This window comes from Galendromus occidentalis, unplaced genomic scaffold (assembly GCF_000255335.2).
Source record: "Galendromus occidentalis unplaced genomic scaffold, Mocc_1.1 scf7180000077083, whole genome shotgun sequence".
NCBI classification, from domain to species: Eukaryota; Metazoa; Arthropoda; class Arachnida; order Mesostigmata; family Phytoseiidae; genus Galendromus; species Galendromus occidentalis.
The window spans coordinates 6,589-119,060 of NW_003805071.1; the positions used below are offsets into that span (position 1 = coordinate 6,589).

Sequence of the window (112,472 nt, forward strand, 5' to 3'; positions counted from 1 at the left end):
TTTTCCCCAGGTTCCGAAGCCCGGAAAGACTCATTCCCATTGATATCCGAACAAAATATCCCGGATTTCGATGTAAATGGTGTTTTTTCCGGGTTTCGGAGCCTGCAGGGAAGGGGTATGAAGTGCAGGACAGCAGGGAAAATAGACTCGGGGTTGCTTCGGGGCTCGGAAACTTTCAGAAAAGCATGTCAAACCTGGTGATTGTCATTTTCAAAAAAGAATGTTTACTTGTGAGGTCTCGAAGCTGTCGGTATACCCCATAGCTCGAATTGCCGATTATAGGCTATTTTAAGGGGGTTTTCCATTACCTTAATCCTGGCGTCCAAAGAGGACCGATCAGGGCTCCCCAGGACGCCTAGCTCGGGAAATCAATTTTTTCTCTTCTTTTCTTTCCTTTTTCTTCCTTTTTCTTTCTTTTTTCTTCCTTTTTCTTTCTTTTTCTCTTCGGGGAATGTTTCTCCTTTCATTCGGACAACCATATTCTGGGATGAATTCCCGTCAGAAAACATCGCCATTGGAATGCTCCGCGCACCGAACAAGCAGCCTCCGAGACCCAAAATGGAGTCCGGGCATCAAGACCTATGCTGAGAAACCGTTTTGGAAGCATTCGGTGGCGAACTTTTTTTTTGGCCACTCTGGACCACTGTGCGGCGGCCGCTCCTCTCCGAAGCGGCGCTGACAGGAATGGGTGGTGAAGGAAGCCAGGGAGATTCCCTCAGTCCAATATAATGACAGTGCGGATTCTCGTAATCGACTGGGTTTTCGGTAAATCGAAATTCTTGTTGTCGTTCATTCCCGAGACGGGGACTTCGACTTTCAGTGGAAAGTAGTGGACACAATTGCTGGCGGGGGCGGTCGATGGCGGCTCCTTCATTTTGCAGAAATCCGAGGAGCTCTTCGTCAATCCCATCAACCTCCGCCGTGTCAGAAGCAATCTCAGAGTTCGAGAAACGAGACTCCGTGGGCTTGATTTCTTGGACGCGCGGGATGATCATTCATTCCTCAATAAATTATAGTTTACTCGAACACACATTCCCGGAACGGGAACTTCGACTTTTAGTGGAAAGTAGTGGACACAAATGCCGATGGCGGCTCCTGTTCATTTTGCAGAAATCCGAGGAGCTCTTCGTCAATCCCATCAGCCTCCGCCGTGTCAGAAGCAATCTCAGAGTTGGAGAAACGAGACTCCGTGGGTTTGATTTCGTGGACGCGCGGGGATGATCATTCATTCCTCAATAAATTATAGTATACTCGAACTTATCGTGGATACGGCTCTCCTATTTTTTAATTTGGATGTGATCTGTCGCACATACGATTCAGATTGCGAGACGGGATCACGACCCATGTCATCGGCTATGACTTCTCGATAAGGCGGAGTGCTCCGGCGAGACTAGCCGACAAACGCCGTTAAAATGGATGCGTCCGCAGCTCTCCCTCGGAGCATATCGTGTGTGAGTTCGACACCTGCACATCCATTTGGGTGTTCCACGCATTCTCAATGAACGCATTCTCCGTAGTTCTACGCGAACTTCGGTTTGGCCCTTGGCCGAACCGGAATCAATTTTTTTTCTCATGCGCGTCTCATTGGTCCGTTCAGGATGGCGCGTTACGAAGGCATATCGTTTGTCCGTTAGCCATTCAGCGGAGGCCGTACATAACTGCGGAGTGTGGTGCCGTTTCAAATGTGTAGACAAATCCGAGGTACGATCTACAGAAACTTTCACTTTTGATTAAGGCGTTCCGAAAGGTTCACATTTCTTACAAATAAGGGTAATCCTTTTCGTTTGCCTGATTTCGTTTTCGATGTCTTGAGGGTCGAGGGAAACGGCCGGAAAAAAGGACTCTGTACGGCGTGGCGGACACTAAGCTTCAAGCTATGCAAGGGATTCGTCTGACTTACAATCAGAGCCATGATGCTTCCCTAGTTTGGAGGTGGAGAGCGGAGAGCGATAACTTCGTAGTTTCGCTGCATACGCGATCTTTGAGGCCGGTGGAGCGCGTTTGATTTTCTAGGGACAACGCATAGTTGCTCGAGAAATTTCAGGACTTATGAGATATGAGAAGAAGAGAACTGAATGATCGGCATCTAGGGGAGGCTCCTTGAAGTCTGCGTCCAGGATCTCGATGTCAGTTTACCCCTATCTTTCCGTTGAAGAAGGGATTCTATGATTTGGCAGAATTCTCTTACGATCACAGACTCAGGAGGGCGACACGGGCGCCAAAATTGAAGACATTGGGGAACCTCATACAGGCACGTAGGAAGCGACCCCGAGAACCCCGCATGTCGAAGCTCTGCCAAATGATAGTATCTCAGCTGATTCATTCTTACAGATAGGATTATGGTTAGAATCACGGGATGATCATAAACTCAATCATGACTATGATTATTATCAAAGTCGTGCTTTTCATTATGGGTTTGGGATGATTTGTAGAATATAATCCGCTACCCGAACCACAGGATTAATACCATTTTATTATAACCAGGTAAATAATCCAGTGCTCCGAAGTTGCTCAAAACCGAATTATCAGTGGTTATGTCTGCGCCAGCAGCGCACCGATCCAGCGTTGGGTGCGCCCCAAGGGCGCGCCAGACGCTGGTTTTATTATAACTATATACATATAATAACTATAAACATACAATAAGGGGTCTACCAGCGAACTGACAATTATTACCACGAATAGGGGTCTTAGACAACTGAGAACTCCGCGAAAGATGAATCGACGGGGTTTGTGACTCGTCAATGTTGCAATAATTCATCATGATTCCGCCGCATTCCTCCGCGTTTTCCAAGAGGTCGGCGCTAAAAACCGTCTGTTCGACACACTGCGATCTTAATCCTACGGAACAAAGGGCGCGTAATGAAGAGATTCCATGATCCTCGGTGATTTAGTCTCGGTTCCCGAACATAATTTCGGATGGAGTCGGGTTGCGAGTCTCGCGGATCTGGATCCACAATCAGCTCGCTTGTCTTGCGTATCCGATACCGTGAACTGCCCGATAAGGCAACTATCCTAAACCTTCGGGACGAGCAACGGAGGATTTCCCCAACTGAGTATGTGTATAAATCGTGAAAATGGCGCAGAAATCTAGAGATTGGCTTCGACTGGACGGAACGTATATGGTTGAGCTAGAGATCGAGTTCTTACAGAGAAGAGTGCAGAAGTCCATAGCGCTCTCGGAGAAAGTTCGTCGGTCATCGCGAAAACCAATGCTCTTCCACTCTTGCTCCGAATCGGGTTCATTCCACGGAATCTGATTGCTGAGTCCGATACAGACACTCGACGGCATGTCTGAATCTCAAAGGAGCGACCAGTGCATGATCATTCCGGCCTCTGGAACCGACTCTCTTTCTCCATGTAACGGGGTCGAATGGTCTTTCGCAGACCCGCTGCCGGGTACTGCGGGAGTTTCCACCAGCCTGGGGGTGGGGGACCAACATTCCAGTGCGTGGTGTTGTGCGCATTAGTTGGAGTCGTCTCACGTACTTCGCTGCGTTCGAGTACCTGCGCGACGTGTTCCTCGATCTCGTATTCCTTTGCTAGAACTGATTCCGCGTCGACGTCACGGGGAACCTGAGCTGTGTCGTCATGAGTGGATCGCGTCGTTTCATTCACGAGATGGATGCCTAGGCTGAAAGCTCCCGCGCACAAATATTCAAAGGAATAATGAACATGGAATTCCATCGGATATATTGTTTCGTGGTAAACCGATTGGGAATCGCTTCAAGCCCTCCTTCCCGATAAGGTCCGTCAAGCCTCACGGAAGATGTCCCACGCGAGGAAAGTTCGGGAACTTCCGAACCCTCGGGTCAACCCCCTGCACAAGCTCCCTCGACTCGGGGACTCAATCTCGAAGCGATCATCTTGCCATTTCACTCGTCGGACATGAGACTGTCCTCGCAGAAAAAATCGTTCAACCCGGTTGTTGTTGAATTACCGAAGTACGCTTTTTCCGAGAGCCTTAGAAACTCACGTCTTCTGGTCTCATCTCCGATCGTGGCTTCTATCTCCTCTCGGAGCTTGACCCGGAAGGACAAATACTCTTGGTATATGAACCTAAGCTCTTGCAGAGCCACAACATCGGTCGATAGCTTCCGGGGCGGGATCATTGCGGACAGCTCGTCAGCTTTTGCGAGAATCGGTTCTGTTTCATTATCGCGGAGGGCGGCCGATTTCGCTGCCGTCCTTAGGTTGTCTTTGAGAAATTCGATAAACACGGTCTGATTGAGCTGTATCGGGTCCAGGAGCGCATTTCGATTCTTCGCGACGAAATCCGACATGAGAGTTTTGTATAGACAGCCGATTATTTTTTGTAGCTCCCGACCACAATGGATGTCGATGAGTGGCTGTCCATCAGCCAATCCCAGATATATAGTATCCTCATTTCCAGCAAGCCATTCCATTCGCGAAAACGCCTGTAATCAAACTCGAGCATTCTACGACAAGTCTTCCTGATATTCTCTCGCGACTCCACGAATGCGGACCACATAGGATGGTCTTCCTTGATTCCACAATCCTTGAAATGACCGAGCCGCCTGGGTTCTCTGACTTCTGTAGCCATTGCGAGAATACAGCGGTCGGACCGTTCGAAAACCGGTTCGTTTTTGGCCTTCTCCAGAAAGTCCTTCAACGAGCACTCAGGATGTTTTGTCCTTCCCTCCACTGCTTCAATGTGCTCAATCTCTCGCCGCCTGAACCTCGAGATATCATCAAAGTCCTCCGGAGACATTGCGACGTAGGAACACGAGAGTCCCATCAGTTCCGCGACTCCGCCGAGTTTGAAATAATTCAGGGTATTACACGGGGCTACGAGCGGAGCCCATCGCAGAGCGGCTCCGAAATCCAATCGGTTCCGTACGAATGCTGCCCTCAATACACCGACTTGTTTATCCCGAAAGAAATTCGTGATTCCGGTACCTATCCCTCTGTTTGATCTCGCGGCGAGCCGTCCCATCTCAAGCCAGTCCTTGAACCGAGAGGATCTGTGCTTCACGAAATCACTCGACTTCCACTTTTCCGTGCTGCCTTTCATATCACCTTCCATCTGATAGATTTCGACGGCGTCCAGAATGGGGCTTAAGTCTGACTCGTTGAACCCGTGTTCGGCAAGTTCTCTGCAAATCCCGCGGGTGAAAAACCGTCGAAGGCTTTCGACTTTGATTTTCGAGTCATACAAATGTTTCATCTGACATCTCTGAGCTCTCAACAGCAGCCTGACGATCTCGTCGTCGGTGGAGTTGCCGTGGATTTTCCGTCTCGTGAGGCGCTTCCACTTGGACTTCCACAACGAGAAGGGCATGACGGCCTCTGGGACTGTCGGAACCGCGGCTCTGATTCTGTCACAAACTTCTTTCACGAGATTTCCACGGGTCTTGGACGAAGACAATGGTACTGTTCCGATAGCGCTCTCACAAGGCTGTCCTGGCAATGATTGCTGCTCGATGGCTATGAATTCATCGAGGGTATCCTCAGAGTACGAGAGTTGTGCGGCTCGCGCGAGCAGGTTCTCGAGAGTTGAGTTCTTCAGCTCCCGGTATCGGATCACGAATCCATCCCACTGTTTCTCACTGAGATTCGCTGCCGTCTTCAGCTCCGGAAACGAGAGGAAGAGCTCCGAGGTGAGGTCCGCGAGCAGCTCTCGAACCCAAGGTGCAGTAGCGTTGACGCTAGCGTTCGAGCTCCGTGACGCCTGGCGACTGTACTCCCGTAACTGGTAGTCGTAACGATCGCAAATATCGTCGGCTCGGGGTTCAGGTGTAATTCTGCCGTCGAATCCGCGTCACCATAACATCGCGAGCATAGAACTGCGACGAGCAGTAGCACCACACGGTCCATTGTACAAGGAGAAGGATCCGAACGACGCTTATCGTCAATTCTCAGAAACGAAAGGCGTTCCTGTTCGGAAAGTGGGAGATTCTTAGTTTGCTCAGCTATCAGAACATGCAAAGATTTGTCCGTCGCAGCGTTTCGAGTTCGCGAGAAGGTCTCACGATCTCTCGCAGATACTGTGCGGAATCCGTGTTCTCTATCTCCACATGACATCGCTGTGAGAGTCACCGAACGCTCACCAGCTCATCAAGCTATCGATCTCAATCAAAATCATTCGACGGACCGCGCCTTTGTGCTGAGCGGGGAGTGAGCGAAAACCCCAGACCGGTGTCCGGTGACCCTAAGAGAAGCAGACTTTCCAGGATTCTTCCCTTTGATTGGATGAAGTTGAGCCATTTCGGGTCCATGTCCATTTGGCCGAGGCGTCTCCTCCAAAATGGAAACACATCGTCAGGGGTTTTAAATAGAAAATTGCCCCTTTCTCCCGGTATGCGGAGCCCGCTACTCCCTTCGCCGAACGAAACTCGCGGGAGCGCGGGATATCATCCATTTCCATACTTCCCGTCTTGAATCCCCTTTCGTTTATTTGTATCTCCGCAGGATTCAGTGATCGTAGGCTTGACTGGTGAATTTTCCTCGGTCCATAAGCAGCCTTCTCGGCTTTCGAGAATGTTTCCCCTGCTTTCTCCAAGCCCGGTGAATTAAAACGAGTCTACAAGATGATCCGAACGGTATTTATAGAGCTCGGAGCTCATTTGCAATTTTTTCTACTACACACCGATTCCCATGGAGGCTTGGATCAACTGGAAGCGACCAACGAAATCGGCATAGTTTGAAGCAATCCTAGAAGCCGGCCTGGAAGAGTCTCTTATCCGGAGTATCAGAAACTAAATTTCGAAAGCGAAACCCCAGCGACCGACCTTGGACGAAAGGAGAGATGTAAGACTGTACACAGCGATGGCTGTAAGTTCAAATGCTTGGTCATGGACAAATCCCCAGCCCCTCCGGAACGCTGCCCGTGCGTGGAAGAGAAACAAAGATCTTGGGTCGCATCGTCCGTCAATGCGTAAGATCATTACGACGGGACGTATGACGCGGCCGGCAGATCGAGCTCCGGTGCACATGATGATGGAGCGATGGAAGAGGGTGGAACTCATCCAGTTCTCGGGAATCCCGAGTCTTGCTCCACCAGCAAGGAATCTCGCCGTTCCCGCATTTCGATTGTTGGAATAAAGTCGCATTGAGCTTCTACTACTTGCTCGAGCGAGAGCGACCGAAGTCACTCAATTTTATTCATCTTGCATCAGACTGTCTTCACATAAGAAATTCGGTGTCTTGTTCGCGAACGGCTGACGCATGTACGTGTCCTCCAAGAGTCTGAGGAACTTCTCTCGTCGGGCCTTCTCCTCAATAGCGTCCAATTTCGTTACGAAAACATTGAGGAAGCTCAAACTATCGAAGTGGATGGTCGCGATCTCGGTCAGAGTGAGGGGTTTATCGGGCGAAACGTGCTGAGGAGCTACCGCCGAGAGGTCATCGGCAGCGGCGAGTATCGTCTCTGTCTCTTTCTCGGGGAGTTCCGCCGATTTCGCCGCGGTCCTGATACAGATTTTGAAGGTATCGAGGAATCCAGCTCGATCGGTCTGTATCGGCTCCAGAAGATCTTTCCGATTCCTTCGCACAAAGTCCGACTGCAGAGTTTCGAAGAAACATTCGGCCTGTTCTAAGAGCCGGTCCGGAACGAACGACGTTGCGCTCTGAGACTCGATCTCCCAATCCCGCAAATGCCATAATCTTACCCTCAGGAAGGACATTGGTCCCGGGATCATTTTCTTCTCCAGGGCAAGAAAAGCGCGACATCGTCCGCGCATGCGCTCGCGCGTGTGAACCAGATCGATCCAGAGGGCGTCCGAGTCCTTGAAGCCACACTTCTCGAAATGACCGACATGTCTCGGTGTTTTGCGAATTTGTTCCGCAATCCGCAAACAGCGATCGCTCCGGTCATAACTTAGGATCCGTCTCAGGTCTTGAACGAAAAATTTCAAGTGACAGCCCCCGTCCGCCGGCGTCTCCACAACGCCTTGCATGCGGAATAGGATCCGGGATCGTAGCTCTACGATTTGACGCACGTCGTCCATGGACATCGCGACGTAGGAACACAAAAGTTGCATGACACTTGCGCCTGCTCGTACCACTTCTTCCGTAAGATTTTTACATCCGTCCCCAAGGGTTACCGACAACAGAGCAGTTTCGAGTGCCGCCCTGTTTCGCGCGAAGGAATCTCTCCAGGTATCGTTGAGTTTCTCATCGAAGACCTCGGCGATTCTCAGAGCCTCCGACTCGTTCGATCTCATGGCCAGTAGTTTTGCCTCTTCCCAATCCGCTGAGCGATATTTCTCCCCGTACGTACGAAAGCCCTTCAAGCTCAAGCTCTTCTTGTTGAATCTCGCGTCGCCTTCCAATTGATAGATCTCGACGGCGTCCATAATGGCATTTACGTCCGAGCGCCCGAGTCCGAGGCTTCGAGAGCGTCTGCAGACGCCCGTCGTGAAAGCCGATTTGGCAGTGTCCATTCTGATTCTGAAAGGGAACATGGCCGTCATATAAAAGCGCTGAGCTCGCAACAGCAGTCGCACGGTGTCGGGATCGGTTGTGTTTCCAGAGAGTTTTTCCTTCATGAATCGGCGCCACTTGGCTCTCCACAGTGCAAACGGCATAATGAGCGTTGGGAGCTCCGGAATCGCGGCTCTGATCCCATCGCACAGTTCCTTCACGATTTCTTCTGGCGAATGCGACGAGGTCAGAGAGACCGTCTCGAGCGCGCCTTCGCATGAGGGTCCTCGCAATGAGCGCTGCTCGACTTTCAGAAACTCGTGGACGATATCCTTCGGGACCGCTGATTCTGTGGCTCGATGGTGCAGGTCGTTCAGCGTTGAGTTCCTCAATTCTTGGTATCGGAGCACAACACCATCCCACTGCTCCTCGGAAAAATTCTGGGCGGTCTTCATTTCCGGGGAAGCGAGGAAGAGCTCCGAGGTCAGGTTTCGGAAGATCGCTCGGACCGAAGGTCTGGTTGAATTTAAGTAAGCTTCCCGACTTAGGGATTGGTTGCGATTGAACCAGATCAAGAAGTGGTCGTAAGGATCGCAGAGATCGTCCGGTTCAGGCTCAGTACTGATCCTAACTTCAGGCGTATTTTCCACGCCATCGAGCCCCATGGTCAGGACCACGAGGAATATCAGCAGACGGTCCATCGTGTATGGATTTGATACAATGTCAGAAGACGATTCTTTGGATCGAGTCAGAGAGAAGGATATCGTTTACTCAGCTATCGCCGAGATGCGACCTGTCAACAGCCCTAGCGTTCTGGTTGCGTGTGAACGTTCCTTTTGCGGAAAAGTTCAAGGTCGGAAGAAAGGTCTCCCTGCCGTTGATTTTCACAGCATGCCGCATGATCTCACATCGAACACTTCCGTGACTTTGCCAGCGTCAGAAACTTCGCGGACCGAGAACAGGAACAGAAGTTGCTTGACGACAGCTTACGCGCAGATCTTGCTCGTCGTCAAGGCTACGGGTCTCCACTCGGTCTCGCCCTGGCGGGACGACTCGAGAGGGGTATTGAAGGAAGAATCCCACGAAGTTTCGCGCCCTCTGCGCATGGTGAGAAAATGAGCTCGAGCCACCTCATTGGATGATACAGAATCCATCGGATCGAGATCCGGAGGTGATACAAGGTACTCTACGGAGCCGACATTCCAGTGACGTTCAGTCATGCTGGAGCACCGGAAAACGCGGAAGTACCAATCTCAAGCAACGATATCCCGGCCATCTCCAACCAGGCTAGCCTCATCCGAGCCGCTTCATCGGTTCAGCCGTCGGCATCGATTAGGTCCCGAAAGCCGAGAAATGAGCTGGATGCGCCGGGTGGCTTGATCGCGCGGTGACCACGGAGATTCTCTCCTCACATCGTGAAGGTATGACGCGAAATGGTAGTGCCGCGTCTCTGTGCGCGGGCAACGTATTTATGAAGAAATCTCACTCGGAGCTTCCATCGACGTCTCCGAAACGTCGACGGTGCTCGGAGCGAAAGCTAAAAAGCTGCTGTTGAGGAGGAGCAGAGCCATTTGGACGAGCAAGATGGAGGAACGACTTATGTTAGCCAATGCTTCGAACCGAGTCGAATTTTCCAGCTCCGAGCCCGATCATGCAGTCGAGCCGTTGACTCCGTCTCAATCAGATAGATAGATCAGATAAACAGAAGATTCGCCCTCCTTCCGACAGCTAGGCCTCGATCGGGAGAGAGGATCTTCGGACCATAGCAGAAAAGAGAAGAAAGCGTCAACCTCTCCTCAGGTTTCTCGTTGGGAAGTTACCTAAAGTCAAACGAGCGGCTAATCCTCTCGGGCCCGAGCCAGCCCCGAAAACCGCTTTGAGCTCTCTCGCAGCCCGTTTCTACGGACTTCTCTCCTTCTCCGTCACGATCCCTTCGGAACTTCGCGAACCTGAGAAATCTGAAGCTGTCGTCGCGAGTCCGGCATCGGCCCACCGACAGACCGCCAGATGAGCCATCGAATGGCATCGCATGTGGGCCTGGCACATTCTCCCCGGGCGCGAAGTGCTCTTTGACGGCATATTCGAAATTCGCGTACTCGACTCCGGCATCCCGACTGATTAGGCGGAATAGTGGCATGCGAAGGGCAACGGGGGCATGTGATAAAATGAGCATGTCGATGCCCACAAGTGTTTTATCCGAACGACGATCTCCATCTTCATTCCTCTTACGATACCTAATAATTATAGACCTGCCGATCTGCTCAGCCGAGGCAGGTTTGAATCCATCCGCGGTCGGATGAATCGGTATCTTCTCTATGCGGCAAGGATTACCTATCGCTCAATATATTCGAAGTGGAGACGGCGCGGTGTACCTCTACGTCCCGAAGCCGATGCATGGAGCTCGAACGCATGCACAGCGATCCAATCGGCTCACCGGGAGAGATCTCGAGCCTCCGGTGATATCTTGATTCAACCATCTTTCAATTAACCCCTCCGGAAATAGAGAGGTGTACAATTCGACTTGTGGAGATTTCGGAGAGTGAGCATCATCAGACTCCGCCTCCAAATCGTAACGTCGCCATACCTTTGGATCTGGGGTCTTGCCAATTGAGCTCGTGCTCGCTGCTCTCGTACAGACTTGTGGAGATTTCGAAGAGTGAGCATCATCGGACTCCGTCACCTGACCGTAACGCCGCCGTACTTCCAGTTCTGGCTTTTAGCATTCCGAGCTCGCGCTCGCCCTTCTCGCACTGACTTGTAGAGATTGGGCAAGCAGAGTGAGTTTTTGGCAAGGAACTCAGGATTGGGGTTCAGAACTCTACAGGTTTTCTCGAACCGATCTTCATGTATTCTTGTCGATTCCGTCTGATGATGCTTCGCCGTACCTTCACCAAACTCTCTTCAAGAAGCCTCACGACTTACGACGCCGTAGAGCAGCCCATGGGCTACAGAGGCACCGTTATGCCAGGTACATGTTAAACACACACAAGTATAATAAAATAGCAATAAATCTCTGGATGCAATGATTGATAAAAAATTTACTCACAATTTTTTCCCCAATGCGACCTCCCTACCATACCCTAGACCGCAATCTTCCGCTGGAACTGGATCTCCCCCTTACTGATCTGTCGCTCCCATTCGTCATAGGACCCTGGACCCATAGGATTGGTATCTGGAAATAGTGTTCGGAACTCCAGATTGAGTTCAGTATGAGATTCGGAGGAGTTCCACGGCGCGAACGTCTGGATCTCCGATTCTAATCTCGGAGAGGTCATCGCAGACACTTATGGTGAAATAATTCCCCACCCTGCCGACCTTCCCCCGAGCATGATGTATGAGTGAGGCTGGGAATAATTCACGGCATTTTTCTCGAGAATTCGCTGATTTTCTCGCTTGCCATGGACGTCATATGAGGGATCATCAGAAAATTCGCGGAAATTCAGGGCGTCTGGTGCGACCGCGCTGAATTGCCGGCCCTAAATTATGAGCCATCTTGATGTGAGATGTTCCTGAGCTAAACGAAATTCGATAGGAGAGCTCTTAAGGCAAAGTCGAGCGCATAGAAGGTTCATTTCCTCTTGGCTCAGAAGGCTTCGGAAGCGCGAGGGGGCCAAACCCAAGCATTTAGGAGTCAGGCATCTGGGAATCGGGCACTTGGGAGTCGGGCATCTGGGAGTCGGGCATCTGGCACCTAACCCTTCGAGCTGCCATGAGCAGTCATATGGCCAGCGGATCGCTGAAGTTCTCGGAGAATTTCGTCTTCATGGAGGGAAGTCGTTATTCCCATACTGAGGTTCGGGGTGAAAGATGCGGATGCTGCATTCAGGTATTTCGGCCCCGAAACTCCTCAGCCGATTTAGATGATAAGCCCCCAGACGATGCCTGATTGAGAGAAGACATCGCCGAGTCGAGGCTCCGGTCTCCTTGGCGTCGAAGCTCCCGAATCACCTCGGTTCTGCGCTGACAGCCACGAGTAAGAGCACCCTCCGACTCATCGAGAACGGATCGTGAGCAAAGTTCAAGAGAGTGTTTGCTCAGCGATCCTCGGCATGCCAAGAGACGTCGTACGGGGCCTTCCGGATTTGCGTGACTGTGTCGAGTGCAAGGTCGGTGGTTTTTCCGTGTCTTTGTTTTCCGCGGGATGCCGAGAAAAATTGGATCGGATTCGACTCTGTGACTCCGGCTAGAGACTCCCGCACAGTGATTCCGCTGTAGCTGAGGGTCCTGCCGTTTTTTTTCCTCGCGACCTGATTTCTCGATGCAAGTATCCCTTACGATTTTCCTCTTCTCGAGCGGTCAGAGCGGGAGGCGTCACGCTCGGGTGAGACTCCTCCTGTTTCAAATGATTTCATGTTCGCCGAGTACCTCAGCTTTGGGTATGCTGAGAGGGGGGACTCCTAGCTCGCGGGAATTCGTTCTCTGTGTAACGGCCTGTCAGCCGCGAAAAACGAGAGCTCATTGAACTAGTAGGAGCGTTCGGGGAATCTCTCGTGAGCAGAGCGCACATCGACTCTCGCGTAAATGCGGCGTCCTCTGTACGATGACCCACGACAATCATTCTCTTTGTAAGTCACCAAAGCACAATGTATTCATCTGGTTGCTAAGCCGAAGCGACCCGAATCGCCTTGATAATGCTCTGAATCTCTCACACTACCCTTTCCCTCCACTGGATGTTGTAGCCCATGAAGCGAAACTAAGGCTCACGTCCTGACGTTCTGGGCACGCAGGCTGTAGTTCCGGGTTGATAACAATGACCTTGCATGCTCATGGAGTTGCTTCTGAGGGAGACTGTCGTGGTGATCCATAATTCAAGCCCGAGACGCTCGTTCCAGTCACCCCGCATGTCCTCACGATAACCTCGAAGAACTGCAGGAACATCTCATGAGACCATGTTCACCTAGCGCGCTCGCTGGCTCCAAACCCCACAATGGCTTTGTGGGTCGTGTTCCTGGCTGGTCTGGCTGCCGCCCAGCGTAGGTGCTCATTACCTACTTTCGGAATTTTTCGAGCAATTTCGGAAAATGTGTGGATTGCCATCTCCATTGTCGATTCCAACGCTTGTTTCAGAGCAGGCTGTTCCTTTCAGTTGATGGGGATCGTCGATCTGGTCAGGTCATCAGGTGTCACACGTGCGAAGCCGACTTTTCCAGCGAGAGGTGAGTCGGATCCGGGTATTTTTGAATTCTTGTGCGGCTCGATGATTCGAGTCGGAGCTGAGGAAAGGCGTCAAAGACTTTTCTGCTCCGTGCCAGGTATGACATAACCCACCCGTGTCTCGTCGGAGATCGCAGGGACAACAGTCGTGATCTTGCACAATGCAGCCGTAACTCTCGTTTCTGCAAGGTGAGGATGCACATCCCAAACTCTCAGAGTTGGGAAAGTGGAGAGTCGCTCGCGTTGTAGATCTCCTTTCGAGCGAATCATGAAGCCTGAGATTGAAAGATTTCTCGATTTTCCCGTTGCGAATTCCAGGCGGAGGTGACGCGACAGCATGGGCTCCTCGTTTCCTTCGGGCGCAGTTGCGCGGAGTACTGCGTGGAGAATTGCGTGACTAAAGGCTTTGGAATCGTGCGCGAAACTTGTATATACTGCTGCACGAACGATGCGTCCTGCAAGGAAACCGTCGGAGAGACAGCGGCGGCTCCGGTCAGATCTTCAAGGAGGAGAAACTCGACGTCTCAAGCACTGTCGTCGACAGCATACCCATCGCGTGAGCCCTTGACCTTGCAAAAACTTGCCCTTCTTGCAGCTACGATTCATATCTCCCATGGTGCGTTCTCATGGGTGTAGATAGCATCCGGTTATCTTGGAAAGCCCGCAGACCCTGACGAGAAGAAAGATCTCATTCGAGAGAGACCTCGATCGCTCCATATTATTGTGTAGGGTTCACTTCCTCAGGAATGATCAAAGCATATCGTATTCTATCAAAAAGTCATGCTCCCGTGCATACTGGTACATTCCGAGAGATTTCCCATCTGGAATGATTCGGTTGATATCCTCAAGTGGTTAATTTCCCAATAATTGGCTTCGTCACAAAAAAAGTCGACATGATGTAATGATAATATATACCGTAGTGCGTATTCGGCAAATATATCGCGTCCGATTTCGCGCATACGCCTCTAGTCATGATGGGTAGGCGATCGGGATCTTCGTCTGAAACACACTCCGAACGGCTCGCTCCGCTCACCGGAGTGTTCTTTGACCCCAATAAAGATCAATTAAGTGTTTTCCTCATGCTGAGATAAGGACGAATTTTTGGACTTCTCGCTTGCCGAACTCAAAGTGTCGGCTTTTTATAGGAAAATCATCATACGGCTCCGATTCAAATTATTCGATTGCTCTGGATATACGGACAGTCTTGTGTATGAAGCGGATATACACAAACCGCGTCAGCAGCGGCGGTAGCGTCAAGCCGTCTCGTATGGCACCCTCGGGAGCTTTTTGGCCTGTTGAATTATTGAAGCTAGGATCTCTCAGTGCCCTCCTCGGACCGCTCTGTGTCGACCCTCTTCTCCGTCCACGGAGCCAATCTCTGGGCCGTTTCTCGAGCAATTCCGGGTCTAACCCTCCACAACTCTTGCGGTCTCAGTGTCTCGGTCCCGTGACGACGAAGAAAGAAATGAGCCCAAAGCCAATTGTGGAGTCAGTTTTCGTGGAACCGTAGGACGACCGAGTGAGTTGAATGCAACTTGGGGATTCTACGCTTCCAGAAAGCGTCATTCGGGGTAATCTGAGAGCAGCTCGCTTTTGAGGCACGGAACACTCGACTCTCTCCCTGAAAATTGAACAACATATTCAATCTCCTTCGCTTCGTTTGATCTCGAAGGGGGGATCGATGGATACCGCGTGAAATAGAGGTTCGTGACCTTCCGAAGTTCGCTGCGTGCCGGCCGACTCTACCGTCACAAAAGGTCACAATCTGGGGACGAAAAATTCTACGAGTATAAGGCGGTAAGTTTGTCTTCCGTCAGAGGGGAAGCCAACGCTGACATACCCGACCGGATCAGACTTGAAATAAACCAACGCATCTCTAGCAAGCTCGTGAGTACTCCATGACAATCAGCGATGATTCGAGCTCAAGCTTCTTCGCTGTCATCACTGTCAAGGACGACGGGAATACGAAGCCGCACTCGCACTCGTTGCAGTTTCTCTCCGGGACCGTTTGTCGTGCTATCGAATGAATGATTATGAGTTGGACTTCTTATTTCCTTAGGCTCGTCGACTGATAGCTGTCACTGCGCAGAAGACAGAAGCGTTTCTGGCCTGTATCCTGTGGGCATGACGGAGCGGCCGCACTAAGTCAAGATGTCAGCGGTCACTCGGATGTCCATCACCGACCTCCGGTAGATAGTCGATGTCTCTTCGCTGCTTCCCTAGCCGGCTTAACGCTCAGTATACCGCTGACTACTTCAGATAAGAGCAATGACAACAGGAGATTTCTTGCTCCTCGCGGCTTGACCCACGGTGTCTGATACCGCCAGCAGGAAGATACTCCCCCAAGACGTCAGAGATAACACGTGAGCGGTGCCGCGACGAGCGCCCAGTTTCGCAAGCACGCTTGTCCTCTGGCATCTGAGCGTCAAGCTACTCGACGTGGCTCTCCTGTGGCCAACGATCCCTCCGAACAGGTCTCTCGCGCGCAGTTGTTGTCGCCGACTGCGTACAAAGCTGAAGCGGAGATAGCACACGAAGAGGTTCGCCCCGATTGGCTGATTGGCAGCTCTGTCCCTATCTCGGCCCCTTGCTGTTCATGAACAGTGTTCATTCACCCAGTGGAAGAAACTCGGGACCGGAACTCGAGCCAACGAGAATCGATGATCGACCTCGAGTCGCTCGACTCGAGACAATCTTTTGATTGCGTTGCTTATTATAGGAGAGTTCTCCGACTGCTCCGCTCGCTGTCACGCTCGCTCTTGGGAGAATCAAAGGAGGTGGTGAGGGCCTCCGAGAGAAAAATGGAAACGAAATGTCGACGACCGAGAGAGGCTTTCCTGACAGGGCAAAAGAGCAGCGAACCGATCGGGAACGAAGACGCGAACGACAAATCCACGGAATGAAATATCGGATCGGGAGCGGGGCACGTATTCGAGTGGAGTTGTTGCTTTTGCCGTTCGTGGAGGGATACCAATAATCAGCGACCAGCGAGGCAGTCAGCGAGCTGGAGAGGAGCACGTCTGGATTTCACGCAATCTTCCACAACGCGTACGTGACGGAGTGAGGTGTCTTCTGGGAAGTAGGTACTCGAGCTCGTATCTCAAAGCATGGACTTCATCACTTCCCGTACGGGGCGGAGATCATCCGAGAGACTTCCGAGGGCTCCTTAGGCCCAGGTTCCAACGGATGGAATTTCTCCCTCAAAAAATTCTTGCAGCCTCGTAAATCGATTTTCTGCCGTGGGAAATCCGAGGGGGCGGTTTGTTGGAAGGACATCGGACATCCGATTTCTCTCGTTCGATCTAAAAGGAGCTGTTCATGGCTCCAAGCGAAAATGAGAGCTTCGGGAGAATCTTCGGAAATTCTCTGAGGTGGTCCGAAACTTTTCCGCGGTATATATTCGGAGAGAACGACTGATGTGTTCCAAAGTTCCCAATTAGCAACCGATCGACTCCAGGACGCAATTTAATGACGTGAGAGGATGTTTTCTGCAATCCGAAGGGATCCATGCTAGGAGTGCGAGGCTGTGAGTCAACAGCCGACGAACTAGATTGCGGTCCGGTCAAACACCTTTGACGAGCCCCAAGGAATATTTCCGATTGCAGCCGGATTTATTTGCTTTTCCGTGGCAGGCTCGGTCTCTAGCTCGACTCGCTCATCCCTCCCAAAAAACCGAATACCCGGGCATGATCGCCCTCGGAGCGACGGTGGACTGAGAGAACGACGGCTCTTCCGTGAAACTTTTGGTCCCTACAATGCCTGAACAAATGTTGGCTCCCGTGAAGGCTCCTCCTTGCGTTTGATTCGATCCTTTCCTATAAGCAGCGTACTACCGATCGCTCTCAATAAGCGAAAGATGCGGAGCCTACTCATTGTAGTCGAGTTCTGGCTGGCGACCAGCGCAGCCCGGATCGTAGTCGATGACGACTCTGATGTTCAGAAATCTACAGTGCTGTACGACGGCAAGAGTCACGCTTCGGCTGACAAGAGTCCTCCGGCCAGCGCCAATCTCAACGATCTGATCGATGCTGAGAGTAGTGCCGAGGACAGTGACGACGATGGCGAAAGCGGCAGCCAGACCCCAACGACGGAACATGCAACACTTACACCGCCGACAACGTCGTCTGGAACCGCCGGAGCAACAACGTGGGCGACGTCCGATGAAACAACAGTCGAATCCGCGACAGCGATCGCGCTTGGATTTCGAAGCGTATCGACTGCGGAAGCAACCCGAGCGTGGTCTGAGGACGCTCCAACTTCTCCATCAAGTCCAAGTCATGTGAATTATACAGCATCTGGACTTTTGACGAGCCCCGGAACAGTTCCGTATTCGACCGGAGCCAACTCGGATTCTGAACACGGAGCGATCAGCACCGATAGCTTGATGGAAATGCACCCGGAAACACCCAATGAAGCTCCGACTCAAACGACGTTCGACGAGCATGAGCATTCTTCATCGACGACCTCATGGACTTCAGAGCCCACTACGGCGTCAAGCTCCGGAGAGCACACGCAGACCCCCGCTGGTCGCACCGTCTTCTCGACGCATTCGACTGCTAAGAATTTCGGGGGAAATCACGGAGTGGCCATTAGAAACTTCTTGCCGAGGCCGTCGACCACCAGAGCCCCCATGTCGCTAAGCCCCGAGGAAATCGTCGTGTATTTGCCCTTCAACAGGACCGATCAGACCCTGCACATTGACCATCGAAATGAAGGTCGACCTGTGGCGCCGTCTAGGGCTGTGATTGTGCTCCATTGTGTTCCCGCCTATGTTGTTTCGAGGAGACGATACGACGAATACCTTCAACGAGTCGCAGATTCGGCGGGCCTGAGCAGGAAAACTTTCAAGAATATCCGGAGGACATTCCGTAAATTCGCCAAGGATCGGGCTTCGATTCGCTCCGGCCCTTCGGGCGTTCAGGAAGCCGATCGACTGAAAACCTACCAAAACATCAAACAACACTCCTTATCGAGGTGTCAGCCGTGGGAGAGGGCGAACGTTGCTCAGTTTTTCCGAAAGTTGGAAGAAAATCACAATAACTCCCTGGAAATGACGCACGGAATCGCTGAAAAAACCCTCTCACCGCTCTCTCCCAGCACCCGTGAGCGTTTATTGGACTTTCTGAAGGCCAAGCGAATTCTCACCGTGGATGGGACGATCGCAAACCGGCAAGAGTGGCCACAGGTCAAAACGGAAGCTTTCTCGAAAATTATACCGACAAACGAAACTACGGGTGCGGAAGTCTTCTTCAAACGCTTAGAGTCCCGACGACAAAACTCCCGACAGCTCATCTGTAGGGCGGCTACTGGGAAATTCGCCATTCAAAGTTCGAGACAAAGAATTCATAGTGGTCTAGTCCAGTTATACAGGAAAACAAATTTGCCGAGCTCGAATTTCGAAACTTTCATCCGTCTTTGCGGAGCCAAGGCACCAGAATATCAAAACATAGTCGAGGAGGACACCGATGTGGTCAATAGAACGATTGAGCTCATAGATCTCTACCACAACATAAAATATCGAACCTGGAGAAGCGCTCCGAACAGGGAACGTAACGCCCTGCTGCAGTATTTCGCTGATGTCGAAAAATACGTAATCACCTCGTACGGGTCATGGCTGCTAGGCAACGCCCAGAACACCGCAAGCCTAAAATGGTGGCTTTATCGAAGCGCTTTCGATCTCATGGAGCTCGCGGAACCCACGTTCAACAGCACTGAGCGTCCGCTGATGAGTCGGCTGCTCGTAACGGAAAATTGCGGCCTGAAAATGACAAGAATGGGGATGGGCAGCGCGGAACTCAGGAAAGATATGATTTCCTTCAGTTCATATTGGAACAAAGTGGTGTCTGCGATTTCCGGAACCTTCGAGTACAGGGCAGACATTCCTGTATTAACGAGGAGACTCCAAAGAATGGTGTTCTTCCAGAACAATTTCAAAAACTTCCTAAGTTGATCAATAAGAATCTGACGAATACAGAAGAAGAATAATCGCTTCGTGCAGTGCTTTTATGCAGCCCTTTTTCCCGCACGTGATCAGGAAGGCTGCGCGGGGACGCATAGTCCAGAGGAACGAACGGTCAGAGTACTCACAGAGGTTCATCCGGATGAAGCCATCAATCAGTGAATGAGACGTTCCTTGCAGCGCGAGCTGGAAACGCCGCTTCCTCCCTCTGTAGCTCCGCACGGCTCTGCCATGCTCGAGGTCTGCCTCAAGTCGAATAGAGCAAGATATCGATGGCGATTTGGAGCAAGACCAGCCTCGCTCTCTCAAGCAATAGCAAAGCAATGTAGGCTTGAATCTAATCCGTTTTTTCCGAAAGTATAGCCGCTCGACGACGAGCATCTGGGAACATAACTCGGAGTTCCCACCCTTGAAGCGACCGATGCCAAGCTTCCGATCTGGAGCTCGCATCAGCGGGTATAGTCCTCGATTCGAAGGCGGAGGCGTGGTCCGAATCAATGGCAAAGCTTCACACCGCAAAGATGAGCTTGAGGGACCGATCATCCATTCGCGCAAGCTTGAAGTCGATCGATGGGGAGAGCAGCTAATTCAGCATGCTCGGGGCTCGTCCTCCGGATGCATTGGAGAATCCAGGGCTCACTCAAGTTTTTACTCTCCCTCGCATTTTTCAAAGCTGCTTCTCGAGGAAACTTGACGGCTGTACATATGGGACAAGCTTGTCTCTCGCTCCTCTCGGGGACACCCCTTTCGAAGCAAGCAATTCACGTCCTACTTACCCACATTCGAACTTGGAAGACGACTTCGCGACGTGAGCCGGAGCACTTTTCGACTTCAGCTCGAAAAATACCCCTCACCGACATCTCGCCTCACCACGCAATCTGAAGCTTGCCTTGTCTCACTCGACTCTCGCGGGGGAGACGAGAAAAACTTGAATTCACAGTCATCTCGAGCCGTCTTCTCCGAAGTCTCAGATTTCCATCACATCGCTTTCCGCTATAGAGTGACGATGAGGGAAACCTCTACCGTGAATGAGATTCGGAAATGTCGGAGTTCTCTACAATTTCGCCACAGAGAGCTCGAGGAATCTGTCGAGCTGCAGAACGCAGGATCAGACTTTGTTTCAAGTCAAGAACGATCTATAAAACTCCGACCTGAGCGCTCCGCTGCCCCACGGTTCAATGCGCGCGTCATTCCTCGTTTCCGCTAAAAATTTCTAGCTCGATCCGAAACTCGGAAGGGACACAATAGTCTGTCGGTCGAAACCCGCCACAGAATTGGCGTGCCGGGAAGGAAAAGACTCATGATGCGGTCGACTGAGACCCTACACGTCGGGCTCATATTATGTCCGCATTATCTCATGTAGGAACGATTTCCTTGCTACAAGATTGCAGCAGCGGAAGGCGCGGCCAGATTACGAACGTGAGCTGATTCGAACGCTATGCTCTGATGCACCGAGTTCATGGGGAGCAAAGAAGTGTTGGTCATTTGGGAGAAAGCTCAAACGGGGAGCCATCACTCCGCTCCCTGCAGGGAGATCAACATGGTGGCGCGGCGTCAGTTTCCTGATGGATACTTCATCTCGGCTAGCTCAATCTCGCACCTCCGTAATCGAAGAACTTCTCTGACGTTCTGTTAAAATAATCACCAAGCCAAACCTATCAATCAAATGAGCAGCCTGCCAGGTTCCCTGTCTACCCGAAACCCGCCGTATTCCCGTGGGGCGTCAAGCTAAATAACAAACACCGCAGCCCACCGAGCAGCTCTTGACGCAAGCCACAACGCCAGGTCGGAGCGTATTGACTCGCGAGCTCCCGTGTATTCCTTGTAATTTTATTCACTCGCGTTGAACCGTAATCGGGATCACTGCAGGAATCGGCGCCGATGACCTCCTGGTAATTCAATGAATCAAAGCGAACTCAAAAGGGAACTCAAAAGGGAACGCTATACCGAAGTTTGCTCGCTCTAAAAGGGCGCCCGTCGAGTATCGGAAATTCTCCGAATCTCGACAGTCTTCCGATGGTATTGAAAGGGAGAGGAAAAGAAACGGAACGAGAATCCGCTCGAGGACACTCAGGATCGCCAGAAGCGCCCCGCTCGCCTAGAACCGTGTACGCTGAAGATCTGAGCGGAGATATTTCCTCGCGCCCGCAGAGGCCTTCCCGCTTTCGGGGTCGGCAAGTCGGATCGGGTTCCCTAATGAGTGCGCATGCAAGCCTCGGAAGGATTCGATGTCGCACTGCATTTACAAGTTGGCCTCGATACAGGCTAGAGTTCGCGGGCGGGAGTCCTCGGAGGACGGATAGACTCGGTGGGATGGATAAGGGCAGAAGCGCCGGGCTGTTGGTGACAAAGTTAGGCTCTGCGGGGTCGCTCAGGTGGGCTAGCGACACGGCTCCACCTTGTGTTCTCCCTGGACCACCAGGCGCATACATATTCTGAATTGCATGAGGACGCCGCTGGGAAAACACCGCAAATTGATTAAAAACTCCCCCAGAGTCGTCATCGCGTCTACTACACTCCGTGAGTCATCGCTTCAGCTGTTGGCCATGGATATGAAGTTTCGAATACGCAGTCGGAATTTATCGCTCGCCGAGGCGTAAACATAAAGTATGGAAGCTCGGAGCGCCCAGAGAATTCTGCGGCGGGCCGCAGCATAACGGAGTTGAATAGTCTTGCGTAACCTTTCATGGAATGGATAGCGTTGCTCGGTCTCAAGATAAAGGTGTCGAGACCGGAATCCGAACCCAGGAACCAATTCAAGCTCCTCGCTCGGGAGAAACTCCGATCGATCACCGCTGTCTCTGTCCCCGGCCAGCACAAGCCCTCCTCGAGTGGACGCTCATCCTCCTCAAATCTGAAACTTGACGAGCTGAGATAGAGGAGGGGGAGAAGAAGAACACCACTCAGTTTTTGAGGGAAGCCATCGAGATGACGTGAGTGAGAGAACGTGTCGTGAACACTCCTTACTCAGAATGCGACCGAGCTCGTCTATCGAAGCCTACTTATCGAAGCGGTTCGAGGCCTGTTCTCAAACCGATACGACAAGTGATGTCTGGCCCTGGCTACGCCTTGCGTGTCCCGAGTGACGACCGCGTGCGGACAGACTGCCTGCTTGAAGACGGAAGAGGCAACGCGCCCCCCTTTCCCCCATCTGTGAGCTTGCGTCCGTGTATCCTCTGTCGATTTTGGACTACAAGACCCTTCTGGATCCGTTTTTGGTTTTCCTCCGACGCCGCTTGCCATGAACCTGATTTCCTCCGATACATCGCGAGCTGCGGCGGCGGGAACATCTCAAGCCAGGAACGACCCTCGAGAAAAACGAACAGACGATAAAACTACGGCAACGAGAGGAGCGAGGAAGGGGGAACTAGCTCAGCTCACCACCAAGTGAGGCAGGGGCAGAACTTGAAACGGCAGAAATGATGAGACGAACAAAAAGTTTCGAAAGTCTGCTCCAGGTGACGATAATGCAGCGACGGCGTTTGATGATTAGGCCTAACGATATTTTAATTATGGTGTTCCACTGGCGAGGTCAAAGTCGAGAGATAAGCGGCTGGGAGCAACGAATGAACGAGCCACGTGTACCTCCGGGATAGAGCCCTGCCGCCCGGGGGCAAGCAATTAGAGCGAGGGATTTCGTCCAGCGCTTAATAGCAAAAGTTTGGGACGAAAATTAATAGCGAAAATGTCCAACATCGATCGGAGCAGTTATCGATCAGGAGAGCGGCTAATTTTCAATACCTCCACAGCCTGCGAAAGTGGCGAGCTCCCCCAACGATCCCATCCCCTCCTTCCTCCCCTCGGATAAAATCGCCATGGCTCCTCGCTCCCTCGAGTTTCTGAAAATGTTGGCCAATTATTATCAATGTACATGGGGAGCCAGAATTATGAACTCAATCAATATCGAGTGGATTCAGATGTCCCGAATCCGCAGGTTCAGATCACCGATTCAGGACGAGCGATGCAATAATTCCAGAGGCGAAAATGGAGTACGAACACGTGTCAGCGCCAGATGAGAGAAATCGATGCCTGATCAGAACGGAGCAGCTCGATGTGGAAAGCGTGGCCTCTGATAAAGCTCATTGAGAAGGGATTCCGAGAGGATTTCAGATGAATGGATGATATACAGACGTAATGGGACGACTTGAGCGGGGAAGAATCAACAAAGCGTTCAGGAGATCCGAGAAGTGTTGAAGATTGATGGAGAAGTTTCGCGAGGCGCAGGCACCGGATAGGATTTCATTTTTAGTCGTGTCCTGTGACCATTAGAAGGGCGACTCGCTTTTCAATGAAGTTCTTATGGAAATTCGAGAAGGATCAGAACTTTTGGACAGTGGGAGAGGAGAGGGATGAAGGATTCCACGTTCGTTAATGAAGTAGCTCCAAGGAGAATCATCCGATGGTCCACTGAGCGTCCAGTCGCCCGACCGTTCGCCAATGTCGCGGAAGTTTCGGGGATGATGCTTTCTTTCTTTCAACGTTTCTTGCGACCTCTCCAGAGAGAAACTTCCGATCTCGGCTCGTATCTCGAACACGAGACCCTCCGAGAAAAACCGAAATTCCGGGACACGAACAACGCCAGATGCAGTTTTTATTTCCCCGGAGCCTGACTCGCAGATCGGGCGTATGATGCACCTGACGCTCCGCTAGAGATGAGCATAAGCGATACGTCATATCTGAGTTTCCGTAAGGAATCCCCCTCATCAGACCTGAGGACTGAATCTTCATAGCGCTGGAGGAAACTAAAAATGTACACTCAATTTATTCATCACGTCTTTTTACATTGTCGGACATCCCCCGACGTCAGCTTCCAAACCTTCGCAAAAGAGATAATCCTCCTCCCGTGTCAGAACTCCGGTTCGAGATCAGGTCAACACTGAGTCGTCTGACTGACTGACACCTCTCAGGTCGGGGAAGAATCAGATCAGAGACAAATTCGGGCTCCGATCGGTCGCTTCGGATCGTTCAAGGTTTCCTGAGCTCGAACGTGCGTCCGTCTCCCGTTAGTTCACGATCGTCCACCTCGTAGGTTGCCGACAGTCTGTTTCCCCATCGGCGCAGAGTCGGTTGAAAGTCGTATCAGGAGCTCGACCCAGGATCTCTCGTTCCTCTTGAATTCGGAACGAAAATGTCGACTCGAACGATCCCACGAACATCTCGGCTTTCGAGCAGATGATCTGATCGACTATCGCGATTTGGCCTTCAGTTAGCGAGGGCGGACGAGGCCGATGAGATTCGCCTGGAAAGGTCAGAATTCAGAATTTTACTATTCGCAAGGAAATATATGAGGACAGACGCGGATCTCCTTTTCTATTGAATCGAAACGGTCTCCTGGGAATAAGCATTGGGTCCGGCTTCCGGAACAAGCGATCGATGGTAGACTGACCTTCGATTGAATCCGCATGCTCTCCTGGTGTACACGTATCCCCTGCGCAAGCCATGCCCAATTCCGTGCTGTCCGAGCAGTCACAGGTCTTGGGGGATTCGGTGGTGCCTTTGTCGACAGCTTTCACGTTCGATTTCCCTGTTAGTTGAGGCTCACTCCGATGTTGGGCAACGGAGGGACAGCTATTGTCGGTGCACGGTTGATCCAGAGAACGACTGTCTGGGCATTTGGGTTCGAACTTGACTTTCGATTGGGCCTTCACACCTTTTTCCTGATCTTCATTTTCACACTTCTCATGACTAGTTTTGAGCAGATTCTGCTCTGCCGCGATCGACTCGAAATTAGCGCTGGATCCATCGGGACAGGAGCTTTGGAAGAGCGAGGGCTTGCCGACGGAGAGTTCGGGCTTCCCGCAACTTTCCGGGAACTCGCGCGACTCCGATAAGGTTCGCTCCTGTTCCTCGTTGGGACAACTCCCACCTCCAGGGAGAATTTTCTCTTCCATAGAGAGCTCTTTGAGAACGGGATCTTCTTCGACTGACCCACAGTGTCCGTTCAGCGGTCGGCAGGGTTTGTCCAGATCGCCTCGGTTCCCAGAGCATTGTTTGGAGACGACACCTGGCACAGCGACGCCCTTCATAGTATCGGGGCTATCGCAGAGATCCCGACTCGAATTTTCGATGAGATTCTGAGAGTTTTCGAATCTGACCGTAGATCGGTGGTAAACGAGAGTCTCCGGAACGAGTCGAAGGAACTGTTCGACCTCCTTATCGTCACCGTCGGTGGCTAAGAAAACGTTCTTCAAGCCACGATCTCGCATAATTTTCTTCACTTGTTCAGCGGCGCCGCGTATGCTCGGAACGTCGTTCGGCCTGACAATAGGGAAGTCAGAACGTCGCAGATGCACAGCGAGGAACTTTTCGTTCCCAAATCGAGTTTTGATGAAGTACTCCGCTTCGTTCCGCAATTTCTTCGCGAAGACCATGGATTTCCTCAATTTCCAGTATTCTTCGTCGCCAAAACCGTCGTGTAGGACAACCTCGGCATGGTCAATCATCACTGCCGAGTCGTGGGTGAAAAGAGGAGCTAGAGCAGAGCTCACCCCAGTGATTTCCAGACAAGTGACTTTGCGAGCCTTGATCTTCTCCTCATTGAAGAAGTAGCCCTCGTATAATCCATTCTCGAGTCTGTATCCTATGTTTCGGCCGCATTCCACAGAACGAAAGGCGTCGTCGATGTTGTTCGTCAGAGGAGCGTGCTTCAGAACGTAGACATTGTCGATGAGCACATCGCCGACAAAATGATCCATGAAATCTCTGAATTCTATCACTTTCGTGTAGTTGTTGAGGCTTTCGATGTCAAAGAAATTCTGCCACATTAGGCCCGATGGGCCTTTCCAATGGGGAAGAGGACCCCACGGAGGCAGAACCAGCGTGTAACCCACATCCTTGGCGAATCTCGCGACCCGGAGGTAGACATCTCGTCGAAGGTTGAAACCCTCGTTCGGACTCACGTCGTAGAGCAGATATTTTTCATCGGCGGACACCTGGCTCGATGACAGACTGATTACCACAAAACAGCAGATACTCAGCGCCCGAATTGAGACCACCATTACTGAGTTGGGATCTTCTTAGATTTCATACAGAACTCCCTTGTGTTCTCGAATTTTCGAGGGTTGTACTTTCGGCAGATCGACGGCACTAACCCAGATCGATGGCTCACGTCATTCCGCACCATCCACCCTCTCGATGGCTGATGATAGTGTCCCTCGAAATCTCAAAGAGTCTCCAAATATGCGCTTTCAAAGACTGTTCGATTCGGCGCCGCACGAAACAGCTGATGTTTTGATGACGTTGTCGAGACACAGCAGACCACCGCCGCAGCTTGGCGGCCTTATGAAAACAGGCACAGCTACAGGAAGGCATGAATCAGATTCGGCTTGTACGCTTCGGCGAGCTCATATATGGTCGTACGTATGCTCAGGCTGTGCCGATTGTTAGAATCGCAAATCCATGGTGAGCACGCAACAGTAGACCGCAGGGTGGAATCGCGCAAGGAAGGAAGGAATCGCGTCGAGGAGAGACTCTGAACGTGGACAATGATATTGTTCAATGTTCGACCGGAAACGGGCAGTGCCCCTCGATTCTAAGATGAAGCGGCGCCAGGTCACGCGGGATCACGGCCGTCCGTGTCGGATCACGCTTGAACCGGTATCACACCCGCAGTGTTGAATCAATCGAAAAATGGGACTAAGGAACCGCCCGGTTCCAGCCAGACATAGAGCGAAGATCATCGACATCATTGTATACACTCTCCCCGCGACAGATTGCAGTGCGGCCCGCGTTCTCTCCGGACGCACAGACATACGCACAATTGTTCGCTATCTCAAGCGTACGAAAATACGCAAGACGAAGCGATTCAGCTGAATTTCATGTCTTTCTCTCATGTCGTCAATACTCAGGTTGTGGAACTCATTCGCGGTCCGCAGTCGTAATCTTAATACCCAGCAACCTAGCCGTCACACCAGTCCGGTTTGGAGCATCAGAAGGATCCCCTCCGGGACAGAAATGCGGTAAGCTCGGAACAACGTGTTCATAGAGGAATTCAGGAGCCGAGAGATATTCTGCAATAGTCGTCATGGGGTCCGCTCCATAATCCGCGACGCGGTAAAAAAACGAGGCCTGAATTTCCGCGCTGCAATCCGGCGATCAAATCCACGATCCCCTGCTTCAGTGTCTTTCGTGCTTCCTCTTAATGTTGTCACTGATTTCCTCAATATGTTGCGTCTTTATATCTTCCTTTATTGATCCTCTCAGACCAGCGATGCATCTCTCGACATCCGAGTTGGCGAACGTCGTACTCTCACCATCGATAAGCCGGAGACGTTCCTTTCCGACCGATGAAGTTCACGCCCGGGATGAGGAGAAGCACAAATACAAATGTGAGAAGAGAAAGATATCTCAATGAAATTCTCCTGAATCTTACATCAGTGGTAGTTCACCTAGCCCTCCTTATAGAACTCCTCTTACGCATTCCAAGGCGCCGGAGATTCATGTGGCATCTTATATTCCAGGAAAAAGGACTCCCATGGCCGGTGGCGTCGGGTGGTCCAGGAGGAGCTATACGACGCCTAGCTAAAATTGAACGTGCGGGAACGGAAAATTCTGAGGCGAGGGCGTCATACGGAACGTCGGCATCTCGTTCTGGTGCAGGCTCCGGGTTTAGAACAAACATCTGATTCTACCGCGCGATCATTCCAATCTCTCCAGAGTGACAGAGCCAGTATACGAGGAGCTTGACTAACCAGTTGCGCCCCAGCACATGAATTCTTGAAGCAGAGAGTCGCGAGAGGATGATTTTTCCCATATTCCACTGCATGGAATTCTTATGATGAACGAGGTATGGGTCCGATCTCCGGCTGCTGTCGCAAGTCGCCCGGGAAGCTCTCGAGAGGCGGGAGCCGGATTGGATGGAAGGAAGTTCGGCGGGATTGCGGGTCATATGCATTGTCCATTGGATACAAGCGCACCGGCTGAATACGTTGAAGAGAGCAGATACTACAAAGTTAGGGAGCGTATCATATCGAGGCGCAAACTCGCGAGTCCGATGGACCAGAATTCGTTCACATCAGAAAGCGTTCTCATCATCAGTCTTTCCTCGTTCTCTTCCCGCAAAACGCGTGATCGTCCATTCGAGACCCGTGCAAGAGGGTCGTTGCTCATCGCACGAGGGTACCTGTGAGAAAAGAGCTGGGAATCGACTGCTCAAGGCACCGTCAGCCAGATTTCGAAGAAGCCGCTGCCCTGAATAGCAGCATTCCTACAAAATGATGGCATATCCCAGGATCTGGGTTTCCCTGAGGAGCGGATGGGTGGGGCAGAGCGCTAATCACGGCGGCGGTTCGTCACTGATAGAGACGCCCCGACTATCTCCTCAAGAGGATACGGTGCCGGCACTGTGATACTTGAAAGAGGGAGAGCTCGATGGTTCCCACGACTCAGTGCAGTTGAGAGCCGTTGGGGAGGCGATCCGACGCGCACCGTCAGCCTGTTTCCCAGCTAGATTCGACCTCGGAATGAGTCGCCCGCTCCGGCTAGATTCCCAGAAAAGATCATCGGCATCATTTTCCTCGCTCCCCCTACCGGATCGGTTCGATATCCCTTTGATTTTTCCCCTTGCTCGCCATTAAACGGATGCCTCCCCGACCCAACATAAGCGGCATTGCTCGTCATCTTTCGATACGGCTCCCGGAAATTAGCCGAGCGACCTCTCGATTCCATATCCATGCTGATCAGCGATAACTTTTCCAGAGGAGAGAGAGTGAGAGCTTCTTGTTGTGGATACGACGCCATAGAAACGAAACGAAAGCGGCGTCTGCTATGAGCTGCTGCTATCACTACCGCCTCCTCGGTCGCCTGGTTGCAGCGCTCGGTTGTCAGCCAGCGGCGGACGTCCACCGGCCTTGGAAACAGTTACCTTGGTGAGCAAAACTCAGAACAGTGGCGCGATGTGCAAGTCAGCTGTGGTGCCAATCGAAAACGCGACCGATCCTCAACCCAAAACTCTGGTGTCTTTCCCCGCGGGCCCGCCGTAGCCGACAATGTCTCCATAGACACTGACCGGGCCCTTCCGCTCGCTCACTCACTCACTCACTCACTACTAGCTCACTCATGAGTCCGACTACATGTAGCTATACTTTGCGCGGCATACGTTCTTGGAGTTGCGCGATTGGAAAAAACTCCGCGCCCGAATATCCTGCTCCTCCGATGAGCAAGTCAGAGCAACTCAGTGCCATGTCAGACCAACGTTCGAACGATGGGCTCATTCTCCTGTTTGACCGAATATGGTGATGGACACTTCGACGCGATCTTCCAGAGCTGTCAGAAAGTCTGCTCGGATTCCGGGCTTCAGCCCGTCGGCAAATATCTCATCGAACTCGATTCATGTATGTTGCCGAGCATCCGAATGAGTTCGATTTGGTAGCTTCAGCCATCCGTCTGAATTTCATGCGACACTCTCACTAGGGTCGTGGAATTATTCGCCGTGAGAAATCTCCTGCCCGATTTCGGAAGCCTCCACCGGCATCCGAAGAGACTCATCTGTCTTTCTACGGATTCAGGTGTGAGAATCGCGGTCCCTCTCGTCTGCCGCATAATCGGCGATCTTCCGCCCCGATCTGGCGACCTGGGCATGGATCGTACCCTACTCGGATCGGCGCAGAATTCGGCACAGAGGATCTTTAGGTCTCCCTGTCGCCTGATACCGTCTCGATCGGGCTTCCGTTCTTAAAGATTAATCTGGAGTTGGTTTTTCGATTTCGATTGAGTATGGCTCGCAGACTTCGCCTTTTAAGTGTCCGTCTGCTGCGTCATGACTGCCGAAAAAACGAGCGAATCGTGATGCTCTTCGTAAATTACGAACCGCAGTCCCCCGCGAAGGCCCAACGCTCTGAGCTGAATTTTGAAACCCAAGCTTTCTGATGACCGTATTTTTCTAGTAGAATTGAGACCGCGGGCTCGTACGGGTGTCCGATTCGAAACGAAAGCGGCACTATGGCGTTCTGCCAGAAGTTTTTCAACTGTCGCTTTCTCATGATGAGGTTAAGCGGAGGCCCCCTCAGATTCTATGCTGGAACATTTTGCTGTATCCCCCGTCCTGTACCACGCACGCGCGTACTCCGTGTCTCATATAACGGTTTTCTCTCGGCTCGTTGCTTTCATCTGCTCTTCGGTGCAGATGCTTTTCCTTTTCAATGCTCTCATTAAAAAGCTTTCTCTCGGTGCCGCGAGCGTGACGCTCGAGGGACTCTCGCGAGCCGGAACACTCACGGTCGGAGCCGTGGGCGACGTCACGAGAATTTTTTTCCGCTCAGGTTGAGTTTCCCGGCGCTCAGTGGATTCCTCTTCTGAATTCATGGACCTATGCGAACGTAGTTCCTGTGGGTACAGGCGGGACATCAGGCTCACGCGTGGGCGACTGACAACCACTGAAATCCGCCATATCGGGTCGGAATCGGAGCTGAACCATTGGTGTTCGTCTTCTGCTCGAATATCGAGCGCTGTTTCATTCGAGCGGGTTTCGCCGATCGATGATTTCGCTCGGGGAAATCGAGCCCTCGCCTCGAATGCGCTGAATGTCACGAACAGATCGAGGGGACCTCGCTCGTGACACGAGGCGCTAGTTTCGGTGAGGACAGGGAGGAATTATTCGACCAAGAAGTCGGATGGACTGTCTGTATGATGGTTCCATCTAGTTTTACGCTCGATGTTTCGCCCTGCTATTTTCGCTCGCGAGCCGCTGTCTTGTATTGTATGGAACTGTCGACACTTTGCCGCTGAAACCGCGAAGTCGTCGAGACGAACCAGAATTCGTATCGAATCGTGTGGTTATAGTCCATTTTGCTCCTCCCGGCTCACTCGAGCCCATGCTGTCGTAATCGCAACGGAAATGGTAAAAAACGATGCCAGATTATTCAACACGGTTCGTGGAACACTGATCGATCCCAGAGATGGCTGAAATGATTCAGGCACGACTCCCTTCTCGATTCGTGTTCGTCTGTATCGACCCGAGCAGTCCGACTCTCGGGACTAGTGCTTCACAGGAAGACTGGGGAACTGAAATACCTTGCTGTTGTGTTCGCCTTGTTCTCACTCGCGCACGCTACCCGAAAATGCGCTTGCTCGCCGCATGCCGATACTACTGGGAGAGTGGCCATGCGCGTGGATTTGTCAGGGGTGACACGTTTAGACGATTTGTCCAAGAACAAAATCCGTAGACCAGCAATTGTAGGTCTCATTCGCTTCAAGAGTCGATTTACCGAATTCCGAGCTGGAGCCAGAGCGAATTTCGATGCATAAATTCGAGCAGCCGAACGGATACATCTGATGGGCAGGACGGACCCCGTTTTGTCTGAATCCAGAGAGTCAAATGTGGTTATTACGACTTTCGGAGGTCGCATGGGCGTTCCCGATTGAGTGTCCGGCGTTCAGCCCTTCTACGAGAGACCACCGTAGTCCACCGAGATAATTTCGCGAGCGACACGACGAAAAACATGCGAGGCCACAGAAGTGCTCTCATGTGATTGGGTGAATCACCATGAGGGCGCCAATCATACGCACACATTTAATTACGTAGATTGATATCGACCAGTGAGCTCATGCGCGATACCGCCGAACGGTGGTGAATGTCAATGATCGAGAGAGTCCGCCCTATCTAGAACCAATCTCGTCGAGATTCGGCAACCCCTCCCCTTCACGAATCAACACGAAGAATATTGATCAAGAAATTCCCTTTCGACTTGCAGGCGCCGGTAAGATGAATGGGACCGCTGGGATCACTCCGGACTCCGAAACGTCACAAACTGTTCAGATAACAACGGATGAACAGGGGAACTCGACGTATTATCTCCAATCTGCACAAGCCGTCCCCACCCAAGCGTTCGTATATTGTACGACAAACCCTGTCCCGGCCTCAGGTGGAAATGCCGACACCGTGTATACTTCCGCTGGCGGGACGACATTTTACGCGACGACGACCGAGGGACAAACGGTCGCGTTCAGCGGAACGCCGACGGACATAAGCGATGTCGAGACGAGACCCATGTCCGTAGACGATGAAACGTCAAGGGGTCCCGACGAAACGCAGGCGACGTCGCTCCGCGACATGGATATCGTCCACGTTCGATGGTTGATAGACAACTACGAGACAGCGGAAGGAGTTTCGCTCCCGCGGTCCACGCTCTACAACCACTATCTGCGTCACTGCTCCGAGAACAATCTCGATCCAGTGAATGCGGCGAGTTTTGGTAAACTCATCCGGAGCGTATTCCTCGGTCTGCGTACCCGGCGTCTGGGGACCAGAGGGAATTCTAAGTATCATTATTATGGTATCAGAGTGAAGCCAAGTTCTCCGCTTGCGGGTCTTCCGGTCGAGGATTCGGACTCGAACCCACCGCCGGTCATCGTGAGGCCGAAGCCCGTCACCGTGAAGCGATGCTTGGGAATTTCATCGGACGTTTCTCCCGATGTCAAGCCCAAAGTCGATGACATGAACGAGGCGAACCTCGCCGAGGTGAGCCTCGCAGGCAGCAAGGGCTTCCTCGGAGACCCCTCGCAGGCGTTGCCTTCTCAGTTGATGATGGTTCTCATGTCGGGCGAGGGCGAGTTCATCGACGAGAAGGAAGCGTACAATTTCACTCTGAACTATCGCGAATATTGTGAATCTCTCCTGGACGTGATCGTGAATCTCCAGTTCCAGAAGGTGTCCCCCCTCTGGCAGCAGTTCTTCATCACATCCCCCAGTACGCCCGAGGAGGAGAAAAAACGCGACCACCTCCACCGGGTGCTCACGTCTCCCAGCGTGGTGACCTTCATCCGGACTACAGATACTCAATTCTATCACAATCTCGTCCACGTTCTCATCCCGGACGTTCTCCGGCCGGTGCCTGCGGCGCTCACGCAGGCAATCAGGAACTTCGCCAAAAACGTCGAGCAGTGGATGAGCAGCGCCATGCAGAAATGTCCGGAAGAAGCCAAGAAACTCAAACTTTCGTTAATTAACTCATTCGCCCAAACTCTGAGACGCTACACCTCACTGAATCACCTCGCACAAGCGGCCCGTGCGGTCCTGCAAAACTCTGCCCAAATTCAACAGATGCTGCTCGATTTGAACAAAGTCGACTTCCGGAACGTCCAAGATCAGGCCTCATGGGTCTGCGAATGCGATCCGGGTCTCGTTAGAGTTCTGGAACAAGACTTTAAGCGCCAACTCGAGAGTCAGGCTAGTCTAAGCGATTGGGCTCGCTGGTTGGAACAGGTTGTCGACAAAGTTCTCGAGAACACGCTGGATATTGTGAAATCGTCACGTCGCTTCCTATTGACCTGGTCGTTTTACTCGTCGATGATCATTAGGGACCTCACATTACGATCTGCGTCTTCATTCGGATCTTTCCACTTGATTAGATTACTGTCGGACGAATACATGTTCTACCTCGTTGAGCAGAAGGTGGCCCAAGCCCTGGAGAAAGTCCCAATTTCGCTGAACGAAGACCTGAGCCAAGGCGACATCAGTCTTTTCGAGACAGGATACGAAGTTGTTCTGCCGGACGGGTGTGATGTAAAGGACGTTCCCGGTTAACGATGCGATATTTTGTGGAATCGAAACGAAGAGAACATTTATAAGCGTATACATCAGATTAGTCTGCGAGCAGAGGGTGTATATTTCATAAATATTGCGTACTGAACTATTCCATCACAAAGCACCCAAACCCACCGTCATATTATCACCTCATCTCTTCCGGGATGTTACCTTCAATTTCGGAGTGACGAACAAAATAAGTGAGGAACTGCGAAGAGATCGCAGAGGATCTCAATAGATAAATTATCGTAAGGCGGTGCTGTTATTTTTGACTGGATCAGCTCCCGAGCTGTCGGAAGAGGTGGTTCGAATCCAGATATATACCGACAGATATACACCACATATGTATACATATAGGATGATTTCCTTTATTTCTAGATCTTAGCAGAGAGGAACAAGTACTAAAAACACTGAATTGACTGAAGTTCAAGACGTAACGTCAGGGTTGTTCGCACGTGCCTTCATATCTTTGGTAAATTCACATTAAAACGCAATAAAATTGATGCTATGCTGATGACAGCCCCATCAGTCTCGGTCTGGGTGTCTGGATTCTGGGTTCTATATTCCTCGCGGGGGACCGAACTCAGGAGCTCAGCACTCCGAAGGAGGGACCGGCGGTGACGGACACCCTGTGGAGAGCTTTTCGCCGCATCTCCTCGGGCATCCCAATGAGATCGAACCTCCTGTTGGAGATTTCGATGACGGGATCGTACCGCTGTTTTACGCGTGTGACGCCGGAAGGCTATGAGTTGGAGGCCGTTGTGAGGAAAACTCAGACAGCTTAGTCGGGCCAATGAGAAATCGGGCGCCGTCGCCGTGCATCCCTCCCTTCCTCCGCGGCCTGATGCTGTCAAGCCCGGAAGGAGCGACTCAAAGTGGATGCTCTGAGCTTCGGACTGCCGGTCCTGAGGTCAGAATCTCTCATAGAATGCGCCCCAAATCTGGTTGATGATCGATTCTCACAATCAGCCTTGTGATTTCCCCAAAAGAGCGGGAAGAGGAGTATCCTGGTGCAATCTGTGCGAATACAACACTCAGCTGCCTTGATCCCCAGACAGGAGATTCGCTTCAGTGGCAGAGGAATGAAGAATCCCGACGATTGTCTTAAAAATATTTCGTAATTTATGCTCCCATCCATTTTACATTCGTGAGCTGAAACCGGTTGATGAAGATATTTTGAAAGTAATCCAACTGCTGATGAGGGGAGGAGTGTCTCACCGTTCCTCGAGATCATCATCACAAAATACATGGGTCGTATGCGTCCCGCCACTTTTTCAGAGCTGGATATGAATGTTCTCGAGCGTCAAACTCCACAATTTTAATGTAACTAAGTGACTGGATCTGGAATTGAGCCCTTGACGGAGCTCTGGGTCGTATCCGTGGCGGAAACTCCGACTTCCGACACATTGACCGAGAGATCAAGTTTCACAATCAATTTCGCAAACCCTATAAAGGTACAAAGGCTGCCTGCATGCCCCATGAATGAGCGGCTTCTGCCCATAGCCTGTTTTTTTCGGCGTGTTTGTTCTTGTGGCGGTCGAGATTAGCTTTCTGAGAGAATCTGAATCCGCATTCGTCACAGGTGTATTCTCTCTCTCCGGTGTGGGTCCTCATATGAACCATGAGCTGAGATTTCTGGGTGAATCCTTTGGTGCATTCGTCGCATGTGTAGGGTTTGACTCTGGTGTGAGTCCTAGCATGATTTCTCAGAGCAGAGAGTGTAGCCAGACTCTTCCCGCATTCTTCACAGGGGAACCGGGCTTTTCCGGTGAATGTTTTCTCGGTGGAGTTTTTCCTCGCTTTTTGAACGTGAGCGTGGTTCACGTTTCGCTTCCATTCGCTTCCGTTCGAGCAAATTTCGCTGAAGATCGCTTGATTGCATCTATCCAGAGTCACCTTTTCCCCAACTACAACAAAGTCTCCTGCGAAAGCTGGCACCTCGTCCGCGGACTGGATAATATCATGACTGCCAAGGTTATTGTCCAGATAGAGGCCCAAGTCAAACTGGGGATCTTGAGCTGATACTTCGGCGATTGGAGTAGGCGCCCGATAATCGTCTAGCGCACCATTCCAATGATCTGTGAAGCCCTCGAAGCTCGGATCTTCCGGAAGGAAGAAATGGTCGAGGATGCTGAGGTCTATATATGGGGACGAGGGCTTTCCATTATTGTCCTGATAGGTCGATTCGGCAGCCTCAGGAATGTTCCCGTTCCACTGCTGATCGTTATTGTTCCAAAGGTTCTCTCCAGAAGATATCGCCCCACTCCGAACGTTTCCTTCTGATGCTTCTATATATGGGGACGAGGGCTTTCCATTATTGTCCTGATAGGTCGATTCAGCAGCCTCAGGAATGTTCCCGTACCACTGCTGATCGTTATTGTTCCAAAGATTCTCTCCAGAAGATATCGCCCCACTCCGAACGTTCCCTTCTGATGCTTCCCGTGAGTTGATGCCACCGCAAAGGTAAAGATGGCGCCCTTGAATCCCGTCTTCGTACGCCGTTGCATCAGGGCTCGTTAAGGGCATTCCGAAACCTGACATTCTCGAATGAGCGGCGGTATTCCCTCTCCGGATTCTACTCTTCTCACAGAACTTGCGAGTGGGGTATCCTCGGGTATGACGGGGCTGCTCCTCTGACAAGGAAGTCTTTCCGAATTCCCCGTCAAGTCAGCGATGATTCCCGAAGCTTCGAACAAAATTTAGTCGAAGAGCACTTGATCGTATTTCAGCGGAAATTCAAGCCAGAAGCGGGCTTCACTCTCTTTCGCTCACTCTTGAGTCGACTCTATTCCCTGTGAAACGATGCAAAGTCCAAGTTTAGTCACACGAGTGTGGGAGAAAATTTTTCATCAAAAACGCATAGGAGTTCATTCCCTTCTCGTCAGAGCGTTTCGATCTTGATCATCAATCATCATTATCAGAAGAAATGGACCATTAATCCGGAATATCTTTCCCCTCAGCCTCGTGTATCCCGAAGACAGTCTGATAATTTCTCCCGAATCTCGAGGAGAAGCTCCCGACGGCTCGCGCCTCGAAATTTCCCAGAGTCGATCCCCGATTAAACGTGCAACGGCGATTCGTCAGGACCGGACAAGGACATTCCTCTCTCGCGTCAGACGCTATCGCAGGGGATACCTTGTAATAAGCGATCCATGGTCAGGAATCGGATAGGGACTGCACGATTGAAGGGATTATGTTCCCGCCCATGACGACTGCCGATGACTCTCACTCAGTTCGTCTACTCTCAAATTATCGCCTATCTCTCTCCCGACAGCCGCCGGAAGCTGGGATGCTTCCGATCGCCCTTATTGATAAGACTTACATCAACCTGATCCTCGTCGCGATTCCGGCCACCCGGCTCCTCAGACTCCACAGGTCTCACCTGAGCAGCTTCGACGCTATTGTTTTGGAGAGCGCGTCCTTCCTCACCGCCGCGAATTTTCAATTGTCTTCGACGTTTAACTTCATCGGCGATCTAGCTCTCGATGGATGCCACCGTCTTCTCTGACACAATGGACTGATTGGGCCTCTCGCCTGATTGCTTCGTCAATATCAGGTTTTGTGAAACAATCACGTCGAAGTTTCAGGCCTGAAATTGATCCTCCGGTCTGCCATTAACATGGGTCGGCCTTGGATTCGACCGCTTTTCTCGCCTCTGGGTCTCCCGTGCTCTTATCGATAGCTCTGTCTTGGAATCTATATCAGTTTTGAGTCCTGTGTCCTGTGCCTCTCTCCTCCATACTCCAGATAGCACACTAGCCCATCCTGCTCGCCAACAAAAATGATTTCCGCGCTATTTTTGATCAAAACGCTCGGATCTGACTGCCGACCACTGGTCTGGCGGAAAGAAATCTCGATAGAGTGTCACAGATTGTGCTCGTTCTTCGCACCTCGGACCCTCGGTATACTATGAGCTGACCGCATCCCCTGATAGTGAAAATCGCTGAGTTCGATTCCGAGACACTCTACCTTGCTCAAATTCCAAAGGCTTCCAGCTCCGGAGAGGCTCATTCAGGGATAACCCACAGTTTTGCAACAGAAGCCTCTTACGCACGAATCCTCAGGAGGATTCGGGCGAGAGGCAGACAGCAATGTCGTTCATTCATGAACGGAAGGCGGGTCTCACCGTCGAAACCGCAGTCAATTCTGAAGCTCAAAAACTTCACTTCAGGCAGATTGCCGAGTCCGGTTATATTCTTCTGATGGTAGAATTTCACTGCCTCATTGGGAGAAAGAAGAGGTTGAGAGCGAAGTTGACAAAGCGAAGAACGAGCACAATCTGTGACACTCTATCGAGATTTCTTTCCGCCAGACGGGATGCGGTCAGCTCAAAGTATACCGAGGGTCCGAGGTACCGTTCCCCTGGATGTGGTCTGCGGCGAGTTTTCTTCAGGGAACATTACTGAATTTCAGGAAATCTTTCGGTCGTGATGCCGAAGCATGGGCCCAAGGGTGTCACGTCATCTTTTCTCTCGCTTGGCCCTCTCCAATACTCGACATCGCCACCCCGAGAAATCCTGTACATGCCCCTGCTGATGATAGGGCCGAGATTTAAAAGCGTTTGAGAATTCCTTACTCACTATGACCACCCTGCTTACAGGAGGCGACTATGTGTACAAGTGATTCATACGCGCATCAAAGGTTCCATGGATACCAAGAAAGTGAAATTTATTCGTTCGGAACTGCGGCTTATGACATCGCAACTCAACTTAAGCGACCAGAGAGCAGACTCGGTAGTTCAGAAAGAGATCCTGTGGCCTCGGAAGGAGAGGAGAGAAATGCATTACTGCTGCGTAGTGCGTAGCGACCGTGTAATTCTTGACTGGCTGGTTATCGGATCATGTACTAGTAGTCCATTTAGTCAACCGGTGTCTCGCCACCCAGATTCCGAGAGAAAGAGGGACACCTTGACAAGACAAGGCGATAGAATGTTCCGTTCAAAGTCACAATGGAGTTCGGAGCATATGCTTTCTTCGCAACTTGGCTGCTGGCTATTGCGGCGCAGACGACGATCGAGCCCGATTTCCCGATGTTAGGAGTTTTGCCCATAAGCTGTGAGGAAATCGAATGTACAGGGCTATCTTGATTGGATCTATAGCGAGGTTCTGCCAGAGTTTCATCAGGATATTTTTGCTGCTTCCACGGAATGCCCGGAGATCACTCCAGACATCTCACAACCGAGTTTCGAAGGGATGTCATCTCTTAACTTATCCTACACATCCTTGAAAACTTGGTATGTAGAACATCGTTGTATAAGTATATACATATGAATAACATCTTAGTATGTAGCGCCTCCACATACTCAGCATCTCCTTTTATAGGCGCTACTTCATCGGAAATTCCCTCGAACAGAGGCGAGGCCGCATCTAATGATGTTATTCTATTGATGAGGGTTTTTGTCTCGGTCTTGATAGGGATAGGCTGGGATACCGACGTGCCGAAAAACCACTGATTTGTGCGCCCAGAGGATGTCCTATGTATCGGAATCGTGGGGGATTATGATCCCTTCAGTCCCTGAGCGCGATTGAGAGATTCGCTAGGTTGCCTCCCACAAAGGACCTTTTTTTTTTCATTCTTTTTTTCTGATGTAGCAGCTCGCAAAGGGGTGACCCTATAGTTCTCAAAAGGAACTGCGAGTGCGAAAAGGGGGAGGGGTACTGAGGGGAAGGTAGGCGGAAAAGGTAAAAGAGCCATAAAAAAATGCATTGACGCACTACCCAGAAGAGTGGAAAATTCAACTGGAGTGTGGGGCTCATGTACATAATACCCACTAAGAAACCTATGGCTCTTTACCTGAAGGGAGAGAGCGGATAGTGTTTAATTCGAAGAGTTTCGGATCATACGTTGGAGGGAAGACATGAGGAGGAAGGGCATTCCATAGACGGGATGTGCGGGGGAAAAAAGTGGAGGCGAATTGAGCAGTACGATTGGAGGAAAGTTGGACAGAGTAGGGATGTTGCTTGGTACTGTTTCTGGTTACACGGGCGGGTACCAAAATGGGGGGAACGAGGGAAGAGATTTCATCTGAGCATTCTCCATGGAAGCATCGATAAAATAGGCCGAGGTCGGTAAGGTTACGACGTGAGGATAAAGATTCAAGAGAAGAGGACATGGCTGAATCACCGATGAGACGGGTAGCACGTTTTTGAATAGAGTCCAGGATAGAGAGGGATGAAGGAGCGGCTCCCCCCCAGATATGCGAGCAGTACTCAAGAGAGGGACGGATTTGGGTTTGATAGAGCGAAAGAAGGTGAGACGGAGAAAAATAACGTTTGGCTCTGAAGAGGAATCCTAGTTTTTGGGAAGCTGACTTGGCCATGTTTGCTATGTGATGGTGCCATTTGAGGCTTGATGAAAGGCACACGCCTGAAATAGAGATAATCGATGAAGGAAGTAGCGTTCCGTTGTCGAAAGAGATGGTAGGACTAAAGGGCTCGGTTTTCTTCGTGAAAGGGGTAAGCTGCGTCTTCCGGGAATTGAACCGGACCAAATTAGTTGAGCCCCATTGCAGAATCTTCCGGAGATCGCAATCGATGGAGGAGAGCAAGGTGCTCCGTGAGGAATTTGTTCGAGAAGAGGTCGGCTGCTTCGTGAAAGAGTAACCAAAAAAACTTTTTCGGGCTGATCCACACAGCCAAGGTTTGACGTCCCGGGTACTGTTATTCACATTGCTTCCGAGGACGGATCCATAGAGCAAATGTACCCAGGAGGATCAAGGCCGAGTACCTGCATATTTTTCCGGCAGCAGGTGTGAAAGAGTAACCAGCATGGAGTGTACTGTCGTCGGCAAAGCAGTGTATGGGATTTGTGGTGGAGGCGAGAAGATCATTGATGTGCAACAGGAAGAGAGTTGGAGAGAGTACAGAGCCTTGGGGTACACCTGCGTTCACTGGGAATGATCTTGAGAGGGTGCCATTGGCCATAGCCTTAAAATAACGTTGACTAAGGGAGCTTGAAATCCAGTTGCAGAGATTTGGTTGGAGACCAAAGGAAGGGAGCAATGTCCAGAGCAACAGCAAGGATCCCGCCATGTTTTTCAATAGCTGAGTCCGAAGCTGGGTGGTGTTGAGCAGAAGATAGCCAGTGGAGCGACCCTTTCGAAAGCCATACTGCCGATCACTAATGAGGGAGGACGATAATAAGAGGGCAAAGATTTGTCGCTTTTTTTGGGGATAGGTTGAACGAGGGCAAGCTTCCAGCAAACGGGGAATACGCCTGAATGGAATGAGAGAGAGAAAAGTCCACAGAGTACAAGGGTGAGTTCTGGGGCGCATTTTTTGAGAACTATTGCTGGGATACCATCAGGGCCTGGGGCCTTGGAAACATCAAGGGTACCGAGGATTTTACGGATCGAGGACTGGTGGAACGATATTGGGGGCATGGAGGGAGGAGCGCCAGAAGGAGGGGGCGGGATTTGATTGCCGGGATCAAGTTTAGAGTTTTCTGCAAAAACCTCAGCGAGGGTGTTGGCCGTATCTTCAGGAGTTGTTGCAAGGGAACCACCGGGCTTAGAGAGGGGCGGGAGAGTGCTTGTGGAGAAATTTTGGCGGATTGCTTTTGCTAGTGACCAGAATGGGCGACTGCCACTAGGGCATGAGGTGAGTTTATGAGCGATTGAGGAGACATGGGAGTTCTTAGATTTCTCGACTTGAGCTTTGCAGGCATTACGAGCCTGCTTGAAGATAGAAAAAGTTGACGGGTTAGGCTGGGATTTCCATGCATGATATGCCGAGTTTTTGTTGCTGACAGCTATCGAGCATTGTTTGGTGAACCAGGGTTTGAAGTTGGAAGAAGTTTTTCGGGTAGTGTGTGGAACGAATAGCTCCATGCCGAGGAGGATAATGCCAGTCATGGTAGATGCGCATTCGGAGACATCTGATGTCTTGAAACAGTGAGAGATCCAAGGAAAGGAAGAGAAGAGGGTGCGCAGCTCGTCCCAATCAGCTGAGTCGTAGTGCCAGACATTTTTACAGGTTGATTTTAATTTTCGAAGAGGAGAAATCGGTCGGATTGCTTTGATGAGACAATGATCTGATTTCCCCAGTGGAGCGGATGAGGCAATTGAGAAATTTTCAGGGCCACCCTCCGGTAATAGGTTTCGCTAGAAGGAACAAAGAGTCGGATAGTCACATGAATTCCACAATATTCTATCGCTTCCGAATGATCTAGAGCTTTGGGAGAAATGTGGAGTTACTAACCCAAGTTCCACTGCACCAAGACCGCCACGCTCTCGTAGAGGGATTGGACCAAATAGTATGTAGATTCCCCACCCATTCATCGTTCGCGGATCCTTTCAAGCCGTGGATGATTAAAGAGAATTCTGGTCCTTTGACACCGTAGAGCTTATGCACTTCCGATATGGCATCCGCTGTGAAGTTCCAGGGAACCACAACAGGCTGAAACGAAATTTGTTTTCATCCAGGACGCGCGGTACATCGGATCACGCAATCAGCTTGAGCCGTGGAGAGACACCGACATACCGTGGTCGAGGGTACATGCGGATATTGCCGGACCGTCCTATGGAAGATATTTTCTTGTGATCGTGGATTCGTTTTCCGAATGGCCCGAGGTCTTCGAAATGAGGCGGACAACTTCAACCGCTCTCATAAAGATTTTCGAGGAGATATTCGCCAGACTCGGCAATCCTTCAACGCTGGTGACGGTCTCGCAAGAAACTGCACTTTTCCAACTCAACGCGTAGCCCGAATTTTGCGACACAAAAGGCATAAAACGGATGTTTTCGTCGCCTGGTCATCCTCAGTCAACCGGACAGGCGGAGCGGTCCGTCGATACTCTCAAGCGGACGCTCAAGAAAATTGAGGGGGAAGAACGGGTGACGCAAAACCCGCAAAAGTTCTTTCCGACCTACCGTAACACGCCATCCGCCGCTTGCCCAGGAGGTAGAGCTCCGGCAGAAGTTCTCTTGGGACACAAACCGCGAACCGTTCTTCAGATGCTGATTCTGTCAGAAGGTACCGAGCAGCATGACAGAACCGGTTACCAACACGGCATGAAGCGCAACTTCGATGACCACCATCTCTTGGTCTTGGCGCGCATCCTCGGTCGTTCTCTCCCGAGTCCACTGTCTTCGCGACGGTACACGTAGGGAATCACACGAAGTGGAAGCCCGCAGTTACTAAGGGAAAGATTGGATCAACGATGCACCATGTGGAGATGGATGGTCGGACGCACGTTCGACACGCAAACCAGTCGAAACGCCGGTACTCGTCTGTTGCGCAGACGAAAGTTCCTTCCCCTTGGGATGAATTTGGTCTGGAACTCGCGCTAGAGCTGTCCGATGTCCGCGAAAACCCAGTGACACCGTGTCACCCGAGGCGAACGAACAGACGATTTCCGAGGATTTGACGTTGATGTCGTTCCGAGAAGCACCGGGAGCGCCGAGTTCACCGGAGAGCCTTTCTCCGGAACGAGCCGCGTCGCCCGTAGCGGAGTCGACCCCAGTGAACGCGGCTGCTCGCCGATCCGAGCGGGTACGCATGGCTCCGGCAAGGCTGCAAGTAGACATTATCAGTGCGCCACGCTATGGAGAAGAGCGCGTGGCTAGGGGAGGTGTAGGGGCAGCTGATAGCACCCGCGCTGAGTGACGAAGTTATGCTTGTACCTACTAGCGTACCCTGCCGCGCTTCGCTGCGGCTCGAAGCATACATGCTTTCAGCTTAACCATTAGTACCGCTTGCATTTTCATTGAGACCCCCCTGAATTTCCATCCAATATAGGCTTTCGGCTTGAATCAAACTGTGATCGGTTTACAGCTAGATTTTATTCATAGTGAGCGAATTGTTGCTTTACATCGCTAACCTCGCAATTTGTCAGGCTGATGATCAATGATAATTAATGATTTATTCGGAGGGATGAGTGATGAGTCAGTACAAGAGCGGCCTAGCCGACCCTCACAAGGTCAGGCCCAGATGGTAGAGAACCGCTGACGGCTGCCCTGTTCCCCCGTTGGACCTCGATCGAGATCCTCTGCAGCAAGAATTCTGTTGATCTTCATTCCCCCGAATTTTTTTCTATTTTCTTCCCTAATTCACGGAGGAATGATATTATTATTATTATCATTATTAACTCGTTTTGCTGCGTCGCTCTTCCCCGTCTTGGGATTGTTTCCGAGGAATACTGTATTTTTCTTTTCTTTCTTGTACACTGGCCTGCTTGACCCTGCTTGCCACATCAGTTCGTGCAACCTCGGGATTCTTGGCTTTACCTTTTTCCGCTTTGATTTCACGCTCGATCTGTCTCATTGCGTGCGCTCTCATTCATTGTTGATGATGACGATGCTTTCGATATTTCCAGTTCGCGAAACGCTTGATACTGGCCTTCACGATGCCACCAGGTTTGGAGCCTCTGTATGTCTCCGTCGTTTTCCTCAATTTTGATGATTATGCTGTCGCTTGTGGTGAGGACCTTTTTCCCAGCATACTCGCGGACCACAAGATTTGTCATCGCAATGCTCTTACCCTCGGTTTCAGCGAAACTGTGAGAGTTGTTCCAGACCCCGAGATTCACGACACGCAACGTGTCGGCCACGATTCGTACGTTTTGTTTCGTGCGCATAGCCCCATCTCTGCATGACAGGTTTTGTGGGGGTCCTACGTCGTAGACGATCCCAATGATATCTATGAGAATGTTGTTTCGTTCTTAAGATCTCCTCGATCGATACTGTTTACCTTCGCTATCGGCAAGTTCTTTCCCTGTATCTCTTTCACTTGACTTAGCTGTGAATCAATTGCCTCGCTCAAAATTGAGCCACATCGCTCTCCGTGTCCATATGATATTCCATAGCCAATCAATCAATCATTGTTCGATTTTCTATTCTATATTTTCCTCTTCCTTGCCGTTACCTTTGTCAGATGAATTTGCAACGGGTGCCTCGTTTTGTTACACAGGGGGTTACTTTCATGAAGCGTAAATGCGTTTAGACGGTAGCAATTGCCCACATTAATTGCTCCATGCCGTGCGTCACAACGGTCTCCTGATGCCACGACTTGTATGCTTCCGGAGGCGTCTTCGATAACGAAGGAGAACTAAAGTTTTTTTTTCAATTTTCCTGTTCGATTTGAACAGCACCCTTCCATGGACGATCCAGCCCAGCTTGCTGATTTCGAGGCTTTTCAAGAATTTCGCCTTTTTCGCCATCGGTGTAGGCTTACTATCCGTATCTGAGTGGATGATGTTCTCATCCTAATCTCACTTTTTCGAATTTTTTCTGATGCTGGTTGTTTGTACGCATCATTCATTTGTTGGAAGTTTCCCGGCAAGCTGGCAGGGTCCGCACTTCCTTACCAGGAGCTCAACATCCTTGTCAACTCCGGGCCAATAAACATAGCTTCTAGCCAAAGCTCTCATTCGATTGATTCCCGGATGTCCTTCGTACTCAATTCCAGTACTTTTGAACGGGTGGGGACTAAGCGTCTTTCTTTAGAAGATCGGCCGAAGGCGTTTTCAGGTCTTTCATCTCAGGGATGAACGCCGCGTAGAAGGTTAACATCCCCAGAAATGCTCGTTACTCGCCGACATCCTAGGGTGGTGGCATATCGATGATGGGTTGAACCTTCTTCGGGTCAGGTCGCCTTGATCTCCTCTCGCAAGAGACTGCACTTTCCCAACTTCACGCGTAGCCCGAATTCGCGAAGACGCTTCATTACCGCCACCAATCTAGTTCGATGTTCCTCTTCGGTCGGTCCTGTCACGACGATATCGTCAAGATATGCCATCATGCCCCCAAAACCGCGATGAGCTCGTCCATGACTCCCTGGAAAATACGCGGTACCGTCTTGATACCAAATGAAAGACGCTTCACCTTGTATAGACCTTTGGGCGTGTTGATCGTGAGTATTAGCTGCGAACTCTCCTCAACTGGAGCCTGCAGATCGGCCTCTGTGAGATGTATCTGGGAGAACCACTGCCCGCCGTTGAGTGTGCTGAAGATGTCTTCAGCCGTTGGAAGCGGATACCACCACAATCGGAACGGCCAAATCGGAATGTGAAACCTTCTTGATTACCCCGTTCTCTTCACACCGATCGATTTCTGCACAGACTGCAGGCAGTGTCGCGTGGGCGACAGGCCTCGCTCTCCTGAATACAGGTTCTGAATCAGATTTCAGCCTGATTGCTGCTTGGAACTTTGTGCAACGGCCGAGCCCTCCCGTGAAAATGGCGCCAGGCGTGCTTATATATACAAGTATAGCTTCGTCACTCAGCGCGGGTGCTATCAGCTGCCCCTACAGAGGCGGCATCGATGGAAGGGCGAATTGAATTCCTGAACCTGAAATGCTTCGAAGCTGAGGCGGCTGGTTTTACGCAATGATGAAAAGTATAATCGGCAATCACGTGTCGCGCATGTAAGAGAATATGATTCTCGTCAGGTTGTTCGTCTGAGGGAACAACCGTGGAGCGTGGAGGTCAAAGTCGATTCGAAGCCCGCGATGCACGTTTCCCTGAAGAAGGCGCACACCAAGAAATGCAGGAAGTTGCTTTTGTTGGCTGTCGACCTCGCAGAGCATTTCCAGGAGTCTCTGCTGCGACTGATGGGGGAATGTGAATATTGCACCATGTGCAATAATATGTCGCTAATCCAGAAGAGATTGAGGCTCGATAAGGCCGTCGAAGATGTCGAAAGAACCATCAACGAACTCGATATTGTGTTCCGAGAATAAACCCTAGTTTCCTGACGGAAACATGCACTTGGATATTTGGAATTCCTTAGTTACTTATTGGGGAAGAGCTCCCTGTATACGATATTGCGCACTTAGAGGTGGTTTGAGCAATACGTATATTCGGAGGATTCTTGACTCGTGAGAGCGCCGTGTATAGCTGACCATGTGCGAATACATCCTGTGGTAGGAAGAGGCCCACCTGGGTGAATTTCTCGCCTCGGCTCTTGCTTATCGTCATAGCGAAAGCCACCCGGAGTGGGAGCTGTCGACGTTTCAGCCTGAATGGTGACCCATCCCCATAGAGATCGACTCGGAAAATCAAAACTCTGACACCCTTCCGGTGCCCAAATGTGAACGAACACATGACGGTATGAGTTCCCAAGGAATCGACGCATAATCGTGTGCCGTTGCATAGGCCGTGGTCGATGTCCAAGTTTCCCAGGAGCATCACTATAGTCCCTTTCGTCAGATGAAGAACGTAAGGGGGAAGACCGGAGGGTGTGAGGCTGTTCAGATAGTCTAATGGGATGTTGCTCGTAGCTCCGTTGGAGTCACTGGCGATAGAGTCCCAACTTCGGTAGAAGTATTCCTGTGCAGGATCATCAACGTAGATTCTCTTAAGGGCCTCGTCGTTCATGAAATCGACATGGGAATTCTTCGTCACCAAGATGGTCGTGTCACATAGAACGTCAATGTTCGAAGTTAGCAGCACATAGGAGGCTCAAGGGGACGGTGACCCTGTCGTCCTCGTCGTTGGCACTTCTCCTCCACGCCTATTTCCCCGCTTCCGTACTCTCCCGTCCCCGATGCTGAGCAGAGAGTTTTGCCATTGAGCACCGCCGGATACGGCCCTCATGTTCGTTATGAAATGACGTGTTTGGTATAGGCACCATGAAGGCGATGTCTTGACGCAAGCTTAGAGGATTGAAGGGAGAGAGTGGGTTCAGCGAACCCATGGGGGCCCAAATCCCTTCCGTGGAGAGAACGGTGTGACGCTTAGCTCGCCGCGGAAGAAAGTACTTCCATCCTTCAGCGCTGTGGTCAGAAATTCGCACCGGAACGCTCGGAGGCTGGACGAGTTTTTTAAATGCTGTAACAATGATATCCCTACTGACACAAGCCGAATAAAATCGACGGGCGCCCTATCTGCTTTTCTCAACCCTCTCGAGAATAGATTGAGTGCCAGTTCAATTGTGACTGAAGATGGAGGCAACGACCTTAAGCTATTCAAGTGGCATAGCTCCCTTTTTCGCTTTTCCGAGAAAATGACGAGGAACCCTGTACCTCCAAAGGGAAAGTCTGGGAATTTCTGATTCAAGTTCTACTTCCGGGGTCGACTTTTGCATAAATATCCTTTCGGGCTCTGCTCTCCCCTGTGGCCACTGGAACGTCAGTGGAGAGCTCTCTTCACGCTTCCAGTTGTCCCCGCGAAGACGTCTTGCGTTCCCTCGGGCGCTTTTGCATTGAATTCTTGAGTCGCATCGACGTGAGATGTAATGCTAATCAATGGGGTTCAGAGACACCGAGGAAACTTGCGGGGCTATTCAGCTAGGGAGAAATTCATGAAAGTTCTGACGGTGAAGCTAAGAGCGGGAAAGTTATATCGATAATAATTCTTCGATTTGGAGTGTTGTCGATCGGCATTGTGGTAACTGAATACCGATATTACCTTGTCAATTATTCCACTGTGAACTAAGTAGTCCGTGTTGTGAAATCAAGGGGAATGCTAAGCGTATATATATCAGGATATGCAGGATCAATATGGGCACAGTACAGACGAAGCGCTTCGTAGCGGGGTGAAGCGGAGGAAGAACTTTTGTATGAGGGGACTTTCGACATAAGGTCCTCAATCTCCTGGGAGGGCGCTGATTGTGGTTAAGAATCCTTATGACTACAATGATCGATCCTTGGCTCAAATTGGCTGCTCGCGAATCAGCCAGAGCAAGCGTGTTGGTGAAAGGAGGATGACGGAGCAGCGGAGATCCCCGATGCAATCCGTAGCTGCTTGTGGGAGATTCATTCTGCTGCTCAGGGTCAAAACAAATCTGGTACAATGGACTCTTCTTCTGATTTCAATGACCATCCTCATGGTATAAGCGCCCAGGAATCTCTCATTCCTGCCCCGAGAAGCCCCGAGTGGTCACAGCGAGCGGTTTGCGCTGAGAAGAGTCGAGTGTGGTATCACTCTCACTCTCCTCCTCGAAAAAACATGGCGGCTCATCTGTGTTGTCATATACCTACTCCATCGACAGCAGCAGCAGCTCACATAAGTCCATCTACTCTTGTTGACCCGAATCGTGTGTGAGCTCACCGAGCCAAACTTCACCTTGTTTTTCCGTTTCTTGGCGTCCGATAGTAGGGAAATATGTCTCTGAGAATTCTTGTGGGATGTAAGCGTGTCATTGACTACGCGGTGAAGGTGAGTCTCCTTCGATATCGTACCGGCAGGACAACTGCTATCGAGGGCTCATTTCGTGAGGGGCCTGCGTGGAATATTGTATTACGGTTCAGGAACCGTTTGCCGACCTGTATCGAGCCAAGGTCCGGTTACGAATACGGGAAGACTAGTTCAAATCTGCCCTGATCACATCTGTTGACGCTGCTGAACGTTACGCGGATGTAATGAACAAGAAAGGTCCGGGGAATGGTTTCAGTTTAATGAAGGCCAATAACGAAATTCTTCCTTCAGGTCCGTGTGAAGCCAGATCACTCTGGGGTCGTCACCCAAGGTGTGAAACATTCTCTCAACCCTTTCGACGAGATAGCCGTAGAAGAAGCCGTCAGACTCAAAGAGAAGAAGCATGCTTCCGAGATTATCGCAGGTAGCTATAAGTTCTCTTCTTTCTGCATATTCGGTAAGGAATGACCGTGGGGTACGAATCCACGGAGGAATCCGATGGGGAACCGCGAAGGGGAGCTCTCTTGAATCTACTCGCCCATTTTGTGTGTGAGCATGGTGCTAGCAATCACTGATTGTCGTCAGTTCAGCGCTGCCACGGCGGCGAGGTTGCGCTCAGCCGTGTACTTCCTCTCCATTCAGGGGAGCCAACAATGACAAAGGATGACAGCGCAATGAGAAGCTGAAAGTCTTGATGTAGGCATTCTGTCGAAGGACGATGGATATTTATAGATAAATAGGTGCACCTTGGATCATTCCTGGATTATCCGAGGACTGATTAGTGAAGCATTCAAAGACTTGCCATGTCGCCTCGACATATCGGGAGCCGAGCTACGGAGAATCGTCTGCATCGAGATTCACTGTTGATTAGCCCGGAGATTCGGGGATACTTAGGAGGAATCCTGAATTCCTGTACTTAGTACTTTTGCCCTCATTCACCCTTGGTAGAGTCTGAGGACTTGTCGGAATATGGAATTCATCGCGACGATTGCTTCTCTTCTCAGTTTCCTGTGGACCGGCCGCTTGCCAGGAAACCCTACGAACAGCGTTGGCCATGGGCGCGGATAAAGCAATCCACGTTGAGGTTTCGGAAGCCGAATACGCCACCTTGCAGCCTGTTCACGTATCGAAAATCTTGGCTAAGTTGGCGGAGAGGACCCAAGCGAACTTAATTCTCGTTGGCAAACAGGTGAGTCGGAGTCTAGCGCTCGAGGAGCGCGATGATGCTAGTCTGCTAGGATTTCTAGTATCGCGTTCGCCGGCGACGCGAGAACTAATGCGACATGGCATGGCTTCGACGCGACGACGTGATGATTGACCATACGCAATTCATTCAGGCAATCGATGACGACTTGAATCAGACGGCTCAGATGACTGCCGGTGTTCTCGATTGGCCTCAAGGGACTTTCGTTTCTCAAGTTGAGCCTGAGGGAGACTCCTTGAAAATTGTCCGTGAGGTGGACGGTGGTTTGGAGCACATCAAAGTGAAGCTCCCCGCCGTCGTAAGTGCCGATCTTCGTTTGAACGAACCTCGGTACGCAACGCTGCCAAACATCATGAAGGCAAAGAAGAAGCCCATGGAAAAACTGTCTGCGAAAGATCTTGGTGTCGATATCGCAGCAAGAATCAAGGTGAGCATTGCCGGTAGGATGATCCAATTGAGTTGACCCGGACATTTTCTCCTCCCGATCGGGATTCGCTAATATCTTCGACTTCTGTACAGGTTGTGAATGTGGCGGAGCCTCCCGTGCGAGAGGCTGGTGCGAAGGTGGAGAATGTTGACGAACTTCTCGGCAAGCTCAAAGACCTCGGTCGCATTTAGCCTGGTGAGCTCCTCAGTCCTTTCCAGATGCTCCTCGATCTATTCATCCTTGATCAATCCCGATTGACTCTCTCTCTCCCTCCAGGTTCATCGATAGCTCCAATCGGAGGGACCAGTAGTCTTTCTCGCACAGTTTCAAACAGATGTACATATCGAATCTGTGCGTAGTAGAACATATAGTTAAAGATTTTGGAGATGAATAAATTTTCGACATTTTAACGAATTCCACGTCTTCATTGGCCAGTGAAGTCGATGTTGTGACTCTCTGCATCATCCGGGCGCTCCCGCGCAGACTCCCGAGTCGACTAGACCTGGTCTCCTCCATCCGCGCTATTCCGTCAACTTTCGTACGAATACGGGGAGCTTTGCTAGAGAACGTAGCCCTGACCAACGTCATGTTTTAATGGATTCATTCGCTGGTACCGCTCCGCTCCAGGGAACAGAAGTCCCAGATAGACCGATCGATCTTGTTATGAGTTACTCATAACAAGGAAAAGGCATTCCTTAGAGTACTCGCACGCTCCTGCTCGGCTGGTCATGCCAGACTGTTGGCATGTGTGTCATGTGGCGAGGGCAGGGCATAGGCGCGGTTTTATTCAAATGACTGATTGATTTAGCTTAATGAATTATACAAGATATCGTTCATGTGACAGATCTGAGAGGAATCGGACAGGATGTGCGGAATCGACTTTTCTCTCTTATGGGATTCATCTGGGCTCCCTCGCGAGCTCGCAACCATAAAATCACCGAGATAACTTGCACAGGGAGCTCCGTCGCTATCGGGAGCTATATGAAGACCTACCGAGGAGTTCTGAACGATTACTATGTGACGACTCTTATCTATCCTAGGCCAGCTGACTATTACTCCGCTGGATACTATGCATCGCCTGTTTGTCGGACGATCAGGCTGAAGAATCAAGACAGTTCGGATGAAGGTTTCGGCGGATCCTTCTCGAATAATGGCAGAAAATCTGACGACTTAGTCGAATTAGAGGTTACGAAAACTAGAAAGGTCCCGTTACGGTGGAAATTTTCGCCGAACGAGCAGCTCGGAATACGGCGGCTGTCTCGGGCTGAAGCTCAATTCAAGGGACGCTCCAGTTCTCAGCGGTGCCCCGGCGAATGCTTCGCGGAGGAGGACGTTCCTTATTGCTCGTCTTCTTAAATAATTGTTGTGTATCGATCGATTCAGTAGACAGAAGAATTCGGAAGTTTCTCTGGAAATTTTCTGGGAGCTTTGAATGAATCCCCCGTTCCCAGACAGCTAAACCTAACAGATTTCCTAGCCGACCAGGTGTTTCCAGCTGTTCTAGACGAATCGGGGACATACGGACGCCGGAGGACGGCTCTTTCTAGATGTATCACACTCATTTATTTTAGCAAAAGCTCACAAACGTCACTAGGAGAGTTAAATGTTTCCCTAAAATATACACATGCGGAAAACGAATAAATATAGTCTCCTGCCATCACTGCTGGTCTAGATCTCGTTGTACAAAGTGTACATTCGCCGCATGCCTCTATCCGGAGGCTTTACATCCTGATCAGCTCTCGGCCGGAGACGGGTCTAGATCGCCGAGATTGGCCAAAATCGCCTCAAGGCGATGCATGGTCCGAGGCGGAACGCATTCTCAGTAGTAAACCTCTCGCCTGGGGAGAACTTCCATTGGAGGGGCATCATGAATTCAACGATTTAAATTATGCCACAGAGGAGACTCATCTGCATAGTTCCTAAAGGCCGAGCTCTCATGGCATCCTCGTTTCCTCCTCCTCTCTACAAGCTCAACATTCTTTGACTATGTGCATCGGTTTCGACTAGAACAGTGCTCAACAACTTCGGCATCGCGCTTCTGCAGCGACACGGAATACATACATACAAGCGGAAGTGAATATCATAGACTTTACAAGGAGGAAATGTCTCAGAGCTTGTGCGCACAGCACCAATACAGCTCTAGAGTGAGCCATGGATGACCTTCCTCTCGAACCTCCTCGAATCCTTCTGAATATTTGTGCGACCAAGGGATCAGAAATCTTCTTCCGTGAAGGGAGAGAAGGAAATATGTTTCCTATTGAGCTTGGCCAGGTCCCTACACGAGTTTTCCGACAATGGGTTATCTTCCAGGTGGATCTCGCAGTCTGGATGGAGGTTCTTCAAGAAATCAGCTTCGATATCTGTGGAACGGGAAAAGGGAAGTTATTTCCAACCGCATGGTAGATTACGTTATGAGTGGAACTGATCGCTGCAATGGGCCCGAAGCCCGTTCGCAGCTTCAACAATTACATATGTTCAATCAAGGAATGTAAGAAGTACGGTGCGGTCCGTTCGTGACGAGTAGCTGGCGAGCGCCCTCGTAGAGGAAAATTTGGGAAAAGGACTGGAGTCTGAGCGTCGGTCCAAACGATGGAACCTTAAAGCAAAGATCACAGTCTGCCACAAAGGAGTGGAAAATGTGTGAAGTCCGTCAAGCATTCTTGTCCTCCCTCGACGACCCGCGTTCGATAGTGAATGACTCAGAATGCTATCCCACGCGGTAACTTCTCGAGTAATCTATTTGAATGCTTCTGGTAATGGTTGCGGTAAGACCCGAACATTGTTCGGCCATCCTTTCGGGGGCTTAGAGAAGCTCGGACAAGAGGCCTCCACGACGACCTGTCTATATTTAGATGCTCATAGTTCACAGGGTTCACAATGTCCGTTTCTGCCTCACGGTCGCCGGAGTCTACAGACGACGACGACCTACGGACATGTGCATCCGAGGCCCGGCTTCTTGAGCACCGTTCAAAGATCCAAGTCTCCACGTCGAGAAGAACCGAGTTTCAGAGATAATGTTTGGCAGCTAGCGCCTCAGTCTTCCTGAGGTCACTTCATGGAAAACTTGAAACCCGTTCTTTCTCGACAGATACGCTCGAAGAGGGTGTACACAGTCTGGAGGACGTGAAGGCGAGTCTCTCAGTCAGTTGGCCTGCAGTTCCGAGCTGCGCAGCTAGCGAGCGGCTTCTCGTGGGTGTGAGAACCAAACATGAGTTTGAAGCGCGGGTCACTCCGTGGAATGAGCTAAGGGGCTTCCAGGGCTCAGCTCAACCACAGCCCAAGGTATCCCGCGAACGGGAGGGCTCGAAGACTTTCGCTCCAGTCGACGACTGCGTGAAATAATTCAGTACGACATGACGCCTATGTAGGCATTCTCACGGAGCATAATTGATCCCTGCGCCGCTCACCGAAAATATTGTTAGCCCGTAGGTTGAGGTAGCGTAGTTGTTTCATTTTGAAAACGACCCACGGAAATGTGATGAAATCGTTGTTCGAGATATCGAGATGCGTGAGATGCGGCAATTCGGAGAGCTCTTCTGGGAGGTTGGTGAGCCTGGAACGACACACGAGCATCCATGAGACTTTTCCATAGGAACTCTCGGAGCAAAGGAGCGGGTAAACGCTCCATCCTCAGACGGATTCGAAATACGGTAAGAGCTCGGAGCGGAAAGAAGCATACTTGTTGTAGGCTAGGTTGAGCCGCGTTATGTTGGTGAATTTCCTGGCGAGTTTTGGTGGAATCTTGCGGAGTCCATTATCGGATAAATCACAGTGGAGCACGACGGTGTCGCGCAAGAGGAGGTACACCGCATCGGGGAATGACACCAATGAGCACGCCGACAGATCTTCAAGGAAAAATCGGAACCTCTGAAATCTTGAGCGTCGAGACGCACCATCACGGAGACGGCAGAACGTCGGACTCGGGCCCCGAACCGTGGGGTGTATAGACAGAACTCGGGGGAAAAATAACACGATAGCTGCGACTTAGCGATCGGTTCACAGCGAAGTTCACTCTGGGTCGAACTTTACCTAGGTTCTGGTTCTCTGCCGCGTCGGAGATCCTATGCACAACCTTTACGACGCCACGGCCCGCGGCGCCCACGATGTCATCAGGCCTGCGCTCCGTGATTAGCATTCCGCAGCTCATCGCTCGGCGAGACAATCGGCTAAATTCACAAAAGTCCTGAGCTGTCCGCGTTCCACGATCTTCAACTGAGTGGTGTGCGACACCTAGTTTGACAGGGACCGATGGGCTCTTGTAGAGTGCGTCAGGGTTCAGACTCTGGCGTCATTAAAGCTGTAGCCTCCTTTCCAGACATTCTCTCTATCCGCTCGCTTGTTCACCGACAACTCTCCACACAGCTTTTACGCAGATCTCGCGGTACGACGACTACGGAAGAGTGAGGCCGAGAGCTCCCAGAGAACAGAGACATTGACCGACCGAGGCGAAGAAAGAGAAAGAGAGAAAGTAGCTTACCACAAAGTGAATTCGAACTATTGCGCGTTAACTCTTCTGCGTAAAAATGAGCCGAGCCCTGGTTTACAAGGGAGAACCGAGTCCGGTTTTTTTCCTCTAAAATTAGCGCTTCGGTTTGATCAGTTTCGAGCTTCGCTCGAATTGAACAATCGAAGCAAGTCAGATTGCATGTATCTTAGATCTGGAACAGTATGGCTTTCGCAATCGACGTTGACGGAGTCATCGGCCTCCTGGGCTCTGCGCGGAGATGTTCGAGTAATAGTTTATTTCTCCCTCCCAACAGCTGGATATTCGCCGAGTGGGTTCGAGCAACTTGAGTGAACAGCGCGATCGACCTCCCGCATTGTGATAAAGTGATAAGGGTTATTCGGGGTGTGAATACATTTCGCGGGATCGTCGATTGAATACTCTGGTTGAGATTTTCTCGTCATCGCCCGAATTACTGTCTGAATTGTGTTCGCGAATCGATGTGCTCCCGCGTACCTGTACGACACGTTCCGGATGTCCGACACGTTCCGACACGTCATGGAGCCTGAAGAGGCTGAGTTCGCTGTTTTCAGATGCATATCTCGCAGATGGAAAACACAAAGCAAGCTCTCGGACCTACGCACACGAATAGTTGTGCTCGTATATCTACGAGAGGAATATAGCTGTTTTCCCATCCAACTCCTCTATTTTGGGACTTTTTTCTCCGAAGCGTGGGAACTATGACCCTGGACACGTCGAACTCGCAGAATGGCGGTAACCGAGAAGCTGCGGGGAAGTGGCAGCCTCTATCCGCAAAATTACTTCGTTCTTAGTTTTCGGGCAACATCACGAACGCGAAGAACTCGCGAGGGTTCCCGATTCCCAATGAATGATTCCCTTTCGAATCGAGAAGTGGATTGATACATTGACGGTTTGCTTGTCGACGTCTAGCTTGCGCGCCTCCGCTGGACTTCGCCGTCGGGCCTCGGAACTTAGAGAGCATCTCAGCTCACTTCGACCCCCGTAGCACCATAAGGTACTTTTCGGTTTATAAAGCAGAGTCTCCTTCAGAGCCTGCGCGGGGGTTTCCGAGAGAGATACTGCGACTGGATACTAGATTATCTCGGTCCAAGCTGCATAATTATCTTCGGGGACGAGGATAGCTCCTGCGCTCTCGCAGGCGAAGATCATGGGGAGCTTGGACTACCTAGCCTATCGACTGCTGTCATCTTTCAGAAATCATGGAGGGAACGGTATCGACCAATGGAGATGGCGTCGTCTCAAGTTATGTCCCGCGTCTCAAGCATAGGAGGGGCCTTGACTCGGGCCATGAATTCGTCGAACGGTCTAGAAACGCTGTTCTCCAGGACAGGAGTCTGCTTGTCTGCGATCGTGCTCGAGAACTTCGCCGACGCAACGTCCCTGTTGACCAAGCCTCAGAGATTCAGATCGCTCTGTCTGATAGATGGACCTGAGTCATCGTAGGTATCGGGCCAATGTACTCTTTCTTGAGATCTATCGGATCCGGGGATGCTGAACGAATTCGCCGGATGGGCGTCGAGAAGTGCAAAGAGCGCGGGAAGACGGCGGCTTCGATGAGGTATATGAACAAAGCAGAGACGCACGTGGCGACGATAGCGTTTTTTCTCGCGATATCATGAGACTGCGCGTGAAGGGCGTGTGCGCTGAGTCCGACGAAGCTGAGCGAGTCATAGGTAGTAGACAGTTTAAATAGAACGGTGATGACGTCTAAGCACTTCGCGTCCTCAAGAGTTCGCTCTCGCCATCGTAGCGTCAACGGTGCTCTTCCCCTATACCGATCAGCTCTCTTTCGCGATTGCAGACCCCCTTCGCAAGCTGCGATACTCTTCTGCTCACAATTATCATCGGAATCAGGGTTTGAATGACCGATCAGAGTGTATATTTTCCGAACGCGAGTAGTCCCGAGTTCGAGATAGGTTCCGAGAGTTTTCTGATAGGCCGTTTGTCAATAGCTATTTCTTCTCATTCTAATTCATATGCGAGGATTAATTTATATTTATTCATTCAATTTGCCTTAGAGCGATAGCAAGTGCTTCATGACTGGGGGATTCGAGAAATAAAGAGAACTGGAGGACAAACTTCGGTTCCATCGAAAGCCGTAACTTTTATTCGAAACTTGCTCAGATTTGCGCCTTCTGTTGAAGTTCCTTAGCCTTGGCCTTTTCGAGCTTGGCAATGCGAGCCTGGCTCTTGTTCGAGACGATACCACCACCCCAGTGCTTCCTGATCTCGTCGAAGCGCTCGTTGAAGTTCGTCTTGATCGACTCGACGATCTTGCCGAGGGATTGCTCGTCTTCTCGGTTGACGGTGGTCAGACACAGCGCGGAGCATGTCTTCCTACGGCAGACCGTACCGAGACGAGCTTTGCCTTTCACGATGCAGTAGGGAACTCCCATACGGCGGCAGAGCGCCGGAAGGAAGATGACGAGCTCGATGGGATCGACGTCATGGGCGATGACGACGAGGCTGGCTTTCTTATTCGTGACAGCGGTCGTCACGGTGTTCACACCCTGGCGGATTGCGTTTGGTCTGCTACCAGGCTCGTCGGCCTTACCGGCGGCCTTGGCTTCGGCGCGAGCTCTGAGACGCTGCTTGCGAGCTTTGCGGTCTTCGGGACGGTATTTGTCCAGCAGCTTGAAGAGATTCGTCGCCGTTTGTTTGTCCAACGTCTGCGAGAACTGATTGATTGCCGGCGGGACCTTGATACGCGAGTACAGAATGGCCTTCTGTCGCTGGAGACGGATATACTTCGGCCAACGAACGAAACGAGTGAGGTCTCGACGAGGCTGGATGTCCTCACCTAATAGGAGAAAGCGGAACAGACAGCTCTGTTAGCGGAATCGAAAATCGGCCAAACCTTGAAACACGATGAAGCGTATCCCTGTGCTCCGACTCCACGAACACGTCGAGAGACGGCCTCACCAGCTGGTGTCTCCTCTTGCTCAGTTATAACGAGTGAAGTTATCTCTCAGCCTAACGCTTTCTCGAAGACGCGTTTCATCGGCTGGATAACAGTCCCCGTTGCGGGGGACTTCGGGCCTAGCTCTGACGGGATGGATTCGGTAGCGAACCCATCGCGGGTTCAGCAGCCTCGTCCATCGAACGCAGTCCACGTGGACCGAGCATCATAGGCCTTCACTCACCGATCGAGAAGCGTTTCGGACGACTTTCATAGAGGGGGTTTTCCTGCTTCTTCGCAGCCCCCTTGCGCTGAGAAAGCGGCGCCGGCGCGATCTTCTTCTTGCTTTTGCCCTTCAAAGCCGGAGGCTGCAATAATCATTCGTACGAAAACGGCTTAGAGGAGCGAATCGCTTCAGATTGGTGAGCTGACAACCCCTCAACGAGAAAATTCTCTAAAATTGTCAGACGTCAAGTTCACATCCGTTTGGAAAGCTCAATCTCGAACTCCAATCAGGTGAAGAGATTCAATGTACATCATGGTAATTAAACGAATCGAGGCCGGCATGCGGCCGGGCTCTGGGGACATTCAATTTCAGCTGAGGACAGCGAAACGGGGACGATCGTCATTAAAATCGATGCTCGAGCTTCCTTGCTGACACGACTCACCATTTTTAATTTGATAGACGACCGAGTTCGGAACTAAATTCCCGATTTAACCGGATTTCTGCAGCACACCACGCTCGTGGCCAAAGCTGCAGGCGAAAAGGACCATCGTCTACAACCTGGCGGCCATCTTAGCGTCGCGATCCCAGCGCCCTCTAGTGGACACTTGAACTGTCGGAGGGGAATTATATTTTTTTCCTCGATACAACTTGAGGTGAGAAACCTCTTCTTCTACTGCCGGTCGTCCCGTATTTCGGAAAATTGTTCCCGTCCCGAATCCTGCATTAAACCGAAGCTTCGAAGGCGTCCGTTCGGAGATCACGGAACCGGCCGGGTTTGTGTTTGTTTGTTGACTCCTCCGTCCGTCCACCGATCAGATGTGAGACGACGAGTTTCCACTGTCCCGCTGTCGAAAACATGTCCGTGAGCGCAATCCGTAGCAACCTCCAGAAATAGTTTCTCATCAAGCGGAAAAGCCGATAGGGCCCTGGTCGTGATCAAGGAGAGGGCGCTCGCTGGGAACATCTTAAATCTCGTCTGATCTAGGAGGTACGTAATATGGTTACGCTTTCATTCGCGGAGTGTCGGGTTGCGATTACGGTTCGATTGAAGTCGGCGCATTGGGTCTGGGAGAGAGAGGTCTGATTCTGCGGGCTCAGAGGACGAACGTTCCGGGGAATCATCGGAAGAGAGATTCACCGATCGATGGTGGAACATTTCGGGGACGAGAGCTTCTATCTCTTCGCTCCATGATACGATCGAGCCGGCCGCGATGCATGGCCAGACGACGATTATCAAGTGATCCTGTATAGGTAATCGTCTCCGTCGGCGACAATGTATGTAGTTCGGAGAATGCCCATCCTCATAAAGGGCTCTCTATGTAAATAAGTTTCGATGCGAAAACGAGCTCGGCCAACGGTTGTCGTCTTACAGCCCCGGACGCTATCGTCTTCGACCAGAGACTCCTCGGAGCGGTGATCGAGGAGGTCCGCGGAAATGTCGGCGATTGAGGTTCTTCGACAACTGTACGAAGATGGACTTTACGACGATCTCGAAATCCTGGCCTCTTTGCTGCTCACGGTGGACAGGAATTGCGACGACGTGTTGATGCCTTCGCACCGATACCAAGCTCTTGTGTGGTATGGCGACGTGCTCCGAGAATCGCGTCAGTTCAAGAAAGCCGAGCTCATGTACGAGCAGGCGCTACAATTGAAGCGATCCGTCGTGCGGAAGCGTCAGCACGAAGATATAACACCACACGCAGAAGTACAGTATAGAATATACCAATGTCTTTTGGGCAGGAAAGAGATACGCTTGGCCACGAGTACGCTCGAGAACATACCGCTCAAGCAACGAACTCCCAAAATGAATATGGCGCTCGGAAGACTCTACCAGAGTCAAGGCAACGACCGGGGTGCCATCGCTTGCTACAAGGACGTTCTCAAAGTGAATCCCTACGCGATCGCAGCGATAACGTCGTTACTCGAGTTAAACATGAAAGCCGCGGACGTGTCGTCGATGGTCACGTCGAAAGGTCTTCACGTCACCATGGAGTGGCTGCCGGCATTCGTTGCCGCTTGCGGAGACCTGCACTCGAAGAATACCTCGAAGGCACTCGAAGCTTTCCAGTCTCTCGACACGTCTTTGCAGTTGAAAGAGAGCTTCGACGTGAGTCTCATGTTGGCCAAGTTGCACTACTTCCAGGGTGAGAGCAACAAGGCCCTCGGCGCTTTCGAGCGAGCCGTGAAAGCAGACAAGTATCAAGTCAGGGGAATGGATTTGTACGCGAGCCTCCTGATGCGCGAGAAGAGATCCAAGGAACTGGAACAATTGAGCAATCATCTCTTGTCGCTGAGCGACAGTATGCCGGAAACATGGGTCGCTCTGGGCTATCTGTGCTACAACCGGGGGAAATTCCCGCGGGCAAGACACATGTGCGATAAAGCTCTGGACATGAACCCGAAACACGTGAATGCCGTAATTCTCAAAGCTGAGATCCTCTTCGCCATCGGAGGCTTCCAGAGCGCAGCCTCGACGTACAGCGAAGCTCAAATCATCGCCCCTCATCGCTTCGAACCGTACCGAGGCCAGGTGACGTGCTATCTGTCCCAGAATCGTTTCTCCGACGCTCAGACAGCTGCCACGAACGCTATTCGGCAACTGGGACAGAGTCCGCGGACGCTCACGTTAAAAGCCGAAGCGCTCGCGAAAAACAACCAGATCGAAAAGGCTAGATCCTACCTCGAAAGAGTCCTAGCGCATGATCCGGGATATCTGCCGGCGATATACGATCTCGCTGAAATACTCGATCAGACTCGGAACTACCAAGGTGGAGTGCAGCTCCTCAGCGAGAAGCTGCAGCTGGTTGGCAGCACGCTCAGACTGCATCAGATGTACGCGGAATTTCTCCACAAGACCAATGAGCCCGAACAAGCACTCTTCCATTACGGCATCGCTTTGAACCTCGATCCGGGCAATGCTCAAGTCAAGAAAGGCATACAACTTGTCGAACAGTCCGTCGGGGGAGAGCAGAGCTATGATATGGAAATGGATGACGATCGAGAATCCGAGGCTAACAACGATGACAGCGATGGTGACGGGGTCTGGAGCGACGAATTTTGATCGTGAGCTAGGCCCTCGACCACTTGATTGTGTGAGAGAAAGATGAAGCTGCCTTTGGAGAATCGAAAGAATACATACGAATTGTACAGTAAAATATTTGGATCGCCCTATATATAAATGATGAAAGTGTTAGCGAGACGAAATATCAATAAAGCAGGGGCATCCACTCGTCGGGTGGAAAGTCTTGTGCCTTCAAACTCATCCTTGCCCACTCTTTCTCGTAGATGAACGTGGATGATAGCCGGATCCCCTTCCCCTTGGGAGTCCTCGTACGATGCCGAACAGTCTCCGAGTTTGATCGTTTCAGTGACACCGGAATCCCATGATATTTTCCAGGCCTATCGTTCCAACTACTGAAGACACGATGTCGCAACCGAAGCCCGGGGCCGGAACCACAACTGCTCGAGACAAGGATGCTCTGTTGAAGAGTTATCAAAAGCGTCTTAAAGACGACATACGCGCTATGATCGACAATTTCCAAGAGATTCTAAAGAGCAGCAAAGTTCCGACCGTTGAGGAAGAAGGACAAGTTTTGCGTCAGCTCCAATGCACCGAGGATCAATACGAGATGAGCGTGCGGGCTGCTAACATGATCCGCGCCGGGGAAAAACTCGTGCGACTCATTGCGGACATTAAGCAGTATCTGATACTGAACGATTTCCCGTTTATCAACGACTCGATACAAGCTTCGAGTCAAAAGTGAGTACATGTCCGGGAAGGCCGAGCTCCATGCATCTCCCTCATGACGACCATTCTACTCAATTCGAGCATTGTCGAAGCGTCTGATTTTTTTGATGCATTCCAGGTTTTGCTCGGTGCAACAGGACTGCGATCAGCGGCTGATGGCTCTGCGCGACGATATGGCTTCTGAGCTGTACGAGCTCGAGGAAGAATACTATTCCTCGGCGTACAAAACACCGCCCAATAAGTAGGATTCGGCGTGATTATTTGTTTTATTGTAAATAAGTCGACAGCTCCTGTAAAGATGTAGACCGGGAATAGAATAAATTGTTCACAGACGCAGAACGTTCTACGCACGGCACGATTGAAATAGTAATTGTCATGATGCGCACGTCGTATTTGAGGCGGCTCCGTTTTCTCGGATCGAGCTCCGAGGGCATCGGAAGAAAACAATGATCGAGTATTTGATCACAGCTTCGATTTTATACTGTCGGCCACGAGGTAGTCTCTCATCTGATCGAGACTGTCACGTAAGGAGCTTCTGAAGTCGTCGAGATTCGTCGTTGGGCAGTCTTTGTAGTCGGAAAGACCGAACAGTATGTAGTCATTGCCAGGGTTGTAGCAGCAGCCGTACCCGTCCGGTACCAGAGGTCCGTAGAACATCACAGATCGAGATTTCGCTGCTACCTATAATGGCAAACTCTTCGTCAGCTCCTATGTATCGGTACATGACGGTGGTTGAATCGATAGGAAAGATGCGAAAAACGAATCCCGACGAGTTTGTACCTGGCTCGTGGAAAGCCTGAAGTGCGTGGATACAACCATACTCTTATCGAAGAAGAAGTTCGGAATCTGAATTCCAGCTTCAGACGCTATCCTCTTCATCCCGAAAAACAATCTGTCGACGCCTAGACCCGCCACGGCCTGTGAGGAAAAAAAACAATAATTTGAGAGAAACCGGAGCTCGGCTGCTACCGGATCGTCGCTTCCAGATCGGAGACAAATTGTACCCGAGTGCGATGAGACTCGCGCGATTCAGTCATCCATGCAAATACGGACTTTACCGAGTTCGTGTATCGCTTGTGAGCTTCGACCGCGGTACGCAGAGATCCAACTTTGTCTTTGACGTTCGCCTGGTTATCCAAAAATGTTCTGCAGAAGCGGACACTTTCTTCGGAGCAGCTCCGGATCGTTTCCGTTCTTCCCCCGAGGAAGCGTCTCAAGGTCGCTGTCTCGTAACACGCACCAGGACAGTTATGGGTTCGGTAGAAAGCCAGCTGGATTGCCATTTGGATATAGCTGTCCGGACTGAGACCGCACGATTTCACGAAATCCTTGCCGTACTTCCCGTATGTTTCTAAGGACAGCTCAAGATTGTCGACGAGCTTCTTCAGATCATTCCTCGCCACTTGAATGTCCTGCCCGATCTGCAAGATTAAGGAAGGTTCACGATGAGAGCTTGCGTACGTTTTTTCTATGAACGCGATCGATCTCGGCCCGCCCAAGGCTCGATTTCGAGTCCAGGCCGAGTTCTATGAGAAACATGCGAAGATTCCTCACGCCAACGTTGATGGTGAAGTCCAGCTTCTCTGGCCGGAAAGGGCTCTGTTCCGGCGGGATCGGCCACACGGACGCTTGCTTCGCACAAAAATCGAGCAAGCCGGCGACAGGGGGCCCTTCTGCTGGCGAGTGCTCGTACAGTAGGCCGACGTTCCCCTCGAGTCCTAATTTTAAGACAAGCAAGAGATTCAGGAGGCTCCATCTCCGTGCTAGGGTACAGTGACCGGGGCATCGCCAATGGTGGCTAAACTACACTTACCAACAATGAATTGGATTGCCTTGTCACACCAACGGTTGCCGGCGTTCTCTCCGTTCTTACCACCCACCAGCAGCTGTTGAGCAGAAACTGTACTCCAGGGAGTAACTTCTGTGAGGGGATCGTCCAGACATAGGAGAATGATAGCGTCTCTGGGAATACAATCGTACGTCGTCAAGGATCGCTGGGAATGGGAACCTGAAGCTCTATAGAAGTCAATAGGTCTGATGAGGAATCACCTTATTCTTTGGAGAGACTGCCGATTCTTCGGATGTGCAGAGAGGTTTTCGAAGCTCTGCGCCCAGAGATCGCGATGCTGGGTCGTGAGAATCCCGACCTGCGCGTCAGGATCGATTGAACGAATCCGCGAGTCAGGAGAGGTAAGTCTTGCTCACACGCTGACGATGTTCTTTGAGCTCCGTCCATGGTACTGACCTGAGGGCCTTTGCCTTTCTCGAGACTGTCAACTCGGATCTCGTGCAGCTGTTGGAGGATTTGTGCGGTCGCCAGCTGCCTGCCTTCAGTGTCGTAAACCTTGACCTCATAAAAATTTCCCTGATAGGCCACGACGATGTGTTTGCTGTCTCGTGCGTGGAATAGCTTGTCCAGCGGGATGTGCGGCTCCCGATGGGTCCCGAGAATGTTCTTGTACTGCATCATATCCAGAGGCGCCTTACCTTGGACTTCAGTCGACATAGTTTCGTTGTCGATGTGAGCCTGGGGGCGAGATAGCGATTGAGAGTTCCCTTGTCTGCTCCAGATGAAACGAGCTTTGAAGAACACGGGGATGATCCGGTGAATTATCATCATCAGACTCTTTTCACCGGGCCCAACCTTGAAATCCAGAACGGCTTGCACGAGAGAGGCCGCGTAAGCAAATTGATGCTTGAAGTCCTTGAACTCTTGCCGCGGCATGGCCATGGCAGGAGAGCTGTACACCTACAAGAATTATTAGGCCGTCGTTATAGGTGATCGCAAGGCAGCTCAACTCGGGGGAATATATACAAATAAATCATATCATACATGTAATGGTCCGAATCGAGAGAAACCGAGAAGAACTCACGACAACTGGATTTCTGTATCCCAAGTATGCGCCTTCCAGCCACCAATCGGAGAGCCAATTGTCCGTTTTGGTGGCTCGGTCCTGGAGCAACTTGTGAAGAGTCTCCCCCACACCTCCTGGTGCAACCAACTCCTGGGCCAGCTGCGCAGAGAGGAGATCATCTGGTCATTCGATACTTGATTTCATTTCGCTCAGGATCGAGCTCAATCGGTAGCGCCGGATCGCGGTTTCCCCGCAGGGAGATCCTAATTGGAGCTTCGCTGGTGGTTCTGGTAGTTCGGAAAATCTTTTGCTTTTCCGGAGGAGGAAAATTTGTCACGGTCACTCTTCACTTCGAGTTGGAACGCACACATTCTCAATGAGCATCCTGATGCGAGACTTCCTCATACGTATCTATCGAAGAAGTCGGTATCCCAGGTAGCGTAATATCAGCCTAATCGAAGCGGTGCTTTGAATCTTTTTCATTGGGATCTTTTAGCGAAAATTAAATTCTCAGATGGGGAGCACTACTTCGAAGCTCCGGGAGTCTTTGGATACTAACCTTCCGGGTCGTGACCAATTCTGCCTGACTGAGGAAAGGTTTGACGCTCTCGAGGTACTTATCGACCGATTCCTTCAGAGGAGGCACCGGGAGCTTCGGAAGCTCTGACTGGCGGGATAACATGTCCCCCTTGTGGATCGCCATACTCGAGAACTTGGCAGGTGGCGCGAGGCGCTGTGAAAGTTTCGAAGGTCGTTTAGCGTCTTACCTCGCCATCAAGGGAGTTTCGGAGAGCTCTCGATAAGCTCGTGAACGCTCCCCGCGATCTCAAACTCGACAGGGTCCCCCGAAAGCGCGTCCCAGTCAGTACGAGGAAATTCATCTGATCTTCTCGGGTATCCACCCCATCTCAGGTGTGTCATCTGACATCACTGCTATCTGAGCGGCAGGACTCCGAAGCGCAACACAGATCTGTTTCGTCTTCGATTGAGAACCCCAAAGGAACGAGAACTCGTGCCGCTTTTCCACCGACCTTACTATGCGTCAGTGCACCAGAACTATCACGGGAGGAAAAACTCTAGCACCGATACATGGCGACTCCATAGAAGTACGAGGAAGCGACGGACGGCGGAGAAAATCGGCAGTCCTCACTATCACTGGTCATCAGAGGAGGATCCAGCGCCGCAGTAGATCCAGCTTTCTCCCAGAAACAAACCTGGTGCGCCCAAATGGCCTGCTTCGAGACATTTCTGAGAAATCGGGAAACCATTTCAATTTTGTATATCGGTGTCTTCCGAACAGCAACGTAGAGATAGACCCATCCACTATAGAGGTCCCACGGTCCAGAGACGATACTCAAGTACTCTGAGAAACCTCGGTCAGCTGTTTTTGGAGCTCATTGAATTTTGTTATCAAGAGATTTATCTTCTCTCAGTACATGCCCCTTGATTCGAGAAAAGCCGGGGGAAATCGACGATCTATCAAATTATTCGATTGTTGCAGCTGCTCATGGGCGAAGTTAATTCTTCCTCATCGGACCTGGGTCCCGTCCAAACCGGTGCCTCTTCCAATTCGGAATTGTGCCGAGACCTGTTCACCAGAGAGAGGAGGGGGAACAAACTCAGCTGTTGTTGCCAGAATGTTATCCCACGGACGGCAGTGGTGAATTCGGAGCAGCTGAGCAACCTGTCTCCCGATTCCAGTGAAATGTGAACGTCGTCATCACTCCTGAAGTTACCGAGCAGCTATTAATCTCACCCACTTCCTCCTATGCCAGAGAGCGAAAGTGAGTGCCTAACAACACTCCGGAGAGCTCCTATCTATAGGTACTATCCACTTCGCCCGAAGGATCTTGTATCGAAATCTCTTAGGGGAAACTTCGAATCCTCGGGAATTCTCGTGCCCGTGATATGCCGACATCTTTCTTCGGTGTTGTCGAGCTCGAATCCGTGGAGCTTCGAAAATGAGTGCCATCGGCTTGAGGTATCGCGACCGAAAGCTCTTGGAGTTGGTTGCTTAAATCACGGGATCTCCGAGGGCAGACCGTCTGCCCGCGGTCTACTGTAAACAAACAACTTCTGCACGTGGGACACCGACGAGAAAGTACTCTTCGCTTTTCGGAGTTACACTGAATTGTGTTCTTTTTCTCGGTGCGATACGCAGGTGAGTTTCGCAGATGGCGGCTAAATCCGTTCGTCTATGCAGCGATCCCCGAATGTGTCAGAGATTACGATGAGGTCGCGTTGAAGAAGATCCTCCAGAATCCTGAAAACTCACACAGTCGAGCCTTGCAGGATGTCACCCATGAAAGAAACTTCTCCCCCCGCAAAGAAAAGAAGAGCGGAGGAGGAAACGGTCGAGGAGGAAGAAGGGGAGCGGAGTAAGGACGATGAGGGTGAAGATGACTGGGAGAGCGAAGACGAGGTTGACGAAGATGTCGATGTAGTAGATGAAGATTCTGAGGACGAAGAAGATTCAGATGATGGTGAGAGCGACACTCCGACACCTGCTGAGGACGCTTTCGATGAAGATCACGATGTACCTCCTCCTCTGAATCTCGAGTCGAACCCCTGTTGCCTCTCCATGCACCCCTCCGAGGATCTTGTCGCCCTTGGCACCATAGAGGGAGAAATCATGGTCTACAATTACTCGACACAGGGCAATACACTAAAGAGCAAAGTTAAAGCTCACAAGAAAGCCTCGCGGGGCATCAAGTACAACGCAGATGGGAAACTCTTGTTCTCGATCTCCAAAGACAAGTCGATAAAAGTGATAGACGCCGAGGAGATGAAAACCGTCTCAGATATCAAGAACGCGCACCTGTCCTCTCTGTACGCTTTTTCATTCATTGACGACTGGTTATTTGCGACTGGCGACGAAGACGGAGCCGTGCGGATCTGGGACCATCGGACCTCCGATAAAAGTCCCGTCCACGAGTTCAAAGAGAGCGAAGATTACATCGCGGATTTACTTATTGAGCCTGAAAAGAAGAAAGTCCTCTTGGCCGCCTCTGCTGAGGGAACCCTGACCGCCTTCGATATCCGCAAGAAGAAAACTATAATGCAATCAGAAGTGTTCGACGAGGAATTCCTGTCCCTGGCGCTGGTCAAGGACAAAAAAATCGTTTGCGGAGGGAGCGACGGCTCGTTCGAGATATTCAATTGGGAGGAGTTCGGATACATCGTCAACGCAATGAAATCGATCAGTAAGGCCTCGATCGACAGTATGGTTGCTCTCTCGGACAGCGTGGTCGTCTATGGCTGCGGGGACGGAAACATTCGCGCAGCGAATTTCTTCCCTAACAAACCCCTTGGAATCATCGGGAAGCACTCGGAATTCCCTGTTTTGACCATTGCCGCCGACCGGGAGAAAAAATTGGTCGCCAGTACTAGTGGAGAGCCCTTCGTCAAATTCTGGAGTGTCGAAGGTCTCGAGGAGAAAGCCTCGATGAAGCGAGGCAAGGGCCAAGATCTCAAGATGGCAATGAACACTAAGAAGAACAACTTCTTCGCTGGGCTCCTCGATGATCCGGCCGACTGAGCAGCCTTCAGTGCAATGGGATCATCACCATCCATTATGCCATCATCAAAATATGCCTAGGTCCCTCGGTCTCGATAGAGTGGTCCATCGACAGATGGGATCGAGAATGTGGATTGCGATGGGGAGCTGCCGTCCCCGGACGCTCGGACCTTCTGAGCGACCTTGCGGAGGATTTCGCAGGATCCAGGCTCCTCTCGGAGATAAGAACTTTCGAGACCGATACTCTCGGTTCACGATCAGTTCGTTTCATCCGTGGCCGTTGAAGACTGTGTAAATATCACCCCCTTGCAGCTCTCTTTGTGTCAGTCGTTGGAAGGCCTGAGGATCCGTTGATCCCGGATCTAGATGTCTGCTTGTCAGTCAGACGGTTAGAGTCATGGATATGGATATATGTACATATATATATAAATTGGCCGATTGTGACTCGAAACAGGCAGATTGACTTCTTCCTCTCCCCTCGAATGTCGAGTGTATGTCCTACTAGGTACAAGCTCTCCTATAAATTGCCGTCCCAGGCGAAATCCTCCGGACCATTTCGTGGTCATTCGCTCCTTACTGGTCATTTTGTCGAGACGCGCATCCCGGCACCGAATGGGAATACCGCATTGAACTACACAGAAGCTAGCTTCCTGATCAGAACGCGGGGTCCATCTCCGGAATTTTCGATAGTGTTGTCTACCCCTCTCCCAAAGCCTCGGCATCTGAAGGTCCGAGATGTCCCCTGCTCCAGCAAATGAGCTCATCCCCCTACCCTTCGTCGCTGATACATGCATGGGTTCTGCGTCCGGCCCAGCCGCCCCAGTGCTTCTCCGATGATGACTAAAGACACTCCTCTGGTGATGACTAAATCCTCGATGGATTCATGAACCGGCAGCTGAGGCTATACCTACGGGTCCTGGGAGGGGGTTCCCGGTTCCTTCGCGGAAGACGCGTGTCATACGAGCCGCTCTGGCAGAGTCAAAATGCGTGGATTGGATTTCGGAACTTCTTGGAGTCTCTCTGGCGATATTGTATTTCGCTCACCTATCCAGCCCAAGAGGATTCAAGGCCGCATGAAGTTTTCGAATTCACGGACTGCTGTGAAATTTCAGATCCCTCCGTAGACGATGCCGACCAACCTCGCGAATCTCCCGGAAGAGATTCCTATGAGTGATGGAGATGATTGGACCCATGCCCTCCCTGTGTGTCCTCGGTCTCGGTTGGGAACGCTGACAAATCAGCTTTATCAAAGCAATGGTTACAAGAAAGAGAAGCACTCCTTCCACGAAATCGGATTCAATTACCTGTACGGAACATTCGTGGGGAAACGCTCCCGAACCTTCTCGGCTTATCGATGTCTCGCAGAATATGCATACCTCATGGAGCCACTAACGGATTTCGTGTTATGGTTTGCAGACGGGACGACATCGGTATTTACGCCGTGTTCTCGGGTTCAGGATCTGTCCGCTGCGCGAAATTTGCTGCGTTAACGTTCCCTGCTGAGCTCCTGTTCGGGCAGCTAGAGATGAATCAAACACCTGAGCAGATAATTTGCACGCTGAAGGACGCCTGGAGTTTCGTTGACAAGCAATACTTAGCAAGTATAGATGATCTCATGCTCGAGAGCGTTCGCATAAAAATCGCGTCAGAAAACCTGGTGAGTGACCAGTAATCATCTGCTTTCATTGAGTCAGTAGTCAGTAGACGACCCCGGCCAAGGTCCTCGATATCTTAGGTTCCCTGGGATTTCAGGATAGCCAACTGCAGTCGTTGGCCGACCCCTCTCGTTTGGCCCTCATACAGCGCGAGCTCAATTCGACCGCGTCAGGACTTCTGTGCGTTACCGTCGGGGACCGACTTGTTTTATCATATGCTGGAGAATGCGTCGCGGTTCTCGCTCACCAAAAAGAAGGAGCTGCGGGTAAGGAGATGAGTCATCGAAGGATGCCGTGGTGTTTAATAATGTCATCTATCCCGCTTCGCTATTTGCCAACCTGAAAGCTGTTTCTGTCCGTCTGTCGATCGTTGACTCAAGTCCTCCGATGGAGCCCAAATGACACATGATGTCGGCAACGATCTCAATTATCCCTTTCCCATCATCATCTCAACGTAGAATCAGATCCGTGGGACGCATCCGTCCTCACGTGCGGTCACAATCGCGAAAACGAAGACGAGAAACTGCGACTTGGGGCCCAAATTTTGATTGATCTCGATTTGGCGGAGGTGCGTCAGACAAGATTCTTAGGACACCCGGTTCTGAAGAGGTAAGTGCGCTCTGTAACAAAAAATGAACCGAGGCGCATACGCCGGATTCGAGAACGTCAGCCCCACTTTTTCATACAGCCTGCCGGAACTTCGGATTCAGCCCGAGGAGCTCGTGCTCAATATTCAGCCGACCTGGAAATTCCTAATTCTTGCCTCACCTGGAGTTTTCGAAGTGCTTAGTCATCTGAAACCGAATTGTCAAGACATTTCGGAGGTGAGTACGCACCCACCCGGGCTCGGAGGAATCACGGGAGCCGGCGCTTGGTCGGACTCTGATTCGCTATGATTTTATTTAGACTCAGCTTGAGTATCCCGAGATACCAAACATTAGGTGGATATTTGGGCAAAGTTTCAGCAAATTCGGCGGGGGACAAGTCGTTACGTTCCCTTGTCAGCATTTGTATCCCGAGATATTCGTAACGAGGAGCTTGACAGACACGTTTGTGCAGAACCCTCGGTTACTCACACCCATGTCGTCGTTAGTCATCGTCGTCTGGGCGCTAAACCCTCACCCCGAAGACCAAAGGATTCGTTCGCTCCTTACAGCTCGCCGACTGTCTGTGTCAGCAGATTCGGGAAGAATTCATCAAGTGCACGGCTCACGATCAATCTGGTAATGTTTTGAATCGAGTGTCTCAGAACGTCGTCGAAGAACTCGGAAGTCGGCACTTCCGTGCGTTCTCCGACAACCCGAGGTCGCAAAACGAACGACCGGATATGACGATCATGATCAGGGTCTTCGACGAGAGCATACTCGAGCATCGGCCCCCCTCTCAAGCCCCATCCAGAACTTCATCCTCGATGGCTAGTACGGTCTCAAACACCATGTCGTCCATTTATGACTCACGGTGAGTCACGATTCAAGGCCTCTCCAATTACTCGCGACGAACAGCGGATCCGGTTCTCTGAGGCGCTCGTTGGCTTGAGTAAGTCTTGTAGCTTCTTGGACGTTCTGACTGGTTCTCTTCGAATATTGCAGAGATTGCTTCGAACACTCCAACGCTCCTATACCCGCATACGTGAATTTCACTCGTTTCATCGAAAACGCGAGACGCGATCCTACGGTGCCTTCGTGGTGGTTGGAACCCGCGGTACCGGATTCCAACAGGGAGAAATCGTCAATCTGAAAGTTTCAACCCATTTCGATCGATATTGCGCACCTCCGTTGTTGACGTATGGTTCGATTCGGGGATGCATCGAGTCCCTTGTATATTTATTTTGTTTGAGGCCATCGTCGCTTGCAATAAAACTCCTGCTCGATCAGGAGCGGTCAATGCCTGATTGTAAGGGAAGAGCGTCGACAAGTTTTCTTCTGATCATAAATCACAGTTATTTATTTGGAAATTGGACCGGATCCCAAGCTCATCTTGTAAACCCACGGCATCTTGCGACCGTCTCTCGTCGTTATCGGTGAGTCGCGAGGAATCAACAATCATGACTTTCTCGTTTCTGGAATTCAAGTCTGATCGGACTCCATCGGGACTGCAACTAGCGCTTAATTTTACTTTCAGATGGGAGACTATAGATCAGCCCAATGCATCAACTCCTTGATTTGACCCAAGTAGCACCCGGAGGCTGCCTTCATCTTTTGGCGCTAAGGGTGAGAATGAACTCGTCAATCTCATTGGCGAGCGAGGCCGTTTTCGGTTTCTCGATAGCCTTCTCTCGGAGGAGATGTAGGCATTCCAAATCTCTCTGCTCTAACGCTAAGCGAGCAGCTTTCGAGATGTCGCCATCCGTGAACCTGGAAATGATTTATTCGAACTCGTATGTTCCAATGCCTGCTGGAGTCGACATCGATCAAAATTGTAATCCCTTCCGCTGGACGCACCTCAATACGTAATTAACCTTGGAGTCCTCCTTGAGCTTTAGGATGTATTTCAAAGCTTCTTGTTTATCGTTCACTCGCAAGCATAGTTCCGCGAAACCCTCGAAGCCAATCAATGGGATGCGTTTCAGTTTCGAGAGTTTCTCAAGCTCACCCCACTGTTTTTCCCTGCGAACAACGACTCCTCTCAAATTCATCGTCCTAATAGCTGAACGAATTCCTTGGTGGGGAATATATACGGTGACGTCGAGGTACATGAGAAACAGGAAATAGACGCACTTCGCGAAAACCTGGGCTCTCAACCACATCCAACGCTTATCGCTGACGGCAAAATCTCTCCTGAGATCTTCAGCCATTCGGAATTCTCCATCCTGGAATTAGCGGATACCAAGCCATGAGATTTCAATTGCTCGCGAGGGTCGGGTGATAGAGTTTTCCTTAAAGGAGCGCTCGTTCACCTTCAGCAGGAGCGTTATAGTATGGTTGAGACTTTTCCCGAAGAGCTGCCGTGAAGGCTCTTTCTGCTCCATCTTCTGTTGGATAGTCAATAGTTTCACATGCAATTCCATCTGTTTCGCCGAGAACTCATCCGGTGCCCGCCTGAACTGCTCCGACGCCGTCTTCAGGAGCGCCAATTTCTGCTCTCGCTGAGGTGTAGCTGCCGCGTCCTCCATCTGTTAGAAGGAGCTCAGTCAGTAATCTACGGCTTTACCGATACCTGGGCTCGAGGAAGATGAGCCTCACCTTTATTTTCGCCATGGCCGCGTGATCATCTTCTTGGTCGATGAGGTTTTCCAGGATCTCCCTATTGTTTTCCCGGCACATTTTAAGATACAGATTCAGTGCCACGGGGAATTTCCGGAGACTCAAGTTGAAGCCGGCGGGTGAATGGTCCTGGAACGGCAGGCATCCGCTCCGTGAAGTCATCCTCACGGCGGATCATAACGATTGGGAATTTCCGCCTAGATATTCACGAACCTTCATATGGAAGATGGCCTGGTATACGAGGTCGGCGTCACCGCTCTCGATGGCCTTCATGAGAGCATCCTCGGGTTTCGTTAATTTGAGCAATAGAGGAACTTGTTCAGCGGCGCGAGGCTCGAAGTTAAGGAGCAGAACCGCTAAGTCTTTCCTTCCTTCATCTGCGGCTCTGTTTGCGATCTCGGAATACTGAATGGCGGGAACATGCGCAAGACGTTCACCTATAGCCTATAATAAAGCGAGAATGGGGAACGATGCTCCTTGTCCTGCCGTGATATGTCCGGAAGAAGCCAGGCAGCAGACCCATTTGCCCTCGTGTCGGAATATATCGAGGCCTCGGTTTCGAAATTAACTGATGTTTCCTGATAAGACATGCTAGCCCTCACCTTGGCAACTTCGTCAGTCTTGAGATGCTTCTGCTCAACTTTGTAGCAAGCCCAGTGTACGAGTATCTTGTTTTCCATCCCCAGTTTAAGGAACGATGAGATGGTTTGAGCGATTGGCCAGTGTTGCCTCACGATGAGACGATCGATCACGACCCGCTCGCCCAGACCGTCGAATTGTCTGAAATTCCGAGAGCTCAGCATAGAGGTGAAGTCCTATACACTCCGTAGGTGGCTCGAATCCAGCTTGTGGCTACTGACCGGAAAGATAAAGGCATTCCAATCTCGGGGCTTCGGATGGCATTGAGAACCCGCATTTTTTTACACATGGTCACGTATTCGTCGGGATCTTTCTGCTCGCTCTGGAACACTTTGCCGAAGGAAGCGGCCTTCAGGAGCGCTTTTTGAGTGACCTAAAAAGTGCGGGAAGAAGATCCAGATCGAGATTACTCGGCATGTCGAGGAGTCGAGTGCCGCCCAACAACACCGCCCCGGAAGCACAGGGGAGGAAACTCACTGCCAACGGAAATTCGAGGAACGAACAGATCGAAAAAAACGTGCGTTGGCGCGAGCCGTAAGTATATAAAAACGAAACCCCACAGAGCAGGAAAGTCGATTCTCACTTCATCCCATTGATGTCCGGCCGCTCTTATGCACTGCTCAACCGCAACGTCCAACTGGTCGTCTTCTTTGATGGATGCCAAGTAATCATCGGCAGTGTGCAGATGTTTCCTGTAGGCTTCTGAGGCTTCGAGTAGAAGTCGTCCCGGCGCGAAAGAGCCAAGCTTACACACGTCGTTCACTTCGTTCGGCACCTGGGAGTTGCGGGCCGTTACCGAATTCGTCCACGATATCGAAACCCATGCTCGTCCTCAGCTCAATGCCGAATTCAGTCTGACCTTATGCAGTAGGTACTGTCGGGTGTTGGAGACGATGCGGCAGCCGTCTGGCTCGGCAACAACGTGGATGGCTTCATCGAAGGCATATCGCATATCCTGTTGCTCAAACCCCACCAGTATGAGGAGATTGTTCCAGGTCGCCACAACCGCCTCCTTTCCGCACCAGACCATCATTTTCGGTCGACCTCGATTCCTATGGCGATCAAAAAAAATTTACTCAGGCCACGAGGACACAAAGTGTTCGGGAAGCTTGTCCTGGAAAACTCGGAAAACAATAGAATCGCCCTCGGGAGCATCGGATCCCCTTCCTCGCCATGCCCTCAGATTGAAGGATAAGAAGGGAAGGGCAAAGAGCTTGATGGCAGCATGCTACGCAGAAACTCGGCATGATCTCACTTTGTATTGTGCTCGCTTTTCTTCATGCTCAAGTCCGACAAGCCCATCCAAACAGCTCCCGTGTCCGCGAACAGGGCCAACTGCTGCTGATTGAACGACAAGCACATCTCAGTGATCGCCGTTATTCCGGAGTCGAAATGAACCTGTGGGGGATCGGGAACAATCTCGTCGATGAGTTCTATCTGACAGAGCAGCTCGTGTCCGTCGGAGAATAGGTTGCTCACCGAAACTTGTTTCAGAGATCTGTCGTTCACATCGAGGATGTAGATGAGGGTATCTTTAGCGACGATTATTCGTAGGTTGTCCGCAGTGGATACCACCTGGAAACGGGATGTCGATGGGAGTTTCAATTCTCCGGGGCTTCGAATTCTACCGAATCGATTTTTCTCAGCAGAGCTTTAATTCAACGAAGATCCTAATGAGCTTCCTGACCTGCCAGCAAGAAGGGGGCGAGTCGAGTCCGATTTCTTTCAAGGCATTCGTTCTTGGATCCTGCAGGGATTTCACCACGAAGAATCTGTAGGCAGCAGTCAAAACAGCGACGCCAGTGCTCCCATTGTGTCGGCTGTTGAAAACCTGGAACGGCGACAGCATTGAGCTTTTCCCCGCATCGATGGCGGACCTATTTTACGATTTCGTGACTGAAGATTTCCTACCCGTGAGTCTATGACCCCGAGGTCCTTGGCTTCTTTCCCTAGTGTGAAGGAGGTCTTCACTCTAACGATGTGAGGATCCAAGGGGAAGACGTGGACAGAACCGTCGACGCTGACGACCACCAATTCCTCGGAAGCGGACCACCCGAGGTTCGATATCGCTCCCCCTTCCCAACTAGAAGATGTCGAAACGATTCGCTTGTGAGAATCCACTGAGCGGAAAAAATTATGAGTTCCTAGACCCGAGATATCTGCGGCAGTTTTCCTTCTTCCACACACCGAATGTTTTTGATAGGACTCCCAGCCGCCGAGAAAACATGAATCCATTCTCCTGGTTTCCCAACCCTGTCTTTACGCAGTAGAGCGATCGCTCCACCGAAAGGCGCGACCGCGACGAGGAAATCTGCAAGTCAGAAAAACATGTGTGCGAGAGTTCGAGGGCTCCAATTGAATTTCTTATTCCGCTATCGATCTCGAGATATGCTCACCTTGCAAATGAACCGGTAACTGAGCGTGCCATTGCATCTCGTAAAGCTCAAGCTTCCTGTAATTCGTATCAGCTCCCAGAGGGCTCCAACCCTGAGTCAGGAGCGAAGAAAGCGATGTTCCGCTGTCGAACATATTCCCAAGTTGTGAAGCCGCCCGTTGACGCACTAAATAACGATTGTTCTTTCAAGAATCCCCGAGCAAGGAGGAGGATCTCGGCTTGATACAGCGAGCTCCAGGTTGTTGAGCACCTAGAAGAGGCTCCATACAACTTCAAGGGTGTCCATGGATGATTCTTCTGTTATCCTCAGCGGAGAAGTTCATCCATGCGGTACTCAGCGCAGAAACTCCTACCGGGCTAATCATATGGCTCTGTCAGATTTCTCTCTCGATGGTAGTCGCCAGTTTTGTATGAACGCATCTCATGCTCGTAGTCACAACAGCGGGCCATCGGCTCACGCTCACGCTCCCGAGCCCCGAGAGCACAGAGGAAAAACAGAGCCATGAATCGGTTCGAACAAAGATATCGACGTCTATCTGAAGCTATGGAGGAATCTCTCGTTCGATTCCAAGGTCGTTCGAGGAAGGGTGCGTGAAGTTCATCCCTATCCTCCACTCTCGCCGGTGGTCTCTCATTGAATTAGGTCAAACCTAAGGAGACGCCCTCGCTCACGACTGTCCATCGGTTTCATTGCCAATAACACCAGGGAGGAATCCGCTTGGTTCCGGCTGGATAGAGTTTCGAAGATTGTCTCGCTCGTCGATCCTCAAGACCGAACTGTATTTACCCGGAATGATTCGGTAAATTATTATTCATGAAGCGCTAGAATCGAGAAGGACCGATCGACGGATCGGAAACCCGTCTCCATTGTCGGATGGTTCCGCATATTCAACCGAATAATTTCGCATAGTCTGCCGATTTTATGGACACATCGTTCTGTGGCCCAGTCATGTTGACGAGAATCGGACGGTGCTCCCACGATGCCTCACTCGAGCGCCCAGCATACCCCATGCGTTGCCTAGATACAGACGTAACATTCTATTTTTGCTCCCGTGCGGCCTACCCCTTACTCTGAAAAACGGGCTAGAGGAAGTAGAGACTTTAGGGAGTTTTGATGGAGGAAATCGCGTTCTCGCTTGTCGGGATGGTATGCCACCGGTTTGGAACTCCAGCTTGAACTTGTCTGGACCGAAACCCTCAGACTCGAAATGGTCACTGTACATAACAGGTCCGGTTCGCTGTATCTGTATCGAAGTACATATTGCTCAAGTGCGTTCGTTTTCCTGATCATTCTCTATGGATGTGTGCTCGTATTTCCTGCGATACTCGTTCATCATAGCTACGGTGAGTGATAGTTCCGCGTCTCGAGTGAGTGGCTCGATCGGTATACCGGTGCGGTGAGGCGCATGGCCGAGAGCATGGTGCGATCGAGAAAGTGCCTCGCGAAATCTTCCACATCTGCACATAATTCTCCACGCAATATGATTCTGTGAAAACATCTTCAGATGCATGTTGGAAATGGGGACTAGTTCCGGACCTCAGAGATCTTGAAAGCCGCTGTCTGATTGACGTCTCATTTGAATCACTCACGTCAGGGTGTATTCGAATGGTCTGGGGAATACGATCTTGAAGAAAACAAAATTTAACTGAATCCCAATTTCGTCGAATTTATGGGAATATCCAGTCTACCGTGCAATATGATTCACGTTCTTGATTCTCCTGGCATTGGGGGCTTCCCAGAAGATCGGAGCATGAGGGGGGAGTCATGTCCACACCTCCGAGAATCGGATTCGAAGCGGAGTAATTAAACGTTCGCAATTTTTCGAGGAACAATGGGCAGAAACAGGATCTAAAGCTCCGACGCTGACGTTCGTTCGCAGGTCTTTGGCGCCGCCTCGAGTTGTTTTCCGAACAACCAAAGATTGACTTCAAGAAAGAATATCTCATCGTGACCGAAACCTCGAATGGGAGTGTCGATTTCTGGAGCAGACCCCAACCCGGTCAGTTCCTGAACAGTTGCATCTCTCCCCTCGTCCCTCCGCAGACCAAGTTTAAAAATGTAGACCGTCGAATCGACCAAGATTTTTTTCTGCAGCTCGGCTCTCGAATACTTCTCCACTTTTGAGAATTTCGCATTCTGTGAGTGACTCGAATTTGGACCTGAAGCCAGAGCACCACGAATTCCAAATCGACGTCGATCTCAAGAATGTGACCGGAATCAAACTGCTGCTCCGCATGGAAGCCCGACTGCAGGTGAGTTCTCCATGGCTCGGGCCCCGGACTGTAAATTATTTGAGTCTTGGGAGAGTCGATTTGGCTCAGATCCGAGGCGTACTCCCAGGATCCTCGTCTTCCATCGGTGTCCCCGTCGAGTGACCGGGTGGAAGTCGTGAGACGATGCGAGGGTCTCCTATTCTTAGGAACGAATGACTGCAGCCCCGGGTGCACGTCTGAAAACTGTGGACCGAAAGCCGATCGAATTCAGAAACGCGTGAACTCGAGATTCTCCCTTACAGAAACTAGCTGTCCTCGTCGCCGACTGTCTGGTGTGGATCGATCACAGCTCTCCGACTCGAGGGGAATCTCTGACGGTCGGCGCTGATCTCAAATTGATGACATCTTTTGTGATGCCTTACAAATCTTACAGTGACCTCGTCGGAGAAATTGACTTCACTCGCCCGACGGAGGATGTGTTGAAAGATTATTCGAAAGCCAAAGGTTCGTTAAAACGCTCAAGATTTACGCAAGGCCGGGTTCCCGCTCGTTTTCGAGCGGACCTCTGAGCAGCATACCCATTGGATGAGATGCGGATGTGGATCTGCGTGTTCTTACGTGTTCTCTTCCTCGCACAGCAAAATGTGTCCTCGAAGGTGTTACCAAACTGTGGAGGGTTTCCAGCCGGGAAACTGGCGGATTCAAGATGTCGCTCATCTTGAACACCGTTGAACAGCCTTTCAACTTCAGGCCTGGACTGGCTTACATGTTCAAATTCGCCTGGATTCAATACTTCAGTATCTTAGCGATTCTCGCGGGAATCGCCATCAAGCTGAAGAAGTTCGTCTTCGAAAATCAGATCATCGACACCTATTGCACCACCATGAAGACACTTTGAGCACTCGGAGCGATATTTTTCCAGTTCTTGCGAATAAATAGAGTCCGGAATCTCCTATTGCTGAGAAGGAATCGTCGTCAATGTGAGAGACAACTGACGCCGTCCAAGACAGAGCAAACCCACGACTCGGAGAACCAAAACTCCATGTCAAAAAGCATGCGTTTTGCGTCTATGAGCGTCCATCTCGGAAGCGGGACGACATGAGCTTGCTTCTCGGAACGGATCGAGATTCATTAGCTGCATTGATTATGAAGTCGGAAGTAGACGCAGGGGAACCCAAGGTCACGTTTTCCGGAAACATTGGTAGAGTGGAATCGCTTTCTGACTTGTTCGTGTCCTTGACGTCGAAATTTGAATGTGGAATTATTGAGAAGCAATTCAGTCTTCGTAGTGCTACCGTTACTGGGGAGGAATCGCTCCGTAACTGATATACCGGCTGACACATTCCATTAGCGGGCGATTTCCGGAATCTGAGAGCCTATCGATCCCGGACCGCGTCGGCGTCAGCTCTCGGTGATGTGAATTTCGAAATGCGGGGACGCGGTCCCCCGGACTCGAAGATGGGTTTCTTCGCGGGCTCGGGCGAGGATCAATGTAGAGTCGGGAAGAAATCTCTGAAAGCACGAAAAAAGTGGGGGCTGACTCCTCCTTGAGAGCTCTGGTTCTTGCAAGGCCGTTCCCCGTCCTCCGCCCGCGACCTGGGTCTAAGATGCGTAAGGCAAACGATTCACCTTTTCTCCAATTCCAGCCTATATCAATGAAGCTCCACAAACGATCATATAGCAGAGGTCTGGGGGAAGAAATGTGCAGCATAACTTCTCAGAAGGGTTTGCTTGACTTTTCTTCGATGAAACCTCTCAGTTCAACCCATCACGCTACTCGTGCAGTAGCCAGCTCGGAAAGTCATTCGGAATCCCTCGACGGAAAAGGGATCTGCATGCATTCATGATTGTTAACGAGACCAGAGCTAGCAGGATCGGGACTCCTTGACAGAACTCGAAACGTAGAAGTTCGGAAATGATGATTTCAATGAGATTCGTGTGAGCCGAGGGCTGGGATGAATGGAGACAAGCTCCCCCTCCATGCGGGATCTGAGAGCACCTTCCTCAGATCTCTCAGTCCCGATTCATCCTCCCCTTCCCATCCCCGGCTACCTCAGGGCATACCTCGATGTGGGTAAGAACCGGCATGAAATGAAGGGATCGAGTGGTAGGAATAGGCGGTCGAGAGAGAGAGGTTGGGCGAGAGCGCGCACGCAGCTATGACTGCCCTCGCCTACGCAGCAGACGATATTCTAAGAACACACGGAACACACAGGCAGCATACAATCGGGATCAGCCTACAGAGACGGTGTGGAGACCGACGGGCGCAGTGACTGTGAGACGGAAAGCCCAGCAACAAAACAGGCAGACCAAGCAAGCTCAAGGAGTTTAGCTAGTGTCGTCAAGCATAGTCGATAGGACCCGCTCGTTGGGCATCACCCACCCCAGAGTACAGTGGCAGCCGCACGACCGTTACCTTCTCCCACCGCTGCTTCTGCCGCAGCACCAGCAGCTAAAAGGAGTGCAAGAAATCAGTGCTGTAGTCAGCTCTAATTTTTCTGAGTCGATCGGATATTGTGTATGAACTCCCAAGTTTCGAGTTCAATACCGGGTTTCATAAATGCTTGAGTCGCGACCACCGGAACGAGATGGCTGACCGAAACGCACAGTTCGGAGCGTCGGAAAAGTGAGTGCTCGTGCGAGTGCTAGATCATACGAGAGCCGTGAAGTGATCAGTGGTCTTCGAGTCTACGCTTCGCCCACTCCGTTGGATGAAGATCTCGGAACTGCGGTAGAAGATCTCCACGAGCAGGCCGAGGGAGGATTTTCACTGTAAGGTGAGCCTGTGAGCACTTCAAATATCAAAGGTCGATCGATTGTCATCATCCTGTTTTATACAAACCGTCGGAGTGCTACGACGATTCAATGATCAACCGTGCATCGGAACTCAATCGAGCGGTGTCTTAATGAGACACTCGCTTTCCTGGGGAAGAATTCCTCATCATCCGGTCTCCGAGGCTCCTCCATGGATGTTTTCTGCCGTCCGGCAGCCATCCACTACAGCTGATGGGGACTACGCGACTGTCACTCGGCCAGACTCGCCGGCTCGAGCAGGATTCAATCAGACTTATCCGTGACGTCTGTCTATTCCTGGAAGATCGCAAGTGTGGGTTTGTGGAAAGGCATCGGAACTTCCACGAGAGCGTTTTTAGTGTTTGGCTTGATGATCGTCGGTTCTGTTCGATATCGAGTTGCCGCGTTCTGTTTACGTTCTTGACCGCTCTGTCGCGCTGAACCGAGGAGTGTTTTGGAACGACGACACCACGAAGAGTTCGGTAATTCCGAAAGAGGACTGAGTGAGCGACCTTTCGGTGGAGACGTTGACGATGAGTTCGGCGGTATCGGGGGCTCTGCGAGGCTTTTTGCAAGCTCGCCGGAGATACGAGCGAATATTGTCCGTGGAATGAGAGGATTTCCGATGAGATGTTTGACAACGTTTCAATTTCGGTAGGGGATCGGAATGCTCCATCGATGTCGGCCGACACGACAATGAGGGATAAGATTATGGCAAAGATTGGACAGCCCTTTCCGGGGATCCGGATCGAGTGCGGTTCCCCGTACTCGTTTTCTTGCTCCGTCGAAAAGCTTATATGAAGACTTATCGAAAGTCTGTCTCTTCTATTCTCATTCATTCTTGAACGGAGAATGAGCCCGCCCTGCATATTCCAAAAATGATCCTGAATTAGGGTGTTTCGAATCGAGTCCCCCAACGGTAGGCTCTGCTTCGGTGTCATCCCCGATCTGCAATCAATTCGACTCGACCCTCGATCCGGCATCCTTGATTAGCCGTTGCTCAGACCCGGTTTTCGATGGGTCGCGGTGTCCACTTCGCTGGCGCTTCCAGAGCCGCGGTCTAATGTTTTTGCACGGAAAAAGCCCCATCGGAATCAGACCTCCCAAAAAGCGTTCCTGAACCCTACATCAACACTGATGCAAGCGGATTTTAAGTTCTCCGGCGCATGCTGCTACCCTTCGGGAGTTTCACGCCTGTGGCATGCTTTGGCTGACGGAATCGCAATCATCATACTGATATTCCGACGGATCCTACGCTCATGAGTGAGTGGTGCAATAGATTCTTTCGCGACGGCCCATGCCCGACATGAAATAGCTTATAGAGAGGAAGCTTCGAATAAGTTTGCTTTCTCCGCGGAGAAATGCTACAATGTTTGCTGAATTGGAATTCTCGTAGTCTATGCCGAGATGACGTGCTCGGCCATGTGGACATGGTCGCCCATGCGACCACCAATCGTTTCTCCGAAACACGAGATCACAACCGAATCTACCACGGCTCGAGTATCTACGAGAGAGCTATCGACATCGACACTCGAAAACGGGTATGAAATTCTGACAGAAGACTCGGAATAAACGAGCCCCCAACAGTTTTGATATTAAAGGTCATCATAGCCTAGATTCCTAGAGCACTGCAGTGAGAATAGTATAAGGCCACGATAGGATTTATAAGGCTGGTGATACGCGCGAATCGTTTCGCGAGACGGCCTCAGAGTCGCCATCCATGGAATATCCTTCCGGAGTCGTCAAGCGCAAGACTCGAGGTTGGTTTCGATGAACCCAGTCAAAATGTTGCCTCGATGAACTTTCTTGCCGTTCGTCCCCCGAATCGCTTCGTTTTATTTCTCTCGTTTGTGCCCGAAAGGAAGGGCGTGTGAGATGCGATTGAATCCGTACATTCGGTCGGACGCCGCTTCTTCGAAATGTGATGAATGAGAAGAGAAAAATGGGTGAATAATTTGATGGATTTCAAAACTTTGCACCGTTTCCAAGCTCGCCAACGCTGTTCCGCCGTTGTCTCTGAAAGTTTCGAAAACGCAGGAATCGACATCGTTCGGGGAGTATTCAGAGTAGTTTGGTATTTCATTCAACTTTGAGTGAGCCGAAGAGGAGCTGTTCAAAAATAGATGACGACCATGCAAGTAGACATTGGACGCACGATTTTCCGCCAATGAAATCCTCGCGTCGTTGGTCATTCCCCGCATCGCGGAAATGACTCAGAATCGCGTAGACCGGAATGATCCTCGATAAGAGCGCCGGACTCTGAGAATCCGAGAGACCGATATGCTCTCACGACCAAAAGATACGCTTCGTGGTAAGGCCGATCAAATCGCGCCGGTGTCGGATTCCGCTCATAAACGCCGAGGGGGACGTTGAGGTTCCAAAGGTCGATTGTCGAATCGATTCACGAGGCTAAGACAAGAACAGGTAGCTTTTCTCTAGCCGATTTTCCTGATTCCGGAGATTGGGGCTCCTGAACCAGAAGTCGAATTGGAATCGAATCGCTTGGGATGAGCATCGAGGTGATCAGAGCTAAGAGGTGATCGGTGATCACACAGAGAATGAAACCTGGAGAGGCTATCGGGTCTCTCGGCCGCTTCGAGCAGCGTAATTCGTATCAGCCGACTCCTTGAACAGCGAAATGTTCTCCGCTTTCGAATCCGTAGCGGAATAGGGAGCTCCTCGGTCATCGTGTCCGAGTCCTTACTCCCTCACCTGTCCCCCGGTAGACAACGAACCGTCCCCGAATTTCGCGGTCTCGTCTCTCGAGAACCAGCGACCTCGTTCTTCGCGGGGTAGAGAGGTTCGTCAATGGGTTCACAATCACGTACGGTAAATGTCGATTGCTTTCGACCGAGATGCCCCGCGCATGGGGTCCTGATCGGTACGCTGCAATCGCTCATTTCCTTCCGGAATCACTCCGCTCTGAATCATGACAGATGTGTAACTTCACTCATAACGCATGTCGAGAACGATGTGGTATCAACCCGCCTCCGTGGCGTTGACGACGGCCACCAAAGACCCACTGTCTCTTCGGGAGAAGCTCCGTGTCAACTTCAGACTCCGAATGTCAGTCGATGTCGGATTTTGTCTCGAGGAAGAAACCGCCCGCCGATGCGTTTTCTTCGCACATTATTGCTTCTCGAATAACAATCGTCGTTCCCTTCCACATCGCTCATCTCACGGAATACGATTTCGCCGATCTCCCCTATTGTCACGGATCTCGAGGGTCGGGGTATCTTCCTCTTTCGTTTGTGAGCTCGCATTCTTCGAGTGTCTTTCGGCCAATCGAACAATCACTTATTCAGATGTGATAACCATTACAAAGAATACGCCTCGAAGGCCTTATGAGGAACTTCCGTCTCATAGATTTTCGTATGCAGCAGTTGCTGTTCGAGCATAAAAACTTCTGGTGTCCAATTCTGATGCCGAAAATATCTCCGGCGGCTCATCTTATATAATATGTTACCCAACCTCGGCCCTCATTCCATTAATGAGACCACTCGATGTCGACGAGTCGCGGAATCCGCGGGGTCTTTCCTTGGGCAACGCTCCCGCAATGTGTCTGAGCAAGCGACGGAATTTTATGGCGACTCGCACAGACCCTCGTAAGGAGAGAAAACCGCCGATCGGACATGATTATCGTACCTTGATTCTGAGCGTATGCAGTGTCGTTCCGAAGTACGGACGGTAGATCAAATGAACAGAAGGACTGCGGTCCATCATAATTGACGATTTCACGATCCGTGAGGTATTGGATCCGGAAGAGCATCGCTCCATACGCAATCGACAGGCGTGATTTGAAGGTCGAGGTCGGCCGAATCTTTGAATATCGATTCGACAATTTAGGGTGCTGCTGTCGCCTGGGCCGCTGTCCCAATGCCTCGGCTCCGAAGCATGTAAGAGGTAATTCCGTGCGTCTGATCGTCCCACTCACGCTTCCGTACGGCCGCTCCGGTATTTCTGGGTGACACCGGCTTGTTTGCTCGAGGTGAGCAATCGATGCGATCGATTAAGTTGACGCGTTGTATATGTACAATAAGTCGCTCCAGAGCTTTTGATTCGGAGAAATGAATCGGGCTGATAAGGTCCACGCGTGAAGATAAGCACCGAATTAAAATCGATACTCCGTCCCGGCCTACCGAAAAAGACCGGGATGGGGGTGACTAGATGAGTGATAGACTGGCCGGCGGAGCGATGGGATAGCAGGTCGACGGGTAGGCATCTTATCAGGAGGATAGTTGAACTACTCAAGCCTACAAGTACCGTCTCACTCAGCTTTGCCCTGGATGTGGTCACTTGTGCGTGTGGCGTCGCCGACGCTGGCTTTTTAAACTACCAGTCGTTTGAGCTTAACTCTCCATCAAGCGATTCTCGACATTACTGCCTGAGTGGCTCTTTCGGAAATACTCTGGATATACGTTGTTGGCTCTAGAGAAACGTCCTCTGCACTCCCGCTGACACAGAGCTGGCTCGTCACGATTCATCGCTTCGTGGGCTCTGACGTTCCCTCTCGGCAAGCGTGATCTTTGAAGAGTTGTGACTTTCTCCACTTTTCCGGGTCAGGAATTGACCTTCGACTGCGGCGATTCAATGAGTTGACCGAGGGGCTTTTATGTCTCGCTCAATTCGAGGAACAGATCATTGCGGCTTGCTCGTTGCCCGAGGAAGAGACTGAACTGCGATATCGATGATGATTATATCCTTGGCTGCGTGAGCTCAAATCTCGTCAACCACGTATTCTGAGACGACAATCCCCGGCAGCTGTAAACTTCACGTTCCTACCTCCTGGCGGCCTCTGCCTCGGATCCGGTGAGAATCTTCTCGAGAAGGGACGGGAAGAGCATTTCCTCCACTTCATTTGGCTTCGTCGGTCCATCTCTCTGTCGGGACAGAGGGTTCGACTGCCTGTCGGAAATGAGCGGAAACGTCGTCACAGCTCCGAACATCGAGGCATCATCGTAGCGTTCGCTGCCTTCATTTTTTTTGTAGTTCGCTTTCTCTCTATGGAATCAGTCGAGCTACGGAACACGATAGTAGGAGAAGGATGTTGAGATACGGAGGGAGCGATGGAAGAGGAGGAATTTTTATGTGACTGCGCCGCCGCGACGCTGCCGTGGCTGCTTCGGCCGCTAACCTTTACAAAAGCATAACAGGCCGTGTCAAGGTCATTGCTATTTCCAGTCTTTCCCACCCTCCCGAGAAGAGAAATGGATCGCTCGGGGAGTATCGGAGATTTCGTTGGGACTCCGTCTGTCGAACCTCCATATTCGGCTGCTGTTCCCGAGCGGTCCTGAGCTCGGAATCAGCCGGTTCGTCCCAAACCCAATCATTCTCGATGAACTGAAGACTTTCCAGTGATCGAGGGGACGAGCGTGGAGGACACCGAGCATGGGAGTAGCGAGTCAAGCTCAGAACGTTCAGAAGTCGATCCGAAGATTTCAGGCTTCTTGTTGCCCCCTCCCCTCTGCCGCGACTGTGCTTATTCCAATCAGTGAGTGCTGCGGGGCATTATGATGGATTTTGATTCAATAGCACACTTGGTTGGAGCGACCTACGATCTCCAATGTCTGACGCCCCGGAAAGCGTCATCGATTCTGATGCCCTCCGAAATAGAAGAGGGAACTCGGCGGTTTCCATGGAAAGGCCGTCTCGTTGATGAAGGTCGCCGATGACCACGTGGCCACGGAACATCACACTGAATGAGCGCTTGTAAAGGACTATTTTCTGGCTGTTGAACTGTATGCTGATGGAAGTGTCGCGACTCGCCGCTCTGAGCGTGATAACCGTTCCGCTTGCATTAAGAAAGATTCCCCCCGAGGATTTGCAAAGCGACTCATGCTGTACGTGTACTCGGAGAGAGCCTCGTTGGCCGCCGCTACCGACGCGACGACGTGGACTGGTACGGGTCGACGGCAAACCAAACATAAGACGCCCTTACATATTTATCGTAGCTACTCTGTCGTGCTCTGCATACGTAATTCGTGTTTTCAGGCTCTTCCCGCTCGCAAGCCTAGGCCCCTACTGTGGATTGAGCCTCGAGCGGGAAAATCCTATTGAGTGCATTGAATTCATCGAATTCCGGCACTCTGGTACTTCATTTCTGGCAGACCGAGATCGGTCTCGTGGGACGCTCCCAATCGAGGCTTTAGAAATGGAGAACGAGCCAGGGCTTCACGAATCGCTCATGTCATCCAGGGGATGGGGACGCCTCCGCGTCTCGCATATATGACGAATGAAATTCCGAAAAATCCGGCGACGGGCACAGAGTCCTCGATGTTTTCGCAGTCCTCATCAGTCAAGAAGTTTCCCAGAGTCGGGCGCGGATTCTTGGGCTGCGCTTCCGAGATTGAATACGAGGGCTTCTTTCGTATCTGGAATCTCTTCTCTTCTCATCGTATAAGAACACACTGAAGGAGAGAGTGCGATTTGTGGCAGATCTTCTGAGGGAAAATCCAAGAATACCATTCTCCTCCTTCCGGAGGATGTTCATCTTCTGATCTGTTTTCATGGACCGGGACGGGGCTTCTCTTTCGATTTGCTCTCATATAGTAATCTCCCGATCGAGAGTTGGGGGAATTGTCTCGATTTCTGCTATTCGGGAGAGAGCAGCTTCGAGTCCGATTCCATCGCTGCTGATAATAGAATGACCTCGATTAGGGAGAATAATCTCATTATTCAACTTTTGCAGGCAAGGCCGATGATGGCTACTAAATCTCCAGGGAATCTATCTGCCAGATAATGGTTCGAAGCTTCGGACACCGCTGAAAGCTTCGAAGAAGAAGTCCGGTTCGAGACAATCCATTTTGGCTACTCAGGGAAATCGGATACCAGCTGATCAGAAGAAAGGAGCCTCTTCATTCCAGGACGCGAGAGAGAGTCCCCCAACGGTTAGTCATATCCCGGCCAAACAAGACGAGAGCTTTCAATACAGTGAATTCATCAGCGAATTATTTTTCACCGACGCGGCCTCAAACGGTGCTCATTGCTTGGCACAGAATAAATAGAGCCGGACTGGGTTTTATCGCAGTAGAGTGTCGAGTGATGACGGGCTCGTTCCGACTATTGCAGGCACAGCTTCCTATTCCGAAAGCTCAATTCAACCAGGCGGAAACGATGGAGGGCAGAAAATGTCGTCTCATTATGATGTTCGTCCTCACGGCGGGCTTCTTCCTCGTGGAAATAACAGTCGGTTATGTGACCAACTCGATGGCTCTGGTCGCGGACAGCTTCCACATGTTGTCGGACGTGGTATCACTTGTAAGTATCGTCACAGGAAACGGTGGGCTTGAGCTTCTTCAGGCGTCTAGTGAGGCAGGAAATCGATGTGAATTTGTCTCCCTCCTGACGCGGCGTGATCGAGCCGCTTACGAGTCTAAAACTATCACGGGTAGACACAGGGAAACAGAATCGCCCGGAATCTCTATGGTGTCCGCCGGAGCGATCGCTCTTCCGAAGTAAATAACATATACTCGTCGATCCAATCGGATCGGGCTCATGTCATGTTTGGCTGGAAATCGTCCGAAGCGCTTGACGACACACGCGCGCTAATTCCTAAACGCCTGTGCCGCCGGCGGGAAATTACAGTCTGCTTGTGCTACACTTTCTCGCATCATTCACTCGGATGGTTTTCCACGTCGTCGTTGTGCGACTCGTTTCACGCTTAGCGTGAGATGAGCTCCGCCAAACTCGGATTCTGAGCTTCGAGGTGTCATCTCGCCCTACGGTGGGATGGTCGTCAAAAACAAGCTCATTTCATTGTGTTTTTCGGCAAACCGAAAAAAAACATGATGCAATCGCCTGAAAGTCTTGCAGTCGTATGTGATGCTTGTGCGGAGTCTGGTATTGGAGGATTGGGTCTGCCGGTTTGTTTATCGCTCGTATCGGAAATCGGAGCTGTTGACGTGCATTCTCGGAGCGATGGCATTGAAGGAACGTCGTTGTCGAGAGCTGGCGCGTATTCTCCGAACGAGTGAAAACTGAAGGGTTGATTCTCCGGTCTGTCGATCCGTCTCGTTTTCTTCTGTGCGCAGTTGTGCGTCTCATCGCCCACAAATGCTCCAGCCCACAAACGCTTCTACGCCCGTTCTCTCATTTGGTGAAGACTTTCTCGACTGCTGATGAAAGTAAATCTGTAGCAGTGGGCTTGAACAGGTGCTTTCTTGAGAACGATGCCAAAAAATTCCGGGTCTCCGAGCATTAGGAACAAAGCCCAAAGCCCACGTCGATCTCCGAACAGGAAAAGTACAATCGTGGCAACTTGATGCCAACATCGTACATTTGAGTGAGTGGCCGGCTCCACCGACAGTGTCCGAAGTGGGGAACCAATCGAGGAACGGCCGCGGCCGTCTCAATCGCACGCGGGTTGCAGTTCGACGTCTGGTGCACGCTCATTCCCGTGCGCCGCTAATTCCAGAACGATCTCTGGGCGACTATCTCTTCTGATGAGCTCCTCCATCCCCTCCGTACAGGATCACTCCATTGTGACTGTTCGATTTTGCTCAAGTCACTGGGGCTGGTGCGTATTCGTTCTGCGGCCGAGTCTCCCATAAGAGGTCGGCCATATTATTGGTCAGACTGGACCGCTCACAGGACTGGAACCATTCATTACTTCATTACGGAAAGCTTGTATCCTAGGGAACCCCAGAGCCCGCGGACTGTGCTGAGAGAATGAATTCAGGCACCTTCACCCCTGTAATCGATGAAGGGTCCAGCATCAACGGTGTGGCAGGCCAGGCGCCTAAACCCGAAAGCCCCCCCGAGCTCAGTCATCACGAATCAGAGTTTTCCCCAGATCTTGAGGTTGGCTCGATCGAGACGAGCCCTCAGAATTTCACAATGGACCATTCTAGCTATTTGGACACCATGATTAAGAATGTCGTAATGGCGTTCCAAGAGATTCTGGAGCAGCTCACGTGGGATGAATCCGAAGGTTATCCGATGCATCGATGACAGAGTTCAACGCTCGGATGTGAAGAGACATGTGTCGCGCTAATAGCATTTCCCAATTCAAGCAAGCAAGCGAACCCACTAGTTGTTTGTTGGCGGCCGACATCACCTTCCTGGTGGATTTCACCTCTTGAAGATCTTCGTCTATCGAGCTCGGCCGAAAACCTTGTTCTGTCACCGCAACGACGACTCTCACAGCCTTCTGCGGTTCTACTGCATAGCTTCTCGCTCGGTTACGTTTGAGCAGATCCTTTGCCGACAGTATACTGCGTTCCGAAATTCAGGAGTGTTCCCAAACGATCGTCGGCGTCTCCATTATCACGCGGTATGGAACGGGAGGAAACATGTTTCCCTGTCACTTAGAGCAGGTGTTACCAGAAAGGAAAACAACATCCTTTGAGAGAGCTCGCCTCCAGGAAGTCAGATAACAGATTATATGCGCAATGCGTCTGAGTCGCATGATTTGATCGCTGTTCGCAGTCCTTCCACGCGCGAGTGGTCTTCGTCGCTCACGAAGTGCCGCGCTGAGGAAGCCTGAGCTATGTTTATTCACCCAGATTATTTTTCAATGGATTTCATGGTCAGGTGTTGCGAAGACGGAGTCTCGCTCCCTCACGCTAGTATTCCGAGAATTCTACCGCTGCATCATTCGATTCCGCCTGGAATTTTGTTCTTCCTTAAGGGACGATCAGAGTCGACAGGAAGCAGTCCGACAGCCTCGAACCTTGAGATTCAGATATTATACGCGAGCTCAATCACCTTTCCCCCAAGAGTCGGAGAATCTCGCTGAAAATGGTCTCCCGTATCGCTCGCGGGACGATTCATAAAGGCTTTGTAGGATTCTCCGCATTCGGGAGAAGAGAGTGACGATATCCGAATGTCACGAATGTTGTAGAGAGTTGTCGTCCCCGGTCCCCAAAAATAGCTCCATGACTCGTGTATTTGCGAACTTTCCCGGGGTTAGCGACCCTTCCGTCTTCTTCTTCTTCTGATGCTTCGAACCCTACGGGGCTTATTTCCTTGGACTTCTCAACCGATGGCTGCTACGACGCGTCGTTGCTCGCTCGCTTTCTTGCTTTGTTACATAAGCCGCTCCATCCGTCTTTCATCGAAGGATCTCGCCGAAGTATGCGTCCAACCGTCCACCCACAGAAATCCAGAACGGGCAAGGGAACTTGCTTCGGCCGTGGAACGGAAGAGCTGTCATACGAACTCGAACAAAGTTCCTACAGCCTTGAGCTTCTGTTCGGAATTTAGGAGGAAGAATAACTTAGCGATATGCTTAGCACACGACGCAGTAATAATTGGTGTTTTCGCCGCCGCCACCGTCGTCTTTGCCGCTGACTGAGGTGTAGCAGTCGTTTTCGCCGGCTCCCGCTTCTGTTATCTGTGCGACTGAAGGGAATCATTTCCTGCTCGGAATCTCCCTTAATCTACATAGAACAACAATGGATTTGATTTCTCTCGAGTCTTGAGACGAATCCGGATGCGGAGTATCAGTACCCAGGTCCTCGAAAGGGATCTTCCTCTTCAATGAACATCCCCGCTCGCGGATGAGTAGAACACCTTCTCAGTAGTTCGGGAAGATGGATCGGCGTTCAAATAGTTTCCCTGGCGGGGAGCTGCAGCTCACAGACCGGTAATCCCAATACACTCTAATTTTTTTGGTCTCGTTCCAGATCGTTGCCTTCATGTCCATAAAAATGTCACCGAAGAAATGGTCGAAAAACACCTTCGGCTGGGCTCGAGCTGAGGTCAGTGAATATTTGCACTTGAGCCTAGCTTCGTCGGATCGGGGCAAGGACGCCTTATCGCCTTCTTCTAATGCGTCCTAAAAACAAAATATTGTCATCACGAAACTCTCGTTTTCAGGTGCTGGGCGCGCTGGTAAATGCGGTGTTCCTGGTGGCATTATGCTTCTCAATCCTTGTTGAAAGTTTAAAACGGTATGATCTCATTCCACTACCCTCCATATTTTTCAACGTCAGACGTATTGAGATCCTTGTTTTTCTTCCCCTGTTTTCGCGAGGGGGGCGTACGTGCTCGTAATTACGAGTTTTCTGTGTTGCGTCACGCACGGAAGACGGGACATTCTGTTTGTGAGGCGCGAAAATGTAAACAAAGCTCCACGGTTTTTTATCCGTTGAGGAGGCAGACGTGATTCGACTCCCTAAGATCCCTTCCTTGGAGAGATGTTGCTGATCCGTCGTTCGAGAGCATCGATCTCGCTGATAATGATACACGCGGTCAGACAAGTATATATATTTCACGTTTTCTCTGCTCCTGTGGGAGAAGATCACTTCTTACGAACTCGTCTGATCATGGCAGTCGTCCACCAAACTTGGAGCAAACTCACTCAGTGAGCAGTGATTCTTCTGTTGGTCGTACATGATTCAATGAGCGTCTCGCAAGAAGTCTCATTTTCGTTCGCGTGGGACGTCGAACCTCATTCGGCCGGATCGGATTGCTTCTCCGCGCTGACTGCGGCGGATCCTGTATCCGAGTCCAAAAAAAGAATCTGGCGCGGACAGTAATGATGATAACATCTTCGAAATTTCAATGTCTCGTCTTGATCAAGCTTCATTCTTCGAGAATAGCTGAATACCGGCGCAAATGAATCAGTTTTCCAAAAACAGAACTTCCTTACAGGTTCTACAAGCCCGAGACCATTGATGAACCCGTACTCATTCTGTGCGTTGGCGTCGCGGGCCTGGTTATCAACATCATCGGACTCTTCCTCTTCCACGGTGATTCACTCTCACTGAACTCATTTTATCCTTAACGAAACTCGGCTATTTTCTACACGTGCCCCTTTTGATTCTCTTCTGCGTATCTTAGTTTTCGTTTCGTAATCTTGAGAACGCAGCTGAATCGCGTTCGGTTCGGTCTGCAGGATAAGGTCACCGAGTCTAGAGTCCAGAAATCATTCGAGGGGAACAGTGTCCGACAATTCTACGGGATCTCCAGTCGCGGAATCCATCGACGCATTTTCGCTCTAAAATCTCGTACGCTACCTGATCGGCAATCTTTTAGAGCCTCGCTTCGCGTGTTTCGTTGCAGAGCACGGCCATTCTCATGGAGGACATGGACACAGTCATTCGCACGAAACAGGTCAAATCAAAGGGAGTCCCAATTCTTCCAACGATCCATCGTTGAATGGATCACCTACATTAAAACAGAAGAGACCTGCCAGTCTCAACAGGTACGCTCTCTTGATGAACTGAGCTGAGCACCCCATGAGCGGCCCCCATGCTCTCATGAAGCTCTCATTATTATCCTGGGGTCTCTTACATACGAACTTGCATGTATCGTTTGTCAGAGACTGACGGTCGAGGACTTTGTCTTCCAGAGATCATATGAGCGTCCCTTCGATCGATAACGGCTTGAAACACAATAACAAGATCCAATATGAGAGCGAAGACGACCGGAACAGCGAGGTGAGTTGACGTCGTTTTCGATTGTGGCATAGTCTCTCCTCGCCCACCTAGAGCCCAGAGTTTGAGCTGCAATCGAAAATTTCCCTCAGGATAGGAATTGTCGCGCTTTGAGCGCTTTTAGAACATCGTTTTCTTTCGTTTGCTCCCATGAAAGACGCGGCTTTGTAGACCTATTAGAAGTTCATTAGAGTCACTCTAACTAGAGTGAGATGGAGATTCTGTCTCGAATTTTCTGAGAGGTGCTACTTCCTCAGTCTTCGATAGTAGAGTTTTCCGAAATAAGAACGTGAGTTCCGGGTGGCTTAATCGATCTTGGATCCATGATGACGATCCGCGGTTATGACAGTAGAAGTGCACTGGTTCTAGAGTTGTCGCTGTGGTGACGTTCGACTAATTTTTGCTTTTTTTTTCTTATTTGTAGGACAGTGAGGTGAGTTGGCTTTTTGGTTTTGTAGACCTGACCGTGCTCGGCGAGCGACTTTCGCGTGTTTTTAGCCATCCGGAACGCAGCGATCTCGATGACAGCATGACAGCCTTCGCTCTGGAGTTTTGAACCTCGCTGGAGTTTCGAGAATATTCTACTTTATGAAACATCGATCGGAGACTCGATCATAGGGTTAATCGATCGCTTCCGCCATTCCGAAAGCTTTATAAGGCGCGCTCATACGTACCAGGCTTTTCCCCTGCCAAAGCAGCTGATTGTCGCGAATTATCAACTGGGATTCCCGAGGAAAACAAGGGGGCCCAACCAAGCTCCCGATAGATTCTCTGGGATGTCATGTTTTGCATACACACGTATGAAAGTCCGACGTGAAGAGTCGAACTTGAGCATTCTTCTTTCAACCGTATTCGATACACGTCCGGATGCTCAACTTTTCACGTATTGCTGGCGTCCTGAATTCCGCCTCGCCCCCTCACTCGCGGGAGCGGTCAATGAAACGACTAGCCAATGTGTTCTCGATTTTGTATTTTGCCGTTGGGAGAGTTTCTGGTCAGAGTCTGACTTACGACTTCACTCATTTGGGTTTCTGTTGATTTTTAGGACAGCGAGGTAAGTCGTTTGGAAGGTTTCCTTTTTTCTCTCTGATTGTGCCGTCCGCTGTTCCTTGTTCTGTGTTTCGACTCATGGCTTACAGTCCCTGACATGCAAGCTTTCCCGTCTATCCTGAGGCGGGGGCATTCCTTTCGAGCTCCGTCCCGCGTCAGCTTCTCGTCCCGTCTGAGGCACGATGCTTTCACCTTTTCATTTCGGGATACTTTTCCAAACGGGATTAACCGCGAAGTCAGGTTTATCGTGAAAAAACTCCGAGTCTTGGTCTGTGTGAGAATTATGGATCGCTATGAAGAGGAACGAGCCTCTCCGGCGAGTTAACGCACTCGTCCTTAGCACTGCGAGGGAGCACGAGGAGCTTCAATGTCGGCATGGGTTTTCCATGTGACTGATTCTACATTCGTCCTATGCTCACCGAGCTTTTCCAACGTTGCAGACAAAAGCCGTGAAACAGCTCAGACACCCCGTGGCGGCGGGATATCTCAACATTCGCGGAGTTTATCTGCACATCCTGGCTGATGCTCTCGGCTCAGTAGTGGTCATTATCTCAGCCCTCATCATCTGGAAGACCGATTGGGAATACAGGTTCGTTACCATTGTTCGCCCCGGCTTCAGTTCCGGATGGGAGACCAAGGCTCAACAGGAGCCAACATCCGCTGTTTGGGAAGACCTTCCTCCTCGAAGAGGGTCGTGCAAGCTACAACTTGGGGTTCCTATTACTTATGCCGAGCTCAACACCGGATATAGGAGGCAGCTCTTTCCTTCGGCAGGTTCTTCGTCGACCCGGCCCTGTCCCTCATCATGGTTTGCTTGATCATGAAGTCCACCATGCCGCTGCTCGTCGATTCCGCTCTCATCCTACTTCAAACGGTGCCGACTCACATCCAAATTGACTCCCTCCAGGTAATGCCTCCTTCTTTTATCTCCCTCTCGCTTCGTATGCCGCGAGGAAGGAGAAACCTACTGCCGGATACAGTGATTACCACGTACATCCGCGTAATCGGCAGATCGGAAGAGTCGATATTTGAGCCCTTAATACTCGTTCCAGCAAAAATTGATTCAAGAAATCGATGGGGTGTTGGCTGTTCATGAGTTCCATGTTTGGCAACTCGCCGGTGAACGAATTATCGCCTCTGCTCACATTAGATGCCGTAGCCTACCCGACTACATGCGAATCGCTGGGAAAGTCAAAGAGTTCTTCCACAACGAGGGCATCCATTCTACGACAATTCAACCGGAGTTCATCAGTGCCGGTGAACACTACGCCGATTCGAAAGATTGCTCCCTGGAGTGTCCGCTCGACGAGGTATTGACTCCGCTCGGGACTCCTCCCTCATCCGCAGTGAAATATGATCTCGTTCCGCTCATTCAATGAAGCTACCCAATCGCTTGGCGGAGGCCGCTCACTGAAATTTTTCTTTCTGGTCGACAGGTGAATAACTGTGTACAGCAGAAGTGCTGTCTCGCCCCGACGCCTCCCAATCAGAAAGGTTCTCCGTCGCTTCCACAAGTTCGCATCGTTCCTCGGGAGGAAGCGTCAACGCAGACCCCCATGTAGATATGTTTGTAGGATGCCAGAACAAAGCGATTATTCTTGTGGTCGACTGTCAGCGGAGGCGGAAGTATGCGTACAATTTATGCAAGCGATGCAATATGGAACGAGCAGAAGTCGCGGAGGTTCCTTGCGGCGAGTGTACGGAACTTCGGATGGATGGTACTGTACATATGAAGGAAAACGGGCATTCCGCCAAGGCACGATCGAATTCAGGCTTCGAGAGCTGATTCGGAAGCTCCGTCGTGCCAGCTAACAAAGGAGGAATCAGAAGCGCGCAGCTAACTCATATCGAGTGTCGGCGATATGGCATCCTGGTATGCGTCGACGAAGCACATCGGCGGAATTATGTTCGTGATTTCTGCTTGAAGATCACGATGAACGAACAAGTGTCTAGCCAATGATTGAAATGCCCGAATCAGGCAGGGTACTCATCTTCAGCGCTACTCAGTGATGATTTTCAAATCCGACTGAACACAGCAAACCGCCGTACCGGGTCGGGGCAGAAACTTCTCTTTGTTTTTCTGATCAAGATCTTCTATCGATCGTAATGGAACTCATTGGAATGTTCCGCATTGATGAAGGATGCAATAACTGCTGGATTTCCCGGAAAGGAACACAACATGATATCAGGGGACGTTCTTCCCCGTACTTTTTCATGTTTTTCTTCATGAAGAACTCGATTAGTACGAAGAGATGATGCAGCGAAGCGTTGGCCTCGATCCGACGCGAGGTGATCAGCCGAGGTTTGAAGTCCGTTGGTGGAGTGTATTTTGTGGTTTCATTCAAGAACCAGCTCCACATTTTATAGTCTAGGATACGATAAATATAATATTCTGCATACGAATCGACTTTGAGAACTCGAGACGCTTAGTTAATGACAGGAGGAGGAAAGATCTTTTCTATCGAGGCGCCGCCGCTCGCTTGCCGGAAAAAAGACGGTTAAGGAGGCTCGGGGCTTCTTCTGAACTAAAGATTCGAGCTCGTTCAGGATAGCGTTGGCTGAAGTCGAATGCGAGCCGTCTGATGCCTTCTTGCCCCATGTCTGTCATGACTTATGACCTCTATGAAACAGTCTCGATCCGCCGATCCAACGATGAAGGATCTTAATTTCGGGTCCCGGTCGATTCAAAATGGTTTCTTGATGAGCTCGAATCGATGATGAGCGTTCCGACCTCTCGCTACCCGAGTCCCCTCAGCCTGAACGGTGCCGATCAACTCCTTGAGACAAATTATGCGCGGTGCGATGCGTCGGCAAGGAGAAAGGAAGGCTGGCTAGCTTTCGAGCACAGAAGACCTGTTGTTGAATTTCTTCTAGGGCTGTATGTTCCTTGTTCCCATTATTCTGTCAATGAACATTCTGTACATAGGGTCGAGACGCATTTTGCATTTCGAAATGATCAGTCAAGCATTTGTGATGAGACGCGAGTTGTTTCACTCTCTGGGTCTATACGGAGTAAATTATTCTTACTGTCAGACTTCACAATTCAGCGTGAGTGAGAATGTGGGAGAGCAAGCAAGGACGAAAGGATTCACAATTATTAGCGTCGGCGATGCAGCAGAAGGCCTTCAAACCTAAATAGTACGGGTTGATAAGAAAATTTCTGGCGATTGGAATAAATTGAATACTCCAAAAACTTCACCCTTGTCTTGCCTAGGAGGCTCACAAGTACTTGGTCTGCTGGGTAAGATGCCGTGTCGCTCTGTCCCAGGGAAAAACCCATTCATGTTGAAGGTGAAGCAGTTCGCAAAACAGGAAACACGCGGTTCGGTTGCCTACGAAATTTTACTAGATTTATGGCTCAAGTTTATTACATATATATATTATAACAACCAAATTTGTGTTTCTTTCCTCCATTTCAAATCGTATCAATACGCTTTTTCCGCTCGAAAAATCTAGAAGTTGATGTTTTAGAGATCATCTGAGTTCTGTTCTTTTAGCTTCTGTCTATCCGCCGAGGGAAACGCTCCAATAAAAAGCACGAAAATGGTCGATGAATTGCCGTCCCTGAGTGAGTCTATTAGGCGGAACATCCAGGAGTATCGCTCTTCTTTTTGCGACGAGGGCCTGAAGCCCCCTTAAAACTAGCTCCCGAAGCTCTCAGAGCGTGCGCCTTCTCAATGTATAATCGCGGAATTCGTCCATTGGTTAAAAGGAAGACTTATATTCGTCTTCGGCTACCTATTCTTCGGGACTCTTATGTTATCTATTGGTCATAAATTGGGAATACTTCTCGCTGAACTATTTTCGCGAGACTACAACGATTTAGAGTATTACTTCCTCTTCATCCTTTCCTTAACAATAATTCCATTGGTTGTCCCATTTGATCCTGGGCAATGTCGCGCTCTCGTTATGTAAGAATAATTTTCGTGCTGCCGCTAAATTATGGTCTCGAACATGATCTTGATTCTGCAGCATTCGGACACTTCCACAAACACCAAATTCTACAACCAACAATGGCGCTGCATGAGGAGGCATTGGAAAACTTCAACTACTCGGCTCCTGCGATTGTTTGCCTTTTTATGTGACTCTTCTCGATCGGGTTTGCATGGCGTTCACATGTGGTTGTTCCTCTCTACATCTTCTTTGATAGATTGCGCGCCAATCAGGAAGCTGCCCGGAGAAACTCCGCGAGGATCGGCTGTGGTTGCCAGAGGGTTCGTGAACATCTGTGGAAGGAAATTTTCTTCAGATGGTTTTCCTTAGAGATGCCTCGGGAAGCTATCTGTCGACTACATATTCGAGGATATCGGCGGATCTGCCGCTGCTGGATAAGTGTTCATCGCACTGGGACTCCGGACGAGTTGCAGACGTTCTCGGTTCCCTCATGAGAACGATATTCTTTCGGTGCTTCACGGAGCATAAAATCCATCGTGATCACGCTCCCATGACGTCGGCGTGTTTCCATTCCTCTGGTGGAGTCGATAGAGAGTCCCGCTGAGGAATCGGATATCATTGACTTTCCCGAACGTCGAGGTCCCGCGGATCCGCGAATGTAATCATTTGATCATCATTTCTATTACTACGACGCGCACGAGCTCCGACGACCATACTCGATAGACAAATGATCTGTAGACTCTTAGAAAATATTCAGATCAGATGATACAACGTCGCAATCGAAGACAGTGATTCTCAGGGAACCCTCAGAGGCGGATGGTTCTCCACCTTCTCTCCGGGGCGTTCGAAGGGGGTCGAAAGACTCATCTCCGCCGCCAGCTCCTCTCATTCTGAATGGCGACGGATACGACCGATGAAGGACAACAAGGATACGATCCCAGGAAGACCCCCTCCTTCCGGGATAATCGAAATCGATTCACCATCGTCGAAAGTTCTACGCAATTCATCCATTTAGATCGGATATCGAAATTCAGGATTCGTGAACGCCGTGAATCTCTACTCTGCATTAGAGTTTGAAAACTTCGCGGCGAACCACGAGTTCCAATGCGATGCGCCAAGGGGGGCAAGGACATGAAGCGTCTCCGGGAGCCGAAGAGTGGCGCAACGTTCTGGCATTCCCTTTGGCCATGGGCCGCGACGATTGAGCATGCGCATCAATACCTCATGAATCGGGGCCGATCTCCGACAGCCTCTCATGCATTGGGTAGCAGAATCAGGAGACGAGGGATTTCATTCATCAATAATTTTTAAATCTACAACCTTTTCGACTTTATTACAAACTTTTAAAACAGTAACGCAAGCGGTCGCTCCTCCGGATCGCCGCATCAATCGTTCCGCACCGCGAGCATCGCTCAAGAATCAACCGGATGTACATGGATGCTCTGTCGGATTTTCCTGATTAGCATGATATTGGGAACTCGGCTCAGGAAAACCATCAGGGACACAACGTGAACTCGCCTATGTAGATCTACTTAATGGGATTCAAAATCTAGCGTCGGGGGAAATCGTTCGGACTGCTCTTCTGGACCCCTATAGGAAATTGCTCTTCGATGCTGAAAACCTACCCCGCCTCGAATCGATTGAAGACACCTTCTAAACTCTAGTGGTAGCCAGGTACGGAGCGTGAATACGTGGAACCACCAAACGGATACCATTAGAATTCGCGAGCGATCTCCCCTGAACGCGGAATCGGTTCGAGGGGGGGGCGGGAACAGTCTTCGAAAGCGATAACTATAACAGAGAGCAACAGGGAAAAGGCTTTTGCGGATCAGAGATGCAATTGGGCAATCGAACGCTCGGGGGACACGAATGGGGAAGCGAGAAAGGGGACCACCTTTCAAGGCTGCTGAAACGGGAAGAGAGACACACGTGAAGGAAGACCACAGAAACCTTGATCTCTCGGGGAGCCGAGCTCTGGGGGTCGATGGTTCCCCTCCCCGGTTCAGAGTACCTTGCCGCGCGCACGGAGTCGAGATGCGAGGACCGAATGGAATCTACGCTTACTCATAACCTTAGCGAAATAAGTCACCGTCGAGCTCGGATGGCCTGATAGTAGAAGAGCGAGATCGCCAGAGCTCGCGAGCTCGAATCAATGTCAATCACACACGGAATTCCTCCCCCGCGGAGAGGTTTTCCGAAGAATCCAGCGATCCTCCACGGTCCGAGAGGGCGGCCCGTCCACCGATCGGATGAACGAGATACACGCTCCACAGACTCGCGGAGTCGGACGGCGGCATTCGATGAGAATGTTCAATAACCATACAGGCAGGCGGGGGTACATAGCACGTGGCTTAAGGTGAGCTGACTCTTACCCCACTTAGCGATGTGGCGAGCGATGACATGACTGGGGTCATGGCTTGTAGAACACCCACTCCAACAGTCTGAGGTGACGTGTTCTGCAAGTATGGCACGGTTTGAGACAACGGCAGGGCTTGAGATGAAGTCGGGAAGGTCATTTGGCCGAGTCCGGGCGAAACTAACGACATCTTCGAACCAGGTCCCATCAGCGAGTCGACGTCTGCTGGAAAATCATTCAAAGTTTATAGAGAGGGGCGCGAGCGTCGCGGCAGGTTTCATGTTGGGATCAGAATTCAGGGAGAAGATTCTGACCGAACTTACCAACTGTCACGGTCGCGGAATCTCTTAGCTCATGCATTTGCTTTGGCTGCTGTTGATTCGGGGAGCATTTTGGCTTCCGTTTGCGGGTCTGTATCGTGTCCTTCTTCATCGTTAGCGGACGTGGCACCTAGAATTCAAAATTAATGATACGTTAGGGTTGAAGGCGGTGCTGCTGTCCGTTTGTCGAATAGAGAGGGAGGAGGTATACGATGGAAAGCTGGAGTGAGCTGAGCGAAGAGAAGGAAAACTTTCGCCGACGTTTAAAACAACATCACTCCCAACGGATAACGGGAGTAGGTTTAGGCCTCTTTAGCAGTCGATCCATCTTGGATGGAAAAGCTCTGGATTTTTTCTTCCGCTCGTTTTGTTTCTCTCTCTCTCTTTCTTTCAGTCAGTCACTTGTTCTCGAAAGGAGTCGTTCTTTCATCGTTTTATGAAGACGCTACCGCGATGATGATTTCTCCGCTTCTTCTCTAAACAGACAGATGACAAATGCATTTCGCACGGTAACCTGATACATTCGGAAAGCATTCTATTCCTCCGCCCGTCGCTCCGCTCGTGAGATCCCGACAGGAGAATCCTCATCAGTAAATGAAGAACGTGTCGATATTCAACTCGCGTTACCTTCAAAGTCTCATGAGCCTTATGTTCATCGTGATGTATACCGTCGACCTGAGACGTCATCGCGTGGAACAAACCGGAAGAGCTCCAGTGGAACATGTCGCGATTAGCCAAGGGACAGAAACAAAGCGACTTCCAGAGAATATGTAGGGGGTCGTTTTTTGGTGCCGAGCTGATTTTCGTGTTGCATTAGCGAATAAAGCTGTCGATCTTGGAGAGATTGGGTTCTTGAAACGCTCTCGCGTTTCGTCTGTGTTCATGGAACCGACACATATCCGACCGACCACGAGGTGACAATCGGACTTGTCTGTGACTTCCTCCCAGTCACCTTGTCACTCGCTGACTCAACGTGTGACACCGCATCTACTAATCGCACGAGTCAGGAGGCAGGCAGACAGATCGAGTTTGAGAGGTAATATCGCGCACGCTGGGACCGCACATCTCACACTGGTTCCAAATCTACCCCGTCTCGAGGATGATTGGATAAAGTTCAGGAAAATCGTACTCACCCCATGAAGTCTGAAGTAGAGACCGCAAGCGTTGCAAACGGGCTCCCCGACGTTATTCCGTCGCCACAGAGAGGTGTTCGTCGTCTGACAATTCGAACAGGTGAGGCCAGCGCGTCTACTCGCCGACTGCAGGGAAGGCGACTGCGATTAGGAGAAGATGTTTATTCATTTGTCGGTTAGAACGGGTTATAGTATTTAGTGTCAAAATTTCTATTGAGCACTCATCTCCAGGATGAGTTTAGAGCGTGCCTCCGCCTGTACTCACCAGTCTTCGCGGGGTTTTTATGATGGGACGATGAGCACCGTTCATTTTATTGTAGAGTCCACAGGCATTGCATAGGTAGTGTCCGGTGCCGTCGCGTCTCCAGAGAGGTGTTGAGATCGCGCCACAGTTGACGCATTCTCGACCTTCACCTGCGTACATTTCCATGTCGATGCCCGCTGAAATGAAAAAGCCTGTCCTCAGTTTTCGGGTGTCCAAAATGAGTGTTGGGCTCAAAATTTCATGGAATGAGGATCTCAGCCTCGGAGCGTCGATTCGCGGCCCGAAGTGAGCTGTGAGGTTTCTGAGCGTCAGCTGACCATATTGGAACATCCTCGGGGTTCTTCCAACGATCTCTCGAGCAGGACAACGGTGCAATATTGAGGAAAACCGGATGGGAGCCGCGAAGTCCCTTCCGTAGTCTCTGCCGTGATCACCAGGCGCACGCACTGATATCCTCGCGAATGAATCGATTATCACTTGTTCGGCGACTGTGTCCGTTCGCAACTCCTTGTTTCCCGCGGTGGAATGAGCGAATGCAGGACTCGGCTTTTTTCGTCGCTCCAAAATCGGTGTCGAGACACTCTTCCGCTGCCTTTCCTCAAACGAGTCAGTTTTCCCGTGTCAAAGCTCCATGTGTACGACGCCAATGTCGTGATTCAGCTGTCACACCGCCCCAATCGAACCCTTTCTTGTTGTTTTTCTTTCTCTTTGGGATTCGCCGGGATTTGAAGATCCTCTTGTAATTGAGCGGCGTAGTGATTTCTCGACTAGGACCAGCGACCGAATACATCGCTCAAGTGAGCGTATGAATTGTTGACATGTGTATATACACCGGTGCTATGAGCAAGGGCGGAAAGAATGAGCAGGTTTTCAGGCCGAGACTCGAAGATCGGTCTTAGGTATCATTTCGGCTCGAAGAAGATAATTCTCAAACGAGCGTTTGAAGCATAGGCTCAGAGTGCGAGATCCTGCGATGTTTCCGCGTTTGGCTCCTTTGCGTCCCGATCAATTAGGTAACTCTCGGTCACGGGGAAATTCGGAGCGAAGGCAGAGTAGAGGAACGAAAGAAAAAGAAACAGAGCACCCGAAAAGGAGCCGAGTTAGCGGCTGTGATTCATGTGAGAATGTTTCTCGTGAGCAGTGTCAAATCGTGATTAGGTCGTCTGCGTTGTTTTTCGTGTGTTGCTTTTGGATGACTGGTTGGCTGACAGAAAAATGATTCGAGTATCCAGCCCCACGAGCAGCATGTTGTGTGTCTCTCGCTTTCTCGGTGTTGGTGATCCAACAAGCCAGTTAGCTACCAGGCAGCGATTTCAACAGGCTCATAACGATGAAGAGACACTGACAAGGCCAGAAGTCATTTCATCATATCGTGTCGTATTCCCTTCTTGGTTTCGACTCCATGCACAACCGTTAGAATTACAGCGAAACGGACCTACGAGGAGGCGCGAATATACGGATGAATAGATTGGAGGATGAAGAGACAGGAACATGTCATAGAGCCACATGGACGCATTAGGTCCGCATTGTTTTTTTCTCGGCCGAGTCTCTCCGTCGTTGCCTTTCGGAATTTTCCGATTCGTTCCATTCGTCGAGGGAAAAGCCACCCCGAATTTCCGAGTGAGCTGAGTCCGAACGCCTCTCGGTCTATCCGTAAACGCTTCTCGGCCCTCGTTCAACGTGGACGGAGGCAGATCAAAGCGCTCTATCGCGTCCAGAACGACATTGCAAGAGGCTCCAATTATTGTCTCGATAGACAAAGGCGATGCAATTTTTCCCCAATCTAAGTCTCTTAAGGTCTGTGCCTTCCTGTGTTTGTTCGTCTGGTGATGGATCTGATTCAAATCGAAATTGGAGCTATCTAGCCCCATTGATCGCACACCGAATGGTCACTTTTCGCTCATGAGCCGCTACGAGGGGAATCTGTGATAGCCGCTCGCAGACGAGCGTAGGACACTCATGGCTAGTTTTGAGCGCTTTCGTTCTCTTCATCGAGTTGATCGCTTGTTTGATATGGCTAGGCCACTTAAGGGCTAGCTAACCCTTCTATTGTTTTTTCTTTCACTTCTTCTGCTCCCTCTTCGAGGCGTACGAGGAGTCGAAGTAGCGCCGATCATTGAAAGCGACCGACGCGGAGACCGTTCGAGCAAGCGATCAATTGCAGCTGTGCGCCTCTCCCCACTCACTTGGTTGAACGACTCTATTTGTGTAGGTGACCCTTGAGTGACTAGAAACTCAAATCAGGTGCCCCTCTCACAAATTGCCGGCCGAGGTTTTCACACCCGCGACCGCTGTCATTATCATCATCATCATCATCATCATCATCATCATCGAGTACGACGACCGATCATCACCGTCGACACGTGTACGGTGCCCACCGCGTTTGATTACGTCGCGATAGGGCGTCGAGTAGAAGAACTAGCCGGAGATAGAGAACGTCGCTTTTAGGAGTCGACATCGGAGGCTTCCTAAGGCGTGGAACGAGGGGGAGGGAGAGCCAATAATGTTTGAGGAGAGTCAAGAAGGCCATCGGCTAGAGGTCGAGTGGTTGTGCGTGCATGTGTACCGCTTGGCGCCGCATTTCATTGATCGCTAGTCCTCCAATCCGCCTCGCCCTCCGCTCTGAGCGTTTTTCACGTTCTCGACAGAAAGCGGTGAATGTTTTGCCGTACGACGTGCACGTGCTGGCCTGATATTTAGATATCGGAACCCAGGCGAAAACCGGACGGGGGGTGCTCCAGAGCAATGCTGACCTTTCCGTCGAGTTAAGAAAGAGATCCGGAGTCGTGCGCGGTCGCGATTCGGTCGAGAATTATATCGGGAGCTACGCGCAAGACCAGGAGGCTTATTCGGTGCTCACATGCAGCATGGCCTTCGTTCCACTCGAATAGAGCTACATGGTGTACAAGGATAATGCCTAGTCCAGATAAGACAGAGGCAATTCACAAGGGTACAGCAATTTACGGCCGGTAGGGAGGTGAGCTCTGTGTAGAGCCGAGTAGGCGAGCTGAACGCCTCGCTCCAGCCAGAGCATACTTTACCACCGCGTGGACCTGCTACAAATACCGCTATAAATCCACGGCCAGTAGAGAAAAAAGAGAGCGAAAGACCGAGGACCAGAGAAAGAATGACTCTTTTCTCGGTTAGTGCGACAGAAGCAATCTAGAACAACACCGGCGGATTTCAGAATGGGTCGCGTTTTCTTTTTACTGTTTCGGTGTCTACCGCGACGAAAGGTGGGCGCGGTTTAGGATCGCCTACTGTCTCACAGGTGGAGTAGAAGGATTCCGACCAGAGAGATGGAAGGGGCGAAACCCGGAAAGATTCAAACGCTGGAAAAAAAGTCGAGAAAGGGGAAAACAACTCACATCGAGAGGACAGACTTGCGCCTCCGGGTCCGTATGGGAACGAGGATCCGTCGAAGTTTCCGGGCGGCTCCATGATGAACGCCGAGGGCTGGTAGACCCCCCGCGCAGACGTTTGCATTTCGTGACCGTTTGCCGTCGACGACGGTGTTGGCCAGAACGAGGAGTGGGGCGTCGAGGGCGACGACGGTGTCGAGGCTGCGTCCGACGAGAACGAATTCTGTTGGTGATACATTTTGGCAGCGGTATACTGCGGACTCGGTGGGCTGTAGACAGGGTCCGCTTGATGTTGGGTATACTGAACGGTGTTCGCTTCAGAAGTATTCAGATCGCGATTGAACGGTTGATGGTGAACGATTGTGGAAGCCTGATTAGAGCTGCCACTCGAGGGGTACCGGAGTACGGTGCTTTCGAGGCCTAGACACAAGGAAATTGAAACTCTTGAATCTGCGATCTAATAGACTCGAGCCGCACACGCCCCTCTCAGAAGGCGTGAGGGCATAACCACACAATTCTATCCATATCTCGAGAGCGCAACCTTCTGGAATTTCCTTTGAGTCTTCCGAAACTTCTCACATGCGGATGGCGACCCGATCAGTCGACGGGAGGATCGATCATAATAATTGTTCTAGAGAAGGCAAATAAAATGGATACACTTACTCATGTGAGGCGAGTTCATAGAGAGGTCCTCTCCAAGCGTATAGGCGCTTACGTAAGGGTCCGTATTTGGATCCTGAGTGGTGTATGTCTCCTGATAAGATAAGAAACAGGAAAAAATTATTCGACCACGCCTTATCGCTATGAGGACCTTCGAGCTATTCGAGGCTACCGAAAATCAGCAAGTCCGGCATAGGAGGCGCGAATTGCATCGGGGCTGGTCAACGCCGGCGGAATTGAGCGAGATTCCACGTTTCTGCGGCTTTGGCAATCAATTCGGATTTCTAAGGTCGTAGTTGAGTCAACAATAGAACGAGAGAAAAAACAAGGACCTATAATTCAACGGGCTCTGTCGTATGTGTGCGCCGAAGCGGAAACTGCGCGTACTCGATGTGCAGCCGGATCGGCCCTCGACGGAATTCTCTCGAAACGTCGGAAAATGTAACTCACGAACTTCATCGGCACTCTTGTGAAGAAATCGAGAGCTCATATGCCGAGCTCAGCATTGGGGAGAAAAACTACGAGAAGCTATTAGAAATCCAACTGTGTTTCTCAGTAGTCAGAAATCACATCCAATTTGCATCGGTTTTGTGATTGTGGACACTTCAGTAACATTTCATTGATTTCCGTGGCGAGGTCTCGAATTTCATGAGCTCCTATGTCACTCTAACCATTGGAATGACGAATAGGGGACTTCCCGGGTGGCGGGCAGTCGCGATTCCGAGCGATTTTCGACTCGGAATGGAATAAAAGCGAAAGATCGTGGCAGCAACGCCGACAGCGCTCTGATCCGCCTGAAGCTATTTCGTTCGGAGCTATTCAAGAATCTTGGAGTGGCGAGCGTCGAGGACCGATCGGCGATGTTTTACCCGTTACGATTGATATCATCAGTGTATTGATCATCGATAAGCTAATCGCATTCACGGATTTCCGAAGTCTCGATATGTACCTTATTCGATTGCTCAACGCTGACCGGTAAACTACTCACCGGCACGGTGTAATGTTGAGCACTGAAATCATTTGCGATCTGTGTGGCGATGTCTCCGTGGAGACCGTTCTTGCTCAGATCTTCGGTTTTTGGTGAGTTTCTGGAAGCAGACAGGAAGGAACGTTAATCCCGATCGCAAGCCGAGCACCGGCCGCGTTTCGCCGACATTTTCCTCGTCGTTGGAGCACACGCCTTTTGGACTATCGAGCAGGAGTAAGAATCGACTGCCGTTCCGATCGGGGGAACCTCATTCCAAGTCCGAGGGAGGATCTCGGGAGGCGATGTACCACCATAATGTAAACGGTGCAAGCAACGGCAACTCGAAGGCCTCGGGTCATTGACGCCGCGAAGTAAACGACGCAGTTTTAGCGTCGCATGTAAAATTTCCCGTCTGCACGAGATGCTAAGCTCGTATTCGAGTGCCTTGGAGCATCTACAGCCTGACGAAACGACTTTCGCTTGGAAAGGGGCTCCTTGAGCGCTCCTCAAATCCTCCGAGAAGGACTTACATTATCGAACTTCTACTGGAAGTGAGCAACGAGACTCGATCCGGTCCGGAACTCAACGTTTCGAATGGGGAAGTTCGTCTGGAGAGACCCCGAACCACAAGCAATGAGGGAATTCCGAACGACGACTTGACACGGACCACAGATGGCTCTTATCTGGCCAGCCGAGTCGACCCTTCAAGGGTGCACCGTCCAGTTCTGATTTGTTCGAAAGGCATGTCGCGTGTCGACTGCTCCCAGCGCCGATTCCAGATTTCCCCGCGATTTTGGACGGAAGTCGCGCCTCCACGGCGCTCTGTACCGGAAGCTATGGTCGCTCACCTAATGTCCTCAGGATTTTCCTGGTTGGATTGATTCTGCTGCCGCGAGTAGTCGTGAAGGAGATTCGAGTCTTCTTGAAGTTGAGACTTTGGCGACGTCTGATCACTGCGGAAGAACATTCATTCGTGAAGGGCAAGCGCTTCGAGACCATCCGGCCAGATGAAGCGTTCCCGATCGAGAATCCCGAGACCTACCTCTGCATTTCCTCATCAGCGTGACCGCTGGAACTTCTTTGGTGTGGTGGGGTCGAAGTGCCGACTCCCAGTGTGTCGTCCTTGATCCAGTCAGGACTTTCGACGCGTTCGGGTTCGTTACCGTACGAGCTCAACAATTTCCTCATGACGACCTTGAAGATTGCTAAAGGGGTCGCGAGAATAAAACGAGATCCCTGACCACTCCTGCGAAAGAAAGAGAAGAAGATTTCAAGGCGATTCACGGAACAGATCTCGTCTACCGAGGACTCCGAGGAATCCTTCCAAGGAATCATCCCGGCAGAATCGACGCACTCGATATCTCTCGAAGATTAGTGCTCTCGACAATTGAGACATTACCGAGAAGCGAGAGAATTGCCTCCATTCAATCAGACGCTCCGGTTAAGTTTTTCTCGGGCGGATTTTTTCTTTCAAGCGATACTTCGAGTACAGAAAAATATGCGACATGAGCTCCGAGACCTTGAGTGAACTTTCAGTGTGATACGAGAAGCGTTGCATCGCTCGCGGCGCGTGTCTTCCCGGCTGCTACCGCCTCAAACATTGGTTCGACGTTTTCGAGATAGATAAGGATCGCATTGTGAGTTCGTTGTTCGCCATCCGTCGTCGTGGAGTCGGCGACTTGAGCGTCGTCGTCCACGACGGCAACGACGACGTCGAACACGTCAAAAACACCAGCGGCGGCAACAACGACGGCCGCCACGGCGACAACAACGGCATCAACAACATCAGCGGCAGCAACATCAACGTGAGCAGTGCGACGTCGACGACAACACGTTGGTGGAGGCGGCAGCTACGGCGGCAATAGATCCTCGTAAACTGTGCTCCCTACGTTCGAGGTGGGCGCACACGAACAAGGAATGATGAGAATAAAAAAGGAAACGCAAGACGAAACTCGATACGATAAATTCACGTCGCCTGCGACTCGGAGAAGGAGCTAGTTCCTATACCTAGTTTTCGGGGGAATATCTTGCAGCGGCGGCAGCGTTATGTAGTTGACTGGCGTCGAATTTCCGGGCGTACACAGTCCACGCCTGGTGAACATCTAATCGTTCCCAGCCACGGATAAATGGTTTTTCATCCTTCCTCCTCTTTGTATTTCGACAGTCATACTGAAGTACTCCCGGCGAATCGACGGCTTCGACCCCGAGGACCGTCGTGGAATGTCAGTTTCTGCTCGGTATTCTTCAGAACGCCGAGGACATTTTTTTTCCGCCCCCCTCTTTCTGCTGCTACAGCTACTACCGATGTCTTCCGGAGCCTACGAGAGCCGCTGACTTAAGCTAGAACCAAAAACCGCTACTATTTCCTCTGCAGTCCGGACCGTCCAAGAAGGAATCGTCGTGTCGAGTTCATGGCGACGTCACATTCACTTCTTGGCCGGCTGGTCCGTTCGTCTGTCCTTCCGTCGTCGCCAGCTCGCTCGGTGGTTCGGTTGCTGTTTGGCAAGTGAACCAAGGCGGGCGGACTGGCAGGCTGGCCGGTTGGCAGTCAGCAAGGCAGTAGACCAGTCATTTACTCCTTCGACGCTTCTTAGCTATAGCAGCGCGAGAGAGCAGTCGAAGGCCTGCAAAACCGTGGTCGCCACTTGAAAACTCGTCTCCACCAAGCCGAGCGCTAAGATCCTGTAGAATGACCGTGGAATTTGTTCCTTCCACGGCTAACTCCCTCTCATCATACTGGGCAACATTGTCTTCCGCTCCGTTTCAATAGATGCCTATCTCCTCGGAGCCGGAGAGTGGCTCTCCCGACGATTCGCAGGTGGTCGCCGGAGGAACATGATCGAAAACCGTGAAATCCGCTCTCCGAAACCGGGATAAGCCGATCGTAGAGATGCTTTCGGTCCAAAATCGGAAGCTCGGAAGTAACCCCTCTGATCGATTCAACTGCAGTAATCCGGCACGGCGATTGGGAAGCCTTCCACGGCTATCGACAAGTTGCTCTCGACCAGCCAGAGTGCAGCGGGATCGCTTCCAAACGGAGCGCCTGTATTTTATACTACGGATGTCCAGAGGATAATCCCGATTATAGCCTTTCGGACTGTCACCGAATCTTCCTCCTCTGCGACCTTGCAACGCCCAGGTGTTAAGAGATTTACCCGGAGCCGGACACTTGTGGAAAACCGTCAAACGTCAATCGAATGGGCGCAGGGAGCTCATATTCAACAGAAATACCGATGCGATTGCTCGGCGTACGGTCGAACACATCGACTCTAGCAGCGGGTGCGCGAGGGACGTCGCTGACAATTCGGGAGACGGACGGGAAGCGGGAAGCTATCGAGAAGGAGCTCAACCCAAGGCCGACCCCTCACGAATCCTCTTCGTCCCCCTAGACCTTATCGTCTTGAACTGGGATCCGACGGGTTCCCTCAAAGACTGCCTCCAGCAGGTGAGAACAGATACTCCACCGAGACTGGGGCTGGGTCTCAAGTCTCGAGACTCGATGAAACTCCCCAAGAACATCACAAGGGCGAAGGAAACTAGTCGTGGCAGCGGGCGATCCGGAGGAACTTCGCACTCGGTTCGTCGATCCGGTGTCCGATCAAGGAACATATACCGAAATCCTTCCTTCGTTCGTGTTCCATTTCCTCAAGCACAGATCTCGAGCGGATGAGCGGAGAAAGCTATCCCAAGTCACACGCGACAGAATCACCGAGAGCACACCGCTCCTCATGGGAACGTCTCCGGCATCAGAGGGCCGGCCGATCGAGGAATAGGTGCGGCCGGGTCGTTCCGCGCGGTCGATTTGTAGACCGGACAGACTCGCTATTTGCTCGATATTATCGGAATGAGCGCTAGGTAGCATAGGCCATAACATTACATAACATCAGTAAGGATAGCCATGTCGTGGATAAGATAGCTCTATCACACTCACCTAATCGACAAGCAGCTCTGTCGACGACGGGCAGAACCGTCAGTCGCTACGACAAATCTCCTGTAACGTTACGGACGTTATCAAGACAGAAACCGAGAGAGGGCCGCGTACTCGAGCGCTGCTGCGAGCTACTTGGGCGCCAGAACGTCACCGTTGCACGACCTGTTCGACGGCCACCTTAAGCTAACCTACCTGGCTACTTTCTTCGTCTCGGTCGAATTCGGAGACTCTGGTGCAGTGGCAGCACACTTGGTCACAGTGGGAACTTTACACGGAGCACGCTCGTCCGACAGATTCTATTCGACCGATTCTAACAACTGCTCACGGATAGAGCCAGCACAGACAGATCATCCACTACTCATAATGCATGCTGTATGGTAGAGGCTTTAAACGCGCATGCGCTGTTTGGGACCGCCCTCACAGCGGCGGCGGCCAATCCTGAGAGTGTTGATGGAAAGTGCTCTTTCTTTCAAGACCGAACCGCACCGCAGCGGCTACGAGATGCGGCTGCTGATGGTGGTACGACGTCTGCCTACGTTTTAGGTAACTTTTCCTCCTCTTCCAAAGCTCATGGTCGAGACCGTGGAGGGCTCCCAGCGAAGGGGACGGGAACAGCTAATTGTCTACGACATTTACTCTACGAGAGATCCAAGACCATCCGAAGGATATTCTGAAGCTGGACTCTTTCGGATCCGCACTCCGAGAACGAGTTTCTCGGAACGAGCGATTCGCTAGAATAGCGATGACTCATTCTCCGGAAAAGTTTACTCGATTTCGCGATCATCCTCCAGACGGACTTTCC

The 112,472-nt window shown here is 51.0% G+C and overlaps 15 protein-coding genes across 15 annotated transcripts; 9 read left to right on the plus strand and 6 right to left on the minus strand.

Annotated features, from left to right (window-relative positions):
- Nucleotides 1-13,309: 13,309 nt before the first annotated feature.
- LOC100908119 (uncharacterized) lies at nucleotides 13,310-15,563 on the plus strand. The gene is made up of 5 exons (XM_003740673.1): nucleotides 13,310-13,355; nucleotides 13,469-13,538; nucleotides 13,635-13,725; nucleotides 13,855-14,028; nucleotides 15,417-15,563. The coding sequence occupies exons 1-5, from the start codon at nucleotides 13,310-13,312 to the stop codon at nucleotides 15,561-15,563; spliced, it is 528 nt and encodes a 175-aa protein (XP_003740721.1).
- Nucleotides 15,564-24,250: 8,687 nt separating this feature from the next.
- On the minus strand, nucleotides 24,251-26,638 carry O-fut2 (O-fucosyltransferase 2). Its single transcript, XM_003740674.2, has 2 exons — nucleotides 24,882-26,638; nucleotides 24,251-24,734 (listed from the first exon to the last, which is right to left on the minus strand). The coding sequence occupies exons 1-2, from the start codon at nucleotides 26,491-26,493 to the stop codon at nucleotides 24,499-24,501; spliced, it is 1,848 nt and encodes a 615-aa protein (XP_003740722.1). The 5' UTR covers nucleotides 26,494-26,638; the 3' UTR covers nucleotides 24,251-24,498.
- A 2,670-nt stretch (nucleotides 26,639-29,308) lies between these two features.
- Nucleotides 29,309-34,364, plus strand: LOC100908403 (DNA-binding protein RFX2). Its single transcript, XM_018638482.1, has 2 exons — nucleotides 29,309-29,361; nucleotides 32,185-34,364. Exon 2 carries the CDS (start codon nucleotides 32,196-32,198, stop codon nucleotides 34,014-34,016), a length of 1,821 nt encoding a protein of 606 aa, XP_018493998.1. The 5' UTR covers nucleotides 29,309-29,361; nucleotides 32,185-32,195; the 3' UTR covers nucleotides 34,017-34,364.
- A 14,568-nt stretch (nucleotides 34,365-48,932) lies between these two features.
- On the plus strand, nucleotides 48,933-51,132 carry Etfb (Electron transfer flavoprotein beta subunit). Its single transcript, XM_003740662.2, has 6 exons — nucleotides 48,933-49,112; nucleotides 49,383-49,515; nucleotides 50,096-50,280; nucleotides 50,429-50,722; nucleotides 50,815-50,917; nucleotides 50,999-51,132. The coding sequence occupies exons 1-5, from the start codon at nucleotides 49,059-49,061 to the stop codon at nucleotides 50,911-50,913; spliced, it is 765 nt and encodes a 254-aa protein (XP_003740710.1). The 5' UTR covers nucleotides 48,933-49,058; the 3' UTR covers nucleotides 50,914-50,917; nucleotides 50,999-51,132.
- Nucleotides 51,133-52,811: 1,679 nt separating this feature from the next.
- On the minus strand, nucleotides 52,812-54,983 carry LOC100906729 (leucine-rich repeat-containing protein 20). Its single transcript, XM_003740665.1, has 4 exons — nucleotides 54,752-54,983; nucleotides 54,402-54,567; nucleotides 54,130-54,275; nucleotides 52,812-53,082 (listed from the first exon to the last, which is right to left on the minus strand). Exons 1-4 carry the CDS (start codon nucleotides 54,867-54,869, stop codon nucleotides 52,934-52,936), a joined length of 579 nt encoding a protein of 192 aa, XP_003740713.1. The 5' UTR covers nucleotides 54,870-54,983; the 3' UTR covers nucleotides 52,812-52,933.
- A 2,300-nt stretch (nucleotides 54,984-57,283) lies between these two features.
- On the minus strand, nucleotides 57,284-58,884 carry RpL7A (ribosomal protein L7A). Its single transcript, XM_003740664.1, has 3 exons — nucleotides 58,776-58,884; nucleotides 58,352-58,475; nucleotides 57,284-58,008 (listed from the first exon to the last, which is right to left on the minus strand). The coding sequence occupies exons 1-3, from the start codon at nucleotides 58,776-58,778 to the stop codon at nucleotides 57,329-57,331; spliced, it is 807 nt and encodes a 268-aa protein (XP_003740712.1). The 5' UTR covers nucleotides 58,779-58,884; the 3' UTR covers nucleotides 57,284-57,328.
- Nucleotides 58,885-59,136: 252 nt separating this feature from the next.
- MED22 (Mediator complex subunit 22) lies at nucleotides 59,137-62,447 on the plus strand. Its single transcript, XM_003740666.2, has 3 exons — nucleotides 59,137-59,321; nucleotides 61,731-62,093; nucleotides 62,200-62,447. Exons 2-3 carry the CDS (start codon nucleotides 61,759-61,761, stop codon nucleotides 62,324-62,326), a joined length of 462 nt encoding a protein of 153 aa, XP_003740714.1. The 5' UTR covers nucleotides 59,137-59,321; nucleotides 61,731-61,758; the 3' UTR covers nucleotides 62,327-62,447.
- APC7 (anaphase-promoting complex subunit 7) lies at nucleotides 59,722-61,542 on the plus strand. The gene has a single exon (XM_003740676.2). It carries the CDS (start codon nucleotides 59,769-59,771, stop codon nucleotides 61,392-61,394), a length of 1,626 nt encoding a protein of 541 aa, XP_003740724.1. The 5' UTR covers nucleotides 59,722-59,768; the 3' UTR covers nucleotides 61,395-61,542.
- LOC100906437 (carnitine O-acetyltransferase) lies at nucleotides 62,299-66,205 on the minus strand. The gene is made up of 11 exons (XM_003740663.1): nucleotides 66,151-66,205; nucleotides 65,496-65,669; nucleotides 64,955-65,095; nucleotides 64,726-64,830; nucleotides 64,327-64,608; nucleotides 64,131-64,228; nucleotides 63,895-64,043; nucleotides 63,636-63,799; nucleotides 63,140-63,502; nucleotides 62,862-62,999; nucleotides 62,299-62,762 (listed from the first exon to the last, which is right to left on the minus strand). The coding sequence occupies exons 1-11, from the start codon at nucleotides 66,202-66,204 to the stop codon at nucleotides 62,544-62,546; spliced, it is 1,887 nt and encodes a 628-aa protein (XP_003740711.1). The 5' UTR covers nucleotide 66,205; the 3' UTR covers nucleotides 62,299-62,543.
- A 356-nt stretch (nucleotides 66,206-66,561) lies between these two features.
- Nucleotides 66,562-72,016, plus strand: LOC100908827 (TGF-beta-activated kinase 1 and MAP3K7-binding protein 1). The gene is made up of 8 exons (XM_029110703.1): nucleotides 66,562-66,720; nucleotides 69,566-69,759; nucleotides 69,870-70,114; nucleotides 70,189-70,386; nucleotides 70,567-70,717; nucleotides 70,797-70,932; nucleotides 71,265-71,566; nucleotides 71,698-72,016. The coding sequence occupies exons 2-8, from the start codon at nucleotides 69,581-69,583 to the stop codon at nucleotides 71,843-71,845; spliced, it is 1,359 nt and encodes a 452-aa protein (XP_028966536.1). The 5' UTR covers nucleotides 66,562-66,720; nucleotides 69,566-69,580; the 3' UTR covers nucleotides 71,846-72,016.
- On the plus strand, nucleotides 67,044-68,661 carry LOC100908682 (WD repeat-containing protein 55 homolog). Its single transcript, XM_003740677.2, has 2 exons — nucleotides 67,044-67,097; nucleotides 67,229-68,661. The coding sequence occupies exon 2, from the start codon at nucleotides 67,230-67,232 to the stop codon at nucleotides 68,472-68,474; it is 1,245 nt and encodes a 414-aa protein (XP_003740725.1). The 5' UTR covers nucleotides 67,044-67,097; nucleotide 67,229; the 3' UTR covers nucleotides 68,475-68,661.
- Nucleotides 72,017-72,037: 21 nt separating the features above from the next.
- Nucleotides 72,038-76,677, minus strand: Vps16A (vacuolar protein sorting 16). Its single transcript, XM_003740679.2, has 16 exons — nucleotides 76,347-76,677; nucleotides 76,138-76,261; nucleotides 75,862-76,033; nucleotides 75,638-75,781; nucleotides 75,430-75,525; nucleotides 75,206-75,348; nucleotides 74,810-75,002; nucleotides 74,534-74,725; nucleotides 74,172-74,323; nucleotides 73,914-74,091; nucleotides 73,525-73,755; nucleotides 73,291-73,440; nucleotides 73,005-73,220; nucleotides 72,826-72,917; nucleotides 72,550-72,714; nucleotides 72,038-72,462 (listed from the first exon to the last, which is right to left on the minus strand). The coding sequence occupies exons 1-16, from the start codon at nucleotides 76,477-76,479 to the stop codon at nucleotides 72,300-72,302; spliced, it is 2,544 nt and encodes an 847-aa protein (XP_003740727.1). The 5' UTR covers nucleotides 76,480-76,677; the 3' UTR covers nucleotides 72,038-72,299.
- Nucleotides 76,678-77,553: 876 nt separating this feature from the next.
- On the plus strand, nucleotides 77,554-79,517 carry LOC100909113 (transmembrane protein 231). Its single transcript, XM_003740680.3, has 5 exons — nucleotides 77,554-77,689; nucleotides 78,226-78,345; nucleotides 78,441-78,598; nucleotides 78,862-79,063; nucleotides 79,198-79,517. The coding sequence occupies exons 1-5, from the start codon at nucleotides 77,554-77,556 to the stop codon at nucleotides 79,455-79,457; spliced, it is 876 nt and encodes a 291-aa protein (XP_003740728.1). The 3' UTR covers nucleotides 79,458-79,517.
- Nucleotides 79,518-80,761: 1,244 nt separating this feature from the next.
- LOC100909257 (zinc transporter 1) lies at nucleotides 80,762-96,644 on the plus strand. The gene is made up of 14 exons (XM_029110706.1): nucleotides 80,762-81,336; nucleotides 88,041-88,239; nucleotides 88,421-88,609; nucleotides 91,978-92,052; nucleotides 92,171-92,244; nucleotides 92,948-93,045; nucleotides 93,359-93,500; nucleotides 93,648-93,735; nucleotides 94,157-94,165; nucleotides 94,778-94,786; nucleotides 95,223-95,371; nucleotides 95,557-95,689; nucleotides 95,835-96,092; nucleotides 96,219-96,644. Exons 3-14 carry the CDS (start codon nucleotides 88,466-88,468, stop codon nucleotides 96,342-96,344), a joined length of 1,305 nt encoding a protein of 434 aa, XP_028966539.1. The 5' UTR covers nucleotides 80,762-81,336; nucleotides 88,041-88,239; nucleotides 88,421-88,465; the 3' UTR covers nucleotides 96,345-96,644.
- A 2,250-nt stretch (nucleotides 96,645-98,894) lies between these two features.
- Nucleotides 98,895-112,026, minus strand: LOC100897293 (GATA-binding factor 3). The gene is made up of 12 exons (XM_029110701.1): nucleotides 111,863-112,026; nucleotides 111,671-111,730; nucleotides 108,782-108,985; nucleotides 108,588-108,692; nucleotides 107,761-107,860; nucleotides 106,776-106,866; nucleotides 106,119-106,532; nucleotides 102,751-102,926; nucleotides 102,486-102,626; nucleotides 101,356-101,482; nucleotides 101,049-101,257; nucleotides 98,895-99,008 (listed from the first exon to the last, which is right to left on the minus strand). The coding sequence occupies exons 3-12, from the start codon at nucleotides 108,925-108,927 to the stop codon at nucleotides 98,895-98,897; spliced, it is 1,623 nt and encodes a 540-aa protein (XP_028966534.1). The 5' UTR covers nucleotides 108,928-108,985; nucleotides 111,671-111,730; nucleotides 111,863-112,026.
- Between the last annotated feature and the right edge of the window lie 446 nt (nucleotides 112,027-112,472).

What these genes read in the sequence shown, in the direction of transcription:
- LOC100909257 (XM_029110706.1), top strand. Translation starts at nt 88,466, where the DNA reads ATGGAGGGCAGAAAATGTCGTCTCATTATGATGTTCGTCCTCACGGCG. An exon ending in TCGGCTGGGCTCGAGCTGAG is followed by an intron (nt 92,053 to 92,170) that starts GTCAGTGAATAT and finishes TCTCGTTTTCAG; the next exon opens with GTGCTGGGCGCGCTGGTAAA. An exon ending in CGGACTCTTCCTCTTCCACG is followed by an intron (nt 93,046 to 93,358) that starts GTGATTCACTCT and finishes GTTTCGTTGCAG; the next exon opens with AGCACGGCCATTCTCATGGA.
- RpL7A (XM_003740664.1), bottom strand. An exon ending in TCCGAAACGCTTCTCGATCG is followed by an intron (nt 58,009 to 58,351) that starts GTGAGTGAAGGC and finishes TTCTCCTATTAG; the next exon opens with GTGAGGACATCCAGCCTCGT.
- LOC100897293 (XM_029110701.1), bottom strand. Translation starts at nt 108,927, where the DNA reads ATGAGGAAATTGTTGAGCTCGTACGGTAACGAACCCGAACGCGTCGAA. An exon ending in GCTGATGAGGAAATGCAGAG is followed by an intron (nt 108,693 to 108,781) that starts GTAGGTCTCGGG and finishes GTTCTTCCGCAG; the next exon opens with TGATCAGACGTCGCCAAAGT. An exon ending in TTCCGCGACCGTGACAGTTG is followed by an intron (nt 101,258 to 101,355) that starts GTAAGTTCGGTC and finishes ATGATTTTCCAG; the next exon opens with CAGACGTCGACTCGCTGATG.
- LOC100906437 (XM_003740663.1), bottom strand. Translation starts at nt 66,204, where the DNA reads ATGGTTTCCCGATTTCTCAGAAATGTCTCGAAGCAGGCCATTTGGGCG. An exon ending in GATACAGAAATCCAGTTGTC is followed by an intron (nt 64,831 to 64,954) that starts GTGAGTTCTTCT and finishes TAATTCTTGTAG; the next exon opens with GTGTACAGCTCTCCTGCCAT. An exon ending in GGCAATCCAATTCATTGTTG is followed by an intron (nt 63,800 to 63,894) that starts GTAAGTGTAGTT and finishes TCTTAAAATTAG; the next exon opens with GACTCGAGGGGAACGTCGGC.
- LOC100908403 (XM_018638482.1), top strand. Translation starts at nt 32,196, where the DNA reads ATGAATGGGACCGCTGGGATCACTCCGGACTCCGAAACGTCACAAACT.
- Etfb (XM_003740662.2), top strand. Translation starts at nt 49,059, where the DNA reads ATGTCTCTGAGAATTCTTGTGGGATGTAAGCGTGTCATTGACTACGCG. An exon ending in TGCTTCCGAGATTATCGCAG is followed by an intron (nt 49,516 to 50,095) that starts GTAGCTATAAGT and finishes TTCTCTTCTCAG; the next exon opens with TTTCCTGTGGACCGGCCGCT. An exon ending in TAATTCTCGTTGGCAAACAG is followed by an intron (nt 50,281 to 50,428) that starts GTGAGTCGGAGT and finishes CAATTCATTCAG; the next exon opens with GCAATCGATGACGACTTGAA.
- LOC100908827 (XM_029110703.1), top strand. Translation starts at nt 69,581, where the DNA reads ATGCCGACCAACCTCGCGAATCTCCCGGAAGAGATTCCTATGAGTGAT. An exon ending in GAAATCGGATTCAATTACCT is followed by an intron (nt 69,760 to 69,869) that starts GTACGGAACATT and finishes TATGGTTTGCAG; the next exon opens with ACGGGACGACATCGGTATTT. An exon ending in AGCTGCGGGTAAGGAGATGA is followed by an intron (nt 70,387 to 70,566) that starts GTCATCGAAGGA and finishes ATCTCAACGTAG; the next exon opens with AATCAGATCCGTGGGACGCA.
- LOC100908682 (XM_003740677.2), top strand. Translation starts at nt 67,230, where the DNA reads ATGTCACCCATGAAAGAAACTTCTCCCCCCGCAAAGAAAAGAAGAGCG.
- LOC100909113 (XM_003740680.3), top strand. Translation starts at nt 77,554, where the DNA reads ATGGTCACTGTACATAACAGGTCCGGTTCGCTGTATCTGTATCGAAGT. An exon ending in GCATGGAAGCCCGACTGCAG is followed by an intron (nt 78,599 to 78,861) that starts GTGAGTTCTCCA and finishes TCTCCCTTACAG; the next exon opens with AAACTAGCTGTCCTCGTCGC. An exon ending in AGATTATTCGAAAGCCAAAG is followed by an intron (nt 79,064 to 79,197) that starts GTTCGTTAAAAC and finishes TTCCTCGCACAG; the next exon opens with CAAAATGTGTCCTCGAAGGT.
- APC7 (XM_003740676.2), top strand. Translation starts at nt 59,769, where the DNA reads ATGTCGGCGATTGAGGTTCTTCGACAACTGTACGAAGATGGACTTTAC.
- LOC100906729 (XM_003740665.1), bottom strand. Translation starts at nt 54,869, where the DNA reads ATGAGCTGCGGAATGCTAATCACGGAGCGCAGGCCTGATGACATCGTG. An exon ending in GGCAGAGAACCAGAACCTAG is followed by an intron (nt 54,568 to 54,751) that starts GTAAAGTTCGAC and finishes TTTTCCTTGAAG; the next exon opens with ATCTGTCGGCGTGCTCATTG. An exon ending in CTCAACCTAGCCTACAACAA is followed by an intron (nt 54,276 to 54,401) that starts GTATGCTTCTTT and finishes GTGTCGTTCCAG; the next exon opens with GCTCACCAACCTCCCAGAAG.
- LOC100908119 (XM_003740673.1), top strand. Translation starts at nt 13,310, where the DNA reads ATGGCTTTGTGGGTCGTGTTCCTGGCTGGTCTGGCTGCCGCCCAGC. An exon ending in TGGTCTGGCTGCCGCCCAGC is followed by an intron (nt 13,356 to 13,468) that starts GTAGGTGCTCAT and finishes TGTTCCTTTCAG; the next exon opens with TTGATGGGGATCGTCGATCT. An exon ending in GTAACTCTCGTTTCTGCAAG is followed by an intron (nt 13,726 to 13,854) that starts GTGAGGATGCAC and finishes TGCGAATTCCAG; the next exon opens with GCGGAGGTGACGCGACAGCA.
- Vps16A (XM_003740679.2), bottom strand. Translation starts at nt 76,479, where the DNA reads ATGTTCGACAGCGGAACATCGCTTTCTTCGCTCCTGACTCAGGGTTGG. An exon ending in AAAAGCGAGCACAATACAAA is followed by an intron (nt 75,003 to 75,205) that starts GTGAGATCATGC and finishes TGATCGCCATAG; the next exon opens with GAATCGAGGTCGACCGAAAA. An exon ending in GGAATGCCTTTATCTTTCCG is followed by an intron (nt 74,092 to 74,171) that starts GTCAGTAGCCAC and finishes TCGGAATTTCAG; the next exon opens with ACAATTCGACGGTCTGGGCG.
- MED22 (XM_003740666.2), top strand. Translation starts at nt 61,759, where the DNA reads ATGTCGCAACCGAAGCCCGGGGCCGGAACCACAACTGCTCGAGACAAG. An exon ending in ATACAAGCTTCGAGTCAAAA is followed by an intron (nt 62,094 to 62,199) that starts GTGAGTACATGT and finishes GATGCATTCCAG; the next exon opens with GTTTTGCTCGGTGCAACAGG.
- O-fut2 (XM_003740674.2), bottom strand. Translation starts at nt 26,493, where the DNA reads ATGGTGGTCTCAATTCGGGCGCTGAGTATCTGCTGTTTTGTGGTAATC. An exon ending in GCATGCGGATTCAATCGAAG is followed by an intron (nt 24,735 to 24,881) that starts GTCAGTCTACCA and finishes TGACCTTTCCAG; the next exon opens with GCGAATCTCATCGGCCTCGT.